Raw genomic sequence first — 144,179 nt, forward strand, 5'->3', positions numbered from 1 at the left:
TCAAAGGTAGGCTTAAAAACACCTTTTTCTTGTGTTTATTTTCTTGTCTTTTGTGAGTGCTCCCATATAAGCTATTTTAATAAAATTAAAATATATTTACTTGTGTCCTTTTTTTCTCACTCAACCCTTTAGCGTGATCACCTCCCTATGTTGTTGAACTTTCTGAAAATACTTATTTTAATGGCTGCATAATATTCCATTGCTGAGCAGACTGACCCTGTCTTTACTGTTCAGTACCCAGGCTACTTCCTGTGTCTCATTCTCATAAGTCTATGATAAGCACTCTTGTACTAAAATCTGTGATCACATCTCTATTCTCTTAAGATTCTGTGCTAAAAGTGGGACTGCCAGGTCATGTAAGAAAGCGCTTCTTTAAGGCTCCTGATGCGTGTTGCCAAATTGCTTCCCCAGAAAGGTTGTGCCAGTTCCTATTCCCAAAGAGATAAACACTCAGCTTGGAAAGCGAGGGGAGTTTAAAAGTGTGAGATAAGCTGACCTCTTGTTTAAAGAAACAGCTCCTCGAGTTCCCCCAAAAGGGCCATCTGAGGCGCCCTGCGACCCCTGCCTGAGGAAGACTTGTTCAGCTTCCCTGACTGGCTTCTGCAATTCCCAGTGTCCCCGATGTCATTTTATCATGATTGTAGGAGGGGATTGGCTGAAGTAAGAGGAGAAATGGAAACATTTGCATGAAAATAAGCTCGAAAGTTAATAACCATGCTCTCACAAAGTCTGGATATGCTGCTTTCTAGCCAGCTTCTCCAGAACCGGAAAGCCTTCTCCAAGGGGCTGGGGTGCTCTCACTGCTCAGTCGGGGTGCCGGTTAGAGCTCTGAAATTATTTTCTAAACACATACACAAAGCACAAAGAGAAAGAGTGAGCCAGGTCCAAGTACTGTCACAGGAAAGAGAAAAGACACTTGTGTGGCAGGGATCCTCCCGGTGGCAGCAGAGCTGTGGGGGACACAGAACCACCCTTACTAATTGTGAGAGGCCACCCCATTGTGTTACATGTTGACACGACCTATGCCCGTTTTAACTTTTAAATGACACCATTTTGCTTTTATAAACTAAAGATAAAATATTCTGTTAAAATGAGTATTCAAAGCGGCAATAGAGGAACAGTTACGAGAGAGTGAGGGCACAGGGAAGGGGAAAGGGCTACCCCATCCTCCGAGGTGACTTACATCTTCACGAAAGAAATCAGAGTGCCCTTCACACACAACCTCCATTGAAACAGCACCTTCCCGCACGCAGGGCTTAGACAGGCCAAAGGTTCTAGGTTCTGCCGATATTTGGGGCGTTCTCCCTCAGCCAGCATCAGCAGCTTTAACACTAAATGGTTCTAATTCTGGTTATGCGGGCCCCATGCAGGTGAAGGAGTTCAAAGGAAGTCTACTCCACACAGCTACTCAGGGCTGCAGGGAGATGGACAGCAAACCAGGAGCCACACTCACGGATTAGATGAACAAAAAGGTAAATGATACAATAAAAGTACACATGTGTATAATTGTATGGTTTGCATAGATTTTAGGAATTATGAAGTGACCCATCGGAATCCTGTGGGATTTGGGGGTAACTCGTTTTGTTGACATTTATTTAGTGTGTGCGTCTGTGTGCGTTGCACACACATGTCGCAGACATAGGCCAGCTTGAGGGAGTCTGTTTGCTCCTTCCACTATGTGGTTCCCAGAGTTGAAACTCAGATTGTCAGGCTTGGCAGCAAACTCCTTGACCCACTGAGCCATCTCACCAGCCCTTCTCTGTGTTCCTAGCTCAGAGAATATAGGAATGCCCCCACCAGCAGGACTAAGGATGAAAGACTCAGACACGGGGGGGGGGGGGGGGGGCTTGAAGCACCATTTGTACAGCCCACAAACTCAGAGGAGGCTTAGCAGAAAGGGTAGGGAATCCAAATCACAGTAAGAATCAGCAAATGCATTTCCCTGTCAAGCAGCATTGGCAATGGCCTTTCCCAGACATTACAGCCACCCCAGAACCTTCTAGATAGGTCATTTAAACCAGGGTGTCTTAGAATCCCAGGCTCAAAACTGCCTTGCTCTCTCCTGATGCCTCTACCCTACTGTCATCTAGGAATCCAGTCAGAGCAGAGGCTTGGGAAAGGTTCCTGGTTCTAGCTAGAGGGGTGTTGGGAGGGACCACGAGCCCTGGCAAAGCCTGCCTGCCTGACTCCATCTGCAGCACTTAGGGAGGGAGAATGATGGAGCAGCAGGCCTGGGAAGATGGTGGTTTCAGCCATGTAGTGTGGAGCTAGACCAGCTTCCCACCAGCCTCTGGGACAGGAAGTATCTTAGTCACACAAGTCCAGAGCCGAGGTAAGAAAAGCATTTCACCATTCAGACTTCAATAATTCACCAACAGAGTTCTCAACAGACTTCTAGGGAAACAGGATAATTGCAAAAGAAATCGGAACTTCCTGGCTGTTTTCACCTCCATTTGTTCTGGCTGAGCAGCAACTTACCATTATCTCATGGCACGTCATCCTTAGGGTGCCCAGCACACCCCACTCTGCCCAGGAACCCCCTCCATCTGAGGCAGACTAGCTGAGCCAGTTGCAAGAGGCTGGCAGTGCAGTCTCACAGACAGAAGTAAACTGTGATTATTTTATACGAAACAACAGGAATCTGGTCATCCGGACAGGGGAATCATAGAAATCCTCACAGAGGATTAAGCTGAGGAAAGGTTAGACCAGTTGTCCAAGTCTGTGGAATACAGCACCTCCCCTTCCCCATGAGGACAGAATTTATAGTTTTGGCTTCTGGTCACCCGAGTGGAAAGAGCTGGGAGATCATCTAGTGCAATGGACTATACAGTAAATAAAGAAGAAGAGATGAAGAAGCCTAAAGAAATGCTGAGCTACACAGCATCCATCAGGCCTGGTTCTCCTTCCTCTGCTAGAGCTCATCCCGCCACACGTGTAAATTGGTCACTGGAGTCCCAAAAAAACAAATTAATAGGCCCCAAGAGATCAGCCTGGACATTCATGCAGGTCTCTGGAGGAGTATCCCCAGCAGTCACCACTGGTGACAAGACCGGGTGGTGGTGGCAGAGTCCTCCTAGGGAGCTCGGGGGTGATGCCTGTGAGGCCAGGATGTGACCCACTGCCATGAGCTACTGTGCTCTTCTAGGTCATCACAGCTGCAGGAGAGTGGAGGCATTCACTGGTGATCCAATCCTGACCAACATCAGAGCCCCAGTCACCCCACAAGCCCTACCTCCCCCCCACACACACACATGTGCACACACACACACATACACACACACACACACACACACAAACAAAGACCAGAGCAGACTGAAGAAGGGGTATTGATACCAGCCTCCTCAGAGACTGTCTTCAAGCTCATTTTAACTTTCCAGAAGCCGAGGTAAATATCTGTTCACATGTACTTACAGAGACAAGAGCTTCAAGCAAAGACCTGTTTACCAGTGTGTTATATTTTTAAGGGACAAAAAAGCGTTGGTTCCCAGAAAGGAGTCCTTTAAGCTAGTGACAGCCTTGGGGAATACTGGGCTGGATGGAAGTGTGGGAAGGTCAATTTGGTCACATTGCTTTGGGAAACATCTGCACATCAGCAGCAGTGAATGTCTCCATTCTCCTTCTGGACTCAGAGGTGGCCACTGGTAAGGCGCAAAACAAAGGAGATAGACCACTAATGTCACTCCACCCTGACCAATCTTTGTGAGTAGAAAGGAAGTTCAGCCCTAACGCATGTGGCTTTGCAAAGCTGTAGTCTGCCACCTCTCCCTGTCTCCACTCATGTGGACTTGCTGTGCTCTGAAACCAGCTAGAAAAAAAAAAAAAAAACTTCCTAAACATCATACCACATCGTCCGAGCTAGCTTACACAGCTCTTCTTCATCTAATTCATTTCTCTCTTAAAGTAAATTCTCATTAAAAATAATCTTATACTTTTTGCTCTTTAGTGTCTGGGTGATTTAGCACACACAGTATCCCAGCCTGGAGGCAGCAGCCTCAGTGCACAGTGTTCAGCTTATGTGAGGAATGGATGAAGGAGTGAATGGATGGAAACATGTAAAGACATGGCTTCACTTTATAGAATAGATGACCTGCATCACACGCCTTAACTAGTATGAGCCTCAATGTCTTTATCTAAAGAAATGACAGTGATGCCACATGGCATAGAGGAACAAATGAAACATACATGTCAAATACTTCCAAACCAAGTGTGTTCGTCACCTTTGCCAAGTGTCCCGTAAGCTGGCATGTCTTTCTCTTCTTTGTTTTGAATTGCTGGAAAATTTTTGAAGTGTGTGTATTTGATCCTGTCCACCATTCCCTATTTCGCTCTCCAATTCTTCCTTGATTTCCCCACATATCCACCTCCCAACATCATCTTTCCTCCGCACTCCTTCTTCTCAGCCTCCTCTTCTTTTTCTTCTAATAATTCACTAAGTCCATTTAATACTTCCTGTAGTGCATGGGTGTGGAGCCATCCATTGGGGACTTGGCAACATACCATTGGCCAATCCCCCCAAAAAGAATGATTCTCCCTCCCCAAGCAGCTGTAGGCCTAGCAATAGCTCTTCAGTTGATAGGATCTAGATCAACAGTTCTCATCCATTCTAAGGCTGCAACCTTTAATACATTTCCTCGTGTTACAGTGACCCCCAACCATAATATTTTTTGTTGCAACTTCATAACTGCAATTTCGTGACTGTTATGAATTGTAATGTAAATAGTTTTGGAGATAGAGGTTTGCCACAAGGATCGAAACCCACAGATTGAGAAGAGTTCCTTTCTCCTGTATGCTGAAGTTTTGATCTTATGAGAGTCTTACACAGGTAACCACAGGTGGTGTGAGCTCATGCGTGCAGCAGCCACGCCATGTCTAGAAGACAGCATTTTATAGCTCTCCTTCCTATCCTCCGGCTCTTACTTTCTTCCTGCCTTCTCTTCTGAAATGTTCTCTAAGCTTTGGCAGGGGCTGAGCACTGGGTCGGTGAGCACTCTAATCCATTATGAGTCTTTGGACTGACTGTAGCTTTATGGGCTGTCTGGCCCATGGGTTTTTGTTTTTTTTTGTTTTTTTTTTTTTGGTTTTTTGGTTTTTTTTTAAACTTTTAGTTCTTGGACATGGATAAAGTTGGACTTACTGACTATGAAGAAGTTCAAATAAAGGCGAAATACCCCAAAATAAAGACACCTGGAGCCCCAGATGCAAATGTGTGTTTCTGTGCCTTTCCATCTCTTGTCACATTTCAGCAATGTTGTCTGAGTTGCCTGGACCCCAGCGTCCTTCATTATTGCTTAGCTCATCGAAGCTGAGTCTTGTAGATCCCTGGATACAGTAGGCACTCCATGTATCTGTGTAAACTCACTTATGCCATGATCCCCAAGTGTTGGAAATTTCACAGGCTAAAGAGGGAGGGATATGCTTTCAGGAGCACTTAGCTTTTTGTGTTCTAACCCATATTTCAACAAATGAAACTCCAAAGCTCCCGAGGCCCACCCGAAGCTGCAGCCAGAACAGCCCTGGGCCAGCAGTGCTGAATGGTGTCCTTTAAACCTTCCATCATAAATACTCTCAGCCTAATGAACCCATGCCCCCAAACAGCCCCTGGACTGCTCTGCTAACCCCAATACATGTTAAATTTATGATTTCTAAACAAGATGAAAGACCCGGTTGGATTTATTTCCCTTAAAAAAAAGGAGCCATTCCAGTCCTGGCTGTACAGAGATCTCGCTTACAGTCTGCTTTCGGGTCCTTGGACAAATCCTCTATGTGAATTCCCCGGTGCTTTTAGCAGTCACCTTTCTTTCCCGACCTGCCTAGACCTATCTCTCTCACCACATATTATACATGCCCAGTGACTCCACATTGATTCACTGTCTCCTCCTATGGCTACGTCTGGTGTCTTCCTGCCTGTCTGTTATAGAGCAATGGTCTCCAAATTGCTCTTTCTGGGTTTATCCTTCCATGGAAAAGCATAGAGAGTCTTAGCCAGAAACAAACTTGCAATTCCTCTTCTCAACTTACAGTTAAGAAAACTGAGGCCCAGAGAAGATAAAGAATTCAAAAAGCTAAGACCAGAACCCAGGTATCTCTGTTCAGAAGCTGGACTACTCAGCTGGCCTCACCAGCTCCTCAGCTGGCATGATACACAGTGCTATTGGTCACTTGTGATGTCCAGAAGCCTGCCTCCCAGCTTCTAGCTTGGCCTTTGATAACTAGCTTGGGATGGTCACTTGGCTACCATATCCACCAACCCCAGCTCTCACAGCTCTAGTGAGACAGACAAACTGAGCCATCCAAGGCAAGGAGACCTAAAGACAGTTTCCAGACAATCTGAGGATAGTAAACCAAGAGTCTTCTAAGGCTTTGACTCTGTCATCCCAACCAGAAAAGTAATTAGGGGTGGGGCATTTGAAGGTGGAAATTTTATTATTTTATTATTTTATTATTTTATTAGGAGCTGGCCTCGGAAGGGTAGAGTATGGATCTGGCCAGGCTAGGATATGGCCAGAGGAGGCCTTTAGATTCATCTTCTTTTACATCTGAACAGAAGTTCTGTGAACTCGACCCTCTCTTTCAGAAAAGGCTGTCCTCGGTTCCTCTTCCTAGGACAGGTTGGGCCAGATCTGGATTGAGCACATTAGACTTTTCCAGAGCTGGCTCCACCCCACACTTATCCCAAAACACCCAGCAATGCTCCATCCAGCACCTAGCATGGGGCCAACCCCAAGGGCAGGCATGCTAGAAACTACCAGGGGTCTTTGCAGCCTGTCACAGAACCTGGGACATTGTTGCTGGCTGCTCTACTCAGTTCTGTGGCCGGTGACAAACCATCAGACTGACTCATCTGAAAGGATAGCACACTGGCAATAGCTCGAAGACATGGCGACAAAATGAGAAAATAAAGTCTCCATAAGGTTCAAAGCCTTTTGCAAAACTATGAGCATTCTCCTCCCAGGCGTTTCTCAGACCTTCCAGAGAGCACTCCAGATTAACTAAATAGCTTTGAAGAGTTAGCCCCTCCTCCCACTTAACTCCCCCATCCCACCCCCCAACCCCCAACCCCATCTCAACTCCACCAACTGAAGGGTTTTCAAGATTACTAAGGAAGAACTTGTCCAGTTCATTTCTCAGGAACCAGAAAACAAAGTAATTTGGTGAAAAACAAATCCTAATCACCTGCCTGGTCCATGAGCAGATCGTGCTTAATTTTGCCTGGGTACACCTGACTGTGCTGAGGCCGTGTCTCCGTCGTTCTGGCCCCACTATGCAATCTGGAGCATCTAATGTCTCTCAGCTTTGGGAGGTAGGTCTTGGCTCTGACATGGTCTAGACAGCTATCCCTGCTATTCCCCTGCCTTACACTCCAGCCCCTGTCTAAATCTTTGACCTTCAGGACTGAACAGATGTGCAGGTGAGGACCACAGCTGCACTGCCTTCACCTTTAAGCTCCAGGAAGAGAGAATGGCCCCCCACCTGGCATGCAAACAGGGCAGACATGGGAATTATGAAACTCAGAGGAAGATAGGAATAATTTTCCCCCTGCTTGGGTATTCCCATAACACTGAGGAGCCCATCTCTTATACTTTGAAAGAGCTTAGAAATTATTCAGAAGCAAGAATGTAATCAGATGGAACCTTCCCCCAACCTCCTCTTCCACTAAAGCATACGGCTCTGAGGGCACAGTTCACTGGGAAAGCACTCATATCAAACCCAGGCCTTAACGTGGACATAAATATCAGGTCAGTTTCATAGTTGTTTATCCCACTCTGGGGATAACACACATAAATAAACTGGAAATGGATACTCTCCTGCCCCAGGGATATGATCCTGCCCCAGACTCCAGGTCAGATGCCATGTAGCAAAAGCAGCAGGCCCTTTTCTGCCTGGTTGGGGTAGTGACAGAGGGACAGACCCAAGGGCCAGACTCTATACTTTCTGTACACTCTCACAGCCACCAGCTACCTTCTCTTCTCCCTTCTCTTAGTTGCTGCCCCGTCCCTTCCGCGTTGTCCATCCTTCACCTTGGGTCTTCCCGTGTCTGCCTCCAGTCTTTCTGCTGTGATGTTGACACTTTTTTTTCTGTTGTTTCCTAGTTGGGTCTGTTGGCTTGCCATTTAAACAGTTTTTTAATCACAGTAAAACATGAATGTAATAATATTTGTTATTTCAACCCTTCCCAGACTGTTTCTATTGTCCCCATGTAAATTCTATACCCATTAAATGACAACCTTTCCCCCTGCCCTGCTAGCTACTGCCAAGCTCTATTCTAGGCCTGTGAATTTTCCAAGATTGAGAATCAGATATCGTTTGGTTCTGCCTGAGAGTCTATCTCCAGCTTATTTCACTCAGCATGATGTTCTCAGGGTCTAACTTCGTTGTAGCGTATGTCAACATTTCCTTTCTTTCAATGGCTGAGTAACATCATCCCATGGTGCATATGGTCCCAAGGTTTGTTTAGCCTGCATCTGTTGGTGAACACTTGTGGCTTTTACTTTTTCCAGTTATGAGCGGCACTTCTGTGAGCATGGTGCTGCAGACATCTGGCCTGGCCTGTGTTTTCAGTTTTTTGGGGTACATGCCCAGGGGTGACGGTTCTGAGTCACAAGGTGTGTTCTATGTTTATCATCACATTCCCATCAGCAACATGTGAGGATTCAGCTCCCACAGGTCTTCACCAACTTATGTTCCTCTCTGTCTTTATGCAATTGTTTGGTTCGGTATTTGTGTTTAATAGCCATCTTAGTCAGTATGATGACTAATTGCATTTTGGTGGGAAGTTGGGAATAAGGCAGAATTTCTTCTGAACTAGAATCAACCCAAGATGAAGAAAGCCCCAGCGGCCACAGGCCAGCCCTGAGGAAGAGATGCTGGCAAGGGCAACCTCGGAGACAATGCTCAGAAAAAGCAAGGCTGGACTCCTCGAAGAAGAGCAGTGGCCTACAGACCTCACTCTATGCTTTCATGCCACACTGAAACATCTGCCTTGGAGTCTGACTTGACCTCCAGCCAGTTGTAACCTCAGGAGAGCCACCAAACCACCTCAGGTCTCAGTTTCCCAGTCAGTGAGCCAGGGGCAGAACAGCTGTCTCACTTCTGGTTGCTTCCTCGATGCTATGATGAACACCCAAGGAGAGAACGGAGAGAATGCTTCACAGGCTGGAGTTGCACATGTGAAGAAACTTAGAGCAAGACCTGAAAGACAATTGTAGCCCTCCGTGATCTTGCTCACTCGTCCTCCAAAACGGCTTCAGCCGCAGTGGAGGACTGCTGCTTGGGAGTCTCACAAAAGTGGTGTCATAAACTGACCCATATTGTTTCTTTTGAGTCTCACACAGCAGAGTCAAGGCCAAATAGAGCAAATAGAGGTACCAGAGGCTCTCCATTCCCCAGAAAGCATCTGGGGAGATGACTTCTCCAAGGTCAAAAGGGAACATGAAGTCAGTCCCAATCTGAACTATGGGAAAAACACATTTGAATATACACAGTGAAAAGCATCAATTAGCAATTCTACACCACCCATCCTCAGGCCTCTGTCCATCTGTGAACATTTAGATCAATCTGAAGGGGTAATGTGAACCTTAAGAGCCTCAAGAAAAAAAAAATGTCCACTCTGCTCTTTTTAACTGGAAGGAGTGGGAAGGAGTAAGTTACTCCAGAGTCCTGGATACATGTGGTTGTTCCGGTGTACACAGGAGTAAAATTCATCCTGAAGAGGGAACTATCTATCCCTTGGGACGTCGTCTCAGTCCTTGAAATGGCTGCTTCCACCTGGGCGGCAAGATAGAGCTGACTCATCACTCAAGATTTCTGTTCAGGGGATTGGGCTCCCTGAAGGAAAAATCACAAGAGTGTGGGGCTGGGCCAGGTAGAGAAGATTTGTCAGTATAAACCTGGAATTTCTGAAGCAGGAGAAGGCTCATCCTGTGTAGGTGGTTACCGGCCCCAGACAGTGCAAAGTTGAGGGGCCTCCTCCACAGCCATGACTGATGCTAAACTATAGAGTTGGATTCTTCCTCTTCTCGAGCCAGCTTCAAGTAAACTGGGCTTCACTTAAAGCCAGTCTTCAAAGTCTGCAGACTTCATGTCCTGCATCCAACCCTCTCAGCCACTCCCCTGTGTGTTTCCTACCTCAGATGGAGGATGTTTATGCAGCACACCCACAAAACCCAGATCAGGGCCTTGCCTTTGCAGTCCTTGAGATAGGATTGATTGGCGGGTTACCCTTTAACACATTCACACCTGAGAGTTACCACACTAGATCTGCCCTTTGTTGTATATATAAGCACTTTCTCTCCCAATCAATGGAACTCATCTTTCTTTCTTTCTTTCTTTTTTTAAAATTTACTTTACAGTGAATTAAATCCACTCACTGCCTCTCCTCCCTGTCACCAGGGGGACTCTCATCTTATTAGAGGACTTTCAGGTGGCAGCAGGCTAGGGGAGGCCGAGATAGTCCAAGTTAACATGAAACCCTTGCAAGCTTAGCCTGCCAGAGGGCAGCTATCCTTCACTCTCTAACGAGGCCTGGGGAGCCCTGTCCTGCTCCTCTCCCTTCTCTCACACCCGTTCTCAAGGATGTGGTTGGTCTGTTTCTGGAATGAGTTAGAAGGGGACACACCCATACTTTCTTCTACTAAGCCAACATCACTGTCAAAACAAATGACAGCCTTCAGTGGACCTTTGAGATCCTAGGCTACCCATACTTCAAACTTTCAGGAGTTTCATCAAAACTCAGTGGCCTGGAAGAGAGGCTACTGCCACACACTTCTAGTGGCTTTCAAGGGATGTTCAGTGGCTGTGGAGCTATGGTCACCCTTGGGCTCTCGGGCAGCACACGCTCCCAGCTGAGGAAGGCTTCTGAGAGAGCATGAGAACTGAGGACGTTTCTTGTTGAGCATCACAGGGTCAACCACCTGGAGAAACATGGGGTGTAGCCACTTGGTGTTGACCTAGGAGGAAAGCATAACTCACCTGCTAGGGTGGACAGTAGCAGGAAGTCCAAGTGCCCCCACAGGCTGTTTGTGCCACTCGGGAAAGAGGAACTGACCTTTTTCTCATGGGGAAGTGCATCTTCTCCTCTAGAAACCACAGGCCCACCAGCAAGGGAGCTGGAGTGAAGTTCCTGTGATTGGCCACTGGGTGTGGGCCTACCACTTGCAGCCCCACCCAGAGGGGCTTCCTCCCTGAGAACCAGCCAGACCCCTGCTCTCCCTCAGGAAACCAGGCTCTCTAGAGCAGAGCTTAGCCTTGCTTGCCTCCCCTTACCAACACTTCGCCTCTAAGCCCAAGCCAGGAAAGCAAGCTGTGTACACTGACACTTAAATTAGATCCTTGCAATTATCTCTCAATCCCGACTTGCCCCATGCTTCTTTGTCACTTCTTTTTATAGCTAAAGTTGCTCGCCCTCGTTTTAAGTACATTGTGCATAAGGCATAGGCCAAGTTCTGATATATTCCCACAAGCAAAATTAAATACCAGTAACATGTGTTTTAGTGAATTGGGTCCCTCAATTTGCATCTTATAATAAGAATGTTATCATACTGGTTTATGGCTCAGCTCTTTAGTTTTATCTCTCAGGGGCTAGATTCCCCCTCATGAGTTCAATATAAGTCTATGAACTAATGCAATTCCTACAACACTTTTCTTCTGTGTTCCCATTAACACTTTTGTGAGTAAGAGGATTTTATCCTGAAGTGCACACAGAACGATTGCCTCTACTGAGAGTATGGCGAGCCTCTGAGTCCCCCATGCTCCACTGTGAGGGAAAGGAGTAGAGGAGTAATCTGGGCTGCCACGCAGCACAGCCTCTTCCACCTCTTCACACTAAGACATAATCTCTAGTGTGTTCATTCCCTTACATTTAGATTAATTATAAAACATTGTCACCAGAATATTAAAGTAATGTTTAATACACAGAAGGGAATAAGGTATTCTGGAAAATGCATAATTTGCCTAGGATGATTTTGCCAGTTGAATGCAATATGATCTTTTGATTGCCAGCTATAGAAATATTGTGACTTAGCTTTCACTAGCTTTTTATTTTTGCAACCACCCTGTCATAGCGCTTTGAAAACTGTAAGCTTGGCCCACAGGAGGAAAAAAACGGTGCCCATGCTAGAGTTCCCTTCGCTTGGCTCCAAATGAGGGTGACAGAAAGAGCATTTTGAGAGGTGTGCCCTGCACATGGCCAGACCCATGTAACTGTGTAGTAGTAGAAGGACAGGCCTGATGCATACATGTACACACATGCACACTGTGTCCTTTGAACAGGAGGAGGTGTCTATGCCTCCTAAAAGGAAATCTTGAGTCAGCTCCCTTGCTTCAGATGTTCCAAGCTCTACAACAGCCGTGTGCCCAAGAGAGACAGAAGTCAACACAGTGCTGCCAGAGGAGGGTTCCAGCAAGTAGTGACAGAAATGGGACTGCTGTTCCCTGGGAACAACAGCTCCTGGGGATCGGTTTCCTCGGCCACCTTCCTCTAGGTACTGGGTGCTGCCCTTGGCTGTGTTAGTTAACAACCAAGTGTCATCATCCGCAGAGGGCTCCCGCCCTTGTGTCTCACTGCAGGCCTCTTCAGATGAGACTCCCACACCAGCAATGACTTTACAAGTAGTAAGAACTGCAGAAGAAGGGGCCCCTGTCCCTTCCCACCGGCACTCACCAAGCACGGCTGGTGACCTTGTTCTGTCACAATACCAAGAATGGTAGTAGGACTCTGAGCTTTTTAAGTCTCGTGTTATTTTGAAATGTTTTCTGTTACTCCATAACGCCTAGTGGCAGTACAGCCAACACCTACCTGTCATCTTGTTTCCATTTTCTTCAAGGCTTCTACTGCCTCTTCGACCTCTATCCTCTGCTCTTTAAAACATACACTGGATATGAAAAACTAAGCCCTCTTCCCTCCCAGAGCTTAGTCTGGTGACTTAATTGCCCCTCCATTTGCAGCCAGGAGGCCCTTTGGGTCAGACTTTAGTGTGGTTTTCAGGAGGAGATGGGATAGGTTTACTCTGCTTGCATCCAGCTCACAGATGGTCTACAGACACACAAGTTCCTCTAGCTCAAAAAGAGTGAGCTGACCTTCAGCCTGGCTTGCTTGTGGCAGCTTAGAGAGGAAGGGTGGGAACCTAGGAGTTTGCTTTCTGCGAGGAATACTTTAGAAACAAGAGGGTAAGGATGAACAAAGACCAAGGCCCCAAGTGTTACTGAGGTCATCTCAGCCACTGTAGGTGAGGTGTGTTCTTCTGTTCTGAAGTGTGACACACAGCATGAATATGCATGTGTGGTAAATAAGACACCCATAGGAATGTTTTTGTGTGACTATGGATATATACATGTTCTCTATTCATAAACCATCACTCTCACTCAGTTGGAAAAGGGGAAAGTCAACTATATGCAAACATGCCCCTGATATCCACACATGTGCTTGCTAACTCAAGTTCATATGTCTTTGAGTAACTATAATGTTGCCAGGATGTGGGTTAAAACCTGCACTAACCTAGAAGAGGAGAGTTTTAAAGAAGAGGGCTTTATTTTCTCACAAGCTTTCATCTCCAAGGCCCACTGCTCCAGTTCTCTATTACCTATCAAGGTCCTCCGGGAGACTAACCGTCTCAGCTGATCTTTACTGTACTTCAGTGAAAGGGGACACTCGGACCATCTTTGTAATTTTGACATGTATTTGGATCTCTGAGGATATTTCCACTTTTCTTACTGACCACCAGTGCATACTTACATCCTTGCTTGCAAGCCACCATCTGAAGGATGAAGTCACCATTGAGCCACAGGAGAAACCAGTCTTGTACTCTGGGAGAAAAATCTAGGGTGGAAGAGAGAGTTTGGCACCCCAGTGCCAAAAGCAAATTCTTTGTGTGCCTTAAATGTCCTGACTTACGACACTGGACAGTTGCAGGTTAGGCCTATGCCTAAGACAGACAGTAGTGGGGGGGGGGGGGGAAGGGAGGTATGGAAGGACACCAGATGATACAACTCACAACCAAGACTTAAAAATATGAAGTCACCAATTTTGAAATATTGCCTCTCAGAGAGAAAAGCCCTGACCTGTTCTGGCTTTAAGCAGAGAATACTTCTCTGATGGGCTGTAAGTTTGTTTACTCGCAATCCTTGTGAAACTCATTTAATGGCACATCAAATGGTAATAAGATACTATCATGGAACACGGCTTGTATAGACAAGTAAGGTCAAGAAGCAATGGAATGAGCTTTCCCTGGATGGAGAATTCGTGAATTAAATTCTTGACTCATTTTTACATCTTCCCCTTCACAATTCTTGGCATTTGATGACCTACAAAAATCTTTTGGCGTTTGTTCTTTTTCTGGTTGGGTTTGTCATTCTCCTTTCAGTTGTGATGCTAAAGGGTTATTTGCTTGATAAGAAATGATGCCTTTTGTATGTAAAAGCAATCCCTCTAGGAACTGACTGTCCTGTCTGGGCTCTAGCTGCTGTGTCTTTAAGCTCTTCTTTATACAGGCCGATGGTCAATCAGTAAGGTTGAGGGTTTTTGTTTTGTTTTGTTTTGTTTTTGTTTAAGATTTATTTATTTCATGTATATGGGTACATTGTAGCTGTACAGATAGTTGTGAGCCTTCATATGATTGTTGGGAATTGAATTTTAGGACCTCTGCTCGCTCCAGTCGGCCCCACTTGCTCCGCTCCGGTCAACCCCACTCTGACCCAAAGATTTATTTATTATTATAAATAAGTACACTGTAGCTGTCTTCAGAAGATGGCATCAGATCTCATTATGGATGGTTGTGAGCCACCATGTGTTTGCTGAGATTTGAACTCAGGACCTTTGGAAAAACAGTATGTGCTCTTACCCACTGAGCCATCTCGCCAGCCCCAAGGTAGAGATTTGAATGGTTTTAAAAGACAGTGTGGGATGGATCTAACAAGATCAGATAGGAAATTTACTTGGACCATAGAAGGTGCTCTCTGCCAAAGATAACTAAATAATTTGATCCAAGTGCTGTAGTCAGAGCAACTGGCTAATGTCTTCAAGATCTGGTCTCCTGTTGGTCACTTTCCTTCCTCTCAGTCCCCTTCAGGCCACTTGACATCTTGCTATCCAATGCCTTAAACTTGCCCAGGGACAAGGTTCTGAAAATCCTCTACTGACCATATTGTTTTAGTGTATTGACTGTCAGATAAAAATACAAGCCGCTCAGCCCACTATTAAAAGGCCTCTAGAATAAGCTTCCTAGTTGGTTTTCAACATGTTCTATGTTTATTGGAATGTTCTAGCACTTTTGCAGATAAGCCTCTACCAGCCCCACTGGAAAAGTTATCACCACCAAAGCGCCACAGTGTTTCCTCAAAGTGGATTATGCTGGTCATTTCTACATATCACAAAAACCCTAGACTATTTTCAAAGACCACTAAAACTTACCATCTTACCAGGAAATGACTCCTGCATCCCTCCAGTTTTCATGTCTTGTTTATGAATTAATAATACAGACCCCTCTCCATCATCATGTGTTTTTATTCTTACAATCTTTTACTCTTACAATCACCAATAGGACAGACCCCATCTCTGAAAAGGGACATTGGTCTTGTACTTCCTGATTGTTCTTTTAGTGACTGGGACACCACCTGGCACACTGCAGAGTGTTGAAGAAGCTTTATGTATGTGGGTATTCTGAGAGACATTTTAATACTGACCATGGGAGAAATACAGACTTCTTTGTTGAGTTCCATTAGAATGAATTAGCAGCAGGTAATCGGTTACAGTTCAACCTTGGGGTTTAAAATACCTGGACTCCATCCCTGTATAGGTCACTTATCTCTGATTGCAGGACAAAGGCTATGTCTCCATTACTACTTTCTTTCTAAATCCTGTGGTGCTGGTATTTATAAACAAGACTGGGCCAGCTCCACGAGGAGACACCAAGATACACCCATTTCTGCCCTTTGAAAAGCGGTTTGTAAGTATGCATGCCAATGATGCTACATAAAGAATAGCATTCTCGTTCATCCCACAGAGCTACCCGCCCCCCGAACTGCTGTCTACATTGGCAAAGTGAATTATATATTAGCATTTTAAAAGGCCCACTGTTCTCACCACATCAGCTTAACTGAGACCAGTTATTTAGTGGGCTTCTAATTAATTTAATTCTCCACTGGTGGCGATTTCTGATGGGCAGTGACTGTGCCTTTTGCCTCTTTGTGTCCCATTACTCAGTCAGCTGCCTATAGCAGGGACGCAATAAATATTTGTTGATTGAACAAGTGAATGAGCCTTGCTGCAGATGGAGAAAGTTCTGAGTAAATTCTTAGAAAAGCCACACAAAACCAAAGTGGTCCTTCCTCTCAGTGAGAATGTGAAGAGATGCACAGGAAGTAAACAGAGAGGCCTTGCTCAAGATTCAGCAGAACTGAACCTTCACAGCAAAGCCATTTTAATTCTGATTAGCACTGTTGTTGACTTTCTTGTTTGTTTGTTTGTTTGTTTGTTTGAGACAGGGTTTCTCTGTGTAGCCCCGGCTATCCTGGAACTGACTTTATATTATAGGCCAGGCTGGCCTCAAACTCAGAAATCTGCCTGCCTCTGCCTCCCAAGTGCTGGGATTAAAGGCATGCGCCACCACACTCGGCTCTGTTGTTGACTTTTTAAATATGATTCAGAAGTCTACAAATATGGACAAAACTCTTGGATGAGATCAATACTGGGAGCTAGCATGCAGAGGGAAATAAGAAGTTTAAGGGTTGGGGTTCTTGGGGCGCCCACATAAAGGAGTGTACATGAGCACGGGTTTACAATCCCAGCATCAGGAAACTTGAGCAAGGAAGAGTCCTGGGCTCACTGGTCAGTCAGCCCAGTCAGAGTCATCAAGCTCTAGCATCGATGGGAGAGTCTGTCTCAGAACAATAGGCACGGGATGTCAACTTCTGGCCTCCACGTGCCTTTGCACACACGTCCATGCACACCCACACATGTGAACACACCAGAGAGAAAAAGGTAGGGTTTTGTGGTCATACTGTGGAAGCAGCGTAGATTGTCTGGTCTCGCTCAGCTTCCTTCCATAGAATGGGAGAATAGTACCCAGCCCATAAGAAAGTGATGAAGAAGTCATAAGAATGAAACTGAAACACCAGCCAGTCTTTCCTTGATGCTAGGGTGTAGGAAACCCTCAATAAATGCTGGCTAGCATTATTTGCATTTTAACACATATTGCCCTCTAATCTGCACTCCAGGCAGGCAGCTTGCCAGCTCAAGGAGGAGAAGGGTTATATTTTTAGTCAGAGATGGCCTGTGAGACATGTCAATCTCTCTGTCTAACAGGCATCAGAAGCATTGAGATTCACCTTCTCTATTCTTGCAGAGCATAGGCCAGAGAGAGTCCTCTACCTTCAGGGCACAGATAAAATGACCCAATGAACTAGCCTCACAATAGCATCTTAAGTTTCCAAGCCAAAATCACTATTGCTTTCTTCCCTGAAACATAAACTTATAAAGAATATGTGCCAGGTCAAAAGCAAAGCATATATCCCTAGGACAGCCATGAATACTGAATTCTGGTACTCTAAATCCATCACAGAATCAAAGAACATGGAATATTCTCTACTGTTGTGACTGTCACATGCTGCTGAAGAGCAAGAGCTAAGAGGGTGTGCAGGCTCTGATTGGCATTAAGGAGGAGGGACAGCACCCTGATCTGCAGGCTCACAGACCAAAGAAACTCAACAGTCTGGGTAGAAAAGTGCAAGAGGCCATCCTGGCACATCAACTTCTGTCAGAGGTGGGAAAACACTCTTGGAGAAGCAGAAAGGCAAGAAGAGGCGGAGTGACTACAGACACGTCTACACAGTGGGACAGCTGAAAGGGGACAGCATCTCAGTCCCTGAGTTGTGGGCTTTGGGTGGGTTTCTGATGAGGAGTATTTGCATTGTATGGTGAGGGAATTCAAGGGCAGAACTAGTCTCTCTGAAACAGAGACATAGCTTCTGCTACTCCTAGAGAGCAAAGGAAGGCCAGTGATCTCCACACACCTATCGGCTGGTTCTCTGAGGAGAGGAGACAGGAGGCCAGACAGGGCAGTGGGAGCTGTCTGCTTGCATTACAAGGGAAATTCATGAATCCCCCTACCTCAAGGTGGGACAGAGGCAAATAAACCTTTCTCCTCAACAGAGATAATGCACTTGCTGCTGTCCAGGGATCCTACCTTCCAACCCCTGTCCCTTTCTGTTTCAGAGTGAGCTTTGCTCTTGCAAATGCTGAAGACAATTGCAGCCCTAAGGCATTCAGAGTCAACCCTTGTCCTCATCAAGGCAAGAAGAGAGATGACAGAGGAGTGGAACACCAGGTTGAAGTAAGGGCGAGGCTGACCATGTACATCTTCAGGGCGATCCAGGGGCCTGATACAAAGAGAAGATGAAGGCTTTGTCCTGAAGAGGGAAAGAACAGACAGCACAAATAGAGAGGCAAGAGGAAGACGCCTCACCACGCAGTGCTGTGGGCCATCACGTCAGCCCACCTGCCAGTCGTCCCACTTCTCCACCTCGACATCCAAACTCAATATCCTCCAGTAACAAGATTCAAGGCATACTATTAGCTCTCTGGATTCCTAGCATGATGTGATGCAGCCTTGAAATTCAAATCAAGTGGGTGTTTCTCTTAAATCCTGTCTAGAGAATGGAACAGATTGTGAAATCTATTTAAGTAATTTGTGATGAGTTTGGTTTGATGAGTGGCTCCTTTTTATGCCCTTTTAACTTTCAAAGACATCACTCAGCAATTCTTGGTCTATACATTTATTTCTACCTTTGGAGGTGTAGATTCAAGAACCCTTCCCGGAAGTAGCCTGATCATTCTATCCAATTACAGACACTACTTCGTGAGCCTGAAGCATAGGGCGGATATGCATGCCCCTTGCTAGGGCTGGCACCACCAAACAAGCCTTTGCTTGTTTGTCTTTTTCTTTTCTTCTGAGGTGCACTTTTTTTTTCTGCCACCCAGGTTTCTGTTTTTAGCAGGTCAAAGGACAGGCTCTGTCATTTTAATCCTTTTGCATGCGAGCTGGAATACTTGAATTCCAGTTCCAGTCCAGCTGCTGAGGCTCTGTGCTTTCCTGTTTGGCAATTACTGTCCTGTTCACCATGTGATCACAGATTCTTCTCCATCTTCAGGTCACTTGTCCAGTTTGTAACATGAATAATTGCTATGGTTTCTTTCAGCTTTTTGTTTCTTCTTTTTATACAGAATTTATATAGCCAGGAGGAAAATTGATTGTCAAGTACATGAAAGTGTTTTATAGAACGGGCAAACACGTAACAAGGGAAAAGGCTATGTGGTTAAAAGTAAGAAGTTTTAATTTGTGCTTAGGCTATAGGGATATAATCTCTGCTTCTGGACCTTACTGGAAATGAGTTCTCTGGTTTGATGTAAAACTTGAAGAGGGCAAGCTGAGTAGTGGTGTCACCACTGCAGACTCAGAGGGGAGAAGTGTTGTACTGTTTCTCTGAAACAAGATGGATTATTGAAAGAGGGCAGATTCATTTTGCAGCATGTGTTGATCTGAGTTTGCACTAAGCAAAGACTCCCTCAACTCTGTTGCCCTCACTCCAGACTCAAGAAAGAGCCAACCCCACGCCCATGCCAGGTACTGAAAGAAAAACAACGATAGCCAGTACAGCCCTTGAAATCTAATCGGAACCCTGTCACTACAGTTGGGACAGAGATTTGGTAGGGAAAAATTGTTATAGTGATGAATATTAATACTGAGGCTTAAAATCCATAGTAATATTAAGTCAGCTTCTTCAGATCAATGCTATTCTAACTATAAACAAACAAACAAACAAATAAAACAAACCTTAAAGGTATCCTAACCATTGGAAGGATCTGACTGTAGTCCAGAGGCTCTCAAAAATGCCAAGGATAAGTAAGCAGATTTTGATCTGCCAAGGTTTGGGCACTCGGTGTGGTCTCAGTAGAACCCAAATTTGTAGTCCTCCATCAAGATCTCTATCAAACCATCACAGGGGCATAATTTCTCTGGCATTTCTAATATTTAACGGGCTGTTACTGAAAGCACTTTAAGTGGCTCCCTGACATCACAGATTCCAAAGTCTTACTGACTTTGTATGTGTGACAGTTGGACAGTTGACAAAACTAATGTGTGTAATCCAGGTCCAAGAAGACGTTAAGGGTGGTAACTGTTGTTGGTCCCCACCACACCAATAGTCAACACTGTGTCTCTAATGTATGAGAAGTGCATTCTGGGCAGGCAATTAAGCTCTCTGCAATTTGAAGTTCCTCTCTTCAGAGAAGCCCTGGTCAGGTTTGTCAGTCTTTTTCCTGGCTTCCACAGTCTTCAAATAACCCTGACCTTGACACAGCAAGATGATTTCCCAACCCATCAACCCCATATGAGGCTTCAAAACTTCTACCCAAACCATAACACCCTTTTGCAATGAGCCCCACATGTAAATTTTCATTTTCTTGCAATGAAAGATGTGAATGGGGAAATGGAAATTTTTGTTTACTTTTAGTGAAGGGTTTTTCTTCTTCAAAGAGGAAGGAGAAAAAGATATCTTTACCCACTTTGGTGCACTACCTTCCAACAAGTCTTAGAAGGAATAAGAGGAGTGGGCACAGAAACAAAGCAGACCTGAAACTGTGGAAACATCAGCACAGTGTTCTCAAGGCTGCAGATGTCTCTCTCAGATCTCCCGGTGGAAGAGGAACCACTCTTTCCAGGCATCAGCAAAGAGCTAGCACATCTAGGAGATGCTGCCACTGAATCCCTTGTGGGCTCAGAGTTAATAAGTCAGAAAGAGCGTGTGGCACAGGATGACAGTTTCTCTTGAAAATGACTTGTCTGGCAGTTCTATTCTGACCTAGGAAGATTCAAAAAAAAAAAACTCATCAAGGAAATGTGTGCGATCAGGGTTATTTGTCTTGAAGAATCACAGAGGGGATGAGGAAGAGGAAGAGTCACAGAGAGGGAATAAGGGAGAGGAAGAGGAGGAGTCACAGAGGGGATGAGGAAGAGGAAGAGTCACAGAGAGGGAATAAGGGAGAGGAAGAGGAAGAGTCACAGAGGGGATGAGGAGAGGAAGAGTCACAGAGGGGATGAGGAAGAGAAAGAGTCACAGAGAGGATGAGGAAGAGGAAGAGTCACAGAGAGGATGAGGAAGAGGAAGAATCACAGAGGGGATGAGAGGAAGAGTCACAGAGAGGATGAGGAAGAGGAAGAGTCACAGAGGGGATGAGGAAGAGGAAGAGTCACAGAGAGGGAATAAGGGAGAGGAAGAGGAAGAGTCACAGAGGGGATGAGGAAGAGGAAGAGTCACAGAGAGGGAATAAGGGAGAGGAAGAGGAAGAGTCACAGAGGGGATGAGGAGAGGAAGAGTCACAGAGGGGATGAGGAAGAGTCACAAAGGGAATGAGGAAGAGGAAGAGTCACAGAGAGGATGAGGAAGAAGAAGAGTCACAGAGAAGATGAGGAAGAGGAAGAGTCACAGAGAGGATGAGGAAGAGGAAGAGTCACAGAGAGGGGATAAGGGAGAGGAAGAGGAAGAGTCACAGAAGGGATAAGGAGAGGAAGAATCACAGAGAGGATAAGGAAGAGTCACAAAGGGGATGAGGAAGAGGCAGAGGAAATGAGGAGAGGAACCCTTTGATCCATCAATAGCCATCCCATTTTCTGTGTATGGACATACATGTGTGTGAGTAGCCTGTGTACTAACAGAAGTGCTTCGGGAGAGGCTGGCCTTTGGTTATAACTGAACAGCAGAGTTGTATCTTTAGCTCTGGGTTAGAAGCCTCTTACCAACACAGGCTTAGCAAGCTTTAGCTGGCTGAGCCCTGGTCTCCTCGGTGGAAGCTGCGGGATCTATCCCATCGACGAGCAGATAAAACAATGCACATGAAAGTACCGCCCAGAGTATAAACTAGAGCACTATTATTTATGATGAATAAGCAGGAAGGAATCCAGCTGCCAATTATTTTGCTATCTTTTTTACTAGGTTAGGTAATCTAGCCAGAGGGTGAATGGGTAAGATTTTCCTCACTTAGGTTCACAGACAATATGTAAATCTGCAATGCACAGGTGTCTGAAATCTATTATTTATGAGCTTATTTTAATATGCCATATTGTTTTTAATTCTCTTCTGGATCTGTAGACAGTGGAAAATACCAAACTGAGAAAAGTTCTTGCTGAATTTCGCACCTATCTTTAGAGTGACTACAGTTACTGATCTCTGACATATGAGGCACCCGTCCGTGTTGGCAATGAATTGTCCTGGTGGGCACCTCTTCCCTCCAGCAATGATCTCCTTTGTTAAGGTCTTCCTCATATTTTCTGATGTATTAGAGTTTCATGTTTGTCTGTATTAAGACTTTTTTTGCTAGAAATTTGGAATCCTACCTAACGTCAGAATATTTCATAAGCAACACCTAACATTTACCATTTATCCAGCAGTGTTATCTTTCTTGAACTATATTATAGACAACTTCAGACCCTACATGGTAGTCACCAAAAGCGTGTATTTGAAAAAGGATTCAGTGTGCCATATTTATGCATTATTTAATGGTATGCAAATTATAAGTCAGAGAGGAAAACACACGTCAGCATTAATAAACGGCAATGCTACTACATTAATTATGATATTACTATGATTTATTCCCTAGCTTTGCATTTTGATTTTCTTTGAAAATGTATGCCATCTGAAAAGCCTACTTCCTTTCCTAGGTCTCCTGCCTGGCACTTGAGTCTGGTCCTTCTGCCCACCCTATGAGCTTCTGAAGGAAAAAAGTACACAGACATAGAGCCTGAAGCAGCCACATTGTCTTACAAGCATTAAAAATTAAAAAACAAGCACACACCGCCTAAAGCTCCGACATTTATTATGTCAATGTTAAGCACACTTTTTAAAAGACAACATAGAATGTATAGAAACAAGGGGTCAGGGGTCATGCTCATTTCCACAGTACGGGTAATTAGGTTGGCTGGTTTCAAAAGGGTTGGACGTCGCTCCAACTGCGGCAGTCCTAGGGCCCTCTGGATGGGACGGATTCACTGTTCCAATGTGGGTCTGGTTTTTTTTGTTTTTACGTTTTATTAAAAAATATAAATAAAATGGCACTGCAGGCCCAGGCTGGGAGGACTCGGCAGGACTCTTGTCTTCTTGGAGGCTACTGTCAGAAAACATCACAATCTAGCAGGATAACGGAGCACGTTGACGTCGGCTGGGCGGCGCATGTCCGCCCCGCCCTTGGGGGCTTCAAAGTTTCTCAGAACTTAAGGGTTCTTGAGCTTCCATCCGAAAACTGCCACACATCTTGAGCTCGCGGGGTACTACGCCGAACGGGGGTGTGTGAAGGACCTGGAAAGAGGTTGGAGACAGAGGAAGGAAAAGGTACAGTGTGACTTGGCCTGGTGACTTTCTGGTCTCGTGCTAGCTTTTTAACATTATGACTTAAATCAACCACAGGTTGAGCCACTGCCGTGACCTCAAATGTACTCTCCCCTCCCTGGATAGTCCCACCGCCAAGGTGCTTTCCCACACCTCCCGCCTTGTTACCCCGAGGACCCAGACTCCCTATCCCAAGACGTGGAAGTCCTACCAAACTTAAGACACACCTGAAAGGAAACTCTCTTCCTTACAACTGAGAAAACGTAGTAGCAAAACAGTCCTTTGGTCAAGGATAGTGGGAGAGGGAGGAGGGGAGGGAGACATTTTCTTAAAATGATAATAAAATTATAAAGAAACAAAAATCAAAATTGATGTAAAAGCAGCTCAACAAAAACATGAAATGTCACCAACGTCAAGGCAGCCAACGATTTACAAGAAAGAGGTGAACAGTCTCTCAAGAGGAAACCAGAACCCAAGAGTTGCCCTCAAATTGCACCCAAACTGCCTGTAGTTTCTTTCAAACATGCAGGGATTTTATTTGTCTTTTTTGTGTCATGGGGAACCATAATGGTGAAGGGACAGGAGTGGCAACGTTCCTCCGGGATCCCCCTTTGCTGTGGACATTGACTTGACGCAGTGACCTCAGAGTACAGATGTGCTGGGGAGGGCAGCTACTACTGTGCCATTACAGGACTCGTTGCCATGGTAACCTGAAATTTCAGGGACCTGGGGCCTCTTCTCCCCTGACCTCACGATGCAGGAGGCCTGGGGTCTGGAGCTCAGCTGTCTTCCCATATAGCGCCCCCTGAGCAGTGGAGACCTGGACTGAGGGGCCTGCTGTGACCAGGTGGATTCTGGGGAACCCACTTGCCCCTGAGGCCTTTTAGATGCCCCTCCAAACCCCTTTGTCTGACCCACTATTTATACTTAAGGACCTAATAGGCCAAGTACAGCATAAGTGTGCACCATATTCCTTGTTATTCAAAACCACACCCAGCCCTCTAGGTATCCAGGGGCTTCTGCATTAGAAGAAATGTTGGGGATGGTGTTTAACTTGCTCTTCTTTATTGTTTCTGTGAACAATGCGGTAGATTCATGTGCCCTCCTTACATAGATTTTTGCCATGTGACAGAAAGGAAAAACAGTATTTGGATCAATCATAGAGTTGTGTTCAGTCAAGTCTGGTTACTTAAGTACAATGACCCTTGTGAACTGCATTGGCTCCTTTTCCCATTTGGGAGGGAGGTGGGGGAGGGAGGGAGGGAGGGAGGGAGGGAGGGAGGGAGGGAGGGAGGGAGGGAGGGAGGGAGGGAGGGGTCTGCTGCTCCCACGACACAGAGAATTAGAACTCCTTCCCCAAAGGCGGATTCCCTGTGCTATAACATAGTGGGCTAACAGGATAGTGAGTTGCAGGAGAGCAAATGTGACTGGCGAAGGACCATGTCTACAGTGTGCTGGGGCAACAGCCCTGGGATACAGCCTATGCATTCTAGTGTCTGTTTCTTAAAAACAAAACAAAACAACAACAACAAAAAGTTCTGGGCAAGCCTTGGGAGATGCTCAGGAAGACACTGAATAGAGATCATGGCTTTCAATGGTAGCATTCTCTCAAAATAATCATTCCCCAAGTAGGTTGAAAGAACACTGCCAATTGCAGCAAAAATCCTCACAACTTAAAAAAAAAAAAAACAACTCCGGAACCTGCTAGGGAGTAGCCATTCCATAGTGACGGCCACAGGGATCAGCAGTCATGCTTGTGTCGGGGAGAGGGTATATAACTAGCTCTCGGGGCGACGTGCTCAGGAGTTCCTCAGTTTCTTTTGAGGACACTCCCAAATAATCCTGGTACCTTTCAGCCCCGCCCCCAATGTCTGTGGATAAGCAGCTTTGTCTCCTTACGTTTGCAGATGAAATGGTATCTAGTCCGCCCTTCCTGCCACCACTTCTTTCTGATTTCTCACTTCAACCATTATGAATATATACAATGTGGACTTATTGCATATACAAAATGGTATTTAAATAAACAGTTTTATCCACAGAACACCCCAGGGGAAAGAAATCAACTACTTCACACTTCCTGCTCCAGCTGGTACACTAGAAGTCTCATGTTCACCCCATGTCTTAGCAACCTTTAAAACGTGTTGGATTCAGACTTCCTGAAGAGCCTACCAGGAGGGGAGAACATGGTTTCAGGAAGGGCCCCCTTACACTGGAGCATTTAGGGTTAAAATGTGCAATAATATCATTTGCAGTATTCCCGCTTATTAAGTTTTTTCTCAAATACAGGGCTTTAAAAAAAATCCTTAGCATACTAGGTGCCAGGGGTTCACATACATTCTACTGGTATGCCAAGATTTACAGAAACTTAACTGAGAATTCTCAGTGACAGGAATGCATGCCACAGTGGGAAACTTGTGTTTTTAGATTCCTTCCTAGTACAAGTGAAAGGGTTTGGGTTCAGGCTAGGAAATGTCACGTGGAAGTCTTAGTCTTGGGGTCTAAAGTTCCATGCCCCCATTGCTTGCTGAGCTTCAGAAATTATATTTTATCAGAAGGTTGCAAGAAGTCGGAAGACGATGGAGCCTGAAGAAGCTGTCTCTCAACAAATTTATTTAACTTTGGGACCATGTAAATCAAACATAATCTGTGATTTATCACCAGATATTTGTGCCCCTCTCCATTCCCAATTTGATTTAAGATATCTCAACTTATAAGGATATCGTATCCACCATTAATTCTGCCTGTCAGGATGCAAAATCTAATTACACTAAGAGCATCGTATACCGAGGAATTAAAATAAGTACTGTGTATAAAATCTGCACAGCTGCACTCTGAGCTGCCGCGAAAGCACGATGGGGACACGCAGAAGCTGAGTGGATATTTAATCTGGTGAGGCATCCATGGTCACCTACAGATGACAAGGCACAGGGAAATATTCCTATTTGTTTTGGAATTAGTTTGGTACTCAACTGAAAACACAGGTATCTTTCCTCAGTTCACTGACAAATACCAACCTCTCAAAGGTGCCTGATTCTCATCCCATCCCATCTCACCACCTGTACAGTAAGTCTTCCCAACTCCCATCAGCGAGGCCCCCTTTCTCACTAAAAATGACTTAAAAAATAAAAGTAAGAGCCAAACACCTTACTTTGCTGATGCTTAAAAAGATAAAAGTCTCCTGGCTTTGGATCAAAGGCATTACACGGAGAGGCCACTTCACAGTCACCATTGGGAAAGAACCACGCAACGAAAAACGCTACCACGGGAGGACAACAGAACAGCTTTTGTTCAGGGTTTTACCAAAAAAAAAAAAAAATGCTGTTGGATGCATTCACCTATGCTGGAAACAGGGAGCCAGCACCACAGAGGCGCAGGCTGTGTAATAAAGCAAACTGAAGCTGCAACACGCAGTAGTTGGAAAACCAACAACATGGATTTCTAAGGAGTGAACGTTTAAAACAGACCTAACCTGCCTTTCAAGCCATTGCAAAACATGAAAAGATAATTAATTGAAGGTTATCTATCTACCCTCATCTGCCACCAGCATGATACAAGGTGCTCAGTAGTGGCCTCCTAAGACCTAGCTCATCCTTGGCTGCTGGTTTTTGTTTTGTTCTTCCTATAATTTTCCTCTCCCCTTTTTTTTCATTATTATTATTTAACAGATTTAGTATATTTGCTACCTTTGTTTCTGGATGTTTAGGGTTGAGGGGGGGAAGGTCATTTTATGAGGAAAGGTCATTATGGAGAATAGGGAGCTATTTGTTTAAGGATCCCCTTTTTTGACATCACACTCTAAAATAGGGAAATAATGGAAGAACAGAAAGGACTTTTAGACACAACAGGCACAGCAGAAAATCCAAAGGAGACAACTGAGGGGCGGCTCCTAGGCTCACAGGTACCTAGTGGATCCCACTAAGGACAGAGCAGAAGTTTTGAACAGTGAACAAGAATTACCTTCCAACTGATCTAAACCTGTACTTCCATGGCTTGAGGTAAGTCTATTTTAATAACAGTAAGTATATTATGCTCCTTGAGGGTATAATACACACATCAAAATGCCCATAGAAATGACCCTGAAAAAGACTAACTGGCCTTCTCTCAAAACCTGTTATTTTGTTGAAAGTAATTTACAGAGTGTGTCAAATGAGGACACAAGAAGCTGACATAGTACTTTAATTTTTTTATTTTTTTTTTCAATAAAGGGACAAAATGGGTGTATGAACAGGTTAATGCAGACAACTGCCAAAAAAACACAGACAGTGGTTTTTCCAATAGAACTTAACAAAGACCAGAAACAAATACAGTAAAAAGCCAGGTTGCAATGACCTTTGGTCATCCAAATAAAAAAAAATAATAATAAAAACAGAGAAAAATAAAAGATCAAATTAAGTGCCTCTGTTCTGAACAGGGCATATAAGCAATAATAAATAGTGACTCCCATAGTAAAAGATAAAATTTCAAGTTACGACAAACAGCTTTCATTACAGGAATAGAAAAGGCCAATAACAAAATATTCTGCATTGCCATTTACAAAAAAGTATTGACTAAAGCGGGCTTTCTCTTTAATATGCTTTGCATAAGAAATTCTTTCCAATCTAAATATAAAGCACCATTTAGTTTTTGGCAATGAAAAAAACTGCAAAACATTGTTGTTGTTTTTTTTTTTCCTTTTTTTTCTTTCTTTTACTGCATATGAAGGTAAGATGCTGGAATGTCGGGGTGAGCGGGGAGGAGGGGCCAAAGCACACTACATAACAAACCAACGCTATTAGCTTGCAGTGCTGCGTACAGCATGGCAGCAGGAAAGGGGGAAAAGGATATGTACAACCCCTATGACAGCCATCCATGTGACATTCTAGCAGGCTCCCCAAACCGCCATTATATGGCTTCTCTGTACAATGTCACACCTCTCTCTCTCTCTCTCTCTCTCTCTCTCTCTCTCTCTCTCTCTCTCTCAGCATACAAATAATTTGCACTATATTATCCTGCCAAATTAAAAAAATATACTGTGGCAGCCTGTCTTTTTTTTTCTACTAACAAAAAGGTACATTGATACCTTTTGAGTGAACAAGCAACAGTTAAAAATACAAGCTTCAATATAAATACTATAGTGCCTAACACTAGATGAACATTTAATTCAAATACCATTCTAGAAATACAGAAAGAAGACCATAACTGTGTTTTAGCATAGGAATCAACATGAGTGTGCGTTTTCCTATTTTTAAGTACTATATAATCTTAAACCTTTCCCCATGTATGCTTTTTTTGTTTTGTTTTGTTTTCATTTTTTTTTACAACCTGAAGAGCGGTGTGTGATCCAAGGCATAGAATTTCCACTACCATTTTTAAATGGATAACAGGTCTTGTAACACCACCAAGACAATGGAACCCTAAAATGCTGTTCCCCCCTAAACATAATGAAGTGTCTTTTTAAAAATTCTTTTCTTAACATTTATACTTAAAAAAGTTTTGTACAAAAATCCTTGCACTGTAGAAGCAAAGGAGTCATTCGTTTCTATGTTAAGTATGTTGTTTCCATCCACAGCGCTTGCAGTGTTGCATCCAAGTGAGGAAGCTCAATAGTCAAGTAAATGGCTGGCAACGTCTGTCTTAGTTTTTTTAGGTTTGTTTGTTTTTTATTATTTTTTAATGCTCATCATTGAGATTGTGTTCAATTGTTTTCAGCATTCTTGCAACGTTTCCCTTAATAAAGACCTGTAAACTGGGAAAACTGTACAGTGCACTTAATTGTCCTATCTGAGCAGGTTTATTTTATACTCAACCTCTGTATCTCTGATTAGAGAAAAGATACAGGTATCATAGGCAGAGTCAAGTGCTATTTGAACACCAACTGGGGCAGATGCTAGCTTAAAACAAAGAAGGAAGAAAAAAGAAAGAAAGAAAGAAAGAAAGAAAGAATAAAACAAAATAAAAACGAATCCTCTTCCATGTTAAACACAAATAGCACACAGTGTATGGAAAAGAAATGAAGTACAACTTCCAGGGAGCACAGACATAGATACTGCTGCTCTTAGAGGTCTTCCTCTTCTTTTTGAAGACTGTCACATTAAATGTAAGTCTTAGAGATTCATAGTTAATCATCATTGTATCGCTGGTCGCTTATACACCTGTTCTAGTTTCAAATGGCAAACAGTACTACATTGTGCTAACCAATCACTACTGTTTTCTGTTTCTCTCTCTCTCTCATCATATCAGCCTGTTCTTTCAAATGTCCTCTAAAGGGCTTTATCATTTTATTGTCCACTCGACAACCAACTAGAGCTGGATCTACTTCTTTTGGCGCCAGAATTTCATTAAATATATCATTTTAAACAAGTATTGTCATAAGATGAACTTCTTGCTAATGTATTTCATCACATTCCAGGGCCTTTGCACATTTCACATTCAATTTGATAACCATTTAAAAATAAAATAAAACTTTAGGCAAAACAGCCCATTTCTTTTATGCTCTCACAAGGAGCAAAGTAGCTTTTATACTGGTATAATCAGTCTTGTTCACAAAGTTAAAGGCAAAAATCAATGATTAGCTAGGACATAATGGGTCATATTTTTAGGTAGCCATTGTTGTGAGAAATACAACACAGAATTACATGCTAGATCCTAAAGTTTATTACCTCACCCAATGCTAGATTAAGCTACAAGTTTATAACAAGCAGAAAAAAACCATCAACATGGTTTGAATAGATCCAAGGCACTCATTTTAAAAGCCAAATGATAGAATAAACTTGTTCTTCTGTTAATTTGTCAATTCAAGGCCTTTTTTCCCTCTCCAATTAATACATGTAACCCTTTAGAGACAGACATTTAGCACATTTTTTTCAGTGCTATCTGTTCTGTCTGTAGAGGGTTAGTTAAACCAAACACTGTTTCCCTCCTCATGTTATAAAATAAAGCCGCACATGATCTGTATTACAGAATTATGTATGCAGCATGCGTTGTTTTCTACCCTCCCTCCCTCACACTCTCAGAATGGAACTGGAAACAGCAACAACATGTTTGCTCATAATGAATTAGGGACAATTTAAAATAGCCATAACATACCATACATGCTGTCTAAGTTAAGGGGGGGAAAACATACACAACATGTAAATTATTGCACAAGAGAAAGGCTCAAAGTTTGCGTAAAATGCAATAGTATTGCCCCAAACATGCATTCAAACGGTGAGAACATAAAGGATTTAAAATTTAAAAAAAGAAGAAGAAAAAGGAAAAAAAAAAGGAAAAACAAAACAAAAAACCAGGTGTGCTGGTGACAAGCACTCATTCATATTCTTAGCTTCCATTACTTCTGTTGTTTGTTTGTTTGTTTGATCACATGGGACTAGAAAAATCCTACAGGGAGTAGGGCTGGAAGGACAATGGGGAAGGGGTGAAAGGGGGGCATCAAGTGGGAGTGAGGGAGGGGTATTAATATACCTCTATTCAGTTTTTATATCATTATTCAACACTCGATCACTGTGCCATTTTTTCATGTGTTTCTCCAGGGTACTGTACACGCTAAAAGGCATCTTACAAATTTCACATTTGTAAACGTCCTTCCCCACCTGGCCATGCGTTTTCATGTGCCTGGTGAGCTTGCTACTCTGGGCACAGGCATAGTTGCACAGCTCGCATTTATAAGGCCTTTCGCCCGTGTGGCTTCTCCTGTGGACAGTGAGATTGCTACAGTTCTTGAAGACTTTCCCACAGTACTCACAAGTGTCGCTGCGTCTGCCCTCTTTTGAGCTGGGCCTGCCCGGGCCCGGACCACTAATATGGGGCGTGCTCCCTCCACTTCCTGTGCCGCTGCGCCCTGAGATCCCTCCGTCCAGCTCCCCGGGCGGTGTGGAGAAGCGCAAGCTCCCGTTCTCCGAGGAGTGCTCTGACGAGGAGGCAAAAGGCGATTGTCTGGAGTCTCCGAAAGTAAGGAAGGGATCTTTGAGCTGCCTGGAGGCCGCATAGCCAGCGAGCCACTGCGAATACACGTTCTCCGTGTTAGGCATCGCGGCCGGGGGCAGGTCAAACTCCTTCTCCAGCTTGATGCGCTTGGAGAAGGGGCTCAGCGAGCTGGGGCTACCCAGCAGCAGCTTTTTGGACAGACCCCCCGAAGCCGATTCGCCGGGGGAGCAGCCACGACCATTAACAGTGCCATCGTCTATGCGGTCTGACTCACCGGCCACCGAGTCTTCATCACAAGTGTCCCTATGGCCCTCGGCCTCGGCCAGGTGGCTGCGCTTATGCTTTTCGCCCAGGACCTGGTGGAAGGCCTCGCTGAAGTGCTGCATGGAGCTGAGCACCATGCCCTGCATGACATCGGGCAGGGCGCGGCCCTCGTCGCCCACGCCCACCACTGCGCCCCGAGAGCTGTTCTCATGGTGGCGTGCAGCCTCCAGGCTCAGCCCGAAGCCGTAGTCCACCCTCTCGCTCTCCGTCAGCTCCTCCTCCTCCTCTTCCTCCTCTTCTTCTTCTTCCTCCTCGTCGTCCTCTTCCTCCTCATCCCCGTTCTCTGGGATCAAGTTGGGGTCGTTCTCACTCTTGAACTTGGCCACCACTGACTTGAGCGCACTGCTGGCGCTGCCCACCAGGTCGCTGGTGCCAGGTTCCGGGGAGCTGGCTGTGGAGAGGCCATCGTCGGACTTGACTGTCATGGGGGATGATTTGTGCATGTGTGTCTTCATGTGGCGCTTCAGCTTGCTGGCCTGTGTGCACGCGTGGTCGCACAGGTTGCACTTATAGGGCTTCTCACCAGTATGGCTGCGCCGGTGCACCACCAAGTTGCTCTGAAATTTGAACGTCTTGCCGCAGAACTCGCATGACTTGGACTTGACCGGGGGTTGGGAGGGAGGAGGGGCGGATTGCAGAGGAGGGAGGGGGGGCGTCGCCAGGAAGGGTGGCTTGCTACCTGGCTGGAATGGTTGCAGTAACCTTTGCATAGGGCTGGGCCGGCCTGGGGACAGCGGTGGACTAGACGTGTTCCCTGCCAGCTCTCTAAGTCTCCTAGAGAAATCCATGGCGGGAGGCTCCATAGCCATTGGATTCAACCGCAGCACCCTGTCAAAGGCACTCGGGTGATGGGTGGCCAGGGCCATCTCTTCCGCCCCCAGGCGCTCTATGCGGTGGGGGTCCAAGTGATGTCTCGGTGGTGGACTAAACAGGGGGGGAGTGGGTGGAAAGCGCCCTTCTGCCAGGCCGGAAGCCTCTCTCGATACTGATCCTGGTATTCTTAGCAGGTTAAAGGGGTTATTGTCTGCAATATGAATCCCATGGAGAGGTGGCTGGGAAGGACATTCTGCACCTAGTCCTGAAGGGATACCAACCCGCGGGGTCAGGGGACTTCCGTGTTCACTTTCTAAGTAGATTCTTAATCCATGAGTGTTCTGTGCGTGTTGCAAGAGAAACCATGCACTGGTGAATGGCTGTTTGCAAGTTGTACATGTGTAGCTGCTGGGCTCATCTTTACCTGCAAAACAATACAACACCAACATCAATGCTTAATCGCTGAGGCAGGCATCAGCAATTGCTTATTCATGTTCCAACAACCAGCCTCTCCTGGCCCCATCTCGTAAGCCTCAGCCTTCACCCACCTACCCTGCTGCCGACGTGTTGTTTTCCATGTCTGGAGCCCAACAAATATTTGTCAAATTAGTCTTCGTGACATTTTACTCAGTTCCAAGAGTTCCATATTCAAGCCCCATAGCACAAAGTCCTAACTGGTCCAGGCTATGTTAAAAGGAACACTCCATTCCAGGGGTCTCAGCAAATGTCTTCCATTTGCTGTGCTGTGGGCAAGTCATTTCAGCTCTGTGCCACTGTCTCATTGGTTAAATGGGGTACCGAGACAAGACAAGGCCAAAGCCAGAGTCAGTTTGATGTCTCGAAGGAAAACGTCTGCACCCTGACTCCTCTGGTCCTAGTCCACTTTCCCGTGGGTCGTAGGAGAGCTTAACTTTCTAACAAGGCAATATTACTACATAGAGATATCAAAAAGAGAAGGTCAAAAATCAATATAATTCTCTGACCCTACATGGTTCAACTGGAAACACACTAATTGTTGGCCTGTCTTGGGTTCCTTAACATCCTATAATCCCATGTTTAATCTCAAGGGGGGTGTTGTGATTAAAATCTCAAAAGAAAAATGTAATTCTGATTTAACTGAAAAGCTGTATTGAATCCTTAGGCATTCTCCCCAGTTCAACAAAAGAGAGAGTAGAGAAGTTAGGAGTGGCTGGTGCCAACTTCAGCAGACCCAGCATGCTGGTTGTAGGAGCAGTGGCGGCAGCCAGCACCATGACAGGCGGCAGGCTGAGCAATGCTACCCTAGCCGCAGCCTCATTATTTTGAGAGGCTAACAACGTGAACCAAATTATACAACATCCTGCGCCCTCGGCTGAGACTAGGCTCCAGTTGAGAAAGAAACAGAAAGATACAGTTCAGCTAGTCAACTCTTTGGCCAGTGGCCAAGCTGTCTGGAGAGGGGCCCTGCTCAAGTCACATTGTTTCTCTCTTACTGAAAAGAACCCAAGAGTGGTAAATGCCACTTTGGCAAAGAGGTGACAGGCTTGACTTCACAAAATTCATTCATTTTTTTCCTGATAGCTAAATTTAAATATATATTCCCATATATGTATGTGTATATATATATGTATGTTAAGGAACCCAACACACACATATATGGGGTTTATGGAGTAACCAACAGTTTACCAGCCAACTGCAACATTTAAGGATGTGGAAGAGACAGTGGCCTAGGCACAAGGATGAGTCTAGCTAATGGCCCAGACACTTAAAAAAAATGCCAGGGCTTAAAGTATAACTGAGAAATACACTTTCTCCCTATGTGAGGCTAGAACAGTCCCTTAACCCATGGCTAGCATTCCTAAGTAACTTTTTCAATGGAACAAAATTCACCAGGGAGCTAAGGAGTGGGCACAAGGAATTCATCAATTATATGATTCCTCCATTTAGCAAGTCAGAAAGAAAAGCTGCCAAGGTCTTCTCAGGAGCCCCAAACATTCATATTCCAAAGCAAGCCAGCCTCGCTCAAGCGCTTGTCTAAATAATGGACTCCTGCCCTGACCTTGTAATTTACTTTACAATGCATTTATAATCTCACTCAATATAGCCCACTCCTGGGGAAATCTCCTTAACAAGATTAGATGGTAAGATACCAAAATTAGGTTTCAAACATTTGTCTAATGTGGAGGGAGGAAGAAAGGCAGAGATTTTGAAAGAAAATGCTGACATTAGAATCACATTATCTGCCTCTTTTCTTCAAAGAGAAATAAAAAGCTTCAATGAGAGTATTTTCATATTTTGTTGTTGTTGTTGAACAATGACTTGGGCTCTAAATGGTCAGGAAAAAAAATCTGGTTCCAACGACTGTGATCGTCCATAGCGTTCCTCTATGCCTCCCTAGGACTCTGGATCCTGCTCGTGTATTTAGCCTAATAATCAGAGGGCTGTAACGAAGGAGCTTCACTCAGCTGAAGCAAACCCTTAATACTTTCATCACTCCAAATGCCTTAAAATCATTTTTGACCCTTATACTCTCTTAAAGCCTGGGAATGGGGCTGTAATTAGCAATGACGGTCTCAAATGTGCCAAGATGGAGCCCCTGATACGAGCCAAATTCTGGGCACTCTAAGCACATGGAGAGTCTCATCTGTTAGCTTCCCATGAGGCTTAACGAAGTGCCATTTTATTTTGCTTTCTAAAAATTTCTTTTCCAGAGCCAGTTGTGTGGTTGTGCTACAGAAGGTTAACAACACTACGACGCTGTCGTTCCCCTCACACGCGGGGCCAGAGGAAACAGCTTTTGAACTTATAATGAGCACACACACACAGCCTTCACTATCGCCTTCCCATGTTCCCATCAACTAGATATTCTAGATCACAAGGGCACCTACTGTAATCACGATGTCAATGACTGAAGATTACACGGAAAGAGCCGCTCAGAAGCTGGTAATTATTACCAGTCCACTAATAGCAAGCGATGCATTGCCATTTCACCACGGAATCTGCATTTCTCTCGGCTCATGCTGGCGCACCGCATTGTATTACAGTGCTCACGGATTCTAAATTCCTAAACTGCAGTCATCAATAAATGTGTTACTCGCTGCAATTTGTGAAATTACTTTGTTCATAACATCTTTGATGGTTTAGAAAGACCAGAATTGATTTCCTGCATGGCAAAATTAGGGCTACATTGATTTATTGATGTGTAAAATATAATAATATTCTTCATTTACTCTGATGAAAATCAACTTCTCACTTTGAGAGCTTCATTGGGCATTTACCAGGATTGTTTTGATTTAAAGCAATAAACTGAGCCCTGCCCCTCCCCAGTACAAGAACTCAAGGCACTCAAAGGGTTAAACCCAGCTGTTAGCCAACCTACTTACTGTCTTGTATTTTATTTCATTTTATGAGAAGAAATGCCCTCCATTTCTAAATGTGTCATCAATATGAGAAAGTCATGTGGCTGAGGCCTCGCAATTTGAAAGAACAAAAGAGGTCTATGATAAGGCCCCTTAATGTCATTTCCTAGCTTGTGACTCGGTGCCCAACTGAAATGTCCCTGGGCCTTGGGATTCCTACATGTGAAACAACATTAAAAACAGGACCTTTAAAGAAGTGTATGGGTGCATGCAGGGTGTGTGTGTGTGTGTGTGTGTATGTGTACCTAACCAGATTATACTCCCAGCACGGTTTGGAAAGGAACGTCCATGGCAGCCTAAATGCAGGCTTTGGCAACAGAGGCAAGTGGGGGGATTATGTCAGTTACACTTTCATGGCCAAGAAGGCCACAACGTCAAGGGCCCTGAATGCCAAGGATGACTGGTCCATGTAGCTAATGAGGATGGGCACTAGCTTTGTTGTAGGGCTGTGTGGAGCCCACAGCCCAATGCCACATGCCTTCTTCTGATTACTCCTGTACTGGTCAGTATGCACTATTCAAGTATCGTGGAGGAAGTAGGACCTCCATCCACATCAGGTCTTTCTAACCATCATCCAGAGCTCCCAGGTCTCAGAGCACTAAGCTGTCCTTGGCTTCTCAACTCTGCCCTCCACTGACCCCCTCAATCTCCTCAGTCAAGTGCAGACCCTAGACACCCCTAGCAAAGGAAAACTGCTCCCCACCTAGCTACCATGCAGGGACTCAAAGCCAACACCTAAACTTTCTGTGTTCTGTGACCTAAGCCAGGCTCAGGTCCAGCTGGGAATGGGGGAGAAGATGAGGCACCCACATGCCTACCCTAAGCCCTGGGGACCCAGAAGCTTGTGAAATCCTATAAAATGTCTCTGTTACCTGGGATTACCCAGGAGGCTTTGAATCTGCTTTCAAGGGGCATGACCTCCCTTGCAGACACCATTCACAAGATGGCTGAGGGTAGTGACCAGCCCTTGAGAGGAAGCATTCATAGTTTCAGCATTTGTGCTCCACACCTTGCTCTGCTCTTTTCTGTTTTCTTGAAAATAAACATTAGCTGCCATATTAATGCATCCCTTTTCTCCTGAGCCTCTGTGTGTGTGTGATATGTGTGTGTGTGGTGTGTGGTGTGTGGTGTGTGGTGTGTGTGTGTGTGTGTGTGTGTGTGTGTATGTGTGTGTGTGTGGTGTGTGTGTGTGTGTCTGTGTGTGGTGTATGTGTGTGTGTGGGGTGGGGATGAACTCCTCCTTCAAATACTTTGGCCATGTGTGACTCATACCACACACTTTTACACAGAGAAGAAAGCCAACTTGGTTTCTAAGACATCTTTCAGAAAACATGTTTATAAATAAATAAATCTGAATTTCATAAAGAGATCCCTGCTATAAAAGTTAGAGGCATGTGTGTGAGAAGGCGACAGTGGGCTCTTCACATTTTACCTACATCTCTGCATATCTCCCTCTAAAATAAGGAGAAAAAGAAATTCTATGTGCTGTGCATCTGTATGTATGTATATATGTACACATAATATACCATGTGAATCTGTAAATATACTATGTTCAGATACACATGTGAATGCATAAGTAACATGCATTATAATACCCCCGGACTAACTGTAAATTGCCTGTGATTCTGGCTTCTCTGAAGGATGCATGCCAAAAAATCAAGTCAAAGCATCTACAAAGCAGTAGGAGTGAGTGTCCAGCAGTAAGATTGGCTGTGAACACAAAGATAGTCTAGCCACCAGCCATGGTGCCAGGTAAGGGGAGGGAAAGTCTCTCTCTCTCTCTCTCTCTCTCTCTCTCTCTCTCTCTCTCTCTCTCAACTACAGGTAGGGGGAGGGCTGGTGCCAAGTGATTAATGAAGTAATACATAGCAGGTGCCAGTCTGTATTAGAAGAAACTCCCTTCAGTGCTTAAACAGTAAGGCTAATTTCTAGAAACCCTCATCTCTATACACATGGACATTTGTAGAAGAGATAATGTTCAACTTACAAATACCCTGCGGGGCATATTCTGCACTCATCCCGGGCGTGGGGATTAGAGCTCCGTGTGCAGACCGAGGAGAGGACAGGCCCCTCCAGTGCAGAAGTTTATCTGTGAAAGAAACCCAGAGTCAAGCACCACCGCCATAAACAATGAGCATCGTAAACCACAGGATATCACATTTCCCTTCCATTAAAATAGATTAACATCATTACAGCAGCCTTGCAGATAGTACCAGGCCCAGGGCCCCAAACAAACCTCAGTGGAGAGCTGTTTCCCACCAGTTTCATTTTGTCTTTAATTTTGGTCTTTTTGGACAACAAGGAAGGGGTTGGTTTGAAGTATGAGGCAGGGGTTGTTTCTCGGGTCCCTTTGCTTATTTGTTGTTAGTTGATTGTTACAAGATCTATATAAGCAGCAAGGAGAAGATTGGTAATAACATGGATAGACCAGGGGAAAAGAGAATTTATCTGCAAGGCTGGCTTACATGCATCCACCAACTTTAGACAAACCCCATGCAAACAATCGGCTAATAGGAAATAAGGCTTGCGACCCACCCTCTCTTTCAGGGAATAGCACTCTTTAGCTTCCTCAGACTGCAGGTATCTAGGACTCAGGACTGCACTCTAGAGTCCTGTCAGTGCCTACCCCATGGAGGTAGGCCTCTCCACAATACAAAGCAATGAGCATGAAGGTTAGTCTTTTAATATTTAAATGACTTTGGACAAGACCCTTACATCCCTTCAGATGAAGGATAATGTGACAAAGTGACAAGGCAAAAAACAAACAAACAAACAAACAAAACAAACAAACAAAACAAAAAACCAGTATCCAGCAGCAGCATCAAACCTAAGGCCTATGCTCTGCATCCCACTGCGTGCCCTGAGGCAAGGCGAGTTCTCACCGAGTACGCATCACAGAGCCAGGTAAGCACCTTTAGCCCTGGGAATCCTGTGCTCCGTATTCATGTCCCCCAATACACCCCAGCTAACTGCCCCTGGAGAGGATGACCTTGTGGTGGAGGTCAGAGAAGCTGAGTTTGATGGTGAATGAGTAGGGCAAATAATAGTAACAGTACTGGGAAGCGTTGCCAGTGAGCAGGTGTAGGAGAGTTTCCTCCACTGTGGGTCACAGCCCTACATGGGCTCAAATAACTAACACTGAGAACTCACTTCTCATAAATGCTTAGTTCAGAGTGGCAGAAGAATGTCGAAGGTTGTTGTCTCAGAAGTAGTTGGAAGTTGCCCAGTGTTTCGTGTTGCTGCAGTCTTGGTTCCAAAACACAGCATGTGCATGTCACACTGTGCATGGCCATTCAGGCCTCGAAGCACCAGGAGCACTGCCTTGCTGACCCAGGCTCCACAGTGTTGTATGCTCTTAGCTGCAGAATTTTTGCTGCACACAGAGTCGTCTCCTCTTATGGAAATGGAATGGCTTAGTCACAGAAAACAAAGACCCCACACTTTCCCACTGCCATTCTTCAGTATGGCAAATTAGTTTGTCTTTGGATTATATGGCGATACATAGAATATTTTATTTTAAAACATTACTTGAATCACTAACTTTTGAGTTTCAGAAGAAAAAACAAACGACTTAGAATTAGTCTTTAAATTAGTTCAGAATCCCCAGCGTCTTGTGAAACAGTCATAAACACACTTCTGCCACTTTGAACTACATATTTATAAGAAGTTGGTTCTCAATATTAGTGATTATAAAATCAAAATATCAATGAACTCTGAAAAACTCTGAGATGCTCTCCATCCTGTAGTACCAAATACTAAGCCAAGAGTTCATTATTTATGTAAAAATAAACACACCCATCCATCTTATTAGTATGCAAATTTGCATTAGCCGTTAGTAAATGTTAAGATTATATACATAACAAATAATTGCGTAAAAATAATTTCTTTGTAATGTATCTTAAGTAAATTTGATTTGTACATTTGTTTTATGCAAGTGCATACTGAGTCGTTTGAAAACTTAGGTGAAAAGCAGTCACAAGTGGAAAAGTTTAAGAAATGCATTGTGATCTCATTATACACATGTTACCAAGTGAGAGGCAGGACTGCAGGACCAGACTCCCTTTTATGAGGAACCTGACGGATAACAACAGCCTGAAGAAGAAACCTGCTATTGCTGTGCTGAAATGGAGACGTACCAAGCCTAGGACCAAGTGGTTCTCAACCTGTAGGCCGAGACCCCTGGGGTAGGAAGTTGAGTTACCCTTTCATAGGTCACATATCAGATATCCTTCATTATCAGATACTTACACTGCAATTCATATTAGTAGCAAAATTACAGTTATGATGTAACGATGAAAATAATTTATGGTTCGGGTCACCACAACGTGAGGAACTGTAATAAATAAAGAGTCACAGCATTCGGAAGGTTGGAAACCTCTGCCTTAGACCATCTATGAAGACACTGTCTCCTCTCAGACCAAAGCCCAAATAAAACCACAAAAAGGAACCTGTAACTGTGGGAGACTTGGTTCAAGAAACAAATATGTGTCCCTTTTGTTGTTTGTGCTAAATTGGGAGTGAGGTTTAAAAGAAAATCAGCTGCCAGCTAAGTTCTTGAAGCTCTCAGGAGAAACCTGAGAATCCACTCTTGCACCTGTTCTTGTCTCAGCCAGCTTCTCTGTGGCAGAGCATGAAATTCTTTTCTCAGAAAACCACACACCTGAGGTATTTCCGTGACCCCAGCACAAAAGCAACAAGGTCCTTGAACCCCTGCATGGGGAGAGTCCAAATTCAAACTCCCTGCCACGTTGGGGAGAGACCTTAACTCCAGTACCTCCAACAAGAAAGGCGAGAGCTGTTAGACAAATTCCAGCTTGATGGTGCACATGCGCTGCTAGATGCCTGCTAACCTGTTAGCAAGAAACAAGGTAATTTCAGAGCAGCAAGGACCAGTGAGGTCTCAGTGACCAAAGCATGCGAGTATCCACATTGAGTTTCTTTGGAGTTTTGTTCTTGGCGTTGTATGAAACCTCAGTGTTCACACCCATCTGTGTCTTTATTTTACAGATAGGAGACTAGGGGCTTGACAGTACAGGTCTTGCCCGTGGTCCTGTGCATAGTCATAACACAGTTAAGACCTGATTTAGTTCCCAGATTTCAATGTGTGTTCCCCCTTCTCTGTTCCCTCTGCTGTGGTCTTCACTTGCTGGGAAGTGCCCATAAAGAAGGTTCTCTTGGGCCAGAGAGATAGCCCAGTGAGTATAAATGTGCTTGTTGCCAAGCCTGAGAACCTGAATTCAGTCTCAGAACTGACTCCCACAAGTTGTTCTCAGATCTCCATATGTCATGACACATGTGCAGCCCTCCCCACCCCCAACCCGTACCAAAATTACAAAATACTAATTTTCCAAAAGAAAAGCAAGTCCTCGTTCTTCTAACTCACTGGGCAGAATTACCAACCTCTACTGGTACGGGTCAGCCTAGCTTTGTGGCAAGGCGTTCGGAAGGCCTAAGGACACTGACCCCCAGTGTTCTGAACCGGAACACAGTACCTGCTCTGCAGCAAGAGCCTGTGACCAACCACCCTGCTATCACATCCTCTACCTCTTCTTCCTTGGCAGACAAACCAGTTCAGGGGAAACAAAGTAGTGCCCCTAGTCAGTAATTGTTTTTAGAAAACAGCACAGGGTCACGGTCATCATGACAGAGACAAGGGGCTGGGGACAGCCTGAATGTCCTCTCCAGGAAGAGAGTCAAGTGGCTCTGCTGCTTCTTACACTAAAACCACCCTTTAATGTTCTCCCTAGCAAGGATAATCGACATCCCACACGAACTGGAAATGCTAAATTGTTAATAGCCTCCCTAGGGTTTAACTTCTTGCTATGATGCCTTGAGTTGTTTCATCACAGCTTAGGCAAAGTAAAGTGTCACAATTAATGCTTCTGAACATCAACTCAAGAGCCGTTCTGCCTTCCCTGGAAGAGCAGGAGCACTGAGCTGGCTGAGGACTCCTCCTTTCCAGCCTCCTCTCCCCAGGGAGGAGTGGGCTCCTTAGCTGTCTGGGAAATGATGATGTATTAAGTCTTGCTTTGTTTCTTTGTAGGTGCTCTTAGTGAATGGTTCCTAAGTGCAGACCCAGACCCAGTACCAGCTTCATCGTGGAGCTTGTTGGAAATGTAGATTCTTTGGACTGACCTCAAAGTCATCAGATCAGAAGCTGCACAGGGTGGAGGAATGTCTACCTTAAGCAGCCATCAGTCTAATGCAACTTAACACAAAATACAGAGTAGGTAGGAAACCAAAAGCTTTGACAGTCATAAGCAGAGAGACCCACGGACCATGAGATTGTCCCTTCCATGACCCTACTCTTTTAGGATTAAGAGACAAACTCAGGGGAATTCCTAAAGGTCCTTCCGTGGAGTTCAAAGTTCTAGTCTATCCTGTGTCCATCCATCACTCATCTAATTGGTCCAAGTTCCTTACCAAGTAAGAAGCCTGCATGAGACAACATTCCAGTTATCATCCGTCAGGCAGACAGGAGTTTTCAAGTGCTTCCTACAGCAGCGGTGGTGACCTGCCACGCAGACACAGGTAAGACTGGACTTGCCTTCCTCTTTCCAGACTCTCTTGTGTGGTGTATCAACTTTTTCTGAAAGTTCCTAAATGCTTCCTGCTCCTTGAGTAGAAGGCTTTTCAAACTGTCTCTTCAAAAAGTTCCCTTTAAGGCCCTTGTGGAGTCTTACAGATGGCTTACATATTGTTAGGTTGTAAAGTTTTCTTATGACTGAATAAAAAATAATGATTTATTTTCCAGATCCCAAAGCAACAATTGGAAGTGATTCTGACTGAATGTTATATATTGGTCACTTTGCATTTCTATAGTCATTGGATATTAACTTTTCACAAGGTTATCCTCAGCGAAATCCTCTCAAATTGAAAATTATTAAATTAAGAACATCTCAAAGATTTCTTGACTGCTACCATGCTGCTTGCTTCTGCAGCTAAGCAGTGGGCATGTAATACAGCCAGCCACATGGCTGTCTGCTCCTCACCGAGCAACAGCACGTGGGAACAGCTAAGTCCAGCCACATGGCTGTCTGCTCATCAATCACCGAGCAACAGCACGTGGGAACAGCTAAGCCTGAGCATCATTTCCAACACACTTCATCAGTGCTTCAGGATCAGAGCATCGGCCTGAGGATGTGACTCAGTGCTGGAGCACTTGGCTAGTCTGGATGTATAAGACCCTGGGTTTGACCCCCTGCCCAGCAAGCCCCCCTCAAGTAATATTATAATAAAAATCCCAGTCCTCTTTCCAGAATACATGAAGTCTGCTGTTCTCTAAAATGTGTGTGGGTATCTTCCTCTTAACTGTACACATGTAGCTGACTGTGCCTCCAAGTGAGAAGCCTGGAGAGCTATGCTCTCTCTTCTTACATCCTCCATAAGAGAGTGCATGACAAACCACTGTGAGAGGTAATGGCCAGAACACAGAACAGTCCTTTCAGCTCCACAATCCTCCAGTCTTCCCTTCTCCTAGAAAGTAGTCTAAGTCTAGAACCTTCTTTATCTAACTGAAAATCAAACCCAGCCCTTAAATATGCTTCGTGGTCAGCTACTTCTAGCTCCTGACCTGCATTTTACACTGGCTACCATTTCCTTCTAAAGCCTCTGATTTACCAGTGCATTCTAGAACAGATCAGGCCACGTCCTGAGCTGTGTTCACTTGGATTGAACACATGGCAGCTATGTCACTGCATGAAGAACTCCTAATTATCATTCTGAGATTGCCAAGGTCTGCTGCTTTTGGCTCTGGAATGGGTGTTTTACCCTTTGTTTCTTTTTCCCCACTGGCTGAGGTCTTACTAAGTCAAAGTGATCTTTGTTTTGTTCATTCTTATTTTTGTTTTTGAGGCAGAGTCTCACTATGTAGCCCTAGCTGTCCTGGAACTTGCGACGTAGACCAGACTGCCCTCTGCCTCATAGAAACTGGCCTGCCTCTGCATCCTAAATGCTAGGATTGAATTATTGCACCACCACATCCGGTGAGTCTCTTAAAAGCCATCCTGCAAATGCAGAAGCGAGAACACATCCTGCATGCTACCTTCTGGGATGTCCCTCTTTGAAGCTTGGTGGTCCTTACAGTATTTGATGCTACACAGCGGCTTGATTGCACCACTCCGTTAAGTCTCTACTTTTTATTTCTATGCCCAATTCTCCTCTTTCAGACCTGTGATTATCCAAACAGGCTGCTAATGTCTCCTTTTCAGAGGTCTTGTGCTAGGCCTCCTCTCAACAAGGAAGAAGGACAAGATGCCATCTTCCATGCCCCCTTATCTATAAAAATGCAAGCTACCAATCTGTCAGGCCTAAACAAAATTTTTTGCAATCTGTGTCTTTAACATAAGCAAAGCATATAATTCAAAAAAAAAAAAAAGGAAGAACTTGCTTTTCTGAAGAATAACTAACCAGAGAAACATTGTGTTCCATCTCTGTGTTGAAATGCAGATTTCCCACTAAAAGGCAAATCTTTCATTTCAAAAGGTTGAATAGGATGGTTCTTAAAAAAAGAATTCCAGCTGGTTAAATTTAGGGTGTTGAAAAAAGTTCACTCCAATAATATTCTTTGGCTCTGGGCCCGAAGTATTTTCACTTGATCGTGAATTAGATAAATTTTATTACACTTTATGCTTTTGCCTTAGAATAGTGGGGCTTTTTGAGGAGACTGTAAGGGCAGTTGAATAAAGAGACAAATTGTCTTACAATGATGTTTTTTTGATTGTTTAACCATGTATCTCCCTATGCAGAAATGTGTGTTTCAGGATATGTTCCCTTCGTTCATTCTTACATATTTACCAAATGCCCACAATGCCCAAAGCTATGGTCTGGCTTCTGTGGGCATACAAAGAAAACTCAGTGTGTCCTGCAGAGCCTGCATACAGCACAGAAGATAAAGCCTGAGCAGAAGCTGCCCCACTCTCAGCACAGAAACCATGTCCTAAGAAAGGCACAGACTGTGAAACCCAAAGGGAGAAAAGTTCTTGTGGCATATCAGCATCCACAGGCGTCAGGGTCCCAAATTTGCAGCTGCTCAAATCCTTCCTATACAGTAGCATAATATTTGCACATAGTATGGACATTCTTCCATATTCTTAAATCATCTCTTAAAATGTTGCCAATGATTAAGAAAAGAGCTGTACTGCTTGGGGAATAATGGCAAGAAAAATCAGTACATGTTCAGGATAGATGCAGTTTTTAAGAGCACTTTTAATCTGACATTGGAAGAATCTTTGGATACAGAAGCCACTGGACTGAGATTCCTGGGTGTCTTTCACTTTGGAAGAAAGAAGGGGGGCCTTGGGCAAGAGGTTGACTTATAAGATAGACTTGTAAAGTCCAGAGAAAAGCAAGAATAAGATGGTGGGGCTCTGCAGAAGGCAGCTTCATGGCACCTAGAGCAAAGGACTCACTAGACAGCTGCACTCAAGCTAAAATACTGCACAGCCGTTCATCCGGGCGACAGCAGTGGGTTTGGTCATCCAAATGTGACATCTTTAGCTCCATCCTTTGAAATACCACGTTTTCTTAAAATAAGGGACAGGCCCATGTGGAGTGCTTTCAAACTCCCAGAAAGCTCACCTGTCCTGTTTGCCTCACTCCCACCCCAACCTGAAGTTCTCTTCTAACAGCAGTGGGTGGTCTGCTAAAGTGACTGCTTTATTCCCGAGGCAGACAAGCCAAGTGCTGACAGCCATGTTCTTCTCTGAAGCCATTGCCTCCCCAGCTTAAGTAATCTATTTCAGATGTCTCGGTGCCAGTTTAAGATGGCCTTGTACTTGTTGAACCATTTTTAACAAACAACCGTGGAGAAATGATGAGATTTCCCTACACTTCCTTGTGTCTTCCATCATCAACATGGTCTCCCTCCAAACTTACCCTTTCTTCTCTTGGAACCCATGGGGAGGGGAGCCAAAGCAGGGGTCTTTGATGACCACTGGAGGACTTTATTTGAGGATTGTAGATGTGTGACTCTATTGAATGCATTTCCCAGGTTGCTTGTTTCTGTAAATGGAGATGACTTTAAACGTCGTTTGGGAACGACGTTTAAAGATGCTAACAATGACACTGCAAGGTTTGTGAAGACTGTGACTCCTGTAATCCTAGCCCTCCGAAAGCTGATGTAGGAGGATGGGGAATTTGAAGCTAGCCTAGGCTACATAATGAGTTCTAGGCCAGTCTGAGCTTATAAGATTTAGGCTTTAGAAAAAAAAAAAGATTCCTTTAGTCAATGCACCGAGTCTTACCACAGCCTGTCCGTGGATTCTTCTCTTGCTGGAACAAAGCCAGGAACCTTAGTGCTTCAGTCCTAGCTCTGCAACTCCCCAGCTATTTCTCACTTTGAATAAATCCCATCCATTTCTCACTTTGAATAAATCCCATCCTCTTTCTGGCACTAAGTCTTCTCAACTTTAAAAAGAAGACTGGATCAACTGAGTGACTGCTCTCTGCTTCCCACGCCTGTCCAAGACTCCTTGCAGCCATGGTAGCAGCTGGCTGCTGGGTCCTACGGGACACTGTGGGCTTCATGACCAAGCTAATTTGCAGAGAAAGTGACCCTGGTTTTCAGCCTCTGTGGGCACAGATTTGCAAAGTTCACCCTCTGCAGGACAAAGAGGGAAGCCAGAGAAGTGAGTCCTGAGCCAATGAGAGGTGAGGTCAGAAAACCAGGAAGAAACTTCTCACATACCCAGGCGAAATGTCAAGGGAAAAGGTCCCTGTGGCTCATGCCAGGACAGTGGCCGAGCAAGGGCTACAGGCAGAGCCTGCACCATTGCTCAGTGAAGCGTGCACTGTCTCTCCCCAGCCACCTTCAACAGGGTGGCAAGGCCCAGGTGCCCTGTAGTTCCTGCCCTCAATCAGCATGGAAAACCAGAATGGAAAACCAATTTGTATAAACTGAATCACATCAGCGAACAGATACAACTTCAGAAGTTTCCCCACTCTACTGGGATCACCAAAACTTGACAGGGCTTCTAACATTCTACCTTTTACATGTGCACCTCCCCCCTGCAAACATCCCCTCTGTCAAGGAGCTAATGATCTATAAACAAACACTTTAAATTCAGTGGGGAGCACACTAGTGAAGAAACCCTGCTGAGAAACCTTTGGAAAAGTTAACAATCTTTACTTAATGAGAAAAATTACCCTTTATCAGTTAAAAGTGATGGAATCTTGGTTGTGTGTTGGACCTTCTGGAAGTTGGGCAAAATTGCTGTCAGTGCCCATGGGAGCAGACCTAAAAGCAGCCCCGAGCATGGTTCTTGTTGTAGTCAGTTGGTCTAGCCTCACAGAAATACGCTCATAAATATCCTACCCCCAAAACATGAATAGGAGGGTAGGAAACTGTTGTCTTGGTCACCTGGAAGCCTTTAGAGCCACACCCCCAGTGAAGTATTAAATGCTAGAGCGGTGGATAGCCATTTCCAGCTGAGCTGAGGAGAAAGTATCTGGGCTGTGAGATCCAGGAAAATAGTCATTTGTTTAGAAACCATTTAGTTCTGATAATACCTGCCAAGGCAGAGGAGGGTTCGTCCATCAAAGCCAGCAAACCACACAACTTCCCAACTCCTCTGAAGAGACCCACCCTAGCCTCTTTATCTGTGTCAACTCAAACAAATGTTTGTATACCTCTGTGTCCCCATTTAATGAGCCTTGTGAAAATGCAGAATAAGCTAAAAGAACAAACTTGCTTTTTCAAGGGTGACAAGGGAGAGACCATGGACCATACATGTTAAGGGCCCAGTCAACACAACCCAGCTGGCTGGGGAAATTTCTAGGCTACACTCCAGGACTGAGCTGAACAACTCTTTAAAGGAGGTGGGGTTCAAAGAATGGAAGACCCCCAAGAAGAATCAGGCAGGCATCCTGCACAGGGTCAGAATACCAGTCTTCAAAGCTGGTCCCTTTCAGGAAAGTGTGTGTCCTGGCCCCTGTATGCTGTTTGAGTACTGCGGTCAAGGCTGGACCTCAGACCCCTGTTCACCTTCTGAGCACATGACTCCTCACCATTTACCTCAAGACCTCAAGATGGACCACAGCAAACTGCACGACCCTGTCAGACACTGAAGTTGCTTGGCTTGCACTTCAGGAGAAATGGGAAAAGGCCAGCACTGAATTGAATATTCTGTGATATTCTTGTCAAGAGGTTCCAAGAACCAGATCTGGCCATTCTCTAGAATTAAAATCTCTTATGCCCCATGGTTAACAGAGAGCCACTCAGAAATTACCACAGCTAATTTAAGGAGTCAAAGCTCCAAAGGCAAGGAAAATGGTCTAGCAGGTCAGGTTCTGACATTTCCTTGGGATCAGAACTAGGCCGCCCTTTCGCCTGAGGCAAGGCTCAATCTAGGAGGTTCTACTGTGAGGCGGGGCCTTCTCCAGTGACAGCTCGTCCTTTGAGATCAGGCCTCTGCTCTGGACAGGCAGCAGCCACTGTGCTGCCTCAATCCCTCAGCACTTTGGCACAGCCAAGGCACAGGGGCAGCCCTAACCTCTCTCATAGAACAATAGGCCTGTTTTCTTAGCTTCTTGGTTATTTTCCTCACTTTTTATCCAACTTCAAATCCTTCTCTTCTACAACTGACCAATCCAAAAAGCAGTCCCTGGGCAAAAGGGAGAATTGGACCGGTACAGGTCAGTCACCTCAGAGGTGGGGTTCTGTTGGCTCTTCTGAGGCTTACTGATTCTGCTGATGCAGAGGGAGGGGTACCTACAATACCCAATACCTGCAAAGCCCTCACACTAAGACTAGACATGCATCTACTCCATTTCCACGCCCTAGAAACATCCACATGGGAACTGGAGTGTGGAATAGAGAATCTGTTGGCCATAGCACTAAGGTGAGCTTGTGGGATCGCACAGGCCAATATTTAAAACTCTGCAACTGCTTGGGGAGAGGTTCTCCAGAAATGCTCTGGTTCCATGCCATCCCAACCTCGAGGCCCCAGTGTCAAGACCCCTCAACTCTGCTCTGCATGTCAAACACTGCACTCTCCCTTAACAAGCCCCTCAGGCTGAAATCCCTTTTCTTCCGTTCCTCAACCTTCAACTGCCAAGTAGAAAGCCCCCTGTCACAGAGCCACAGATCTCTGCCGCCATGGCACTCAAACCTTGTCAGGTGATACATCGGGTGGACAGCAGGCTGACACTGTTTCAAAGAGGCCGACAGGGCAAGAAGCGTCCTGTGCTCCTGCCCCAGCTCTAACGCAATCAAATGTCTTTTATCAATATAATTCAAGCCAAAGAGTCAAGGGTCTGTCACCATTTTAAAAAGGCTTATTACATGGCCACAAAAATTTGCCTCAGGCTGAAACCTGGCATGCAAGGTACCAGCGTGGGACAGGCTCTTTTGATTTGATTTTATTTTCTTACAAAATCCGAAAATGAAACGCTTCTACCCCTTCCTTCCACCAACCGTTTTTTGATTTATGAGAGGAGGAAAGAACTCTGAAGTTGACAGGTTGGGACAACTGCACTCAGCTTTTCCCACTCAAAAGCTGCTTTTGTTAAATCACATCTTGCATTTATGGCCTGCGGCTCTTGGCTGACTTTAATGGTTCTTCCAGTGTGGAGCAAGCTGCGGACTTCCCCAGGAAGAGGCCCCACTGAGGTGATGGCCCTCTCTGTACCAAGAGGAGTGTCACAAAGTCCAGAGGGCTGAAGGTATGAGGACCACAGGTTAGACAATGCAGGGGTCACAGAGTATTGGCCTGTCCTCTATAGCACTTAGGTCCTTGTCATCAGCATGTGCCTTCCATTGGTTCACCAACTGATGGTCCATCCTTGTAAGAACCAAAACTATGTTGTCCAGTTCCGAAGGCCAGATACCAGGTTGCCCAGGCCAAGGAGAGTGCTTAAGTTCTCAGGAGTCTGGCACAGGGAGAATGTGTCTCCCTATTGGAGAACTACTGTCACTGAGTTGCTGGAGGAATCCATCCGAGAGCTGACAGTGACCAGGGAGGGAGCCTTCCCTTCCCCAAGGCACCCACATATCCCAAGTAAATTATTCACTAGCCAAGGAGCCTGAGTCAGCCTTGAACCAGAAGGTGACTATAGCCCCTCGAAAGTGCCTACCAGCCCATCGGTTCACTGTGCTATTTTGGTGATCTGTAATTGTAGCTTTACTCAATGATTGTTATGGACAATCAGGTTGATAACTCACTTTGTAAATGCTGTGTAGTTACACAGTAAGAAGAGCTGCAATGATTGTCGAATTTCCTCAATCTTTGATAAGTTCGCCCCAATTACTAACCTGGGATGCTTTTCTCTCCCCCTTTCAAATTTTAAAGGCAATCTTCTAACTTGCCTCTCTATTCTCACCTTCACCTGAACCCCAATCTTCCTGTCCCCCTCAAAGGTAGAACCATGATAAATACTACTACTGGGAACACAGTGTTTTTTCTCCACAAAAAGGGCTTGAAATCATCCTAGCAAACTGGCTGTGGAAGGCACACTCAGCTAGCTGTGGCCCTAGGGCAGAGATGCAACACCTGCAACAGCCCACATCTGTTACCCAGATTCCCCAGATCACAGTCCGCAGAAGAGAGCAAGAGAGGCCCCAGGATGGTCAGGACTTCCCAGTCAAATGACTGTCAAGGACCACAAAATGGGATGCTGAGTCTGTAGAGCAGGCTAAGGGAGAGCCTCCCCGCAGGGAGGGCAGCTTCTCACCGTGTTGTGTCCAGCAATTACACCTCTGCTTCGGGGAGGCTGGAAAATGTGAATAAAGCAGCATGTTTCAGAAAATTAAAAATAGGTGTAGGTCCCCAAGAAAAATGAAAACCTTCACAGGCCGTGACTTGTATCTCCTGGGAGCTAACAGGGCCCCCCACTGGAGCTCCAGAGCAGCCTCCACACAACACAACACAACAAACCCAGCTGAAGCATGAGAACATGTGTGGGTTTTTTTGTTTGTTTGTTTTGTTGTTGTTGTTGTTGTTGTTGTTTTGAGACAGGGTTTCTCTGTGTAGACTCTGGCTGTCCTCGAACTCAGGAATCTACCTGCCTCTGCCTCCCAAGAACATGCTTTTAAGGCCAAAGAAATGTCTGCACTAGGAAGGCTGAAATAGCAGGACCTTGGTCACCCTGAGCTACACCTGAGGCCATGCAGGCCATAAGCTGATTCAGGAGATGCTTTGAGCATAGCTGGTAACAGAGGAGAGAGGTTAAGGGGCAGTGAACCAGCTCTACAGCCAGCCTCTACTGCAAGGAAAGAGGAGGAGAGGGGCTCTTTGCACTCTGATGCCTTGGGACTTTTTGAGTGTCTCTGGTGTTCCACCCAACCACGAATTTTCTTACCCATACTCTCCAGAACATATAACCCATTGGTTCAAGTGTTTCCAAAGGCATCTTTCTGTCCCCAAATGAATCTTCTAAAAGACATTTCTTCATGTGGCAAGGGGACTGACAGACCAACATAGTGTCTTAGAATGAGCAGAGCGCCATCTGCCATTTGGAAAGTGAGCTATGGAAAGCCTCAAGGGTCAGAGTGCTTGTCCAACCGCCAACCACTGACATTCAGGCACTGTGCCTGCTACCCGTGGTGAGTCCTAACCTCAGTGCCTAAGGACGAGGGTAGGCTGCGGATCTGAAACACGGCCCTCACCTTCGGATTTGACATGCGGGTGTGGGGCGCTTGGCATGCTCTAGGAGGGACGAGCCAGCAGAAATGGATGTCTGTGCGCACAGTACGGCGGTTTTAAGGCCACTCTTTCTGGGGGAGTTCGGTTGGAGTTTGCTTGGTTGTTTGTTCAGATTGTGGTTTCTCTTCCTCCATTATAAAAATTGGATCTGTTTTTCAGTTTCCTGTTCATGGAGCGGACAGAAGGAGGGTGCACAGTGAGTGGAGGAGGTGTGTGGGGAGGAGGCTGAGGAGCAGTGGGAGGAGGTGTGGGGAGGAGGCTGAGCGGTGGAGCAGGGCCGAGAATATCCGGAACTGGAGAAAAGTGAGAAACAGAGCTTTTTCTTGGCTTCCACACAGTTGTAATTTCCACACCACTGCTTAGTGCCTGGGCACCAGGCACAGAGAGTGGGGAAGGGGCATGTGACAAGTTTGCCACAAATCAGGATTTGGCATTTAAATCCACAGGAAGCAGGAAGAATAGAGGGACTGCTTATTTATAGATTTGCAGATGAATTGAACAAGATAACCAAACCGTACTTCTCGTGTCTCTGAAGGAGCAATTCCATTTTGGGATCTGGAAAATTCCCCATAATTGAATATCGCCCGACCCCAGCATGCTGCACCGAACTCCAGCTCAGGTTCCCGAGCAGGGCGGAAGGCGGCTACTACTGTGGTAGCTCAGAAATTCTGCTTTGAAGGACAGGTTGGTCCCACACTACATTTAACTGGAATCAGTTCATCTGATTATACAGTGCCTTGTTTTCTGGAATATGTAATCATCTCTTTCTGATGACATTTTAAATATCCAACTAGACAAATAATTTCAGCATTAATTGATGGCAGAGTCAAGCTGGAGGCTAGCTGATTGGCAGACTCCCCCCCCCACACACACACACACACCACCACCACCACCACCACCACCACCACCACCACCAAACAAATCTTCCTTCAAACCTTGCAGGAACGATGCTGAAATCTAATTTTTGCTGATAAATGCTGAAAGTCTGATTTACTGATAAACAAACTGCAAGAAAACCTGCACGTCTGTTCTGTGAGATGTTTGAGAAGAATCGAGCAGCATGATTTGGGCTATTTCCCATGAATCATTGCGTGAGTAGAGTGGAAGAGTGAGGCAAAGTGATGTGAGCAGAAGGACCCCTGCTCCTCAAGCCTGCTCTTCCTCAGCTCCACCAGTGGCGCTCGAGCCATCCCTTGGCCCTCTATTATCTATCACAGGGTGGAAAAATGGTCTCCACAGGAGAAAAACCAGATAAAGATACCCAAATAATCATGCAGGCCTTTGAAAAGTATAGAAATCAATGACTTAGACCAAAACTCAAATTCTCTTTCTCTGAAGAGAAAGCTGAACAGAAAGCCCAGCCAAGGCCTGAAGCTCTCTGTCTGAGGTCCAGCAAGATTCCACTAATCTCAGGCAAACTCCCACTGCAGCAACAGGGTTCCCTCAGCTTCAATCCATTTCTCCATCTAAGGCAGAACCCAATCTAATCGTTGTCTCCATCAGTCATTATGATTGCAGTACTCAAGAAGACACACTGAGTTTGACAGCTTAGACCCCATTGAATACTGCTATGGTCAGAAATAACTCAAAGGATACTCATCTCCAGGAAACATCAAAATGAATGAGCTGGTGTGTTAGCAGATTATAGATTACAGTATCTGAATGAAGGATAGGGTTAGCGTGTGTGTGTGCGTGCGTGTGTGTGTGTGTGTGTGTGTGTGTGTGTGTGTGCACGCGCACTTGGGCACAGCATTCACCCCAAGTGCGTAGTACAGATTTTTGCTCATCCCTTTTGCCTCTGCCTGCTTTCTTTGTTTCGTATTCTTTCTTTCCTTTCTTCTCTCCCTTGATTCTTGATTGCTTTCCCCTCTTGTAACAGCCTCATGGTAGGCCAAGTAAGTGGGTCCCATCACTTCTGCTGAAACCAGACACTTGTTAGATGTAATGATTATCTGCACCGTGACACTTACCGAGTGTGAGGGGGTTTGTGGAGCGCGTTACTCTCATTTAGAGCTCCTCTGTTAATTAGGAAGCCCTCAGATTTCCTTGACTGCAGGTCACTATCGACAGCTCATGCTTCTGATGCTTTGCCTGTGACAGTTGTTGGGCTGCCCTTCCAGGAGCTGGCAGGGTTGTCCAGACTCTGACAGTGTCAGAGAATTCGGTCACCACAGCTGATTCACAGGAAGTTACAGGAAGGTCGCACAGTCTGTTTCCCCATAGCCGTGAAGCCTCAAGGAATCTACATTCATGTTCAGCTGAAAATAGCTCCAGTTTCAAATCTCTCTGCTTCTCTTTGCCCAATTCCTTGAACTCCCCTTTCCCGTCCTCCTTTCCTATCCCACCTATGCCCCTTCCCCTATTGTGAACTTCAACTATGGGAAATGGACACACTTTTGAGAAAGGGAACTCAGACTTAGAGACAGCCCATCTGCTTTTCATTTAAACAGTAGTGATTGTGGAACAGAAACTGACCCCCCCCAGCTCCCCTCCCCCCCTCTCTCACACACACAGTGGTCAGCAGGGGCACCTGGTGAGGTTGAAGTCAAGTCTATACTTCTAGCGTGCCTCACGTGGTTTTCCCTTAAGGGGAGGGGGACTTTGGAGGGGTAGAGAATAGGGAAAGGAAGGAAAGAAAGCTCAACAGTTCAAACAACACTGCATATGGGGCTGAGATTAGAGGACCCCTCCCCTTGAGGAGATCGGGGTAGGATGCAGATGTGCAGGGAGATGGAGTACTGCCTATGGCTAATGTGTATGTGGATTTGTATACTCTAAATTTAATTGAGGTCTTTATGTCTCCTGCTTAGGACATGGTCACAGTGACTGGGTGTTTCGGCCTGGAGAGGTAAGACTGCTTGCATACACTTGTCCCCAACAACAAGGTAGGCGCTGTGGGAGGGACAAGCAAGGCAGGAACCATAGTTGCCAGTGCTCTCAGTTCCCTAAACAGCCTCCTTCTCCCTTGAGGTTGCTACACATGGACAGACTTCAGCCTTGCAGCAGCTATCTTAGGACATTCAATGGCTTGGGATGTGGCAGGGTGCTGCAGGCATCATACAAACTGGATTTGCATGACTCAGAATCTATCCTTAGTGTAGCAAGGCATCCATGGTAGGGACAATCTGGACACCCCCCGGCTGCAGTCTAGAGCCTCGGTGGCCTCAGTAGCCTTCCTGCTAATGGCTCACCCAGCCATCCTCGTGTCGATTCTAGTCCCAGGAAAACCCCCTGTGCTTCTAAGCTCTATGTGAGCCAGAGCAGACCTCTCGTCTTTTAGATCCTGCCTATGAGAGAAAAGCAAACCTAGACTCCGAAAATAATATGCAAATAGCAAAACTTGATCAATTCCTTTAATGAAAAACCTCACTTTAATGTCATCAAGCTGCCAGGTATTAGGTTCTTAGGAAGCTGTCCCAGCAGTCCAGATATGAGAAAGGGCACTTGCTATTCTAGAGTGAAAAATGACAAGTTTCCTTTCTTTGGGGACTGTCCCAGAGTGTCTATAAATAGTAGCAATGCCCTTTTTTGGACAATAAGATGAACTCAACCCAGAGAATGTTAGCATTTGCCTAAGGCCACACAGCAATTATAGGTCCTCCACACATGCCCCTTCACCGAAAGGATGGCTTTTCCTTCTCACAGAAACATACAGGACCACATGCGGCTCCCATTTTTAGCATGTATAGGAGGAATGAGATTTTCTGCTTTACTCTCTCCTCCATTAGAAGGAAAAAAGCAACTGATGGGAGAGATATTTAGTATATCCAGAGACACACTTCAACTTGTACCCAAAGACTCCTAGGAAACTTCTAGCAGCAGAGTGGGAGATATGCCAGGGCCTCAGCCCTGTAAGATAGATTTGGCCGAATGGCTGCTGGGCCAAGGTGATCTGTGGGGACTGCTACAGGATGTCTCAGGATCCTTCCTTGTTCTGCAGGTGGAGCAAGGCTCCCTTCCAGAGGGTGACTGGGTGATTTGTTCTCTCCCCCATACATCAGATCCCAATACCAATCAGAGCTCTACTGGTCCACTTTTCCTGGCCTCCAACCAACAAGTGTTGAGCTGGCTTCTTATACATAGAGGGAGAACAGTGGCTCAAATCTGGAATCCAGTTCATACACATATGTACATTTAAGGACTAATGTGAGAAGCTCAAAAAGCTGGATTTGGTGAGCATGGACACAAGCAGGAGACGATTTATAAAGACTTACCAGTCCAAGATATTAAAAGAAAATTGGTGTGCCTGACCCAGAAGAGCCTTCACCTTTCTTTCCCCCTTTTCCAAGCACCATGTGCCCAGTGATGGACACAAGTGGGGTCCTCGGGATTTAAAACTCAGCACTGAGCACATGGAAATGCCAGATCAAAAACAGGATTGGTCCAGGAGCTGCTTTCACGAAGGCTCTGATAACAACTGACAACTGGCTCAGGGACAAAAGATGGTGGCAGAGAACCAGACCACAGACTTAGGAGGACAGTGTTACAGTTTGTGTATGAAAGTTCCCCACAGGCTCCGATGTTTTAACAATAATCCCCAGCAGGTGGCACTGTTTTGGAAGATTGTAAGGACTTAGGGCAGCAGTTCTCAACCAATCGATCATGACTCTTCTCAGGGGACTAATGACCCATTCACTGGGTTTGCCTAAGACCATCAGAGAACACATATTCACATTATGATTCAAAACTACCAGCATTGCAGTTATGAAGTAGCAACCAAAAATGGTTGGGGTAGATCACCACAACAGAAGCTGTACTGACACAGCAGCAGGGAGGTTGAAAAGTCACCGACTTAGGGTCTATGATAAGACATAGGCTTCTAGGAAGAAACCCTGAGCCTGGCCTTCCTCGGGTACTCTGGATTTGTGTTTACAAAAGGAGTCAGCCAAGCCCCAATGTCTTCTGAACTGTGATGGATTGTATTCTCTGGAGCCGTGGGCCAAAATAACCTTCCTTCACTTAACTTGCTTCTGTCAGGAGCAGCGACCACCAGGAAGGGGAACTAACACCAACTACATCCTTTCCTTGAGTGACATTGTGAATGCTATCACAGGCAACCAGAAACGCTTACTGTAAACCTCAAACCTGGCCACTGCTTCACCTTTCTTTGCTAACAGAAATGGATTCAGAGCAAATTAATACATAATTTTAAAATAACCTGTCTGAATGAAAAAAAAAAAGACCTGGGAAATGCAAAGTTTAAGCAAACAACTTTCCCTTAAAACTTGGCTGCTGAGCCATGCAGAGCTCTGTGAATGGTGAATCTGCCTGCCTTCCGTCTGCCACCTGCTGTAGGCAGGAGGGCAAGCCCCTCAGCGCACACAATTTCAACCTTTTAGCCATGTAATGATCTACTTAATATAATATTGTGTCTTTAATCAGGAAAGTGTAAGATGATTTGATATTCTGTAAAACTCCCTAACCTATATTTTGCAAGTCAATTAGTCAAGTTCCTCTTACTAATGTCAGCACGGCCACAACGCACCTCCAGTCAGGCTTTCAGGTGTCTGTACCTCATGCCATTACACACAGATGGGACAGTACGTCGGGCAGGTACTTGAATCTCAAATGGAGACAATCTCCCTTCAGGATCTTGGGGAAGGCTATAAACAATAGAAATACTAATCAATAGTAAGTATATATTTAAAAGTTAATACAGAATTGGGTAAAGGGAAAATTGAACAGGGTTCTTAGGAATTCCAAGTTAAAGTTCCCAGACCCATGAAAAGCAAGCCTCAACTGGTGCCCTTAAACTGGCCTCACTCTCTAAGACCCGAACCAGCCTTTAACAAGGGTATCCACGCTCACTTCAAACTCCCTTCTTGTGGGCAGTGGAATACAAGAAGTACGAGACTGATTTTAACCAGTGATGTCATCAGCCAGTCGAACTAAGGAAGCACAGAAGGTTAAGACTTGATGGAAGAGAGGAGCAGGAAGTTGGTTGACATATGTGTAGACCAACGTGGTCAAGTGACACCAACAAAAACAAAGCTACTCTCAAATTGCTGCCTCTGAAGGTCTTCTGACTCAGTTTCCCAATCTCCAGAATGCGGTCTCCCTAAGTAAGCCTGGAGTATCACTAGGTAGACCTGACTAACTACGTAACGAGGTACGCATAGATCAAAACAGAAATACCTAGCATTCATTCCATTATGAAGATGCACTAAACTATTCTAAAATAATTTACCCATTGCTGTTTCTCTTTTTTTTTTCCTTAAGAAGGAGTGAATCTGACTAATTGATCATAACCTGTGAAAGATGGGATTTCTGATTTTAACTCAATTTCTCCAAGAATTCGGCCTATCAGAGGGGAGGCATACTCTCTTAATCTCTGTTGAGCATTGGGAAACACCACTTCGTTCTCCCTAAATCCTCTCCTCTGTCCTTGGCAATCAGTTATAATATGACAGCATTTAAAGTTGACAGTACTTGAGGTAAGAGGACAATGCCATAACAGGATTACAGCAAATGTGAAAGAGAGGACACACATTGCTACTGTCATTTAGATAATGTCATCTATGATCAGTTTGTGGTTCACTTTTTGCTGACACAGGAGTCAGTATCATTTATATGATTCACTGTAAAGCCTGTTGTGGCTGTAACAGTTGCCTTTTGGATGCACAACACTGCAGAGGGGTTTGGTACAACTTTGTAGCTTTGGATGATGTAAAAATAGTAACAATGAAATCTTGTGTTAAAAGCCTAAGATTACAAACTAGCCCAAAGTCACCCATCTCAAACGAAATTGTCTTCAGACAAAGGAGACACTGGTGTGGGCCACACAGGGTAGGAGGCTCAAACTCCAGATACCCAGCTAGACTCACACTGAGGGCGCTGGCCCACACAAGCCCCACGGCCTGCTCCTTGATGCTGCAGCACTCCAATATCTGTGGAGCAGCAGCCTTGGAATGTGGTACCACCCGCTTTCTTCCATACTTCTGCCTCTGGAGGCTTTCCCTGTTACCTTCTAGAAGCCGTTGTTTCCTGGCCATAAGTACATGGTGGCCCTGCCTGATAAGGAAAAAACTTCCTTATTGTCCAGGACAGTCCAGCTGGCCAAGTCACCATCCATAAACAAAATCTCATTTGACCAACACCTGTTTGAACCTAACCAGAAGGGGAAGTAACATGAAAGAGGCTGAAAGAAGTTCTGACATTTTAAATCCAAAAGGCACTTAAGCCTTCTCTAGACTATTCTAGGCCACTAGGCTCTCTGCTTTCTTTGTTTGCTAGCTAATCTCTAGAGATTCCAGGCCCCTTTCCTTTTCAATTACTTATCTATTATCTTCTTTATTAGCCCCTCTTTTATTCCATTCCAACAATTCATTCACACTGAGGCTAACCTGTTCACCCCCAAATAGGAGGGTTCTATTAAAGAGGGCACATGATGATATGGATGTTTGGTACCTGCCTTGCTTCATCCACACCACCTGAAAGATAAATCCCATCGTGACGCACTGGAGGACAGGGATGAGCCCGACAAGGAGCTGCTGGCCCCTTATTACACATACACAGCCTCAGAGCTGGCCCTCTGCATCCACAAGAGTGACACACACATTCGCACACCCACTGAAACATCTACATTAGTAATAGTCAGTTCTTGGTCTCCCACAGCACTTAGCTCCCACTTCACTTAAGAAAGGAAACCCAGCTAACCTCGTCTTCCAGAATGGACAAGTCTGCCGAAGAGAACCCACTCCATGCCCTACAGCACCTTCCGGAATGCAACCTTTGACCCCTGCTCAGAGCATCTTAACAGCATGCCATGGTCTGCAGAATGTAAACCGACTCCTGCAGTGCCTGAGTTCCATAATTCATGTCCAAACTGCTATTCTGGTCTTGGCTCCCTCTATCCACCAATGGAAATAGTCTGTTCGAGTGAACACCCTCTTCTAGCCTCATTTACTATCTGCCTTTCTTCTTCCTCTCCAAATTTCTAGAATGTTGTGCACGCTTCAAATTTACACTGAAGGTCAGTCTAGCCACTTGAGCAAGAAGATGGTCCCCATCCAGCCTTGCAATCAGGGACCACTCCTTCCTTACAGCTCCTTTGAGGTAGCCTCTAAGGACATGTCTTCTCAGCCTGTTCCCTAAGTGCAAGGGCTCTGTCTTCTACTTGATTTTGCTTCATTTCACAGTAAAAGCATCTGATACGTGACACTCAAGGAATGCAAGTAAATACAGCGAAAGACTGCTTTACGTTAGTAAAGGGAAGTCACTCTTCCAAATATCATTTCTGCTCAGAGTCGTAATTCTAACCTTCCTAGTTACCACAAACAGTCCCAGTCCGATATCTGTTTGAACTCCCAGATAAAAAGCGGCGAGTGGCAGTTACATGTTATGCTACACAGAGATTAGCATTAATACCCACCCTCTTTCAACAGCCACTCCATCCACACCCAGGGAAGAGCCAGTGTGAACTTTATAGGCCACCTAGACCACATTTGAGTGATGAAGTCTGACTTGTAGGAGTTAGCCACCCTTCCACCCCACTCCACCCCCATACTACCATCTTCTTTATGTGAAGCCCAACTTCATTCAAGGTGGTACATCTCTGCAGCTGTGATTCAACCATGCACATCTGCATCAACAAAGAATTCAGCTTCTACATGAGCATGTCCTGGGTACAACACCAGAAAGAATGGTTTTCTTTTGTTTGTTTTATAGAGACAGGGTCTTGCTGTGTAGCCCTAGCTAGTCTGGAATCACTATGTATATCAGCTTGCCCTTGAATTCAAGGCAATCTCTCTGCCTTAGTTGTTGGGGTTATAAGGCGACAACCAAGCATAGCCCTAAAAAATGCATTTTTAATATTCTTTTGAATCCAAACACACACAGAGATTCAACTTTGAAGCCAGTATGCAGCAAACACACTCTTGTGTCCAGTGACTACAGGGACTGGTTAGAGGAACTCCTAGCAGAACTGAAGGCAGCGAATAATCTAACTGTTACTGAAAGTGTTATGTAACATTCTCAGGCAAGTGTCCATGGCAAAGCATCCTGGATGTCCTTACCCAGCCTTGAAAGCCAAGACCTGAAGTTGGGAAAGCCACCAAGTAGCACTTGACCACACAGGCTTTTGCACAATAAAGACCCAAATCTACAGAACCTTTAACACCCAGCCAGGTGTTAAGAAAAGGCATCCCTTTTATTGAATAAGTGGACGAAGTTCAGATGCCACATGCTTGCCATTGCATCGGAAACTATGACATGCAGTTTGGAGAAGGTGAGAAAAAAAACCCTCCCACTTTCAGGAAAACAGGGAGTTACATGGCTAGTGCTTCCTCCCATGGAAAGGGGGCATCAGCCGATGAATATGAATGAATCTGATTCTCGTTTTTGTAACACCCACTGGGATCCTAAGGAAAAAAAATCCCTTTCTATCTTCTCCTTTGCTTTTTTGTTTTTTGGGGTTTTTTGTTTTTTGGTTTTTGGTTTTTTGGTTTTTTGGTTTTTGGGTGTGTTTGTTTGTTTGTTTGTTTGTTTGTTTGTTTGTTTGTTTTTTGGTTTTTTGAGACAGGGTTTCTCTGTGTAGCCCTGGCTGTTCTGGAACCCACTTTGTAGACCAGGCTGGCCTCGAACTCAGAAATACGCCTGCCTCTGCCTCCCGAGTCTCCTTTGCTTTCACACTCTGAGAGTGCACACACATCTCTTAGGAGTGCACACACTGTTCAGGGTAGCTAGCCCAGCCCAGCTCTCTCACAGTGACCAGTGGTGCCTCCTCAGAGCCCAGACTGCATGGTCATGTTTTGGATCCCTTCAGAGCTGGTATGTTGTCTTCAGAAAACCCAAATGGTTGATGGACAGACACGCAGCCTTCCGCCCTGCTCTGGCTCAAGTAGCCAGCTTGACAGAGCATAATTTATATACAAGTCACTTGCTTTCGTGTACAGTTTGATGCATTTGTCTATATAGTCTTGTAACCACGACCAAAATCTAGAAAGAAAATTTCCATTGCTCTGAAAAGCTTCCTTGTGACATTTTGCTGTGGATCACCCACAAGCCCGATCTCTTTGTAATTAGTGATCTGTTTCCTATGAATATAGTTTTGACTCTTCTAGAACTTCATATAAATGAAATTGCATAGTACCTCTCATATGTAACTTCATTTTCATGGAGCAAGATAATTTTAAGACTCATCATGCTGTTAAATGTATTACTATTTCATTCTTTTACTGTTAGGGAACAGTTATCATGCAGCTGCTCACCTCCTGATTGACAGCTGAGTTAACACTTTGGACTGTAATGATCATGCTACAATAAACATTTTGCCTAAGTATTAAATTTACAAGTATGTATATCTTGGTTCCCCTTAAGTAAATACACCTAAGGCACTTCGAGTACGCAGAGAAGGTGCTGGGCTTGAGAGTCCAGGGAGCCCCAGTGTGTCATCATCCTCTGTCTGCTCCACTTCCACCCCATTCCCTGAGGAGTGCAACCCCTAGGTCTGTGCTCCAGCCATCTGTTAATCTCCACAACCAAATGTCATCTTCCATCAAGCAGAAACCTCCCAATACACTGAGGAGACGATGGGTACAGAGCCCAAAGCATCCACACGGTAGACATCCTTTAGGCCACATGCAACCACATAAAAATGAGGCCCTCAGAGCCCCTGTCAGGTCAAAGCATAGGTGGTTGGGCTTCTCCCATTAGCAGGAAAATTGAACTAAAGATCCTGGGGCTGGGGGTTGGGGGGGCTGTTCATCAATCCTTCCAGCAACACCCAAGGGAGCAGCTACTGCCCAAAGCAATGAACTGGTAAAGAACCACTACAGGAGCCTAAGATACTCTGCTTCCCTTCCCTCATCAGCCACTCTGGGCAGAGCCCTGGGAGAGCTGGGGCCTCAGGACTGCAGCTGCAGTGACCCCGTTGCAGTGGCAGAAATAGACCAAGGGATAATATGGAGAACAGATGGGGTGTGGACATTAGGGGGGCACCTGAAACAGAAAGAGCTCAAGTGGAAGCAGAATCAGATAGGAAACTGCTATGGGACATAAACAGAGAAAGTTGGTGAGGGAGGGAGTCACATCCCAGGAATGAGGTAGACCTGTAGTAACTATAACCTTGCAGCAGGAACTAGACCTGTATTTGCCTGTACACTGGCCAATGATCAAGACCACATCTCTTTACACTACTAGATTCCCAAGCACCCACCATAAACAAGCAAGTTGGAATAAACTGTGTCTAATAACCCTGATGGCTTATAAGTCATGTGCCATTTGCAGAGACGAAAGAATAGGGAGAGAAGAGTTAGAGTGGTCCAGACCTAGCCAAGATGAGACATGGCCAGCAAGATAATGAGAAGCGTCCGTTCCACCTGCCTACTCTTCAGTTGGCATAGCCAAACTGAGCAACACAGCCCGGTTCTGTTATGACAAATAACTCAGGGATCGCTCCTGAGGATTCACATAAACTTGGTTCTTTAATGAGAACTTTAAAAAAAAAAAGGCTCATCTGTAGAAATGAAATAATGACAGGAACAGCTTCATAGGGCTATCAGGAAAACAAAACAAAACCAAGAGCACATTTATAATATACAGCAGAGTAAGAAAGCTCTGAACTTGTGAGATAAAATTCGAAGTTCCTGCTATATTATTACTTACACCTCTGTAGAGATGAGGTGAGCAGCCCTTTTCCCAACCAATAGCAAATTTGGGTCTATAGAAAAGGGAGAGAAAAAGAGCAATATTGAAGGCTATGGTGAGAAGGTCAGAACTGACAGACGGACATGCAAAAGCTGGATGGGCATTAATAAGGTGTAGGGGTACAGACAACAGATCTTTCCCCTTCCTTACAGTTTGGGGAAGGATGATCTACTCAACCAATAGGGCATATAATTCATTTTATTCTGCTTGAGAAATAAAATCCAGTTCTCCACTGGCAAGAGCCTTCAGAAAGAAGGCAGTTGAGCAATCAGCCATAGACCCAGATACCCAACCATTAGTCTTCCATCCTAAACAAGGAGGGGCGTTGCAGGGGGAGGGGGGCACAGGGAGGGGTGGCAAACCCTTCTTTGGAGCTTGTGATAAAGCAACTGTTGTCAGGCAGTGATGGTGCATGCCTTTAAACCCAGTACTTGGGAGGCAGAAGCAGGCCGATCTCTGAGAGTTTTTGAGACCAGCCTGGACAGCGAGGGTTCCACAGAAAAAACCATCTCGACAAAAGAAAAGCAACTGTCAGCCTATAGTAGGCCAGCAGTAGGTAGGTTTCTTCAAGCCTGTTGCACTGTGTCAACAAGAGCACTGCTCTCTGCCTCCCTAGCCAAGGCTACTTCATACCTGAGAGGATTTTGAATCAGCAGCGAGCTCTTATACACATCTGGGGCAGAGGTCGACCCAATACCTCTCTTCAGCCATATCACTACACAATTGCCAAATTCTGCCATAGCATGCGGGCTCCATTACTACCTCAGAACCCAACACCTTTGAAGCAAGCTCAGGTTCAGCTCAGCCAGTGGGCACTGTCAGGCTGCTTTCTGAGTGGGGTGTAGACACCCTGTGTATGTTGTGGTCCCTGTGGTTTGAGTTTGGGGTTTCCCCTGGAGGGTAACTGTTTGAAAAGGACCCAAATTTGCATGCATAGATATAAGGTGCCAGGCAAATTCCCTCCTGCTCAAAGGAAGGTAACTCAACACCCCTTCTCAACACAGAGCCCTTGCCACAGGCACACGGCTGAGAGCAAAGATAAGGCTTCCGACACATGGCTGTTTCTATCATTTTAGAATATTTTTTTAAAAAGTCACCTACGAAACATACTGTAGATCTGGAAGCATTGCAGCCAAGGAGGGAATCCGGCCAAGGCCAGAGGTCAGAGGTCACCCCCAGTGAGAATGCTGAACTCAGGCTTCAGGGAGAGCAAGCAGGCACAAGGCTGGAAGCCATAAACTGAAGGTTCCATGAAGGGATTACATGAAGGCAACTGGGACTTGTCTGTGGGATCCCAGAACTCCAGGACTGAGAGGTTCCAAGGGCTGCAAAGAGGCAGGAACTTGGCAGTGGGGGTCTAACAAGCATTTATAGACTGCCTGGCTAGTGGGGCTGTGCATAGCACCACAGACAAGGGGGCAGGGGAAGCCCTGGCTATACAAAGGGGCCGGCAAAGTGGTTAGTCCTGTGAAGCAAGCATATAGAACAGAGGCAGAGTGATAGGCTGCTAAGCGTCTCATGGTGTCTGCCAATGCCCTCTGGTTCGCTCTGGACACAAGGAAAACAGTTCCATAAAAGCTGCCTTCAGTAAAGTGGGAGAGAACACCGACCTGCCCTCAGACCGGAACTGAGCCGGCCGCCTTCTGAAGGAGGGCCAGTCAGTAGCCGTTCACTTCCTGGATGTCAACATGAGCTCTCTCTAAGCTTCCAAGAGGAATCTGAGGTTAGCTCCTCCTCAGATCACCTTCCCTGTCTGAAATGTCGATTTCTGTAGAACAGGACACACTACAGACAACCACAAGACTTGAGTGAATAGTGCTGACCACTCAATGCCTGTCTCCAGGATTACTGTAGAATCAGAAGGCCCATGGTCTCTCTTCCTCCCTCCAGCACAGAGCACAACAGAGTACTGGCACCTGTGGGCCAGTCGATCCAAACCCTGTTTGAGCAGCATCCTCTAAGAAAGCAGAAATGAGAGACATTTTCCTCTCAACCTTCTCTTTCTCTGCCAACATCCTTTTGTAGGGTAGTTACTGAGCTAGAGAAACAGTCCATGAAAAGGTATACCACTATGGGGGGAGAGGGGGACGGAGTGCAGAAAATTTTAGAAAATGAAATCAGTTAAATGTTCTGCTTTATAAATTTAGATTTGTTTTAGACTATAAATATCTAAGAAGTGTTTTGAGTAAATCCTAAAGCTTGCTTCTGGCTTAGCAGGCCAGGGATGCATCAGAAAACTTCACCATGAGGTTTCAGACACCAGCCCTGAAATTAAATCACAATGTCACAGGCAGACAGAGTTGCAGTTATAAGCGTCAAGAATGGGCTGAAAACTTGATCGGCGTTCACCAGCTCAGCAGTCACCGCCTCCCCCACTGCCACATCCTATAATGGTAATGATAATGACCACGATGATGATGATCACAATAATAACAATAGCTTCCACTGGATGGCACTTTGCAGCTTGTGGAGCAATTTAACAGCCTTTATTTGCCTTGAAACCCACCCTTCCAGTCCAATCTACTTTTCCCTTTCTCTGAGTGACCACCTCAATACCAACATGCATTTCCTCCCTAAGGATCCTCATGTGACAGAGACTGCTCTACGTGGAACTGGGGAACACCATAAAGATAAGGAACTGGGGGAGCCACAAGGCAACCCCTGAAGAGTTGGCTCTTGTCCTTTGGGAGACCAAAGGAGGCCAAGCAAGTCGGGTGCACACCCAAAGTCCTAGTAGGTGGGCAGGGGGAACAGGGTTGGACTCTGAGAAAGATGGGCCTCTGGGGAGATGGGTGTGAAGCTCCCTGAGGGAACACCACAGCCCTGGGCAGAGAGGTGGTAGGTGTAGATAATGCCCACAGCGATAACCAGAGGACCCTGGAAGAAGAGGCCCTGGACATTACAGGCTGGTACAAGGACAGCTCACAGGAGGATCAGTGTGCTCCAAAGCCACCTCCCTAGCCTCGACCCCTATCAGTACCAAACAAGGCTATAAGACACACACCCAGACTGGGTTGGACAAGAGAGGTCCCCATAAGGTTGAGGGGTGTGCCCTGAGAAGGTAGTGAGACCCCAATCTCCAAGTATTGCATCACCCTCATACCAGGAAGGGGTTAGGCTGCCTCATCTCTACCTCCTTTCCTAGAAGTGGCCTGGCACACTCACACCCTGGTCACCTCTGGCACCTGGTTATCTCCGATTTCAGCAGCAAATAGGTTAGGGACACTGGGCCTAGCCAAGCAGAGAGGAGCTGTTCTCCCCACTACTCATCAAAGAATAAGCAGGGAGTGGCTGAAGAAAGGGAGCGGGAAGAGGCAGTGAGGCCATCTTACAAGTCTGAGTGTTTGGCCTCACCCCATTGCTGGCCAAGAACAGCTATCACCTCAGAAGCCTGGAGACTGTGCCTGAGAGTGCATGCCCTAGTACTGATGAGTCTCAAGCAGGCGTTTGAACTGCAGGCCTGGCCAGTTCACCCGCCAAGTACATCTCCCTCCTAGAGCAGGAAGCCGGTGTGTGGGGAGCAAGATGGGCCATGTCTCTTCCAATTTCCCATCCTCTGACTCTGTCCAGTCCACACACATGGACACAAAGGAAAGAATGTTCCAGCCCCAGCTCCCCTGCTTTCCTTGGAGTGGTTCTCCAGCATGTCCCCTGGTACTCAGGTTGATGGCTTCTACTATCTTTTCCATCTTTGGGGTCCAATCTAATACACTGGGGAACAGTGTCTGACCAGGCAGAGCCCAGGTCAGCCAAGTGCATATTAAGAAGTTAGGCCTCTTTAGTGGGCTGCCAGAGCACAGGCATATTTGTATATTTGCTCTAACTTCTGTCCTATGTCAAAGACTGAAGTTCAAAAGAAAAAAAAAAAAAAAAAAGCCAGGTGTGGTGGTGCATGCCTTTAATCCCAGCACTCGGGAGGCAGAGGCAGGTGGATTTCTGAGTTCGAGGCCAGCCTGGTCTACAAAAAAAGTGAGTTCCAGGACAGCCAGGGCTATACAGAGAAACCCTGTCTCAAAAAAAAACACACACACACACACACCTTGCTGGGGAGGCTCCATGATCTACACTACCTCAGTGGGCAGGCCTGGGCATACATTGTTCCTACAAGTAAGATGGGATGCTAGCTCTGTTTTATGTATAGGAGCCCAAGCCCCTGAAAAAAATCACACACACACACCATTTTGGAGCCCAAGCCCCTTAGAGTTCCATGCCTTTCCCCCTCTTGGGGCCCTGGCTCAGCAGTGAGTCTTGCCTTAAGATGGCAATTAAGAAAGTACTGCAATTCTTCACCAGCCCCAGGAACAAGCCTCACATACTGAGGGGCCACAAAGGGGCCACAGGGTATGGGAGATATTTTCTGAATTTCTGAGCACTCTGCCATCTCAGCTTGCTCGCTCTCTCTCCCCCTCCTTCCCTCTCTCACTCTCTCCCTCACCCTCTCTCTCTCTCTCTCTCTTTCTCTCTCTCCCTCTCCCTCTCCCTCTCCCTCTCCCTCTCCCTTCTCTCCCTCTCTCTCCCCCTCCCTCCCTCTCTCCCTCCCCTTCCCCTCTTTCTCTCCCTCCCCCTCCCCCTCCTTCCCTCTCTCCCTCCCTTCTCCCTCCCTCTCCCCATCAGCCTCAGGTGCAGCTCCTGCAGCTGACAGGTGTCAAACAGGACTAAGAAGGGTAGAGAGCTGGCGCCAATCTGCCTGTTCCCAGGGCAGGCCAGCCTGGGCGAGCCCCTTCAGCCAGGGCACCCACCCCATTGCAGGCTGTTTACTGCAGCTGGCTTTTGTCTCTGGTCCGCCAGACTGCCTTCCCTCCTCTCTTGCTTTCTGTCCTCTGCCCAGGCTTGCCTGAGGCTCCTGGCCAGTGTGGTTACATTTCAGGGCCATGCCCCAGGCACTGAGGGCTACAACTCCCAGTGTCCTGCTACCCAGGATGCCTGCTATGGTCTGAGGGTAGAGCAGGGCTGTTGGTTGAAAACTTGTCACAGGGGTAAAAATCCCAAGACCAGCCTGGGTGAAGAGAGGACATGGGGTAGGTAAGGATCTCTCTCTGAGACCAGATTCTAAGGCCTCTGACTCCTCCACCTCAGGAACCACACCTCTGTGGACTGACAGACATGCCTTCCCAGCAAGGCAGGGAGTGGCTGGGGGCCTGGCCAGCAGTCACTCAACCAGTGTGGGCATCAGAGCAGGAATCCTAAGCCAAAGCAGGGGAAGAGTGGGGCCCTGGGAAATGGGGAAGGAGGCAACAGGGGCACTTCCTAGTCCCTCTGAATTAGACATCCATCTAGGGCAATCTGATGACTGCTACCTGCAGGCAGTCCCTTTGAGGTACTGAGCTGATGGCCCTGAAAGGCAGAGTAGTAGTACCAGCCCACTCTATTCCAAGTCCTGGCCCTGCAGTGGAGTGAACACTCCCAAAGCTGGTCAGCGCGCAGGAATCCTGTTACAGTGCTTCCTGGCTGTGGACTCCAGACAGCTCTTTGATCTCTCCAAGCCTCAGTTTCTTCATCAATAAAATGTGTGACTTGGCATTATTCCAAACCACCTGGGGTTCTTAGGAACTGTCTACAAAGCCAAGACCAGAGCAAGAACCCCCTAGTCCCCCAAACTCAGGACCAAAGATAGGTGGGGTGCAAGCCCTTCTGAGTCCCTTACACTCATCCACAGTAGGGGGAAATCTGAATTGCTTGGCCCATCCTGCAGTTAACTAATTCAAAACTGGAGGCGTTCACCTGCTTCAGGAATTCCTCCCAAATGAGATGCCTCTGCAGCATCATCCCATACCAGACCTGCTTCTAAAGAGTTGTCAGTGAAAACTGTTCTGTGCTTTTTTTTCCCAACTATTCATTAGGAAATGCTATCTTTATCTTGCTTGTACTCAATGGCAGCCAATTCTGTACATGTGAATTAGGGGTCCCAGGGAGTCTGGGATGTTTGGGAAATGAAAGAGACTTCTGTCATATGATTAATGACAAATTAATTTCCAATGTTTGTCCTGTCTTGTGTGTTCTCCTCAGGTGCTGCCTTGAGTGGCAAGAAGCACAGGCCTTTCCTGAGCACCGCCATGCCTCCTCACAGCCCAGCCAGCACACTCTTCACAAAGCTCTGGGGAGAAGAGCAGGAAGACATACTCAGAAAAGTTATGCTTGCCTCTGTCTTGCAGTTAACTTATTAGTGAAGGATGGAAGTGGTAAGTATCGTGTCTACTTCTTGTGTTATTCTGGGTGAAATCTCACATTAATGGAGCTCCAGGGAAGAAAGAGCAGAGTTGGCTCCACAAAGAGGCTGGGCACCAGAGGTGCTGGAAATCTGGCAGCTCTGCTTGTCCTAACGACACAACTCAGCCCCATCAGAATCGTAAATACTTGTGCAGACACTCGTCCAAGCATCAAGCAGAAGATGATTCCCCTCACATGGCTTATGGGCTTACGCTTTATAGTCCTCATTTTTTTTCACAGTAACCAGAAAGATGCACAGCAGATGTGTTGCTCTCCAAAGCCAGAACTCACAGTAGGCCAGTTCTGCCTCAATAGGCTGACCAAAGCTCACAGTAGGCCAGCCCTGACTGGATAGGCTGAGAATGAATAGAGAGATAAATCCTTGGGAAGGAAAAGCCTCGGATGATAAGAATGCAGAGTAACTCCTGTGGAACCCTGCAGCATCACAGAGAGCTGTGCCAGCAAGCCTGGCCACAATGCTCCCTACAGAGCATCTGAACTTTCCCTCATGAGACAAAATGTATCCATCACACCGAACTGTGTTCATGTTCTGAGATAGGAGTTAAATAGACATTCAAAAGTTTTCTAGCCATTCATCAAGTAACACACACCTATAATGTGAGTACCAGGGAAGCAGAGACAGGAGGAGTCCAAGTTCAAAACTTCTTAGTAAGATCTTGTCTCAGAAAAGTCTTCAGTGTGTGACAAAGGAATTCTTGACACATTATTAAAACTGTTTTTAAATTGTCACCACCAGAGGGGAAAAACCCCACAAAATTAGCTAACATGGTAACCCAAAGGGCAGGACACACCTATCAGGTAATAGTGGAACAGAAATTCTAATTCTGTCACTAAGGAGCTCCATGGCCAGGGGTTTGAGTTTCATGAGGATAAAATGAGACATGGAGACACACCACCACCAACAACAACAACAAAAACAAACTTCCCAACACCTACCTCTGACCTGTCTTCCAGGACCCGGGTCTATGTAGAATGGATAGCTCCTGACTTGGGACAAAACTATGGTGTGTCATCTTAATATACGGTATGTGGTTTGTTCTTTTTTTTTAAGGCCAGTAATGAAGGTGTCTATGTAGAAAGGGCAGCTCAGGACCCACTCCCTCCCAACCTGAATGCTCCTACTCCTTGGAGGACACTTCACAGATTGTGCCAACCCCATCCTGCAGCTCAGCAGTACCTCTAAACAGCTGGGAGACGCACTCACTCCAACGGGAGGGGACCAGGACAGCCTGAGTGCTGAAGGGCAGCTGCAAAGATTACCCAGGGAATATGAAGTAATACTTCAGATACTCCCTCCCCGAATCCACCCCCATCACAGACTACCACCACTGCAGCCCAGACAGGCACTACAAGAAGCAAGCTACTGCCCAGGGACAGCTGGCTCTTACGTCTTGAGAACTAACAGTTCCCTTATACTGCCGCCTCCACTCCCAGGATGGGCACCCACTCCCACCCACAGGTTTGCCTGCCTATGCATTGCCCTAGTCTGGCACAAGCAGCCACAGAGCTTGGGTTTAGACCCAAGTGTTAACCACGCTCCTGATGCTACTGGTGTTCCCAAGTTTACAAAGCCTTAGTGAATTCTACACTTCAAAGCTGCTAGCCCAAGACTAAGAAATCTGGACCAAACACCCAGATGACCCTTGTCCAAGGAAACCTGCTTCATGAGGACTAACTGAACCTTCACAGAGGGTCTGAAGGGCAACAGGCAAACTTAGCATCGGTTGATAGAATATTCTGAATCTTTTGTCAGAGTATAATTTTTTTTTGTATTTTTTCCAATTAGACAGTAATTCATCTAAGCCTCCTGAGGTTTATGATAATAATTTATTGATTCTAGAAGGGAAAAAGAAGGAGAAGGAAGAGGAGAGGGACAGTAAAACATCAAGCACTAATACCCAGCTGAACCCCCATTTCCCAGTACCTGCTGATAGTCTAAGAATGTGAAAAGTATCATGTAGATTAGACTGCTCTTGTGCCTAGAGACCCTGGTCTCCTTGTTGCTTCATAATTGCCTGGCAGGCAGGACTCCCCACAGGAAGCAGAGGTACTTAGCAGAGAACAAAAAAAGGACCCTGAGCTTACCCACACAGCAACAAACCCTGCACCCCACCCCACCCCCCTCAACTGCTGGCCGAGCTGTGAGGAGAGCAATCAAGACACAGTCTTCCAGACCTAACTGTATCTACCTTCCTCTAAGTCACTCTGTGGCCTCTCCCAGCCCAACCACCCACCGTAAAGGCCAAGGAAGCCACCCAAGTCTGAAAGCCAAAAATCTTACGCACACTTGAACCTGCCAACCAGCTCCCCAAAAGAGGAAGCTATAATAAAAGAAATGTCATCTTCAGTCTATCTGTGTTTCTAGACTTAAACTACACACTCCTTGAAACAGGGTCTCAGCCTGGAAGCCAGACAGGTCAAGTTCACAGCAAAAGAAAAGGGAAGAACAAGTCTGCTCAAACAACCAGTGTCATGTCTGCCTCCTTGAAGCCAGCCCATTCATGGCTTTCCCTCAGTGTTTCAACAAGAAATGGTGAAGCCACAAAGCAGATGGTGGGACACTCACTGTGCTTCTCCAAGTTTGCTGTGGCTTTGAAGCAGTTGTGATAAGAAATTCTGATGTTATAATGTCCCCTCAAACCCTGAAAGAGCCAATGGGCAGTGAGCACTTTCTATCACCTTCACTTCTCCAAACCTTTAAAATATATCACTCACCAAAACCCAGCTTTCGGCTGAAAACCCCAATCTGCGGCTCTAAGAAAGCTGACATGCCACTGGCCATCTTTGGATTAAGATGCCTCCTTCTCCTGCTTCCACACAAGGTAGCACATGAGACGAAGGGACCAGTAAAAAAACACACCCTCGCCCTTCTCCATTATTAACAGCATGGTGGTTGTTAAGTGGGATGGAGCAGGCTTTTCATAAACCAAAACTATTAGATTTGAAGCAGTCACAGAAAAACCTCTTCAAGGTTGTCCTTTAAGAGTTCCATTCTGGCAGATTTTTCCAAATGGCCTGCTGCAGTAATAACAGCCCCAAAGGAACACTGTCCTTTGTCAGGACTTGTAGGTGAGATGTGTTGGAGCAGCTGTCAGCTTGGGGAAAAATCACTCATCAGGTAGTCAGAGAGCGGGGCTGCCATCAGCTGGACAAACACAACTGCACTGTGGGCACCAGGGCCAGCAGCTTCCTTGACTTGCCTCAGACTCCAGACCAACCCTCCTTCTCTTTACCGTACACATGCCTCCTACCCCATCTTGAGTTTCCTAAGCTCTATGGAGGGCAGAGTACCCTCTCAGTCACTAAGGCAGGAAGGTTGTAAAATAATGTCCCCTCCCATCTCCCAAGAACAGGAGTCAAGATGGACACCCCATGACGAGAATGGGAAAGTAACACACACACACACACACACACACACGCATGCACACATGCACAAGCACACACACAAGCACACACACGCATGAACATACAGCATGCACATCTGTAATTTTAGATTAAGCTTTTCATGGTTAGCCCTTGCATAGGAAAGACTAATTCCACCTTAGTAAAGGGAACAAGCACCCTCAAACAATGAACAGAACAATGTGCCGCCAGCACCCACCCGGAATCAACAGCAGCCACACCTAATTTCTCTGCCAGACGCTGTGGGGGTGGAGCGGTGGCATTTGGCAAATAACCCAAGTAGGTTTTTTGCTGGATATGGGACACTGCACTAGACTCCAAAGTGCAAGTGACACCAGATGGTTCAAGAAGACGATGAATTACTCATAGTCAACCGATCGTTGTTAGCACACTTAAAGATCCTGCTTCTTCAGCCACCATTTGACACCCACCAGACTCAATCGCAGAGGGAAGAAAGAACACATAGATCCAAAATAACTTGCAGGACTCTAAACATTAGCTCTCTTCCCTGCCAGAGGGCCCTGGGGTCCGTGATGACCAGTAGCTGAGACTCTGGCCTCTGGGGAGCATCTTCCTTCTAAAGGGAAAGTCTCTTTGAGACAGTTGCAGTCTTATTTATCTGACTTACCACAGGGCTCTGCTAGAGGCTCCTGGACTGGCCTGTAACGTCTTCTGAATTGTGAGTCAGCTTGCAGGCCTCCCTGGGCAGTGTCTTATGTTTTCAATCTCAGCTGGTCCTCTGCGCCCCAGGAAACACAGAAACACAGCACCCAAAGTGCCACTCTGTACAACCTCTCCTAGGACTAATGACAGAGGCAGTTCACTCAGCCATGGCCGTGCCCAGCACCCTCCTACATTGTGAAGGAAGCATTTGCCCCAATGAGCCCCCTCGTGTTTTCTCCTTGATGCCTGATGTACATCCATTTTTTCTGTCAGTGACCTCAAATAATGTCTATAATGCTGAGATTTACACATGTGTACTTATAAATGTTATTTCATTATAGCCTCCACAAAAACTACTTTTCTGCCTAAACATTCAATTAATGTAATTAAATTGCTACCTGATGGCATTATCTAATTTAACTTGGGATTCAAACTATTGAATAGCATGCATTTTTTAACACCCTGACTGGGAATGCACATGATGGGCAGAGCTGTAAACATGTTGCCGTAACTGAGCTGTTTAAAAATAAATTAGCAAACTATAAAAATAAACAGTAGCATACATATGTACTCAATTATGAACTAACTCTAATTTTTATGCTGAAATACTGTCTTTGACCTTGGTCATAAACAAGCACTATGAAAAAAAAAAACATAATATCCCCACAGACTGGGAGGCCATCTATTAAATGGTCTTCCAGCTCAAGAGAATGTAAAACCAAGATGCCAAAAGGAAGACAGCGAGAAAGCAAGGAGGAAATCAAAGAAAAGAAAGTATGACTTTCTCAAAAAGAGGGGCAGTGTATGCAACACTCCTCAGCTGCTGGCACTGGCTGGCATCAAGCTGCTTGCTGCCCAAGCCAGCAGTTAAAAGCATGGCTGAGTACTTTGCATTTCCAAATGTTTTGCAATCTCGCAAGAAAAAGAGAGGAAGAACTGCTTCCAAATGCAGCTGTTGCAGAAGCTCCCAGTCTGCACCCTGCACTAGGTCATGCTTGGTGTCCTCCACACCTGAGGGAGCTCACCATCCTAACTCTTGGGCTGCCTCTGACATATGGCAGAAAGATGCACACCATTATCTGAACAGCACCAGACAGAAAATGGGGAGGGGGCAAAAATCAAGCTATTGAAGCTGCATCCCAGACATGTTTCCATGCTAATCCAATGCTCTCTTAACAAAGGATAGTAGAGCAGAGGATGCTGCACTATGGGCTAGCATTGAAATTGCTAAAGCAAACAGAAGAAAGCACAGGCACTGCTTTCTAAAGCTTCAGAAACCATTCTGTCTTCAGGGTTGGCTGTACCTTCTACAGAATCATGATAACGCTGCAGTTCACTCCTGTTGCGGCGCTCATTGTCCATGATTTCACAAACACAAGCAGTTGAGCAACCGCTACTAAGTTTCTCATCTCAAAGAACCAGCCTGAAACGCTGATCACCTAGGGTTTGTCTGCTTGCCCTCCAACAAGAACAAAGTATACAGATGAAGAAAAGAGGACACTCAGACCCTTGTACATTTGGTTCCAAATGCAGAAGCCTGTGGGAAAGAAGCTCTGGGAAAGGATTTCTGAGAGCACATGCATTCCCCCACCCCCACCCCACCAGGATGGGGCCAGGATACATTCAGGAGCAAGAGCAGGCCCAAAAGTCCAACCAGGATGGGACATCCCACAGACATGGAGGCAGCCAGCTGCTGCTCTGGGACAGGCATCCTCAACAGACACTGTAAGGCTTGGGAATGGCACTCTGAGGCACTTGGGCTGGGTTTTTATTTCTCTGCACAGCACTTCACTTTCCTCCGGCAGGCAGAGCAGGTGGCTGCTGAACAACTTCACCCTCAGCCACCCCAGAAAACTGGTCTCAGAGCACAGTTACAGGGACAAACATAGCAGGAAGCCATGTCAGCATGCACCCAAAGACTTAAGACACTAGCCTTAGTAGGACCCTGGGGACAGCTGAGGCCCTTAGATCTCCCTGCCTAGACCCTGCCAACAAGGCTGGACCTGTGATCGCTTCAGTGGGCTCTCCTCTGGGTCACCTCTGATTCACTTTGCTCTATGGTTGACAACGTAGCACCATGGCCAGGACAAACTGGAGACCAAAGCAGAAATGGAGGCTGACGCTGCACTGCTGTCCTGCGGGTCTTTTTCAGACAGAGAAGGAAAGTACTGCCCTGGAAGGCACTTGTGGGTGCTTTACCTACCTGTCAGCCTTCAAACATGAAGACCTCCTCAAGAGGAAGGTGGCCTGGACAGAAACTAGGGCTCCTCCATTTCTCACTGAGTTTGCCAGTTCATGGTTGTCTACTCTGGAGAGCTGAGCAGAGGTCAGAACAAAGGAGCGATTTGTTTGACTCTGGTCCTCGCAAATTAACCCCACATAAATTTCCTTGATCTCAGCTTTGGCTGGCTTGGGTGTTGTGAGGATTCCAAGAATTATTTGACTTTTCCATGAGAGGGTTCCCATGCTCCTGCAAGGGAAATTGGTCCACTTGCCAGCTCTGTCTTTTTAGGAATCGAGAAGGAAATAGGGTCTGTGGGAAGGAGTCAGGCGGATGCCTCAGGAAATTTCAGCCCCACTCTGACCATCAGACCTGAGCACAATGCAGAGATACCACCAGGAAGACTCCGGAGGTGCAAGGCGCAGGGGTAACTAACTGCCTCTTCCAAAGAAGTCCAGTGTGAGTCTGAGCTGTGTTGGTAAGTGAGGTCTCCTAGCAGCTCTATCTGAAGGTGGCTTGTTTTCTCCCATAGGCCTCTGCGAGAAGAGGCTGAGTAGTCCAGCACTGAGAGAGGTGGGTAGAAGCACCCATGCACCCTCGGGCCTCCTATGCTCTTCCGTGCCCACCCCCAACCCCCAGGTCTAACTCAACCCCGCCCCAATCCCCAAGCCAGACATCTCCACTCAATTTTGTTCTTCCTCTCATGCCCTTTACCCGACCTGTTAACAAAGTCTGTCAGTTTTATCCTGAGTCTGTGGAGACTCCGATTCCTCTCACATCCTCATTCTGTTGGCTCCAGCAACCATCGCCTTGCCTGGGTCATGCTTGTCTGCTTCTAGGTGGCCTTCTAGACTCCCAAGTCATATGATGTCACTTCTCCCACCAGTGATTTCCACCTCCCTTCAACCAAAGCCAAAGTCGCAGGACAGCCCGCAAGGAACTGCTCCCACATCCCTGGCCTCAGTTTCCACTCACCTCTGATTCCCCCTCAACCTTCTCCAGAGAACCAGGCAACCAGGTTGACTCTGCACGGAGAGCTTGTCCTCCACTGCTCTGTCTGGAAGCTTGTTTCTCAGACCCACACAGCTGGTTTCCTCACATGGGCCCTCCTTCACCATCCTGCCAGCAATGTGACCACCAATATATTTCTCTTGCTCTTCCTGACCTTATTATTCTCCAACGCGCTGACATAGCAAACAACACACATGTTGATTTACACAGTGTGTCTTCTCAGCTAGAATAAGAGCACGCCCCTATAGAGGAAGAAATTTTCAGGCTTTGACCACCGCTGTATGCCTAACTCCAAGAATAGTTCCCTCTGTGTGGCAGGTGTTCAAAATATTTGTTGAAAAATGACTGGGGGAACCTTCCCCATCCCAAACTGCCAGGGGGCTGTGCTCAGCCTGCATCTATAAAACTGCCAGGCAGCCCAACCTGGGCACTTGGATTTAAAGTTTGGTTTAAAGCCAAATTCCATTTTCCCCACAGGCCCTGAGGCCTAGAGGGAAGAGCATTTTGCATTATAATATAAATGAAGGGGTTCATCTGGTTTGAGGAAAGAAAAAAATGTGAGGTGGGGGTGGCAAAAAGATCAGATGAGGATCTGTTTCCTAAGCTTTGTGAGGAGCCGTTGGAGGGAGAAAGTTGTTTAGAAACTTAGGAAAGGTTGATTTCAACACACTGACTGCTTGGTGGACATCCTGTGTCCCATGGCCCCTTGCACAGAGAGCCCATAATCACACCAAGTCACCAGCCAGGACGAACCCCTGAGATGTCAGATGCCACTGGTGCCTTCAGATTCTCCAGGAAAGGGACTGAAGGAGAGAGGAACAGAGCCCCTACCCAGGGCCCAGAATGCAGCCAGGACTGCAGTGCCCTCACCACCTTGGCATACACTGTGACGCATACATAAATGTTCCTTGGTAGACAATAACATGAAGAAACTGAATTGAAAGAACTTGCCAGTTTGGAAGAGAATACCATGTGATGATACTCGACTCTGTTTCCTTACCAGTGGATGTACAGTACTAATGGTCACTTGTTAACATGCTTCATGCTGCTAAGACATCCCTCTGATTTCTGACACCCTGCCCCACCTCTCCCCCACCACACACGAGATGCTTTAGGTTAACAAATCTGATCAAAGTCAGAGACTTAAGAGAACACAACTGTGTCAGTAACCATCATGTTTCTCCTGTTGCAGTTTCATGAAAACAAGCACCATCGCGTCAACGTAAGTTCCCTAAGTCATGGAGAAGCTGTGTGTGCTACGTCTAAAATACAGCAGGTAAGGCTAGGGATGGAAAGTGGGAGGAGGGGGCCATTCCCCTTCTCCAGCCTCTGCCTTCTTCTATGGCAGCAAGAGTGAATGGCAAAGCAGGGGAAGAACACGATCTCTCACCCACAATGAACAGATCAATGACATCGTGAGGTAGGTGAGGTGCATGCTACGCTGAGGTCAAATATGTGGGCACAGTCACCAAGTGGCCCCGGTAACCAAGCGGCTCCAACACCTGGGATGGGGACTCTTCAAAGGGAAAGCAAATGGAACCTCTCAGACTGGCTGGACTGAGCACGTGGCAGCTCTTCCCAATGTCATAGGAACTCCAAAATGGGTATGGATGTAGCCACTCCATGCCACCAGTTCAGAGTGTGGCAGGACACCAAAGCTGAAGGTTCAGAGCCAGGGAGGAACCACTGTGCTCACCACCCTAGGCGGCAGTCGAAAGCGCAAGCTTAGTAGGTTGCTTAATTCTGAAGGGACAGCTCGGGATCATTCATACCTCCACCTATAACTCTGGAACTTGCTGAGAGTGACAACCTGAGGCCCTAGGGAAAGCATGGCCTGGAGACTTGGTGTGCTTGAATTTGTAGCTGAGTTCTGCAAAGTAACTAGGTGGCCAGAACAAGCCATCTGGCTCCCCTAAGGCCTGTGCGCGTTAACCTTTCTGGCTCCAAGTCTTGGTCTCAGGCAGAAAAGATTTGTCCTCTTCACTCAAACGCTGCCTCCCGCACGCATCCAGTCCTCAAATGAGAACACTGGCATCAATAAAGGGAGGAGGCCTTGGCCCCTTCACCTCTCTTCGGGCACCAACCATCACACTTGGCACACAGTAAGTGCTCAACAAACAAATGTTAGAGAGCTCACTGACAAGACTGCATGAGGTGGTATCACCCCTGACTCTGCACTAGATCTAAAGAGAATTTGATCCCCAGTAACTACGTGTTGCTTGTCAAATTTAAGTTGGCTTCAATGACATAATTGTTTACTTGAAGTCGGTTCAAAGTCTGGTGGTATTCACAGCCCTGCACAGGTGCCTTACTCTCTCCTGGCTTCTCATCTCTGAGTCACCTTTGACAGAGGCAGGAGAACAAGCAGGTTTCATTACAATACGCACCTAAAGTGAGTTAACTGACTCAACCATATGGCCCACCTACACGACATCCTCCTGGATAACACACAGAGAAAGGAGCTTTAGCTCATAGATGTGGCAGACTGAGCTCACTCAAAACTAAAGCCCAGAGCAACTGCCAACACACCTCACTGGCTCATACCTCTTTGCCCAGGTCGTTAGTGTCCCCAGAAGAGTGCAGTGGCTTCCTGGGCTCAAGTGAGGCATGCAGGAGGCTCCAGGCCATACAGACCACTTCTCCCAACTGATTACCTCAGGCAGAAGGTAGTAGCCACCTGCCATGCCTCTAGAAGAGGAAGCTTTCATGCTGGGCTGCCTCTAGTATGCAGGTAAAGTCAGACAGGCAGGCCAGTTGCACCCTCAGAGTGTGGGCCACCTGTCCTGGGCTCCTAAGTTCGAAACCACTGTCCCACATGGTCAACACATTACTCTTGTTGACATTACTGTTGTTGTTGCTGCTGTTTATTATTATTATTATTATTATTATTATTATTATTATTATTTGGACAGTACTAAGTCTTGGAGAACAAGCTGTCTAATACTGGAGCTAAATTTAATTTGGTTTGGTTTTTGGCTTTTGTTTTACTTTGTTTTGCTTTGTTTTCATTAAGAAAGTTATCAGACATATCAAATAAATCTATTTGGTCTGGCTGACTCTATACAATATGACATAGAGAATAAGTGAATCCCATTTACCCTACTTAAACACAAAAAGCATCGAGAGAAAGAGGAGAGAGAGACAGAGACAGAGGGACAGAGAGAGAAACAGAGAGAACGTTTTGAAACAGCTACCAGAACAGCCAGAGATACCCTGGGGAGGCCACATTCTGTCCCTTGGGAGTCCAGGCCATTCGCCCTCCCATTAGAGGCAGCTTCAGGACTGTGGACAGGTGAGCTCCAGTTCCCTCACACCTTCCAGCTTCCACCGAGGTCCTTCCTCTGCTCCCTGGAGAAGCCCTGCCCTAGACTCAAGGTGACTTAGAGGCAGAGGGTGCAAGCTCCTTAGCCATGGAGTGCAGCCTCCAAGATACCATCCCCACTCCCAGTCCCTCCATCTGAGGAGACATGGCATAAGACAAAGATGATTGCCCCAGTCTTGTGGCTTGCAGTAGCAGGGAGTCAGGATATTCACATCAAAGCTCAGCCTCTATTCCATCCACCTGAGCAAATTACAAGCTGAACACCAAATAGGAACCAGAATTATGTGGGGAAAATACAAAAAGAGTAACAACAATACAAGTAAAAACAAGATCTGCCCTCCACAAAGGGTGTATGCATAATCTAGAAGATGGTATTGGCACTGAGGGGCTGTGGGGACAGCACTGGCCACCTCTTACTAATCCCTCTTCAAAGGAGAAGTGTGTGTTAAGAGTCAAGCCTTGGCCAAACCCCAGCCCCAAGACTCTTATTACCTAAATGGCCTGGAAAATACAGCAGCACTGAAGTTGAACCCATGGGACCCGGCCATCGCTCGGGCTAGGGAGAGGCTATCTGCACAGAAAGGCAGATGTAAGACTCAGGGCTTCTTGGTAATTCCTGATTACCCCACATCTCTGCTCCCAGACTTGATACTTGAGGAAGAAGTTCCCAAGTCATCGAACCCTCTGTGAGGTCATCCTGTGGGGATCAGAGTCTTCACTGGACTGGACAAGGTGGGAAGTACGGAAATCAACCTGACAAGGATCCCATGAGGAACTGCTCTCCACTCCACCAGGACAGAGAAGCCCTGGGGTCCTTGAAGTCAGAGGGCAGGTGGCCCTGCTCACCACTTCAGCTAATCTGTCTTCACTGAACTGAGTGCCAACAAGGGAGGTGGGAACTGAAAAGTCAGCCTCGTGGCTATAAGCCTGTGATTACTCACACCACGTCTGTGTACTCTGAAATGCTTTCCCATGTCTGTAATGTTTTTCCTATCGTCCTACGCGCTCACCGTCACCTCTCCTCACCCCAACACACAGAAAAGATGTACTTATCCCATGCATTTGGGCTTTGTTGTACCATTAAACACAATGACCGACTCCTGTTGTTTTAACAAGGGTTTTGTTGGAAGTGAAAAGACTTGGCCTTGCTGGCTCCTGGAATCTGGGCTCTGCCTCTCCAAAACCTTTGTTCTCCACATGTCGGCAGAAAGTTATGAACAAGTCTACCAGAGCTGAGTTACAGCAGACAAGAAAGGTCACTCTTATTTCTCCATCCCCGTGAAGTTGTCACCAGCGGAGTAGCTGAGGAAGAGGCACTTTGGGGACAGGATCATAATTCTGCACCACCCTGAGAAGCTTCAATAGATAGGACAGGGAAAACAAGTTCATATGGACAAGGCCCCAGAGAAGCTACCCAAAGGGAGAGACGCCTGCCCAGCGAGGAATGGCCAATGAAGAACCAGGATTCCTGTGGTCATCGAGCTGAGCGAAGGTCCCCAGTGAACACTGGGGTGTCAAGAGATAAGTGGGAAGTAAGAGCAAGAGTCAGGGGCATGGGAAGCTCTTGGGTGGCCCATCACTGCAGTCTACAATCCTCTGACTAGTGTGTGAGGAAGAGCTTTGAGGAAACAGCAGGTTCTACAGAGGGAGAAGAGAAAAAAAAAAAACAAGAACAAATCTAGGTGTTGAGATCAGGGAAGAAAGATTATTCAAAAAGATAACAGTGGCAGAGAACAGAGCGAAGAACTCTGAAATACGAGGGGGTCTTAGCCCCGTGCTGATGAATAGATAGTCTGTCTTCTCTGGAATACAGAGGAAATGGGTCTACACTGAAGCATAAGAGATTGAAGGTAGACAAAAGGAAGGATTTCCTGCTATTGAGAGGCAGCTTTAAAAATAGAACTGTATGCTTAGGAAGAGGTCAAGACAGCTGAGTCTAAGACTTGTCTGCTTCAGAGAAGGTCACTGACCTAACTCCATCTTTCCCAGATGCCCAACAGTCTGAATAAGAGAGACAACCTGTCCAGGAGATACGTTGCACAAACACCAGAACTGCCAACACCCGGAATATCCAAAAGTATCAGGTGGGAAGCTGACTGAACCAGGATAGAGCACACAGGGAGAAGACGGGACCGAGGGAGGATTACCCAGACAAACTGTGTCTTTCTGAGTTAGGCATGAATGCTCCAAACTACACCGGTGAGCAAAGCTCAGGGTCAGGAAAGGGCTCCATCCATCACACACCGAAGCTACACAAGGCAAAGCAGCATTCCTGGCTCCTGCTGGATACAAGGGTAAAGAGCTAGTACAGCCAGACTGCAGTCAAAGTGTGGAGATCCAGCTCAGGGCTCTGGCTGCCTAGCAAGCAACCTCGCTGCCCACCACTCCCTCCAAGTGTCCTCGGTTTCTTAGATCAAAGTAAATGTGTGTGTGCGCGTCTGTGTGTCTATGTGTGTGTGTGTGTATATGCCTCTGTGTGTGTGTCTATATGTGTATGTCCATGTGTCTGTACATCATCTCTGTGTGTGTCTATGTGTGTGTATGGTTATGTGTGTGTATGCACCTGTGTGTGTATCTGTCTATATATGTGTGTGTCTATGTGTCTGTACATTGTGTGTGTGTGTGTGTGTGTGTGTGTCTACAACTGGAACCCAGGGCTTCCCATAAGGTAGGCAAAGCACTCTATCAGTGAGTTATACTTTGGCCCTAATGTTCAACAAAATTTTTCTTCTATGATGGAAAATGCCTGTTCTCAAATATCTATTCTTTCTTCTATGATCCCCCCAGATGCTCCTGTCAACTACAGGAACAAAAGAGCCTTGCCCTAAAAGTCAATTTCTTAGAAGATGGAACTTTTAACAACAGTTTAAAATAATTACTGAGGTTTAGCCATCTTAATCTAGGAATGAGACCCAGGTTTTCTCTCTCCAGATCCAACCAACAAGCCCGGGCTGGAGCTCATCTCATCTTGTCCCACTCCTGACGTCTGGGCTCCCACTCTGCATAAAGATCACAGGTAAAGAAAGCATCAACTCAGACTACAGTCCCACATAGCTTATCTGAGACAGACCCTGGGAACTTTAAAAGTGCTTTGCAAAGATCTGTATGCAGAACAGATTTAAGATTATGCCTGTGAAATGGCTGCAACTGACCTGGACCACAGTGGTCAAGTGGAGGGAAGGAGTCAGCAGTGGGGACCCAGTGTAAACTGAGTGGGAGAGTCCCATCCACAAGGATGCCAGGTCCGTGCACAACACGGGGACAAGGCAAATCTAAATCACTAGACCTCGTCACACACCAGAGTGGGTGCAGGTGACACACTAGCCTTCCAAAGGACGGTGAAGGCAGTTAGAGTTCTGGCTGTTTGCTCTTCACGATGGAATCCCCCCTAAAAGGTCATTCAGAGGCAAATGCCAAAAATTCCAGCCAGTACTCCAGACCTGAGGCAGGAGGATTTCCACAAATCTCAAGCCAGCTGGAGCTACAAAAGACACTGTCTCAAAAGCCAAAACAAACCAACAAACCTTTTTTATTATTATTACTGTTATTATTTAGACAGGCTGTCATTATGTAACTTTGGCTGGACTGGAACTCAATATCTAGAACAGGCTGACCTCAGGAGCAAAGTGATCTGCCTGCCTCTGCCTCCTATGTAAAATAAATAAATAAATAAATCCATCCGGATTTAAAATATGAGACAGGGTGCCACAAGGCATGCTGGGAGGGGCATTTCCAGGACCCAGCAGTTACGTTTCAAGATGATCTGGAAAGACTCCGTGAAATGTTCCTGCTCAGAGTATAATGGTTATGACGCCATCAGTCAGATTGAGATCTGACACCAGTGTCAGCCATGCTTGGGAAGTAAGATTTTCACCCAACTCTTGAAGAGTGCAGGGAGTCTCTCATAGGTGGCATCAAGGCAGAAAGCTCCTTTTTAGCCAAAGGCACCAAAGAGCACATTTAAACCCAAATGCTGAGGGGAGCTTGGTGGTGGGGAGCAGAGCAGGGGGTGTGCAGCCTGAGGACTGTGTGCTCCTGGCTCCACCTACACCCATTAACATCTTTAAGGCATCTCATGGCTTTCTTTTATTTCTTTAACCTCTATATGGAAAAACATAAAACACAGACCATTACACCTGTCAGGTGCAGGGCCCTGAACTATCTCTAGGCAGGTAGATGAAAGTCGGAGCATCAGACTTTTAACAACGTGCAAGTTAAAGATTAAAAACATGTTGGAACGCTTACTCCGTGCAATGCCAAAAATGTGTCTATAACATGTAAGGAGAGATGAGTTTCGGGCATAACAGGAGACAGACAACGTGTTTGTGCTGAAGGGGAAACTAAGGCCCTTACTGGCTTTCTTCCTCTTTCGTCCTTGTGAGAGAAATTGCTCCTGAAATCTGACATGCTTTGCAATAGCAAATTAATCACTCACCATAGTGAGGTTGGAACCGCTGTAATTCTGTGCAGACGCCCAGGCCCGTGTGTTCTGACACATGGGGTTGGGACGAGCTGCCTCGACCACTTACTTCCCCAGCATGGGGACACACCTATTCTGAGGCAGGCTCTTAGTGCATTTCTACTCACAGCTCTAGGAACTGTAAAATCCCACAGAAAGCAAGAACATTTTTGCTTGGCAATGCCACTTGCCAAGCCATGACTTAGGCATTAATGACTATGCTTGGCTAACACTCTCTTGGCATCTATTTATTCTCCCCTCTTTTAAACAAGACATGTCAGTGAAGCATAATTGTACTTAATAATTCTCCTTGAGATTCGCATGCATAGCTATAGCAATGTGTGCATAAGTGTGTATATGTGATATACTGTTAGGGCATCTTCTTTCAAACTTGAACAATTCAAAAGCCAGTAATAGTGTAATATACTCTACATGGTACTTCCTATGAGCAGGGGCCCCAAAACTTTCAAAGCTATTTATACAAGACTATTAAAGTTTCCCTCAAAAGTTCCCAGGCAAATGGGCACGTGTTTCATTTTCACCCTTACAATAAACTCTCCTGCAGGTTTTGTTTATTTTGAGGAAACATTTCACTTTTTTTTTCAAGACATGAGGTGTGAATGATGCAAAACAGTATTTGGATATGGAAGCTGAGTGATTTGCATAATGCATTGCTAATCGGTGAGTATAAATTCTGGAATCGGATGAACTGAAATCAAGTGCCACAGATTTCTTAAAAATCTAGATCATGAAAATAAAGACCCCTGCCCTTTGATGGAGTAATGCACACATTTGCATTCTGTGTCTAAGAAGGAAAAACTATCCCCACAGAGTTTTGTGAAGAATTTTGAATAAGCGGCTTTGATGTACACCGCTATACTCCAACCCAACATTCTGACGCATAAAGGTCCCAAATTCTCAGGCAGTTACAGAACACCAAGGAGAGCAAAAATATTTACATCACAAGAAAGCAGATGCTCTCTTCCCTCCCACCCCCCATACTGGCCTTCCTGCCACCCCAAGGACTCTACACACTCTACCTTGCTGCTCCTCTCAAGCCAGGAACCATCGGTTCCCAGTGGCATTAGCATGAGAAAACAAAAAAACATGAGAATAGTGTGAAGCGGCGAAAACAAAAAGAATCACTCCAGCTTCGTATTCCCTGTCCATCAAGCATGATAATGAAACTGAGTTTGAGAAATGATGTGTCTGAACCTTTGGGGGAGGAATGGAACAGGACTGGAGGAAAAGTGGGGGTAGTCTAGCGATCAGCGCCATCCCTATTACCCTTAGCAGTGTGTGTGATAGGGAGACCAGTGATGCAAAAGGTTTATCTGTTCCCTAATCTCCCGAGAGTCACTTACATGCTCAAAACTCCCAGACGGACAGAGAGCATAGACTGGAAACACACATGTACTCCCACGCGTGAGTGCACACACGTATGCACAAACACACACACACACACACACACACACACACACACACACACACACACACACACACACTGGTCCTTGAGGGTGCCATGTTACATTTCCTCAGAAGCCAGTAAGGCCAAGCCAGCCTAAAATTTAATTGCAGTAAGCCCAAGTGTCAGGCACTTAGATGGCAGCTAAAAGCGCCACTCGCAGATAACTGAATGACACTTGCTAATAATAGCCTCTGCATGAAGCAAGCAAGAGCAGACATTTTGTGAAGCTGCAGGCCTGCGAAGGACCTGGAAAACTTGGCCTCAGCTTCCATGAAGCAGATGCTGGTAAGGCTGGGTCCACCTCAGCTCTTGTGGGCAAAGCCTGTCCCCATCACTGACCCTGTTTTGAAGTCACACAGTGAGTCCTGGCTTTTACTACCCAGGGAATGCCTATTCAAGCTCTGCCTGTTCCCCACACCTTCTTGGGGCTGTACCCCAATCCCACCTTCCACTAGGTGCTCCAGAGCTCTTGACTGGGTTCTCTCATCCTCCCTCCATGGAGTATCTTTATCATAGTGCCACAGCTCCAAAGTCTTGTTTGTCTTCATCAGTATGGCCAGCTCTGCTTCCTAGGACTCTAAGGAAAGAGGCATAGCCTGACACAGTCCCACCCTAGCCCAGCTCTTCCACAGAAACACCACAGATGGCAAGCACTCTCCTTTCTTCTGGAAAAATGGAGTGCCATGATAGCAAAGACCCCAGAAGCTATCTTGTTCCATCCTTTCCCCTTAACAGTGGCCTTTCTGGATACTGAACTGAGCTCACAGGTCTTGCTTCCATACAGGATCCCTTGTCTTCCTGACCCGGAGTCCTGTAAGCCCAAAGCAGGTTAGGTCTTAGTAGTCATGTTTGCAAGGAAACCTCAAATATATACAAATAGAGAGCATAGCATAGGTCGGGGCCATGCACCCATCATCTACTCCACCTGTGCAGTCTTATCTACAACCCCATCGCTCTGCTGCCTGGTGGATTATTTAAGTTGGTCCCTTACATCAGATCTTTTCATCAGTAAATACTTCAATATGTATTTTTTTAGATAAGGGCTCTTTATTTTCCTTTTAAGCACAACCACAAAACCATGACTACACCTAGAAATAATACTAAAGTGACAGTAATTCTTACCCAATAAGGCAGAACAACTCTAAACTCAAAACCACCTTTTCCCATCTGAGTATACACTGGAGGACCCCATCCACCTACACTGGAGACAGAAGCTTCCAAGGAAAGCATTCAGAGAATCCATGTTTGGAAGCATGAGTGACTGTTCAAAGCCACCTTACACACCAGCCCCCACTCTGGCCACTTCAAGAGGAATGCACTCTCCCAGGCACTCACTTCCTTAACTCCCAACCCTGCCCTAGGAAGGCATCAGACAAGCAGGCACACTCCCAGTGTTCAGAACTGGAATTTATTTTTCTTCCAAGACCATGTTCTCTTGGACAGATCTGCACAGAATTCATTCATAGAGCTCGTCTAAGATCTACAGCTGACTAGATATGTCAGTTATGTTCCAAATGGGTTTTCACAGGTCAAGGTTCTGCAGGCAAGAGCAAATACTATTTTTAGACAGGATAAGGTCACAATGCTTTTAGAGACAGTGAGGTCTACAATAAAACCTATTGATCAGCCTTTGGAGCTAGTGCTCCAGAGAGACACCAACAGAAACAAAAATTACCTCGCCGTTTTCTCTGTAGACACAGTAGGTAAAATCACACTGGACTTGATATCTTTCCGATACACAGTGAGTAAGAAGTAACTGTACAGATTACTGACATCCATTTAACCAAATGCAGATGCAGGTCACAGAGAGACTGCCCAGAAACTTAGTGGGTCAGGCAGACTTCTGCCTGCAGCTGTATATTTACACTTATCTCAGGGGCTCTGAGCTGGGCCACGAGAATAGCAGGCAATCAGACAAAATGCTGGCCTGAGCTGGGGTTGGGGAAAGTGGTGTCTCCATGGCTAACATTCTAAAAAACTTCAATACTGACTTAACAGATCATGACAAATTCTAAAGCCCTTCCTACACAGCTGACAGATGGATAACAACATACTATGGCCATACCACCATGAGCCCATCCAATCTCACCTGACAGACAGATGTTCACGTGCACATGTGCATGTGCGAGTGTGTGTACAGATCTTGTAATGGTACTTGATCTGTTTGAGGATTTTTCTTTCTAGAACACAGTTAGTCTTACATAGGTGTGCCATACTGATTCCAATAAGAAAAACATCATTCATTGCCAGGTGAAACTTAGAGTTAAATTTAGAAATACACTGACAAGAGCCCAAGAAAATGAATCATAACACACTCACTCACACACACGCTCGCGCACTTGGGCACAAGCACACACACAGAGAGAGAGAGAGAGAGAGAGAGAGAGAGAGAGAGAGAGAGAGAGAGAGAGAGAGAGAGAGAGAGAACACCACAGAGAGAGACGACAGAGACAGAGAGTCTTTCAACCAAACCCAGAAGTTCATGAGTTTACCGAGGTTTAAACAACAACCCTAAATGATTTACTTAAGACAAATAGAAGCCGTAAGCAAAACTACTGTTTTAATGGACTATTGTAGCTCAGACTTCCAGGTCAATCGGCGCCCTCATCATTACTCTGTTTCCAAAAGGGCTTTATTATTTTGGAAACTCAGGACCACAGGAACTAGTGTGAAAACTGAAGGTCTCCTCATTTATCTTTTGCTCCCATCTCACAGCCCAGCTCAAAAACAAAATATGCCATGGTAAACATAATCCATTTATCACATTGTGACCGAGCCAACCGCATCCATGAGCTGGGCCTGCCCTAGCAATTGCTTCCCACCTACGTGAAGAACACTTGGCTGAGACATCTGTGCGATATGGGCGGGAAGAAGAAAGGGCTCTGGGCTTTCCTAAGCTTCCTGTATGGTCGCTGTCTTTTCCCCATGAGGCTACCATACATGTATCTGGCCTGTTACTTTCCTTTCTGGATTTGTTTTCTTCTTCATTCAGAGGGCTTTCATTTTAATTTTTATAATTGTCAGAGGTAGAAGAACATTTAAAAGTCTCAAACAACTTATCATCAGTTCCCTTTCAGAGCACATCTAGGGAAAAAAATATCCCAAAACATTATAAATTAGAAAGGCAGTAATTGAAATAAATTACTTTTTATTTAAGTTATAGATCTCAAGTGTGTCTCATCCTACAAGGAACACACATTTCACAATGGGCTCATTCCCCCTTATTCTGAGCACAGAGGATCATAAGAGAAAGTTTTAGACAATTATTACCCAAAAGATAATTGCAAATGTTTCTTTTTGGCACACTTCGGAAAGTATTGTCTTACATCTGACTTAATGACATATAAATGGCACTTTCTGGACTAGAGAGAAGGTAGATTCGTCCATGCTGAAAGTCGGTTGTAAACACAGTATTTAGAAAGATAGCCTGCAAAGATCACATGTCCTAGAACAGGCCATATGCTTTTACCTACATGATGAATTAAAAAAAGAACAGTTCCCCTCAACTTATGCTGTCTTCCAACAATAACAGAGGGAGAGCTGTGCTAAACTTGCTGCATCGGATGCCTTTAACAAGCAAGAATGTGAAACTCCAAGAACTCAGCATATGCAGGCTGTGTCCATAACAGAGAAGCCAGCTTTTAGGAGAAGGAAGGAGCAAAATATCACTGAATTCAGCCAGTTAATTGAATTTAAAATACCTGCTTGTTTGAATGCAAGTGACTTTTTTTAAAGTGTATTTCTATATTGATACAGTTAGAGTTGCCAAGGGAAAAAAAGCAGGATTGGAGAAAATACACATTATATTCCTTGGAGTTTATCAAAAACAGCTTGCAACAATTAAAAGATAGAGCTGCGTAAGGTGGAAAGTTCTGTAGCTTGTCACCATTCCATTATTCTGTGTTTCGGTTTTCCTTTCAGTAATTTGAAAGATACCAGTAAGCATCAAGCATCCTACTACCCGCTAGAGCTCCCACCTTTGAGGCAAGTCAAGACATGTTCAGCCCTCTTTGTAGGTGAGACACACTCAGCATGTAAATTCCAGAAAGAGAAGGGAGGAAATTGGTGGGCTGCTTGTCCTGATGGGGCATAAGGAGCCACCCAGTTCCAAACACCCCATCCACACATGAGAAAGAGCAGGATGCCAAGATGTGACAGAGGGGCGAGAAAGATGGTGCAGTAGCTGAGAGCTCCTCTCCCTGCACCATGGGCACCTCACAGCAGCCTTAACTCCAGCTCCAGGGAAATGGGAAACCTCTGACATCAGAGGGCGCCCTCAGTCACATGCACACATGCACCTACAGTTGCAGACACATCATTTTTTTAAAAATGGAGGCATCTTTAATCTTTTAGGAAAATGGGTGTCATGAGAGCTCAGGACTCCTGGAGGAGTCAGAGATCAGATACCATGGCTATCAGCCCAGTGGCTTTTTTGTCTTAATTTTTTATTTAGATTTAACATGTATGACTGATTTGCCTGCATGCATGTACATGCACCGTGTGCATGCTTGTTGGATCCCCAGGAACTAGTGTTACGAATGGTTGTGAATATGAGTGCTGGGAATTGAAACTGGGCCCTCTGAAAGAACACAAGCTCTCCTAACCACTGAGCTATCTCTCCAACCCTGAGTGTCATTTTAATATTGGAGGTTAATACTTCTTATCAAGAAAAACCTACAATGCCCAAGAGATCTCAGATCTTTATGACCTTTTAGCAAGTCTTGATAATTTTGCCATTATTTTTATGGGCAAGTAAATATTGATCTGTAAAACCTTTGCTGGCTTTGTATGGTTATCACCTACTTTATTTTTTGTTGATCACAGTTTATCGAAACTGCTATCTCTTCACATAGTGGGCAGATTTACTTTCTAACACAAGGGTCACAGCAGAAAGAGGGTATATGGCTTGCCACTCCACGAATTGCCTTTCTTTCTATAATAATGATTTCATATCCTAGGCAGAGCATAGGCATGGTGGCACTTACTATCGACTTCTGCAAACGCTAGATAGGATCAAATTCCAAAGTGGGGTGATTGGATCAAATGCAGAATTACATATTTGTAAGTGAAGTGTTCCAGCAGACAGCTACTGGTTAACGGTATTTTGCTCCCTCTTCCTTAAAATATTTTTAAAGTGTCCACTTTTTAAAAAGGTTTTTAACCTTCTTTCATCCCCATGCCAAATCCTCTGTACATCTAATCAAAGAAGTAATCAGACAACATCTCTTATGTTTACTCTTTACCATCCGGGACATGTACATTAATTACCATAAATTTGTCTCCTATACCTTCCCCACCCTCCTTCCACCCAAGACAGCATCCTCAAAAGCATCTGCAAAACAAAAATGTATGGGGTAATTAAATGGATATTTGTAATTAGAACTTAATAATTTGCATCGGGGACAAATGAGTTCTGAGTTTAATCTGCAGCACATCCCAACTAGCCCAAAGATAGTGTGTAATGTGGTGGTTTATAGGTCTCCTCTCAGATTAGGAAACAATGCCAAGCCTTCGGTCTGTGTCTGTGTCTGTGTCAGGAGTGTGTTAAGGAAACGACACAATGAAAATGTTTGACAACGTGAAAGCAGCCATAAATTACATGACAACTGTGTAAAAGTCATGATGAGACAGATAAAGGACTGACCCATAATGTGCCTGGCTCGTCCTGACACACAGGACTCCCTGCACTAATGTCTGCACAGCCAACGAGTTCTTAAGCTGGGAATTACTTAGCGCCAGAAACATTGTAAATTATCAGTAGTCAACAGCATTGATTTTTAGTCGACATTTCAATCCGGTTGAAGTAGAAATACTGCCCAGTTCATCTAGCAGCCTCCTAGCCCGTCCTGGCCCCACTGAGGTCTCCTCTGTCATGCTTTGTTAAATTTCTATTGTGCTCACCATTCAATATTTATTGTAGTTTTGCCACATCTAGGCACTTGGCTTGAAGGGTCACTAGCCTGCCTCTTGGGACATTAAATTCATGCTTACTTTTAAGGAAGGCAGAACGAAGAAGAAGAGGAGGAAGAAGAGGAGGAGGAAGAAGAAGGAGAAGAGGAAGAGGAGGAAGAAGAAGAGGAGAAGAAGAAGAAGAAGAAGAAGAAGAAGAAGAAGAAGAAGAAGAAGAAGAAGAAGAAGAAGAAGAAGAAGAAGGAGAGAGAGAGAAAGAGAGAAAGAAAGAAAGAAAGAAAGAAAGAAAGAAAGAAAGAAAGAAAGAAAGAAAGAAAGAAAGAAAGAAAGAAAGAAAGAAAAAGGGAGAGGAAAGGAAAGGAAAAAGAAAAGGAAAGGAAAAGGAAAGGAAAAGGAAAGGAAAAAGAAAAGAAAAAAAGGAAGAAAAAGGAAAAAAAGACAAAAGGCCACCATCAGCAATCTGGCCTGATTCTTAAAGGAATAAACAGAGAGACAGCAGGGAACAGGAATATTTTAAAGGAACCAGATTCTTCATATCATTTCCAGTCTACAAGTCCTAACTAATAAAACTAAAGGCTTCCCTTCTGGGGCAATCCTGCAGTCTCGCTGAGCTCCTGACCTAGGATAGACAGGTACAGATATCAGCAATACAAGGTAGCGAAAGTGAAGAGAATGGAAGGTAGGGCCTAGAACAGAAGCCACTGGAGATGCACATGCTGTCAGCCAACAGAACGGAAGCCAACACGTGGCGAGCTCTTTGCCTGCCAGTGTTCTCAACAGCCACTGCCATTCCCACCACTAACCCTGGGAACCCCTGGGAACAAGCCAAAGACAACATTTTGGTGGTAGATCTGAACAGCCTCCTTGGGGAGGAGCAGAGCTTTCCAAAGTGTACCCTCCTCTGCCAGCCTTCCCCTCCCTGGGGCGCCTCTACACATAGTAGGTCCTTCTAAACAGGTGCAGTTGTGTGAATGAATGGGGACTGGAAAGAAAGCACCATTTGGTTCTGGGATACATTAAATAATCCCTTTACAGGAAGTCTCAGGTCTTGTTTCTGAAAATGTTCATAGTGTGAACGTGTGGAACACTGGGAGAGAGCCCGGTGGAGCTAAAAATTTGCCTCAGGTAAAGCCAGAGGAGATCGAATGGACTTGTTGACTCTTAATTTCCAGTCAAAACTTCCCTCAAATCTTGCCTGCCTTCCCGACTTGCCCAACCAACAGGTCTTCAGCCAGATCGAAAACCTCCTTGAAGCAGGTCATGCCTCCAACTCCCAGTCACCCCAGTAACCACCCCAATACACACACACACACACACAAATGCACACACATAAACACATACTCACGTACTCACACACACTATAACCCTCACTCTACACACCAGGTAGAGGCGGAGACAAGGAAACAATCGCCAGTCTTCACAGCCCTCAAAAGCCCATTTGGTTTCTTGGTCTAGCCCACTACCACACCCTAACCAAGTCACACAACACCAGGGAATAAATTCTCCTCCTACTGCACAAGACTGTCACCTAATGTCTGGCTTCTTCTGGATAGATGTGACGTAGGGACTTAAAAGCAGTGTTCCCACACCCTAGACAGTCCTCCAGTATGCTCATGACACCCTGCCAGAGAGTAGACAGGAAAAACCTTCCCCTTTCCTGAAAACTGGAAGAAAAACACAACCTGACCGCAGGAGCTATAGAAAAACCAGCTGCCCAGCAGCAGGGCTCCCTGCCCAGTAGATATCAGCCCCACTGCAGAAGGCTGCAGTGCTAGAAAGACAGCTCAGGCAACACAGCAGGACTTCATCAAAATACTGTATCTTAGGTAGCTATGGACCATCAAGGAAGCTGCCCAACCCTTGATGGAGCGGTCTGTTTTCGCCCAGAACGAATAGCACCAACAGGAACACTTCTTTTAGGGGCTGCAGATTCGGAGGGACACAGCAACTCTCATGTGTGTGCTGGAGAAGGCACACTTCCATGTCTGTAGCATGGGATTTGCTTCAACTCTCTCTTACCTGTTCGATGGACCCTAGAAGATAGCAAGTTTGGGTTGCCTTCTTTTCACACAGAGGTTAAATGGCTTGCCAAATTTCCCCAGCCAGTTGGTGGTGAGGCAGAAGTGTGAACTGAACATAACTCCCTCCATCCAGTACACACACACAGCAGCCTACTCCTCATAAAGCAACAAGTGTTTGTGCAAAAGGAGCAAATGCCCATGCTCTGTGAGGTCACTGTCTCATCAGATCCAAAATGGCTACTGACCTGTCCCTACCTGGAGCCCCCTCTCCACAGGCTCACATAAGAAGGAATATCCACCCCCACCCAGCTGCTCCCCATCTCATCCTCTGCCTCCTTATCTCACACCTACAGCACTATACTAAGGCCCAGTTCTAACCCTGAGTTATGGTTATAACGGTAACTGGCCTTTATCAAGTGTCCTGCTCTAAGCCCAAGGACTCCATTCATCCGACTCAATCCATCCTCACTGGGATGCTAGCATCACCAGGAGGCAGGTGCTACAGTTTCCCTCAGTTTACAGTTGGGGAAACTGAGGCCTGAGAGACAAAACCTGCTCAAGGTCACATCACTAGAACTGACAGTGTCTCTCTACCCTCCGTCTACTGTGTTTCATGTGCTCAGATGCTGGGGAAGAAAGGAGAGAAGATGAAACACATTTTTAAGAGCCATTTTCCCCTTTTGGTCCTGCTTCTCTTTCTTACCAATTCGGTTACAAAGACATCCTGGTGGAAGAGGATCAGACCACATCTGAGACGGAATTTTGTAGGTGGCTATTGGATGAACCCACGGGCCCCCAAATTTTCCCAATTTCTATTTGCTACTAAATAAGGAGATTTCTTTTTAATCCACCTTCCTATGAAGCTGGGGATAGAAATGTAGATTCATCTCATTTTATACAGATATTTGAAATGATGTCTTTGCAAGGATAGGATGAGAACATTTTTTAAAAAAAAGTGTGAACAGCCTTTCAGACAGGTCCCTGAACCACTTGGAAGCCCTAGTATTTTCTAGCTTGTAGGATTCCTACAAGCCCAGCTTCAGCCCAGCCTGAGCCCCAACTGCACCTCTGGTGGGAACTGGAACATGCCTCCTGCCAGCACATAACAGGGAAATTCAATTACCTCCCTGACTGGTGGCAGGGGGGCCAAGATGGCACATTAAAAGAGCTAAAAATGTCAGGAAGTTATTGGGCTGACGGGTCATGCTTGCCAACACTCATATGTGGAATGCATAATATCACAATAAGCTCAAAACACAGAAACAGACTGAAAAAGATAAGATAGAACAAACTCAGCCCCAACACATAGGTTTGCCATCAGCCTTGTGTGGGGAATGCTGGGCTGCCAGCGAGGGCACTTTCCCCACCCCCAGACTCTCTGGGCCTTTCTTTCAGATTATCTTTCTCAGCCACCAAGAGATTAATTCACAAGTGCTTTCCAACAAGTTCAACTTCAGCCATTAAAAAAAAATGTTTCCATCAATTTCCTACTTGCGTATGCAGGCCCACTAGGCACGCCCTAGCCAGCAGCACCCAGGAGCTTACACACACTGGCCTCCCCAGCACACATAGCCCTTTGCATCCCAGGCCCTCTGGGTGCTGGCATCATCGCCAGTCTTTATCCCCGCCAGTGGCAAGCCAGGAAAGATGATAGAACCTGTGTATGTAGCCAAAAGACTAGCCTCAACTGGTTCAGAGTGGGGGATAATTAAACTGTGTGTATACTATCTCTCTCTCTCTCTCTCTCTCTCTCTCTCTCTCTCTCTCTCTCTCTCTCTCTCTCTCTGTGTGTGTGTGTGTGTGTGTGTGTGTGTGTGTGTGTGTGTGTGTGTGTTTATCTTTTGCCTTTGGCCAAAAGACCTAAGAGCATTTGATGTACAGTCAGCAGGTATTTAAAAAAAAAAAAAAGCAAGCAAGCAAACGGGGGGGGGGGGGGGGAGGAAAACACTGAAAAGGCTTGACTGTGCTGGGGCCCTGACACGCTCTCATCTAACGCCTGGCCCACGGCCAAGTTCATCTGTTAATGGACAGCCACAATCCAGTCTTGCCCCTCCCCCCACCTTCCCTGCCCCTCCCCAAAGTCTTCTCTGTTCTCCTACCTCTTTGGAGCTCCTAAAAACTAGACATCGATTATGTCTGCGCTTTCCCCTTTCTATTCAAGATAAACAAAGTGCTTCAAGTTCAAGGCGCACCCTGGGACCCTTGACAAAACAATCTATCATTCTGTCTGCTAAACCAGTCTGGCTACACCATGGCCAGGGAAGCAAGGCTCCCGACATACAATTTCTCTTTGTGCTCCCTCCTTCTTGCCACTAACCTTTTCTTTACCATGTTCTCCAGAGCAGATGGACCTGACCACTGTTGCTTAAGTCCCTCCTGGCAACCCCAGAAGCTGAAGAGAAGAAAGAAGCTCCTGCCTGGGTGCCCCTCCTCCTCTACCATCCTACACGCACCCCATCTTCTTAGACCCACACACCCTCCACTGTCACCCGTATAATAAATGAAATGCAGAGACTGCCCCTTCCTTCATTCCCTGCAAGAATATTTTAAGTGAGTTTTGTTTTAAATCATATCCATTAATTTACCCTGACTTGCAATTAAATGCAAGCACACTTTTTACAACCAGTACGGAATGTATTAATTATAACTACAAATGGTCAAATGAGAGCACAGTCCCTCCTAAAAATATTAATAAAATGCATAATAAATAATATTAATGAAACAAAAATAGATTCATAAGCCTTGGCCCGCACTTTTATTATTTCACGAAAGGGGAAGTGCAGCCAACGAAACTCGCTCCACACACTTTGGCAGAACTCTGACGAACCACCACCATTAAACTCTAAAGAGTATGTTTTGGCTACACTCTGAATCCGGGGGCAGGGAGGGATGCAAAGGCCACCATGAGAAGCTGGTGGCCCTTATAGCCAAGACAGGGTTGGAAGCACATTACCCACATGGTCAAGAAAAGCAAGCCACCTTCCGAAGCCAGGTCCAGCTAACTGCTCAGGCCACTGCCCTCTACCCTGCTCCCCAAAATGAACAAATGAAAGCTCAGGCCACAGTAAAACTCTCAGCTAACTTAAGAGTCTCAGGATTGAGCATCAGCATCAGGCTCAAGGCACCATACCCTGTGCCAGTGCTGGAAGCCACTTTTGTCCCTGCCACTGGCCAGAGAAACCAGCCTCCGCATCACCAGCCTCACCACCAGCCTCCGTCCAGCACGCCCTGCCTTGCCCCTCCCCCCAAATCCAAATCCAACACTCCCACGGAACAATTGAATCTAATTAAGATGAGGAGGAAATTTGCATTTTTCCTTTCACTGTACCCCTAGTAATCACACAAGTTCTTCAAATTTTGAGAATTTTGTTCCTCTGCTAATTATTTCCACCGTCTTGCATTCCAAGGCACAGAGACAGTCTAGCTCACTGGTGGTCTATTAATAGACGTTTTGCACTCAGAAGGTAGGAGCAACCCCCACCTTTGAAATTATTCTGTCATTTCCAGTTTTGTAAAAAGAGTGGTTTGGGGAGGTTAATTATGAGTTTTGCTTTGGGTTCATTTGCTTCTGATTGTTTTGGGGTTTGGGTTTTTGTTTTGTTTTTGTTTTGTTTTGTTTTTAATTCTACCTTTTTTGTGACATTGGTATTAATATTTCCTCAAACAGCAGCTTCTGCATTGTTCTGCATATTAGAATTTAATCTTACAGTAGTTACTGTCTGCCTAGCTTATTGATTTATATAACCCTGGTATGTAATAAAAGAAAGGAAAAGGGAAAGAGAGAAAGAGAGAAAGAGAGAGAGAGAGAGAGAGAGAGAGAGAAGACAGACAATTCCTTGGCTCAAGTGTGTATCTGCTGATCAAATTTCAGATCATGTGTTGTTCATTATGACTTGACTTGAAATCAGTTTGCCACAGGGAGATGGACACACTTCCTGTGCCTTCCCCTCTACTACTCCCTTTAAGGACTTTGGGAACCAGCAGTGTTTCTGAGGTACATTTAAAGCATGAGCTGGCTTGGGTTAAAATAATGTTTCAGCATCTGCAAATTCTCTCATAACCTGCTTCGGAGCAGCTAACGCAAAGCCACGCGTGATCTTTAAGGAGTGAATGAGATTGTCCTACCAACAAATTTTAATGGTGATTTAAGAAATCCTAATACTTTTTCACTTACTTCCTACAGAATCAGTTGTGCACTTGACATTTATGCCATTTCGCCATTACATAACAATCTACCCTGGGTGCACTAGATCATGCCAATCTATTAGAAGGAAATTTGTACTCCCTATAAGCAGACGTTTCCAGTAGGTTTTGACTTACCATTATGTCTCAACGTAAAGTGTTATTATAGTTGGGTGAAAAACACGACTACTCCATGCTCACGTCTTTAACTCTAATACTATTTATTATCTTTCTTCCTGCTTCTAGGGTTGTGTCAGCATTTACATTCCTGGAAGTTAAATAAGCCGACATGGCAGAACTCCTGGATAGACTGAGTAATAAGGCGTGTGGTGACTAACCTGTTTACCTTCTGCCTCCTTAGGATCCCATTCTTTTAAAGTTTGGGGGAGAAGCAGAGAGAAGGAAGGTCAAAGGGGGTTGGAGAGAGAGAAGGGGGGGGAGAGACAGAGGGAGAGAGATTTACACACTGGCTTCCATATGTCACAAAGACCTTGCTATCTATCCACAGCCAACGATACTCAAGCAGTGTCTAAGTTAGTCTTCCCCATCTTGTGCTTCCTCCAGTACCAGGTCACCTGAACACCCCCTTCTCCAGCCTCCTGTCACCCCGACATAAAAATAGGAAGGTTTTTTTTCTTTTGCCCATTTTCAAATAGCAAATTCTCCATTAGATTTCATCATATCTTAGTAAAGCAATTACATCAAGAAAATGATAGTGCGTGTGGAATCAATTATGCATGCAGTTGGCCGGAGACCAAAGGCTGTGAAGTCGGAGAGGGCAGAATCGTTCGACACACACAAATAAAAAGCCCCTGCATCTCACAGATGGACCCCATCAGTTCATCTTACTGCCTAAAAAGTTCATGCACTTAATAATTTATTTGTGTTCTGGATACTGTTTCCCAGCTGAATATTAATAACTTTGAACTGAAGCATGCTTTTAGCATGGTATGGATGGAAGTCACAGTAGGGCAAGGCTGGAGCCCTCAGAGGTTAAAATTATAGTTGTGTTTCTCACACTCTCTTCATTTTCCATCACAATTTATCTTCTTTCATTAAACATTCCTTTTAATCAGAATATCTGCCTCAGTGTTCTGATTCTGCTTGTTAACCAGTGGTAAACTCGTAAACCAAAGACGAGCATCAATAATACAGCAGAGACTACTCCACGGCAAAAGCAACATCAAATTCCCAGGCTCTCAAAAATCGGAAACCGTTAGTTAACACCTTGTTTTCACAAGCAAGGCCCTCTTACACCTGGAGGGAGGCACAAGGGCGTCTGTGGCCCCGTTTACGTTGGCAACCAGGAGAAATCACAATAGAGCCCAGAGCAGCAGACTCACTGGACCTGCAAGATGAAAGAGTCATCCTAGCCCAGTTTCCAGGCACAGCTGAGTTGTAGTCATTTATTTAAAAGCAACCAAAGCACCTTCCAAAGGTTTGTCCCTTCTCCCTTCTGAAAGGGGAGCCTGATGTCACAGTGCTGAAACACCAGGCCTCCCTGCCACCAAACGACTAACAATGAAAGCTGCCCAGCAGCGCCTGGGAAGAAGAGACAGTCAACCCATTTTTCTGAGTGTCTCTGGACAGGTCTCAATCACACACTTAAATTTTACAGTCTCTTCCCCCAAATGAGAACAATTTCCAGCCAACACGTCCACAAACTGTACTTAACGTTAAAAGAAAACGGATAAAACAGATGTAATTACTCAAGGTTAGACTTCTAATTCCTCAATTCACTAAAGGAAACTTGGCGAGAAGAAGCATCATTTTGCTCCTTTCTACTGGGGCATCTGAGGAGGAGAGCCACTGAGGCAGCTAATACACAAAACATGATCAAAAGTGATTAACAACAGCTTCATATGCAAATTGCATTAATGAAGGAGTGCAAAGTCATCATGTAAATTAAATATGTCAAATCTCTTGGTGAACTTTCAATCTTGAGAAGAAAAAACTCTGCTTTAATTTTTTTACATCATCAATTTTGCAAGATTGAAAATCTAAGAATCTTGGTGTTATAAACAATTTTCACCTTTTTTTTCTCCTTCAGCAGGCTGACAGGCCAGCCTGATGTGCACCGAATGTACATGTTAATAGGCCAATCAAAAATGCAAAACAATTCGCAATTACTGGAAGGACCTAATGGTCATTAGAATTTACAACTAGGTAATGAACTGAAGTCTGCCCACACCATGCATATTCATAAAGCAATTTAGCCTTTGAAGATTAAAGAAGTGCTTAAAATTCAAATGAGCTTTAGCAAATTATCAGTAAGATTCATCCAAAAAGCAAAGGGTTTTTCTTCCTATGATTTCCTCATTTTTTTAATGCAAAATTGTTCTATCTTCCAGGCTGAGCTTAAACTAAACACAGAGCCTCTAGTCAAGCCAAAGGGGCTAAGAGACAGACAGAGGCTGCAAACATCGTTACCGACTTTGTTCATAAAACTAAGCCCTTAAGAGCCAAACCTATCTCTAAACATGGTAATTTATCAAAAACAGCCCAGAGTTGCTCATAGGCAACACTAGGCATCCTCCAACAGCACAGATTACCACGCGTTCCCCGCCCTCCCAGAAAGCCTTCCCCCCTCAAGTTGCCTCTCCTGTGTAAACATCCACTGTGGTAGAAAAACAGCTTTTTCATCAGCTTGGAGTGGCGTGCCTTTTAGAAATTTCTGCTTCCAAGGGGAAGAGAGCAAGAAGGGACAGAAATGGAGTACGAAGCAGAGTACGCTGTCTGGTTTACTTCTGGGAACAAGCACGCTGTCCTTTGGTATTTGTCGCCCTGACTGCACTGGTGGCACTTAATTCAAGAGGAAGGGGTCATGCGGACATCAACTGGCATTCAGCAAGCACAGCCCATCCCAGTCAGTGGGAAGCATCACAGGAATTTGGGTTTTCATGCTTCCCAGTCCAGTCTGGAGAAGCCTCTCCCTGCATGCTGACATCTCACTAACCTTGCAGCATTTAAAAAATAAAAATGCCTAGTGGCAGAATTCCCAATGTATCTCTCTCCCTGCACCCACAAATGTCATCCCCAGGTGTGTGTTCAAGTCATACCCCAGCTGGTGGACAAGCCACACGGCCAATAGCTTTCCATGGCTATGCTGGGTGTTCAAGTCATACCCCAACTGATGGACAAGCCACCCAGCATAGCTTTCCATGGCTATGCTGAGTGCTCCACTGCTAGACCCAAATGGCTCTGTGCTGCAGGGATTTGTTTGAACTTCTCTGCTACTCTTGCCTCCCCTACCCTCCCTCATCACTATCTCAGATTTTTAAAATAGCTAATCTTACCAAAACTTGTGGGTACGTAATAAAGGAAAAAGGGGAGGAAACCTCAGGTTAGAGTCCTGGCTCCTTGACTCATATTAGCTGACCCAGTTTTAATGTTTATCAGAAATAATAGGACACAGAGCTGGGCGGAACCTTCATTCACAACCATTTGTATGAACCACAGGTCCACAGTCCTGAACAACTGTTTGACACTAATGTTACTCTACATGAGTAGAGTGCAGTGAGGGCTGAGATGGGAACTGACAGGGTAAATCAGAATTAGATTAAAAACAAAAGTTTAGAGGCTGATACTACACTACAGAGCAAATGGAACTTGAAAGCCAAATTTTCCCTAACTGCCCGAGTCATTCTCCCTATTAGAGCCATTGCCTGCCATCCCCCTGCTGGCCACAGTCACACAGGAGAGTGAGAGGCATGCAGGACTTGGGATAGCCCTCTTTAAATACAATACCTATATACTTAATATATAGCAATTAACTTGTGGTCAGGAGTCTGCAGGCAGCAGGCTGCCCCAAGCAGATCGCAGGGGAGGAGGACCCAGAGCTGGGACAAGCACAGAAGACAGGTCCAGCGACAATGCCTGCTGTCAGCAGCGGAATTATTTTTATACAGGAATTTTTATCTCTATTGTACAAACAAGTACGTGTCTGTGCTGACTTGTTAAGCAATCCACTTGTATGTAGAATAAGGGTTTTTTTTTTCCTGCTTGCTACCAGTCACACAGCTCTAAGATCAGAAGAGATACATAGTCTTTGAAGCTGCTCAAATGTTTTAGTTAAAAGGACAGCAGTTGTTTTCAAAGATCCAAGAGTATCTTTATCAGAATTAAATTTTTCCTTATTGATTTTCCCCCTTAACATAACAAAAACATAACATGAGAAGGTTACAATTTATTATTTTAAAAAATTTCAGCCTTGAAATGATTTTTTTTTCAGTAGTCAGTGCTCACTTTTAAATGTAAAAGATTAATCTTTTTTAATCTTAAGGTGGGATGGAGTAGGTGAAGCTCCGGAGACTTTCATTTTAACATTGGTTATTACATTGTTTTAAATGTAAACTCAAAGGATTTTTGGCTGGGGCAGGGGTTAAAATGGTACCTTGTGGCCAGCCCCTAAAATGTATGCATGCCATGAAATCATGACATACGTGAAGTTGGCATAGGGAAGGCTCTATCTTTTGTCCAATGAGATGCTCTGTCTTTGAAACATAAAAGACTAGATTCAGCAAGTCAAGCATTGTGTCCAACGAGGTAAGAATCGTCCCTAAAAATCAACAGATGTGATCACTCTCTTTAACGGTCATGACTGCATCATTACCTAGCAAGAAAACAAGCAACTAAAGAATATAAACGTGGTGGCCTGTGCTTAGTAGGAAACGTGGTGGCCCGTGCTTAGTAGGAGGCTTCCCTGAGTGTTTTAGAAATTTCGAAAACGAAAATGAAGGAAGGGTTGGAGAGTTGCAGCAACACCTGTGTTTGTTTTCAAAGCACCTCTTCGGGTTCCACAGATAGTCCGTTATTGATTTTAGAGGGAGTTTTTAATAGGTGAATTTGCGTCTATCTAAAGGCCAGATCAAATTGTAGGTGTAATTGTTCTTCACCAATGTTAACGACAGTGAGGGTATAAACAAAAACTCATTGTGAGTGGCCAAAGGCCTCCAGGTATTCTCTTCGTCAACAGACCTGCTCCAGGGCCCCAGTGGGAATCGCCTGGTGGAGATTTGGTTCTGAACAACATGCTGCAAGCCTGTCTGTAGAAGGCACATGCAAGGCGCCTTTCTCGCCGCTTACATTAGTCTCTACCTGAACATCTCCTGTCTAGGTGAGTGTAATTTGTGTTTAGCACCCTTAAGACCTTAGTATTTACCTAGGTAGATCAAAAGGAGGGAAAGGAAGGCGGGAGCTAGAGGAACTGTGGAAGGCCCAGCCCCTCTGGTGAGCAGGTTAGCTGTACCCAGAACACTGTCTTAGTGGAGCACCCTGCCCAAGTTAACCTTCCAGCGTTGCATCACCCCTGCTCAGTCCCCTGGGGCAAGCCCGAGAGGAGACACCTCAGTTCCCTGGTCACAGACTTCTAATTCCCCGGTTCTGGCAGCTTATTTTTTCCAAGTGTTTTGTTTCAGGAAAACCTGTGTCTTTTTCTTTGTATGTTGTGTGGATTTAGCACAACTGGTTCTGACAGCTGTTGATTCTGTTAAATGAACACATGATAAAAATTCTCTATAAAACCTCAAGCAACAACAGACTCAAAAATATAATGGAAAAGTATTTTAATGGAGCTCCAACTGAGAGTAGGTTTTTAAAAAGAAGAATAAATAAAGGTATAGGAGTCCTTAAGTCATCAGTGTGGACGTGTGCGTGTGTATTTAATGGGAGAAGAAGGGTGTTGCAAATCACCACAAATATTTACACTGTAATCCCTTTGTTCAAATCACATACTTTTTAACAAAAAAAGCTGGAACCATGGCTATTTTAAATTTTAAATATTCAAGTGCCTGTAATTAACCATATGAAACAAATTATGTTGAGTTTCTCCATACCAGCACAGAGAGAGAGAGAGAGAGAGAGAGAGAGAGAGAGAGAGAGAGAGAGAGAGAGAGAGAGAGAGAGAGAGGAGGAGGAGGAGAAAAAGGAAAAGGAAAAGGAAAAGGAAAAGGAAAAGGAAAAGGAAAAGGAAAAGGAAAAGGAAAGAAAATCCTAACTGGAGGTGGACTGGGAGGCGGCAGAGTTGGGGAGACAGCTCTGCGAGGAGGAATAGATGATGTTTTCATTTTGCTATAGATCAAAGCAGAACAAGCTGGGAACTGTAGCATACCGCGCATTCTTCCATCGCTGTCTCTTACACTGGGCTATCTAAGTTTATACAATTCCCTAGCCTAGCTGCATATTAAGCTCGCTGTGTACAGCTTTATTATGGTGCAGCGGTGGAGGAAGCATTAATATTCCAACGCCACATCTGACAGGGCATTTACATGCGCCCATCTGAGCGGCACCTGAGAGCCCCTCCAAGGTGCAGTAACTGTGCGCCTATTGTAAAGGCAAATGAAGCTCACCTATTCCCTGCTGGGATCAGAAGTGACCTCGCCACCCCCCTTCCCCCCATGCCTCAAATCCTTCCCTTGCCAACCTAACTCAATGCCATCTCAGAATGACGAATGAGCTCAGAAATAGACCCCAAGTTACTAACCCTGCTAAGAACAGCAAAATCCTTTGCTGAAATGTTTTAAAAATGCAGAGGGGAGTGCAGCTGGCCAGTAAAATGCAGAGACAGAATCCAGCAAACTCAATATGGAATATGTTACATTCGAAAACTGATTAGAAATACAGTTTGATGTTTACTAGCTTCAAATTGAGTTTGGCATCAAGCATATTGCCTTTAATAATGCTGGCATTTTAGTAGTAGTATTATTATTATTTTAAATTTGCCTTTGGTCTCAGAGAACACATGTGGAGAGCTAAAGAATTCTTATTCGTCAGGTTGCATTTCCTGGAAATTAAGTTTGTGACAGAAAATGAGTCCAGTAGCAATAATATGGTTCGTGCTCAAATTAATTAGGTCATTGTTGCAAAAACTACATGGCAAATTACAAAGGTAAATTTACAGATATTGGCCGGGACTGCAGACTTGGCAACGAAAGGGAAAAGCAGCTTAAGGGCACTGATTTACCTGGGCCACTCACTCCAGGGACAGAGAGGAGGGCACAGTGGTCAGTTCTCTATTTGTATTACAAATAAAAAATACCAGCCATTCACCATTAAATTATATAGTCTGCACATATTTTATGAACTTTATTAACATCCTCCAAATTAACACATAAAATAAAAACCTGTTTGAAATATTAAAAATTGGCCCTACACTAAAAAATGTATTTTTTTTCTTTGAAATAGAAACAGTGCTGACATAGTCATGACCCAAATGAAATCTGAACTAGCAGAAAGGTACCAAAGATCCTTGGTGATTAAATCTCACGATAAATTGTGGCAATGTGCCAAACTCAGTCCAGTTTGATGCTAAGTGCTTTTTACTGAAAGAGGCTAGTACTACTGTGTATAAGATGGACTGGGTCTTGAAGTGAATTTTGTCAAATAATTTCCTTGTGTCATAAAGGATGCAACCAAGATAGATCAGATAAGTGCCCAGTGACATCTTCCATGGGCTCTCCTCCCTTCAATCTTACATCTTCCCCCACAGGAAAACCAAACTTTCTTATTCAGTGGCAGCTATGAAAAGCCATTTGCCCCACGTCCTTTATTCAGCACCACCAGGAAGACAGCATGAAAATCTAAAATCTGCCTTCCATATTTGTTATGTGCCACAATTTAGCTCCCCCATGTTGGCCAAAGACAGAAGCTACAGTGTAAAACTAATGATTTTCCAGGACTCTAAAATGTGCCATTAATGTGCCCAATTCGACTCTCTCTCTGAACTGAAGGTGCCTGTCCTGGCCCAGCCTAGCAGTTCTACATCCAGCTGTTTTTTCTAGCCCCTGGACAGCCCCACAGTTAAATGCCACACTCCCTGGGAGAAAGGTGTGCAAAGCATACTTCAGCTCCTTGAAAAAAGAAAGTGCACAACCTGCCCACAACAAGGATGGCTTGATTTGAGAAATTACAGCACTTGCGGTTTTTGTTTGTTTGTTTTAGTTTTCACACAATAAACAGAGAACGGGGAGGGACACTTTGTCCCCCTCTGCTCCTATTCTTGAAGTGAATACATATTTGTGTTTCCAATAAAAGGCCATTTTTACATTAACTGTCTGTAACAGCAGGAGACAGAAGAATGCGCACAGTCTCACCATCACACACAGAATGCTCTCCATATCACGTGGACCTATTCTCAAAACTATTATTTCTGAAAGGTGCCCAGGAAGATGTGCAACGCATCTTTTCTGTGCCACCAAGAGGGTGACATCTGAGGGACTTTGAGATCCTTGGGATCTTCTCCTATATGTTAGGTTTTGTTTTTCTTTTTTGTCTTTCCAAAGTAAATTTAGCAGCCATGCGAGCCACTGTGTTTAATTAAGCTTTCAAAAGTCCTCTAACAATGCCAACAATTGTAGGACACTTCTGCAGCTCAACCATGCAGTCACTGTGACAGTTCTATTTACAATGTGTCTTAGAGTTTCTCTGACATTGTACTTTGACAAAACATCCAAGCTGCCCATCCACAACCTTTCTCTGTCTTATTTACAAATACAGCTTGTGTGCAGGACTCACAGTTCCACAAACATCAATCTGTGGGTAGTGGCCTCACAAGCACAGCCTAGCTATGAAAATGCTAAGTATTTGTTACAAAACAACATTCTCTGCTCTATGGGCTCTGGAGATAAATAATCAGTTGCCAGTATTTCACTTTGCTTTTCTGAATGGCGGTGTTTTCTGGAGTTCGCTGCCACACTGAAAATTGACTTCGTAGATCAGTATTTCTTTTTATTCAGAATCATACAGATAAAGAGAAATGAAAAATAAGTAACCATAATAAGACACTGCCATTTATAGTCTCATTTACAATTAATATACAAACGCATCCTTCCGTTTCATCTGGGTAGCAGTGGGTACAGAGAAGGAAAGGGAAGTTGGCTCTGTAGACTGAAAAGTGTGGTGCTTGCTTCACCTGTAGGTAACATGCTAATATCGTTCCTAAGGATTCCCTCTCCGTAGAGACCCTGTCTTACATATCCAGATATCAGCTGCTCTGTGTAGGCAGGTGATCTCAAACACCCCCAATGGAAATGCCTGTATTCTGGATGTTAGTGGGGGGAAAACCAATGTTCCATCAGTAGCAGCAGGCTTCCCTGCACTTCAGCAGACTTGTGTTTTCCCATTCTGTTTAAAAGCTAACTTTATGATAGGCTAATCCTAATTTAAAGATCCCCGTGTGCAATGAGCCAAGACTGCAAGACTGACACTGTGAGACGGTCTGGGGTCTTTTCTGTGAAAGAAAACAGTTGTATGCCCAGTCATCTTCAATGGGTATCTCACTAATCACAAAATAAAAGACTCAAAAAAAATATAGAAAGCTCCGTCGGTCAAAGGCTGCTTCTATCTGATTTGGGGTATTTGACCTGCATATTGATGACTGGACCACATGATATAAGCTGTTAACAGCCATTTAAATTAATACTGTTAGAATGGTCTCTGTGTCTCATAAGAGTATGTGTGTGTGTGTGTGTTGCTCTGAATATCTAAACAAAATGGAGAAGCCAGCTTTATTCAATGCTTCTGGATATAGGTAGCACACATGTGCATAGCATATGAAAACACACACATCTATCTAGTTATCAGGGAAAAAGCATCCTATCAAAAAAGAAAAAAAAAAAACGGTCAGCTTTGGGAGGCCTGAGCACAGCCAACATGCATGCTACTTTACTGCAGCTCTTAAGGACACTGTCTTACCCTCCTGCTTCAAAGTCCCCAAATTCTAGGCTTTCCTTGGGAAGATTTCATTCCTGCTTCCTGCCTGTAAAATGGCACAGAGCACACAGTGAACTCAAATCTAACTTCTATCATTTCATAAACCTTGCCTACTCAGCATGCTTAAGTGATTGTCTTTTGTGGAGTTGCCAAGCACATTCTTATAGTCATCCATCAATATATTTCTTCCCCAATATAGACCACTGCTTCTCTCCTTAGGACACACAGTTCAAATGTCTACTGCATGGTTACTGTTGGGAATCGTGGGAGCCCCAGCCCAGAGAAACCAGCTGAGAGTACACAGTCATCTTTCCGGATCTTTGCTTCAGGGGCAGCTGAGGTCCAGAGCATCATAATTTATGTGCAATAGTAGAATGTTAATTTCACTATACGAATGCCTTAATTCATTACTGTGAATTACGAGAAGTCATGATTCTAGTCATGATCTATCTCACTTTGAGATGTGACTATGATGTTTATGTTCAGCCAATACTGGGGTAAGAGCAGGTGATTAAACAGCATGAAGGAGCAGAGGTGTTGCAATGACTTGTGCATAAAAGGTTTACCTCTCCTGGATTGCATGTGTGAACTTTGAGTATGTGAGACACCTCTGGATTGCATGTGTGCACTATGAGTATGTGAGACACCTCTGGATCGAATGTGTGGCCTGTGAGTATGTGAGACACCTTAGGTGGCTTTCCATTTCAGGGAAACAATGCGCCATTAGCCCTGCAAAACAGATTTCAAATGTGCACCCTCTCTCTTTTCTCTCTAGATTCTGCAACCATACCATAATAGTTTTGAAATACCATGGAATCATTATGACAACCAGTTAAGGGCTATTTCCTTCCCTGCACATCCATGGAGAGTCCCAACTACACAAGTAAAAAGCCCTAACTATTTATCTGAAGGCTTCCCTCAGTCTTCAGATTCCTCTTCTAAATACAGAGGCCCTGATTTTCAAACTGGCTAACCTGAAACTGAAAAGCTATTTAGGCCTTCCGGAGTAAGTGTGGTTTTAATTCTTGCCTGACAGACACTGTGTTTTGTCTTTTAAACGAGCAGCTCGATATGTAAATATGATGTTACATCACACAAGCCTTACTCCATATTTGGTGATTTAGCAAGGCTTTGGATCTCCAAAGATGACAAATCCCCTTCCGCCTGCTCTTGCCTGCTCTTGCTTCATTAATCATGCCTTACACTTCTGTTCCTTCTCCTTCCAGTCACAAGGCAGCACATGGAAATGGTCATTGCCATATCCTACAGGGAGGTGGGGGAGATCAAAATCTTAACCTCCATGTCTCAGAAGCTAAATGTGGTGGCTTCTAGAAAAATACTCAACACATGCAGTGTTCCTGGCAAGCAGATTCCTCACTTCACGAAAGGAAAATAGTTGAGTATTGTTGCAGAAAGCATAAAAGAAAAAAAGAAGATAGGAAATGCCACACTTGATCCTAACGATCAAATTCCAGATTTGGGGGAGGAGCAATGTGACATTTAATCCCCCCTTCCCTGCCACCCCCTCACCCCCGGTTCAACTCCATGGTCCACCTGTATCAGAGACAAGTTCCAGTAAGTCTTGTGACTGACTACCTGCTTTTGGAGGGTGGGGCAATGCAGAGAAGGAGCTGTCTCCCAGATGTGGGAGTCCTGTCACCACAGAAGCTGCTTTTGCTCTGACTACTGCTAAAGCAAACAGTGTTTTAAGAACCACTACCTAGTGTTGCTGTTTATCACTAAGGCAGGGAATTAAATTCCCTCTGTTAGCTTCTAATTCCTTTTCCCTGGAGCTGCTGAGAAACCCACACACCTAGCTACCTCCTTGGTAAAATTAACCGAGAGAGAAAGCTGTTAAATATGTGCATGCATTTTTTTTTCTCCAAGAAAATTTTTACATTAGACTAGGGAAGAAACTGTGGAGACTGGACTGGACATTTGTAAGGGTGACATGTGGCTGTGTAAACCACAAACAAAATCAAGATACATCTGTCAAAACCACATCAGAAACAAGAGAGAGCGCAGGGGAGCATTTATCACTGAGCTGAGGAGGCAGGCTGCAGGGAGCAGCCGTTCCTGTCAAACCAACCTTTTGAAATTTCCAACATGCCCTTAAACTTTTCGAGTAAGCATGTCTGTGCGCTTCAGCAACTGCCCTCTCTACTCTGGCCTGGCCAGTCGAAAATGGCATCTTAAAGTCAAGGTCACTGTGTCATCCCACCACGGGGCTGTGTTTAATTACAGCCCCATACAGGCTGACAGCCAATATGGATCCAAGGCTAGCCCTGGAGCTCAGTTAACTCTTTCTAGCCCTTCAGGCTAGTTATTGGCTCAACTACAGATGCCTGTGTGGTTACTTTGCCTCTGATATATCCCCAAGGCCATAAGTGGACACTGGAAACTGAGTTAGGTTTGGTGTGGTAAGGTTGAACACTTTAAAATAGGAGGCAAGCAAGGGGAAGAGTGTTGGTATGGTCAGAGCCAGGCGAGGATGTCAAGGGTGTGTGCACCTTTCCCACCTGCATCTGACTCAGTAAAGTAGGAAACAATTTATTTTCAGAGTTCTGGACGGAAGCAAGGTGAATGATTATTTAACATTATAAGGCTGCCATAGACAGTCACAGGGAAAAATACAGACAGACTTCACCTCCTTCCTGCTTGACTACATGCCCCTGCAAACAAACAGAAAACATGCAAACAGTTTCTCTCCTTCGCTTCTCATTTACCTGCTATGTGTTCCTGTTTGGGGCAAATTCCTCTAGATGACGTTGATAAACAATCGTCATCCTCTGGCGTGACCTGGATGCCAACCTCCACAGGATTGGATGCCTTTTTCATCTCGATGGGAGAAGGGGAAGGCGGCTTATCCACACCTTTTTCTAAGCAGAGGCCGCCATTGCATTGTTTCCGTTTGTGCTCGATAAAAATAAGAATGTCCCCCAGTGGGAAATTCATCTGGCACTGCCCACAGGTGAGAAGGTCGTGGTCCCCTTCTGGAGCTCCCAACGGGCCATGGTCTGGTTCATCATCTGTAAGAATGGCTTCAAGAGGTTCGGCTGTGGTTGAAGAAACAAAAGCACAATTATTAGGGAACCAGTGGGGAGAGAAAAGGGGAGCAGACATTCTCAATCTCACCCCTGCCTTACCAGACTAGAACAAGTATTTGGAGCAGTCTCTACATAATACCCAGAAAATGTGGACACAGGCAACAAATGCTCTGGAGGGTATCGATAATTAAATCTATCAGTGAGGTTGGCCATCATGTACTAAAGGAAATCCCTCCGACTTGGATAACTCCAGAGAACACACACACACTATAAATTCTTTCTTTAGAAAGAATGTGATTTAACAGTTAACATACACAAAAAATATATACATAAAGGCTGCTTAAATAATAACTACGGGAAAAACATGAACTGAAACCAATTTTGCTCCCCTCCCCCCAACCCCATACAGTAGGTTGTCTATTGTGCCCAAGATTAGAGAAAAAGGCGAATGAGCACAGGCAGCCTTTGTGTGTGAATCTCTGTACTGTACACACATGGCTTCCACACAGAAGGCTGCTGCAGCCACACAGGACTGCCACATTTGCACCGCAGTCTACCCATCACAACGAGGTGAGCGTCACAGTGCTAACATCTCCCTGCCCTCCTCAGCTACGAAATTCAAGGAACATCACATTCACTGGCAGGTCTTCCCAAACATGTTCCCTAAATGGGATACTCCTGAGTACTTAAGAAAATAAGCCAATTAGTCATGTTTTCTTTTTTCATCCTGAAGAAAAGAATGTTTAAAATAGTCTAAATGTGTTTGTGCTTGGTGGCATCCATGACATTAAAAATCAGAGTGGACACCCATGCTCCATACTTCAGAAGACCGAACACCTTTTTTTTCTTCGGAGTTGAGAGGCTTTACCTAATGTAGTCAAAGTTGACTAATTTCCTGAATGAGCTCCAGAGTGCTTCATTATGGGACTCTTGCTGCACACATCATCACAGCAAACGTTATAACAAGGTACACATGCCTTTCTTCCCTGTTTGCATGTTTGTTTGTTTGTTTTTTTAACTTTGCACCCTGGCATCTATTTGAGTAGCTTTTATCATTTTTTTTAACCTTGAAAGTGGAGAAAGAAGAGCTGGAAAATCTTGTTCACAGTATCTTTAAAAAAGAAAAGAAAAACTAAAACTAAAAAAAAAAGAAAAAAATCACAAAATACAAAACATGTCCAGGATGCTGCCAGTTAATGAATGTGAAGCAGAAAATGTACAAGGCTTAAACAGTTAATCAGTCTGACCTTCTTTAGCAAGCTGCCAATTTCACATTTAATGAACTTAAAGCCACAGAGAATCAAAAAATAGATTTTAATTTGAGTGTAGAATATTGGAACAGATTTTGATAAAGTGCAAAAATCCAGTGAACTCAGGTTAAATTTATTTCAACCCTACCCAGGCTGGATATTGAGGGGGAAGATCTGGAGTAACTCCCAGATGTGTTGGGTGAAATAATATTGAAAGAGTCCTGCCTAAGCTGCACCTGGGCTCAAGTAGGACATGTCATAATTTCTAGCCTTTGGTACGCCTCCTAATTTAACATAGGTCACTGTAGGAATATGAAGGTTAGGTTATCTCCCTACTAACGGAGGCAACAAAGTAAGCACTTATGTCCCTTTGCCCAACATCCTGATCAAAAGGCACATACGGAATGCACAAGCATGCTTTTCAGATAAAGGAGGCGAATGGAGGGACTTGCTTCTGCTTTGTGTCTCTATGTCATTTTTCTCTGCATTTGCTTTCATTTTGAGCAAGTGAGGAGTGGGAAGTCTTGATCCATGATATCTGCTATTTGAACTACGGATTTTAAGTGAACATTGGCAAATGTGGCCTTTTCTGCTGCTGCTGCTGCTGCTGCTATTTAGCTACAAGTTCTGAGGTTGAGAGACTGAAAGGCTCAGGGGGGGTAAGAAAAAAATTCTTCTAGGAAAGGTAAAACATTTTTGCAAATCCTCTCATGAGGATTCATGCTGGGTGTTGTTGTTGTGGTTGTTGTTGTTCCCAGGGCCTGCTTGATTTCAGAATGTAGAAACAGTATTTAGAAGCAAAAAGGATACTCTCTTAGATATCAAATAGTTAAAGGTAATTCGGTACAAAACAGACTTGGTTAAGTCTTCTGAACTGAGTTACAATCAAGACTAGGAAATGAAGTGGTAATTCACTGGTTGCCGGTTACACCTCCACATTTCACCTAATTAATTTTATAGGAGGCAAAGTTCTTGAAAATAACAAGATGATCAAATGTACAGATATAAAACCTGTAACCTCAACATTTTCTATGCTCTTAACGTAAATTATTGCTAATTACCAAGAATTCTATCCTAATGTATGAAATGCATTTAACATCCATCTCCCTGAAAAACATTTGCCTAGTAATGTGCAGAGAAATATCAAACCGTGTTTTTATTGTTGCTGCTGCATTATTTAAAAAAAAAACCAAATGGGGCACAAAGAAAATATGAAAATACAATTCTCTTACAGCAAGCAGCCCAGTGATTTGCATTGACATCTCTCAGTGGTGATCAGCATTTCCTTTCTGGCCATCAGATAATTTCTCTGTATTTTAATGCAAATTCCCCATCCCCTAAAAACATTCCTAACCTCAGCCATTTTTACCCCCTCCCTTCAATTCAACTCCATCCTAATTCTCCCCTACAATACCATCCTTTCTAAGCTTGGGCCTAACTCGGTACAAAGCGGGGAGTCATCGATTGAAGTGGAAGGGAGTGGACAAATCATCACAATGATTAGCCGCGAATTCTCTACAAGGAGAGGAAGACAAAATAAAATGCTTCTGTTTTCAACAAGAGAGACTGGACGGCCTCAATTGTCCCAGCGACAGCAGACCAATATATTTATATATTCATGTTTATTTCTCTCTCTTCTCCCACTCCACACCCCCCCTCACAGCCCCCGCCGTCCTCCCCCTTCCTCGTTACAAACATAAAAAGAGGAGGCAAAATCCTTATAAGAAATGTTGAGAAGAGGCAGGGAAACAAGGGCTGCTGGGGGAGGGGGAGGAGAGAAGGGAGCCGTGTCTCTCCCAAGTTTGTTTTCCAAGTGGATTTTTCTTCACGCGTTAAACGTTAAAGCAAAAGGAGACTGAAAATCGGAGAGGCAAAGCAAAGAAACAAAAGCAAAGCCAAGGGCTGCAGGCCCGGGGCCGGGGCCCTGCGGGAGTAGGCCGCGCAAAAAGTGAAGTTGGGAGCCGGGGCTCCGAGGCACAAAGCAAGCAGCCACCTTCCAGGCTGCAGGCTCTGACCGCGCGCGCTGCGAACACGTGCAGCAGCGGCCTCCCGGTCCACAGTCCCAGCTTGGAGGCGGCCGGTGGCCCGGGGACTGGGCTGCTGCCTCCACGCCCCTGCAGCCGGGCAGCTGCCGAGCGCAGGATCCCTGAACTGGCCGGTTGTTGGGAAAAGGAAGTAAGGTTTAGAAAACTGAGCTGGATAACCTGATCAAGTCTTGGCTTCCTCGCACACACCCTGAGCGCGGGTCCTGAAATTCATTCTGTGTACACAGGCTAACACTTTTACTTTGGAAGATCTGTGCAAATGTGTTTCGCCCGCAATTCCGGGCACCGTGTGCGCGCCAGGCGGCGACCGCGGTTATTCATTATTAATGACGCTGCTAGCCCGCATCATTATGATGATAACTATTACTATTGTTGTGATTTCGGGCTTCCAGGCGAGAGCTGCAGGAGGCGGGGAGGGGGAGCGTTGGGTTGCCAAGCCGTCCAGTATGCCTGCGGTGGCCGCAGAGACTTGCGCTCTGCACGGGGAAGGGGGTGGAAAAAGTGAACCTAGAAGCCAAGGGCAAACTTGCAACATCCCTGTGTTCGGCCATGCCCCTAAGCTCGAGAGAGCACTCTCCATCCCTCGCCACCAAAAATGCCTTCCTTGAAAGGACCCTAGAGTGCACCCCGCTCCCGGCCGGGAGCTCCAGAGTCCTCACGCACGTGGGGGTGTCGGCTGCGCGCCCCAGCGCTTCTCCACGGCCCTAGCCAAAGCCTTTTTTTTTTTAAGTCAAAATGAAGAACAAAGACCTAAGGGGTAATGGGGGGTGGAGAAAGGGAATTCAGACTAACCGTTCGTTGCCCCCCACCCCCACTCTCCCAACGCTCGTCCCTCCCCCGCCGAGAAACGCCGGGCAGGGGGTGGGGGAGGCTCTGGTACAGGTTCAAGTTCGTGGAGCTTTTCTTGATCTTGTTCTGCCTCCTAGCGACCAAATGGCTCATTCAGTCCACGTAGCTGAGGACAGGGCTGGGGGGGGGAGGGAATGTGGGGGCGCCCTATGGACTGGCAGGCTCCTGCCCTCTAAGCACCCAAGAAAATGAAAGTGATCCCTGCACATACCCTCCACCTAGTCTCCTAGTCCAGTGTCCTCCCCGGGACAGCAGCGAGACTAACCCTCCCAGCCTGGAGAGTCCCAGAAGAGACCCAAGTGGAAGGAGAGTACAGAGCAGCTCCGACTGCGCCTCCCAGACTGTCCCTCGCGCCCCCCATTGCATCCTTCCTTAAGTCCCAGTGTCCCGGCTTTCCCGAGTCCTGCGAACACTGCCCTTCCTTCCCGCCGGTACCTGGCCGGGCTGTAACTTCACACCGTCGCGCGCCGCGTCTGCTCTGTATCCGGCGCGGCCGGTGGGAGTGGGGGCGGGGGAGAGCGGCGAGGGAGAGATGCGCGGGGGTGGGGAGAGGGAGGGCCCCGCAACGTGCCAGGGCGGGGGAGCTCCCGAAGTGTGTGACAAGTTCCAGGGCCCAGAGGGGGAAAAAATTCAATTCCCAATGAGCACCCCTCCCTCGACAAATGCAGAAAAGACATAGGGGGTCCTTCCAGCTTTCATCGAAAATTAAGAGTCATGAGTGAGAAAGGACTTGAAGGGGGACTGGGAGGGGGAAATCTCCATGCCTTTCCTTACTGGACTCAAACTTGTAAGTGCCCACCACCCGCCTCTCCCAGCACACCTCAGGTGGAGATAATGGTCACAGCCACTAACACTTTACATAAACTCACAGAAACCCCTGACCAAGACAGGCCCAGGGTAGAGGACAAGAACCCAAAGGTGGGGGTCTCCGAATCCGGGAACCCTGCACCCCAAAAATGCATACTCAACACACTTCTCCTGCCCCGCCCCTCCTCAACCTAGCCAAGAAACTGCTTTGGTCCAAGAGGCTACTGGCCAGATAGGGGGGTGGGGGGGAAGCACGTGGTAATCTCTCAGTAGCCTAGAGTTAAGGACAAGAGGAGTCTAAAAGAGTACCCCTGTGTAGTGGAGGGGACAAGCAGAACTCGCCTTTACAGCTGCTTTACAAAATAAAAACGTTTTGCAAAACCGAGTTTGATCCAGCAGCTTTCGCTGTCTGAGACCTCGAAGGGAGGTTTCGGTATTGTGCTAGGGGCGGACCAGAGCGCAGGCCCGGCTGGCGGAGTCGCAGCGTGGCCTGCTGCTGTGCCTGGCGGGTGGGCGGCGAGCGCTGGGTGGGCGATCCCGACTCCAGACTGGGACACGGCGAGGTCGGGCGAGGCCCAGCCGCTGCGGCCGCCTGCTCCGGGGCTGCCTCGGCGCGCTCCGTCCTCTGTCTGTTTGTTGGCAGGAGGCTCCCGCACACGCGGTGCTTGTAAACATTCAGACACGAGATTTTTCCCAATCAAAATCCACTTCCACTTTTTTTGAAAATCTTCCAAAAAATAGTAAGAGGAGGGAGTTCCTCGCTCCCTCTCCATGCCGCCGGCGCTCTAAGTTTGCAACTTGGTGGGGTTTGGGGGAAGGGGTGTCAGGGATTTTTTTTTCTTTTCTTTTCTTTTCTTTTTTCCTCTCTTTTCTCTATTAAAGACTCTGGAATTTCTGCAGGGGTGAGGGTGCGAACTAATCTGAGGAAAGAGGTGGAAAATACGGCTGGCAGAATGTTTGGCTTCTATGGGGGAGCAAGAAATTGTACATTCTCTTGCGTTACTTTAATTTTTTTATTATTATTATTTATTTTACGCATCTTCTCCTGACTCACCCAGGAGGGGCGGGCAGCAGCAACCCGCAGGCGGAGACTCCTGCGCCCTCCCTCCCTCTACCGCGTGCCCCTGGCCGCCTCCTCTCTCGGCCCTTGCTCTTGCCCTTCGGCAGCGGTGGCGGCGCAGGAGGGCAAGCGCGAGGAGCCCGCACAAAAGGCGGCGGGACAAACACCCACCTCCGGCCGGAACAAAAGACGGCAGCGCCGGGCGCGACTCCGATCCTTCCCGGTCACCCGGCCTTCCCAGCCGCTGCAGCCCCTCTCCCGACTCAGCTGACTGGGAAGCGCCGGGGGCCCTCTTCTACAGTCCCACTTTCGTACTATTGTGGGGGTGACTACTTTCCTCCCACTGCACACTTGACCGTGCACACGTTGGCGTCCTGAGGCCGGTCTCACCTCTTTTCTCCCCAGGAATTGTTTTTTAGACTTGACTCCCTCCCTCCCCTCCCTCCATTTTCCTATAGTGAAGTGGAAACAGCCCCCTTTCCTTCAAGCTCCCACCCCCAGGTTTTCATGTGAGTGTCCGCATCCTTGGCATTGTTCATTATTTTTGCAAAAGTAGGGTAGAAATCATTGCATTCCTTTTTGAAAGAAGAAATAAAGCGGCGGAAAGAAGGAAAGAGGAGGAGTCGATATTTTATAAAAATTAAAAGGTGCGTGCCGTCTCAAAAGTGCACACGGTTCATGTTTGAGAGGGGATGGGGGGCTTTTTCCCTTTTTAATCTCTTTTTACTTCGACTACCGAAGGTTTTTCACCTGAAAAATTTTTAATGCATGCACACACCCCTCTCTTAACCTCACTCTTGCTTAGCGTCCCGCGCGCCCTCGTGATTATTAATAATTATTATTACTATTATTGGGTTACTTACGCGAGAATTCCCGTTTGCTTAAGTGCTGGGGTTTGCCTTGCTTGCGGCGAGACATGGTGGGCTGCGGGGCGGGCGGCGGCGGCGGCGGCGGCGGCGTGCGGACGACGGCTCGGTTCACATCGGGAGAGCCGGGTTAGAAAGAAGGAGACTCCAGAGAAAATATCTTCATCAGTGCCTTTTGACATCCAAAATAAATTAGAAATAATACAAAGATGGCGCAGGGAAGATGAATTGTGGGAGAGCCGTCATGGCTTTTTTTTTTTTTTTAAGGAAAAAAAAGAGAGAGAGGAAGAGAGAAGAGGGATAGAGGGAGAGAGAGAGATGAAAAAAATGGCAAAAGCCCCCCTGAGCTGCAAGTTCAAGTGCGGACGTGACGTCCCTGCGAACTTGAACGTCAGGAGTCTGGATGGACAGAGACACACAAAACATGGGCAGGGCGAGCAGGAGAGAAGGGGAGGAGGGAAGGGGAAGCTCACACCAATGGACACACATCAGGGGCTGGACATGAAAAAGAGACCAGGACAAGCCAATGGCCAGTGCGGGGCGGGGGAGGTGCGGGGCGGGGGGCTCCGCAGGCGCCAGACGCGGCCCCTGGGGGGAGGGGCGGGCAGAGGGGAGGGGGCTCTGGGGCGGCTAGCTCACCAGTGGCCGCAGCGAGCGCCGCGGCTGTGGCGTGGCCCGGAGAGAAGAAAGGGGCGGCGGGGTGGGAGGGAGGAGGGAGGGGAGCAAGACTTGCGCCCCGCTCCACTCCCCCCCCCCGACACACACACACACTCACCGACCCTAAAATGAAAAATTATTGAAGTGGGGGGGGGTGGGGGCAGAGTGCTCCCGGACGCTTCAGCCCAGTCAAGAGAGGCGCGGGCGGAGGAAAACCAGGTAGAGTAGGTCCCGGACACCCTCCTCTGTGCGCACACCCACTTCCCCTCCCCGCCAGGGGACGCCGAGGGCCGGAGTGCTAGCCCGGAGCTCGTGGCAGCGCTCGGGAAACTTTGCCCAGTGAAAGCTAGGAAAGAAAAAAAAAAATCACCCGAAGTTGAGAGCTGAGCCTCCAAGTTGAGAGCTCTGCAGCGGGCTAGGGGAGGCGTGCGGGAGCGCGCTGGCGAGAGAAATCCAGCCCAAGTTTGGAGGGTCGCGTGTCCGGAAGGCTAGTGTCAGGGCCGGGGGAAACCGACGCCGCCTGGAGAGAGGCGGTTGGGGCGAGGCTGACGGCGCAGGCCTGGGCTCCAGGGCCGGGAGCGCGCCCCCAAGGCCAAGTCAGAGACCCGGGATCTGAGCGACCCTACAAACAGTCGGGAGCTGAATGCCACAGAAGCCCTGAATCCCCAGCTCCCGAGGCTGGCAGAAACAGAAAGATTGGAATACATAGACCGAGAAGCCAGATTCCGGGTGTGTTTCAGTCCCCAGAGGGGAGCACTCGGGGCCGGGGCTTGAGGCGCCCAAGCGTCCACCTCTGAGCAGTCAGCGGCCCGAGGACAAAGCACGGGTAGCCCCAAGAGCCCGGGTCTCTGGGAACCTGCTTGCCGCGCTGCGGGAGGTCCTGGAGCCTGATTCCGGGGAGGGACACACCCCCTCCCACTCCCGGGCAACTGCGAAAGCACTGGGAGAAGGAAAGAAAAATGTTTCTTAGGGACAGAACACAATTGTTCTAAGCTGTTACTCGGGGAAAGAGAAAATGGGGAAAGGAAAGAAAACTGGCTAGCAGGAGCTACGGTGAGACCACGATGGTAAGGCCCTCGGGTCACCGCAGCGCTGCCCAGGCGACAGCAGCCACCGCACACACCCGAGACCCCGGAGCCCCTGGGTCCACTCTGCAGACCTTCCCTGGAAATTAGGGGAAAGACCTGTTGGAAATAAACCCCTGTCTCTTTAATGCACACGCGCGCGCGCGCGCTGCCGCTGTCAAAAAGCGGGCTTCGCTCTGGCGTGGGATACTTTCAGTTTTACGTAAAATATACAGCAACAGCACCCCCTGCGATTGGAAAGTTTATTCAGAAACGTGCTGCAAAGTCCCCCAGCGTCTCCCGCCTCCCAGCCTCCCAGCCAGCCTGCACCACCCTGCAGCCGCCGCCGCCGCCGCCGCAGCAGCAGCAGCAGTAGCAGCAGGAGCAGCAGCAGCAGCCAGGGAGACAGCGCTATGGGTCCAAATCTCTAGCAGCGCCCAGCGGGGGCGGGGGATGGACAGAGTCCCTGGGAGGCGCCGAGGGCTCTGGGTGGAGACCCGAGCTGCAGGTGGACGTCTGTGAGTCTCTGCAGAGCCAGGAGCCTTTCTCCCCTCCCCTCTAGAGCCTGCACCCAACGTCCCTGCACCCCTCCTCTGAGAGGTGTCGCTTCCGTAAATTCACCCACTCGCCGGGGGATTGTATTGTTTTAAGGCAGGGCCCCGGGCTTACACACGCTCGCCCACCTCCCAGCCTCACAGGCTTGTGGCTGTTTATTCCTGTGTCTTAGGAAAGTTTCAAACCTTTAAGAAAATGGCTTGCCTGACTCGGCGAAGCTTCGGGCCCCTCTGAGGAAGAAACACAGATTTTGATGCCCAACGTTAGGAGAGCTGTGGGCTAAACTGTTTTGGGGGATGCTGTTTCCCTCTAGCTGGTTTTCCTGGGGTGTGTGTGTGTGGGGGGGGTGTCTTGAATTCGGTTTGAGGAGCAGGAAGACTATTGCAGTAACTGCACGACTCCGTTTCCCCCTTTTCACTGAGTTCTTCAGAGCAGGTCAGCATCTCTTCCTCTGTTTTTTTTTTTTTTTTTTTTTTTTTTTTTTTTTTTCCTTGTTAAATCAGCCTTAGAATCACCAAATGAATGTCGCCACGGGAGGTGGGAGGGGAGGGGCCACAGGGTGGACCTCTGCAGGGTGAGAGGAGAGTAGAAGAAAGTACAACCCAGAGGCCTCCGGAAAATAAATAAATAAATAAATGCCTCTTCAGGTAACAATAGTGAGCCAGACTTCTTCAAGACGAAGGTGGGCAGATTTGAATCTTGCTCTCATCCATAAAAGTCTGTACAGAAAGGAGACAGATACATGGACAAATTATGCTGTAGAAATACATACTGTATATGTGTGATTTATATATAATGGTATGTATAAAGCTTTTCAGGGTTGGCTGTAGTGTAAAAAGTAATGACTTTATTACCTCTGAAAGGTTCTGCGGTTCACATTTAAGAGTCTTCTGAATTACAATTCATTACACAATCGCGTGCTCTCTGAAACCGGCACCCTATCAGGGCCGCTATCTGTGGTTATTTCCAATAAATAACTTGCAGCATTTTATTGATTTTCTTTTTTTAAAAAAAAAATCATAGGAAATTAAGCACTTAGTAACAAGTAGGTCCGCCGTGTTACTGCACTTGTTTCAGATTCCAGGGAGTTCCTTTGAAAGCCACATCTTAAAACATACATTAAAAAAAAAAAAAAACAGTTACAGCTGCTTGCCCTGGGAGCCAGTGCAAAGGTAAGCGGCACCGTTTCCATGATTAACATTAGTTAATTTCTCCATCATGAAATGCTCAGGGTGAAATGGGACCTGCCCTCTGCACCTGCCCCTCCCCCAACCAGATTTCACCCAGCCCAGAAAAATAGGGCTGTGCGTCGGCATTTGGTCTGTTTTTGCCCGCCCCCCTCCGGGTTCCTAGTGCTCCTGGGTACCGGAGACGCCCCTCCCTTCTCACTGATGGATATTCACCCGAGCGCCTGAGGGTGGGGGAGGGGAGGAAGTTTATATGAGTGTTTAAAGAAGTAAAAGCGTGGTGTTCTAAGAGATTTGAAAAATATTGCATAAGTATTGATTAATGATGTAGGTGGTATTGTGGAGCGGGGTGAAAGGTCAGTTTTAACGTACACACTTGGGCACGCAATAAGTATATTTATTTACCTCTCCAGAAATGGCTTTTAAAAAGTAGTAAATTATGACAACGTTAGAATTATTTTCTAGCCGTTCAGTTAACTTCGTTTGAGGTTGTAATACCCTTGCTTGCTTTCATTGAGAGAGCTCGGTGGGCTCTTTCCCAAACCTTTAGTGACGACAGTGTGTAAACCCCAGACCAGCAGACTACCCCTCCCCTTCCCTCCTCCCCGCTTTTATCTTGCCGGCGGAGGAGACTCCCCATACTTCCTGCAGTATATATTCTGCCTCTGATCTCCGTACTTAATAGCCAAGTCCTGGTTTATGCTTTATAATGTGTTGACAAGTTTTCTAACAGACTTTCTGAAATAATGCACATATATTCACGTCGTTTAGAAACCCACCGTATTTTTAGAGTCTAGTAGATCTATACCCTAATGCAGAGAGAGGGTGTAAATCATAGAGGGTTTCATAGTCCTTTCAGTAGTTTTCGGTATGAAGTATGAGCCGCGTGGCCTCCAGACGTAACCTTTTAGAAAAAAAGACAGGGCTTTTATTTTATGGTGTAAAGTGCTTTTAGCTTCGGGGTTCTGAACGTGAATGTGGTCAACAAACAGCTCCAAGAGGGAGGCTTAATACAGCCCCAGCCGCAGTGTGAGCACCCCGTACACCGGGGACTCTCTATGAGCTGGAGAGTGAGGGGTTAAAAGGTCTGTCTCGGTGGAAACTACAAAATTAAAATAAAATATTCACTGTTTGTCTTTAGAGTGAAACGCTTTCATAGATAAAAAATAAATGAATGAATGATTAAAAGTGCAATCAGTCCCATCTCGCTTTTTACTTCGTTCTCCTTCTTTCTTTTTATCATTTTCTGGTCCCTAATTGGCAGACCAGAAAATAGAGAATGGGCAATCATCTTTAGGTTTGGACCCTATACTCAGCACAGAATTCACATTTGACGCTATTGAGGGCGTGCTGCTAGCTGGAATGCTGTTAGACAATGCATTTGAAAGGGCAGAGACTGTTTGAGAAGAGAAGTGAGTTTCTGTGCCCCCTGCTGCCTATGTGACCATGAAGCCCTAGACCTAAGGAGGCCCAGAGTAGACAGTATCTACCCCTTTGTCAGAGGCTCAACTCTTCCCTGGGGGCTGGGGGTAGAAGCCACAAGTTTCCCCCATTCTGAGAGAGCCATCCGTCTGGTCTTTCTCCAGAGGCTGCCTGGGTTTCTGGGGTCTGGTAGGTTGTTTCATATACCTGGACACACCTAAAAGAAAAGCAAGGGCAGGGTCTGCCCCTAGACAAGGCTGCTGTGTGTTAAGTCAATCATGCTTGAATCATGGGAGCAACAATCTCAGTTAAAGTGTTCTTCTCAAGAGACAAGAAGTCCGGTTAGAACATTGCTAAATGAAACTGTTAATTTAACATACTAATGTTTACATAAAAGACACACAGGTACACCTCTGACTGTCCAATGGAGGTAGTGTACTAGTGATTGCTGGTACACACAGTAAATGCTCAATAAACAGTCTTTGAGTGGATGAGCTAGGGCTAATACTCTTACCACACCCATGGAACCAATTCATAACCATCCAAACTGTGTTAATTTACCTCATAATTTTACCTTGTAGAAACCAACAAGGCTTTGGTGAGGTAGCCCTATGGTGAGAGTCAATTTAAGCCTTAAAGTGATTCCTACCAAGGACAGCTCAAAGGAACATCATCTCAAATACCTCACAGCTTAATCAGTTAACTATAGAAGGAAATATGTGTACACCCACCTCCAGCAACCTACACTGTAACAATCTTCCAAACTGGCCAGAATCAAGAACCCAGAATTGAATATACATTTCCCCTTTAACATTGCTTTTTAGATAGGTACCAATCTATTTTATGAAAAAAAAAATACAATCAAAAGTATTTTGTACTTTATCCCCTATTCTCTACCCTAGCCACATAAATCTTGTACTGATACAAGAAAACTATTTTTTTCAATATGTGGTTTTCACACCCAAACTTTAAAACTACTTTTGACTATGTATTTCCTTTTTTCTTCTGCTTTTTCTTTTTTCTTTTTGTAAACAAAAGGAAAAGCAACACGTGAGTATATGGACACACACGTGCATGCATACACACACACACACACACACACATCTGGCCTGACATTTTGTACAGCAAGTTTCAGCCCAGTGTGATTTAAAACAATGTGAGTTAAAAACCTCTTAAAATTTGGGTTTATAATGGAAACGCTGACAGACTCTTAATTATAGCAGCCTCGCCAGACACTGCTCTAATGAAATAGTTGTGCTTTCATTACTACGAGGCACTATAGTTAAGGGTCTGTCAGTGTTTCTATTATAAACCCCAAGTTTAAGAGGTTTATAACTTGGGTTGTTTAAATGGCACTGGGTGGAATTCAAGTTATCAGTCCAGATGTGAAGTTGTTTTATAAAAGGCAAAATAACTCAGCTGTGGAAGATTTTCTCTCTTCTCTCTCTCTCTCTCTCTCTCTCTCTCTCTCTCTCTCTCTCTCTCTCTCTCTCTCTCTCTCTCTCTTTTGCAAAATTGATTTTTAGTAGTTTCAGATGGTTTTACTGCCAACTTCTAGCTATGACTTCACTGTCTGAAAGGGAATTTTATAGACAATCCTGTATTTGGAAATGAACTCTTTGCTATTCTTATAAGTTTTTATTATTTTATTGTCTTAGAGAATGTATATATGTATGTATATATGTATGTGTGTGTATGTATGTATGTATATATGTGTGTATGTGTGTATGTATGTATGTATGTATGTAAGTATGTATGTATGTATGTATGTATGTATGTATGTATGTATGTGGTTTGTGTGCCTCTGTCTCTATATATGTGCTTATCTATCCACACACAGAAAAAAAAATCAAGACTATATGTCAGGTATGGTGCCGTATATGGACACACAGAGGGATTGTGTTACAACTTTCAGAAAAAAATTGCATTTACCAAATGCAGGAAATAAAGCACCTCATGGGCTCACCTATCAACTGCACAGTAAAAATTAAAGTGTTGGTATTTCAAAATATACTTTTATGTTTAATTGCCACATAATAATTGCACATGTTTATGGGATGCAATGTGGTGTCTCAATACATGTATACCGTGTATTAGGGTATTCGACATTATCTATAACGTGACATGTTGTTTTGTGTGGGGAGAACTCAAAATTCTCTCTTCAATGAATTACTGCCAACCATTTTTACCCACTGCAGTTGTAACGTTAGAAGTGATCCCTCCTATCCAGCTGCACCCTTATCTGTTAACTCTTCTCTGCACCCTCTTCCTCACATGCCCTGCGGACCACTAGTCTAGTCTCTACCCTTGCCAACATCTTTGTTTCCACATGTAAGTGAGCCCGTGCAGCATTCCTATGTCTGGCTTATTTTGCTTAACAAAATGTCCCCTAGTTCTATGTTGCACAAATGACAGCATTTTATTCTTTTATGGCTAAATTATATTTTACTGTATCTGTGCATCACACAATTTACATTAAACATACAAGTGCAAATGTAAAGAAGTATTATTATATTTATTTCAGAGACATTGGGGACTTCGTGGTATCAATTGATCTGTTCAGAAAGCAATAGCCAGAGGCAGACATAGTGGCATATGCCTATAATCCCAGTTAGACTAAAGCAGGAAGACCATAAAATAGGTGCCAACTTAGCAATTTAGCAAGACTCTGTCTCAAAATAGAATTTTTAAATGGCTGGGAATATACCTCAGTGGTAGACTTGCTTGCTGTGTGTGAGGCTTAATCTTTAATACCACTGGAAAGAGGAGGAACGCCATTGTGTGCAATCAACGAAGAATTCTGTGCTTGGTTTTGTCAATAAATTCATGAAGGATTTACCTTGGATTAACTCATGGGCCAGGATGAAGTATGTGTTATTAACCCGATATATCACCACTATAATATGTAACTGATATTTACTAATGATGCTGCGCCTAATGACAATCCTGTTCAAGAAAACAATAAAGATGATGGTGGTCATGATACCAATGATGGCAATGATAGTGTTGGTGGCAGAGATGGAGATGATGGTTATGAAGACGGTGGTGGTGGTGATGAGAAGGGTAATGCTGGAGATGGTAGTGGAATTGATGGTGGTGATAGTAGTGGAGAGACTGGTGATGGTGGTGGTGATGATGGTGAGGTGATAATGGTGGTGATGATAGAGATGGTAATGTGTTAGAAATAGTAATAGTGGTAGCAAGGATGGTAGTGGTGGAGATGGTGGTAGGTAAAGATGGTGATGGAGATGGTGGTGGGGATGCTGGTAGTGGCAGAGATGGTGGTGATGTAGGGATGGTCGTGGTAGTGGTGATAGAGATGCTGATGGTACTGGTGGGAAGTGGTAATTATGGTGTTTCTATGCTTAATATAGCTATCAGAGGATGAGAATGGGATGAAAGCAGGAGTCAAAAGTTCAATTTACATTTCCAACTTCGGTTGCTTGAGCCAAGCCATTCTATAAAAGGCAGGCTGAAGATCAATTTAAGGTAAATGTTGAGATGCATGGGGTTCAGAGCCAACTCTCAGAGGCAGTCCTGGCTGGCTGGCTGGCTGTCAATCCCTTATATCACTCACTGACTTCTCGCAGCAATCACACCTGCTTGTAGAGAGAAGCCTCTCACCTCCTGAAGAGCAGTTCCTTTTCTCTACTTTATCTACAGTCTGCAAACAGACTGCAAATCAGGCCAGCAAGGGCCATGAGGTGAGGCTTCATCCCTTTCACTTCACAAAGGCTTTAGTTGGTCTCCTCCTCAGGAGTTAGCTGGGTGACAAAAGAGATGCTGTGATCCAAGCATATCACCAGTCCTAAGTTCCTTCTTTGCCAGGTTCTGTTTGTTTGTTTGTTTGTTTGTTTTTGTTTTTGTTTTTAAGACAGGATCTCACTATTTGCTTTAGCTGTCCTGGAATTCACTCTGTAGACCATGCTGGCCTTGAAATCACAGAGATCTGCCTGACTCTGCCTTCTGAGTTCTGGGATTAAAGATGTATACCACCACATCCAGCCTCTGATGGTCCATAGCCATGACAGACACATGACAGTCACTCCCACGGGCCACCCATAGCCATGACAGATACAAGACAGTCACTCTCACGGGCTAGGGCATCCCCTCCCCTTCCCTCTCCTCTCCACAAGTCATCAGCATTTTTTTTTCTATTTTCCTGCTAAATTCAGCAAAGGGAATTTTTCTGGTAGAAAATGTCTATCTCTTCTTGCTGTTCTGTGACAGCTTGGTAAAGAATAAACAAAACCCCCTGTTCTCCCATTCCTGGTTGTATAACAACCTGCCTGCCTTCTTTCCCTCTTACAAAGTCTCTGCAGAAGGTCAGTTATCTAAACCCCTAGTTTTCCATAAAATTAAGAACCTGCTCCTAAGAATTGTGCTGGGTTTTTTTTAAGCTGGAGGATTGCACAGGAGACCTGGACTCTATCTAGGGTGGCTTTTATTTTAAAATACTAAAACATACAAACATGCCATGTAAGAAAGGTTCACTGTCACACATGCCAAAGCTGTGCAAAGGAACACTGTCAGCATTACTTTGGTGGCCAGAGCTTCATGCCACATATTTAAACAGTTCTAAACCGCTATCAGGAACCTATGTGCAGCAAGACAGCTCTGGCCACTTGTAATAACAGATGTTTTCTTTCTGTAGAGACAGTTTTTTGTTTGTTTGTTTGTTTGTTTATGATTTATTTATTTTATGTATGTAAGTACACTATTGCTGTCTTCAGACAAACAGAAGAGGAAATCAGATCCTATTACAGGTGGTCTTGAGCCACCATGTGGTTGCTGGGAATTGAACTCAGGACCTCTGGAAGAGCAGTCGGTGCTCTTAACCCCTGAGCCATCTCTCCAGCCCCTGACAGCTCAGTTTTTTAGAAATGAGAGTATAATGTGGATATTGGCCTTCGGGCTCAAAGAGCTATGGTAATCTACTGTTTCCACAGTTTGTATGGTGTCAACAAACACCTAGTCAATTTCGGGGGTTGCTTGGTTGGTTTTCTTTTTGAGACAGGGTCTCCTTGGTCCAGGCCAGCTTGAAACTTGCTGAGGATAGCCTTGATCCTTCTGCCTTCACCTCTCAAATGATAAGTGTATAGGCATATGCCACTGCCCAGTCAGCTGCTCTTGAGAAATAAGCTTTCTATACTCTGGCTTGTATTAAAGACAGTGTTGCAGACTGTCCCTGGCACACTTTCCTGAAGATATCATTGTTAAGATACAGTATTTCCATCCCTTCATGTGGAATGAGCATTCAGTACATTTTGAAACAAGGAATGGAGTCTGGAAGTGGATCGCTGGTTGCTGCTGTGAGCAAGAAGAATCAAACAGAGGACAGAAGGTAGTTTGGAAGCACGGGCCTTTGGGTGGCCTTCCAGATCACATGCCACAGCCATGTGGGCATCTGTACCTACTGGAAACAGCCACTTGTCTCTGCAGATCCCAAGACCTGCTTCTGTTATAACAGACACTGAATTACCCAAGTTCTGGGTTGTCCATACTGATGAAAGCCTATGCCATTTCTGCCCCTTACCGATCCCGGTGCAGAGTAGGACATGAGGAAAATGTCTGCCATATAAACAAACCCTACAACATTGTTTACTTAGGTTCCCAGAAAATTTAAAACACCCTACCACGGATAAAATATCCTTTTCATTGTTCTCTAGTCTTGGATTTTGAAATTAAATAAGCAGTTAGAGAGGCCTAATGCTGAGGAAGACTCAGTCTGCAGCCCTTTGCTCTAGGAATACCTTCTCTGATGTATGAAGGCCTGGTTACCTGGTTCTCAGCCAAGGACTGCACTGGGTCCCTGTGGTTTATTCCACCCATCCCAAAACGGGTTGGGGGTGTTAGGGAGTAGGACTGGCTTAAAGAGCAAGGAAAATATCAGTATGTGTTATTCAAAAGTGATTAATAAATAATCGTACTCCTCTAAAAATCTTGTCTTGAACCCACGGCTTGATTATAATTGGGATAAAGCACAGCATAGCAGACTTTCAGAATTAAGCCAAGTTCTGATTGCAATGTATTAGAGGGCATGCATGTATATTGATTAGTTCAATAGTAAATGTATAAAGGAGTTTTGCTCAAGATATAGATCTTTCACATGTATATTGATTTAGGGATTCTAAAAAAATTTAAGGATACTCATTTAAAAACATGTATTTTATAAGTCAACGCTCCCGAAGCAAAAATACATCAAGCTAAGAAGCAACTTGTAATACATACACACACACACACACACACACACACACACACACACACATATATATATATATATAGTAGCTTTGGCTTCATCACTATCTTCAGGATACCTGGATGTCTGTTCTTATGGCCACTAACCTGCACACACACTCGTTTCAATCTCTTCATCAATGGGACAAGAGAGATTTTAGTGCTCAGTCCAGACCCGTGTGTTCAGCTAGTTATCCTTAGCAGGACTAACATGATATCTAGTTTGTAGAAACAATCCAAAACTAATACATTCATGAAAATGCTTTAAAAGGTGTGATTCACTAATTCCGATTTTAAATATCCTGGAAGGGATACTGCTCACTAGGAGAACTGAAAGGAGCAAAGGACCGCAACTTCACTTAATACCCTCTTTAAATGTGTTTAAGGATGACAGACTGACAAAACTAAAAACTGCATATCAATTCCATTTTTTTTCAGAGTGATATCAAAGAGTTGAACACGTAGGGAAAGTTGCATTGTAAGCATAAGATGATGGCAGTGGTTGTTTTAATGACAATTTCCCAGCCAGAGTAACAGACATATACATCAGCTAGTGTTACATTGAAAGGCAGTATCAAGCATGCAGGCTAGGGTGACTAATGTGTGGTGAGAAGATCCTTCTGCTGGTGGTCCAGGCATTTATGTCACTACGTATTATTGATAGCACATATTATTTTTATTACATGGTATCTTTATTACATAAACTCTAATTGCAGGGAAAATCTTCTTGCCCTCTTGATTTTGATAGGCATTTCCACAGAAAGGATGAGAGACAGAGCAAGCTTTGGATTATGGGACGACATCAGAGAATGCTTGCTGATGGTGCTGGACCTAGGAGCCATAGTCTCAGCCCTTAAAGAAGGAAGGAAATTAAGCACAGTAGGCTTGAAATAAAGTGAGGATGAAATTTTGGTGAAGATTCAAACAAGCAAGTTACCTCTGAATTAAGGCTTCAACCCCATTCTCCCAGAATATCATGCACTTAGTCAAGTATTACCCACTAAAAACCATAGGAACTAAAATCCTAGATGAAACAGCATGTTGCCTGATGCCTGCTCCTGAGTTGGAGAAAAAAATAGGTTTTTCTGAGTGTGATTTTAGTTATAAGGCCACTTTGCTGGGATGCCCCTCAAGACAGCAAACAGAACAACAGACACCTGGAATTCAGAACTCTAACAGATCTGAGAGTCCAGAACACGATGCACAGTTTCCACAAAGAAGGTCAGAAGGGCCAGAAGCAAAGGGGTATCAAAGGTGTCCTTGGCGCTTGGAGCCAATAAAAACGAAACTATTCTCTTCTGAGACCTAATTAACTTTTATATCCAAAGGTACACTGCACATTTAGTCCTTATGAGGAGGACTAAAGAATACATGTGCCGTGGCTTTTAAATAAATGCTCTATTGAGTGGCTTTTCCCTCCTAAAAATTCTTCTGTTCTTTAGAGGCATTCAATGCATAAGACTACACTAATTTTTTTCTGAAACTTTAGGTATTTTCTTATGTACATTTTCAGGGAATCAGAGGCTGGTCTCTATAACTTCCATAAAATTCCCTTTAAAATCCTAAAACAAAACCAAACAAAAATGTTCAGGGAACAATTTTTCGCCGTAGGCTTTGTAAGGATTAGTCTCCTATTAGAATCACTGTTCCTATATGATCCTTTTTCTTGTTTTAAAGGGGGATATATATTTTTCTGTTACCTTTTCTGACTGTAAAGCAATCACAGGGGCCTGCAGGAGGCATCATAAATATGCAAATTTCTACAAGATGACTGTTTCCAGGAGCTGTGCTTCCACGTAGTGAAGGAAGCAGAGAGCAGAGATGCCTGTGTCCAAGTAATTCGCATGTTGGTAGTGCCCCCTGCTGCAATCGCAGGTTGTCCAAGACAGGGAAAATAAAATTCTGAAGCATTTAGATCTGGTTAAGATGTGAAATAAAGGCCCACTGCCCCTGCTCCAGGCGCAGCCATGCCCAAGTCTGGAGCCTCCCCTGCTGGTCGCAATCCCAGCCATTTTGCCGATCTAAATTTGGAAATCTCATTTTTTAATCTCAAAATCTTTTAATGTACAGGTTACACCGAGATAGATTTTCTCAAAAGAAAAAAAAAAGTCAAGATCCAATACAGCATTTTCAAACAATGAAATGTATTAAGGATTCTCTCCCAGTTTCCCAGTTACCAAATGATAATAAATTGTGAATTAGAAGAAGAGCCTGGGATCGACTAGGACATTAGGGCAGAAAGGGAAAAGTTAGTGTTAATACCATGGAAAGCCATTACACAGTTTCAAATGGTTTTATTTATTAAGGGAAAATTTTGTGGGCCATTAGCTCAGAGTGGACATTTTAAGATTCAAAATAAAATGAAATAAATACAGGAAACAACCAAGTTATCAGCACAGGAAACCAGTGACTCTGTAGTCACTCTTTACAGACTCTCATATTAAGATGGGGAGACCAACGGAGCAGAATAACATGGTACAATTCAGACCTGTGACGGTCTATTGAATACATAATATGCATTTTTAAATTGCCTGAATATATATTCACATGACAGAATCTAATGGGTTTAGGAGGAGTCCTTGCTCTTGATCAAATCATAAAAACTGTTATAAACTTGTCTATCATATTAAATCACATACATTTCTATCAAAATTGTTTTTTGTCTTCCTGTTTAAATACTAGAGTTGGAACAGATAAAAGGCAATTAAACCTGCACACGCACCCACACACCCACACACACAAAATCACAATTTAGTATGCATTAGGGCTTGTAGATTACAGCTATCAAAGCAAGCCTTGATGTCAGACATCTAACTTTTTCTGGTGGACTCTCCTCAGCCTGCCTTCCGCCAGAGTCCCAACCCTCCCAACTTGATTATTTTTGACTATCTGTTTTAGAACCATAAACATTCTCCCGGCGTAAACACTTAGAGGTGGTGTGCAGGAGTTTGAATTCCAGCTTCACTCTGCATCTCGTTTCCATACTCAGATCTTAACAGTCAGAGCAAGGCAGAGAACTGAGGAAATTACCCCATCATTTCAGCAATGAGCCTGCTTTTATCACCCAGGAATTTTGTAGCCTGTCTTCTGAGCTCTGGACCTCAGAGCCATGGAGAAAGAAAAAGAAAGAAATTGCTGGCCACTCACTAGTAGGCAGCTAATTACAAATAGATCTTGGTATTAAAAGATCTCATCAATTCCCTACACAAAATATAACAAGCATCCATGACTATACGTGGTGGAAGGCCTTGCAACCTGTCCATTCTGGGCCTTACTACTATAAAGGTGAATTGTTAGGCAGGCAGTGTACAGAGCTCAGTTGGAATGGAGGAGCCCCTCTTACAGAGCCCCAACAATATGTCTGCCATGCACCTTCTAGGCCCTCACTACAACCATCCAATCTATTGAATCAAGAGACTGATCTTATCTGTATTTGTGAGATGACTGTCAACCTGTTTGGGCTGCATATTAAATCACCTGTAGTAGCTGTATCAAGCTGAGATGATCTATTAATTCTAAATTTATTAACCCTTAGAGTGCAGTCATCATGTTTAATCTAGTGTAGCCCACATTTATTTTACAACACTAAATCCTTCTTTAAGGAATGGTGGTGCTGTAGGTTTAAAAACAGCTACTGTGGGTTTCATTATGATAATTGGAGGAGGGAGAATGTCTGAAAATGCCAGTGTGGCAGCTGGAACAGGTTGGTCCCAGTCTCTTTCCTAGAATGAGATTTGTCTGTCAGAGAAAATGTCTCTTCAGAAACAGTTTTGTCTCTAAAAAAAAAAAAAAAAAGCATGTAAGAGGAAAGAGAGGTCAGGGAGGAGGAAAGCTCCTGACAGAGATGGCCAGGGGTCCAAAGCCAGGGAAACAAAAGGCTTCGTGCCATGGTGAGGTCACCTACAACCTGATGGATTCACACTAAATCTCCAATACACTCCTGGCCAAGACTACTGACAAAATTCCTGGCAGGAGTCAGACTTGAAGCTCAGTAAGGGAGACCTATTCTGGAATAAAAGATTTTTTTCCCCTTTCCCCCAGGAATTCTGAGCAATTCAAACTACAAGCAGCTCTGCAAAAGGAAAAAATGTTCATTTAATATGTTAATCTGGTGTTCAGGGATATATATATATATATATATATATATATATATATAATCTTCAACCTGCCCATTACCGATGTTATCAGCATATGCATAGCTTTTCTTTTAGACACAAACCGCTAGGCATGCTCTCTTTTTTGGTAACCACGTGCCTGATATCTCTCTAATGTAGCCTAATAACAATTTTAGCATTCAGATGAAGCGATTTCATTCTGTGACTGCCTTTTCTATTAGATTTGATTTTGAGAAGCCCCAGTGGGTGCCTTCGAGGCAGAGATCTATCTGTGAGGCTGCTACCGACTCAATAGCAGCCTGGGCTAACCTTGACCTTTCCGGAGACCCTGCTCCATCTGGTGCCAGCCTGCTTTCCACCACCTCCCCTCCCTTTCTTGCTTCATAGTCAACATTGATCAAGGCAGAACTGAGAGCTTAGTCTTCTGGAAGGGCTGGGCAGACTCGGGAGGACAGTGCGTTTCAGTATATGGAAATGATCAGCCTCTTATGTAATCATAAATCTACATAGGAGTCTTGTGATTTGATATTTCATTCACCTCCAAAGATTTTTTTTTCTCCCTCCCAACAGGGATTTATAAGCTCAGTGAGAGCTCCCGGACAACGGCTTTCCCCAACACCTGGAAATTATCAAGCTTGCTGCTTGCTGAACGATGCTAACAGCTCCAACGCTGCAAATTCATTTTTAACAACTCACTGGCTTTTATCTAGGATTTGTGTGTCTCTGCATATGTGTGTGTGTATATATGTGTGTATGCACACACACACACACACACACACACACACACGCCTTTCTTTAAGAAGCTACCAAAGCAATGGATAATATCAAAGACACCAAAATCAAATCTGACTTAAATATCTTCACCTCCATCCCCATTTTGTGTTTGGAGATAGATCAGGTTTTCTGTGTGCATTCTGTCCCCATTCTAAATCATTAAGAAGGGAAAGATAAAGAAGTTAAGAGGAACGTCGTCAGGGAGAAGAGGAAAAAGGGGGAGAGAGAGGAGAGAAAAGGGGGGGAGAGAGAGAGAGAGAATGAATGAATGTTAACCTTGGAGTGATGCTTGGATCCCACCTCTCCCTGCATGGGCCACATCCTGACCCCCCCATCCCCTTCCCCACTGACACACACAATGTGTCCTTCTCCATCCACACCGCCCACTAGGGCACACAGCCGCCTCCCGAGCCTCACCGAGGCTGCACTGGGGGCTGGGTGGAAAGAGGCTGACTGAGGGGGAGTCACGTGGGCAGCCCGTGGGCAGCAGCCGCAGCAGCTCCAGAGAAATTGACTGACTGGCCGCTTGGGCGCATTTCAATATATGGAAATGACCAGAGGCTTCTGCGATAAATCAACGCTCAACACTTTGTCATTTGTCTAGTTCTGCTTCATTTTCCTATTTCCCCCTCTCCTCGCAGAGACTTGTTTTCTTGCTTTTTGCCCTGCCGCATTTCTTCCCACCTTCAACCTACACCTTCTCCAAATCTTGCCCATCTTTGCAGCTGCCCCCACCGCGGGCACCCCTTTCTGTTCTCTGTCTCTACTGTAATTGGAAACATCCGGTCGGCGATTTTCCCCCTCTTCCTTTCATTCATATATATATATATATATATATATATATATATATATATATATTCCCCCAACAAAAAAATGGTCGACATTTGCTGTTGTGCCTCAAGATTTTTTTTTTTTTTTTTTTTTTTTTGTCAGAGATGCCCAGGATATCCCTGAGATCTGGACCTCAACCTCTCTTGTAAGAAAGAAAGAAAGAAAGAGAGAGAGAGAGAGAGAGAGAGAGGGAGGGAGGGAGGGAGGGAGGGAGGGAGGGAGGGAGGGAGGAAGGAAGGAAGGAAGGAAGGAAGGAAGGAAGGAAGGAAGGAAGGAAGGAAGGAAGGAAGGAAGGAAGGAAGGAAGGAAGGAAGGAAGGGAAGGAAGGAAACCACTGATCTCATCCTCTTTCTCTACCTCAGTCCCTACTCCCATCTTCTAGGAGTTCCCTCAGCAAACTTAAAAGGCTATCCGCAGCAACTTGTGACATGGAATGCCAAGGATAGCTCTTAGTGGACACCTAGAAAAAATGGGAGAGCGCGGTGGAGGCGCGCGGGGGTGGGGGGGGCAGCAGGTTTGCAGGCTCCTGCTGGGCTCTTGCAGCTCTTCCTGGTGCCCTCTGTCTCACCCCGCCCTGCGCCTCAGGTCTAAAGAAAAACAAAACAAAACAAAACAAAAAACACCTAAAGCTCAATCTGCAATTACTCTCCTGTCTCTCAAGAGCTCGCACAGCCTGGATTCCATGGTGCGTGTTAAAAAGCGAAATTAACAAAAGCCCACCACCGCGCTCTTGCTTTCCTTTGCGGGAGGCGGCTGGTCACTGAGGCTGAGGACTGCTTGTTTTTTAAGTTGTGTTCAGAAGCATACACTAGCTTCCTCCACCCCCTCGAAGCTTCTACTTGGCATTTCTAATCTTTCAACTTTTATCCCTCTCTTGTCTATTGGGCAGCCTCTCCGTCTTTCTTTCTCTTGGATCTAGGAACAATAGGTATGTAAAGGGTCAGTGGGCATCACCCTATAAAGCTCAGAACCTAATTAATTTTATTAAAGGAGGATCTGTTTATGCAATATGACAGCCTGGGGGAATTAACCATTTGAAGACCCAGACGCCGGCTGGTCAGACACCCGAGTCCCAGCTCACAGCAGAGGCTTACACTTCCTGCCCCGCGGGGATCTGGTCTGGGGTCTGTTGGCCCTTCTGGAGAGTTAGTCCTAATCCTGGGTTGAAAACTGGGGACCTTGGAAAATCCATACATTGCCATCCCCACGTGATGGCTGAAGGGCTCTGCAGAGACAATTGCTTGCAGGGACTATTCAAAATGTGCCACTATTGGGAGGGGCTGGATCTTTGGCTCTTCAAGAGGACCTTTGGTGTTCTGTAATACTCTGCTTGGATGGAAATTAAGCTGAGCGAAATCCAATAGGTTTCCTCATGAGCAAAGGAAAATGTAACTGCTTTTAAGTCATTGGTTTTTTTTTTCCTGCCACTCTGGTAATTTGAAATACATTTTTAATAACCTCCTGAAAACAATTTAATAGTTCAGACATATTATTCTTTGATTTAATATCCCTGTGCATTCTTTAATTGCCAAAACAAAGTTTATTTCATTTTCTAAGGCTAACTTTATACCTCCTAGGAATTCTAATGTCATAGTCTTGTGTACCGTGTGTGTGTGTGTGTGTGTGTGTGTGTGTTTATCATCACCTTGGATTTTGTTCAACAGGGATGTAGAAATGTATAGCATATGTATAGAAATAGATATGATAAAATATTCAAGAGCTTTCTGAAGCCTTGAAAATAACCCCGTCTTTTATGGAATTTGTTTTGATTTAGATCTATAGATAGTAGAAAGAATGAAAGAAACTGTGAATTACACCGAATATAAGATGTTTATCACTTTAATATTACACTTCCTAGCTTCCACATTACAGAGCTTTAGAATGCTCCCCAAACTTTCCGGGGGGAAAGCTCTGCCTGGTGCAGTCTGAGGTTTATCTGGAAAGACCTGCCAGCACATGCCAGCTAAAAATGAGTGTCAATTAATAATAATAAAAGTGCTCCCTTATTTCTACCCTTGTGTAATTTAACAGGTTTGGAGAGGAACACGGGAGCACAGCAGTTGTGAGGGCTTTGCAATATATGCGGGTGTAACAGCTTTCCTTCGAAGAAGCCAAGCCTTCTTAAAATAGAATGGCTTAACATTTCTTTTTTATATTAAAAGTCCAATCTACACTTCACATAAAATGTTTTTTACCACAAAAATATTTGTCTCTAACAAAATGCACTTTTTGTTCTACCAAAAAAGCAAACATCTTGAAACAAAGTTCTCCCAGCTTCCAGCAGCTTCCCCATCGCCATTCTCTTCTTAGCTGCCCCTCCCCCACAGGGGTGCTCTGAACACTGGAATAAAAATAATCACTATTGAAAGACTGAATATTCCAGAATACCCTGTTTCCCAATATTGCTAACAAAATTCAATTCTCAAACTGCTCTCTGATGGAACTAGGCAAACTGGGGGACTTACACAGATATTTCTAAGTGCAGTTTGTTGCTTTAAAAACATATTGTACTGATTAATAAAAATGTGAAATAATTTGAGTTACAAATTTTGAACTACAGATCGCCATCTGCTCAAATGGGGGAAAACCAAAAATTACTGAATATATTTTCTCACCTCTCCTTTTTTTCATGATAACATAAACAACATTCCTGAATAATTAAAAAAAGAAACTGACTGCACTGACTGCATTTTTATAGTTCAACAAGTGCTTGGTGAGTCCACCTTCTCCAACGTGCAATTATGCTTTTCTTAATTACTTGCATATGTTCTATCAGAAGAGTGGTGTCCTGGAGGTTTCCTGTGTGTTGTGCAAATCCTGTTAGCTCCTTGGGAAGGGACTGCAGTCTCTGAGTTGAGATGGTAATGCAGACCACCATCAGGCAATCACTCTTCATCCTAGGTGACTCTGTCAGAGCCCTGTGGCAACAATCGATGTCCTGTGGGCTGTGAGAGAAGAAGAGAGTTCACAAAAAAAAAAAAAAAAAAACAAAAAAAAAACCAAAAAACAGGTTTTCAGGAAAAAAAGTCAGCCCACCAGATAGATACATAGTTAAAGAGGTTCAACAAACTAGGAGAGAAGAAAGTAGCTAAGTAAGTTACCACCCATGGCTGCCAACAGCACTTGATGGTCACACATCCAGGACCGGAGTGGAATTCATTACTCCACTAGTAGAACTGGGGAATTATCTAAGATTCACCATGTTGCTGACTTTCAAACAATGAAGATGGCAAGTCAGGAGCTATCAGTGCAAGGCTTCCTAACAGGAGATCCAGGAGACATGTAATGTGCAGCTTCATAAATACTGTCTCAGGCTGTGCATGGCATGAAACAACTGCACCCTGCCGCAAAATGGTGTTGCTGGGGATCAAACTCAGTGTCTAAATGCATGCTAGTCAAGTGCCCTACCACTGAGCAACGTCTCCAACCCCACAAGCAGGTGAACCATAGTCCTAAGAATAAAGGAATCCATTTACATTAAGCAAAGAACAGGATCCTTCCTCTTTGTTTCTTTCTTGCTGACTGGCTGAGCTGGGGGTGGGGCAGGGAAATGCCTTTGTTTGATTGATTGATTGTTAGTTGTAGGGAGACACACACTGGCACTGTGAACCAAAAAACAACACTTGATGGTTGTAGCTACTACTGTGCCCCTGGGAGGAAGAGTGGCCTGAAGTGATGTTGTCATGCCTACCATATTTCATGACCAGCTTCAGTTAAGGTAAAATTTAGGGTGTGAACCCCCAGATCTTTGGAAGAATGCCTACATGGTTCATGTCCACTGTAGATCAGAACCCAATGATGCATGTGGAGGAATGCATGTGTATCTATCTGGCTACAAAATGAGTCAGACTTGGTTTAGAAAACACCCAAATCCAGGGGCACTGTTGGGTAATAATGTGCAGGGTTTGGCTGAATTGGACAATGTGAGACAGGCTCTCAAGGAAGGGAGAGATGCCCCAGAAGTGTGCAGCAGCAGAGATGCATTTAGAAAAGGTGATGGCGCAGCTTTCAGATAGACCCCAGATATCAGCCTTCACTGTCTGGCTGAGCTACAGGCAACAGGAAACACCTCCATGTTTCGGAGAATGGTTGGTAGGTGACGAGTTCTTTAGAAAAATGAAACCTGGGGCATATAAAGTTTGCAAGACCTAGGGGCCTCTCTTCCCAATAGTGGCTGACTAGGCAATCTTCTGAAGTGGGAGTGGGTGGGTAGGGGAGCAGGGTGGGGGGAGGGTATAGTGAACTTTCGGGATAGCATTTGAAATGTAAATAGAGAAAATATCTAATAAAATTAATTTTAAAAAAAGGAAATCTAAAAGGAAAAAAAAAGGGAAAGAAAAATGAAACCTGGAAGCACTGTGGAGAATGGCTCAGGGCAAGTTGCTATCTGCCAGTCAACCTGTTTCTATCAGCCAGTCTTCCAGAAATGGTCCACACACAAATGCAATGCCTTAGACCTGCCCAGGGGAGGGCACTTGGCAGTTCCTTCTTCATTCTGATGCTTCTGGCAGTGGTTTCTGTTTACATGCACAGGATGGCTGATTTTTGGAGTTTTCAGATACAAACTCTATTCTTTAAATGCTTCTACCTGTTTTTGAAATCTTTATGTCTAGGAACCGAATTCACTTTCCCTGAGGTCAGTGCAAAAGATTTTACCAACACTTATGCCTCCTCTTGACTCAATTTGATGAAAGCTGATCTAAATTCACAAAGAAGCCCCTCTCTCACCTCTAAGAATGGGCATTAGAAGGTAGCTAAGCCTCCTAGCCAGACAGCTATGTTTATTCAGCACCCACAGTGTGCACAGTCTTTCTCTGAACTCTTTTAAAAACGAAACCCAAATACAGATATTTAAAACCAGACAACAAAGATGAATAATTTACACAATTGTTCAACTGTGCTTTTTTTTTTTTTTTTTTTTTTTTGAGACAGGGTTTCTCTGTGTAGTCCTAGCTGCCCTAGAACTCACTCTAGTGAGTGCACCACCACACCAGGCCACAATTGTGAATGGTGGTGCACGCCTTTAATCCCAGCACTCGGGAGGCAGAGGCAGGCAGATTTCTGAGTTAGAGGCCAGCCTGGTCTACAAAGTGAGTTCCAGGACAGCCAGGACTATACAGAGAAACCCTGTCTCGAACAAAAAACAAAAACAAAAAAATTCTAAAATTAAATGATGATCGAGAGTGCCCATTCAGAGCTTTTTCTGGAAGACAAAGCTAAGTGTTAGAATGGAAGTTTGTCTTTACAGGGACAAAGAAAACAACTTACAGAGCTTTTTTAAAAGTTTTTTTTTAATGTGTTTGTATGTTTGTCTGAATGTATATCTGTGTTCCATGTGTACACCCAGTGCTGGAGGAGACCAGAAGAGGGTTTGGGATCTCTTAGGACTGAGTTACAGGTGGTTGTGAGCTGCAATGTGGGAGCTGGGAATCCCACCCTGATCCCAGTGCTCTTAACCAATGAGCCATCCCTCCTAGCTCTGCGGAAAGTAACAGTCTCAAATATGGGACAGCATGCTACATTTCAAATAGCCTCTGCTAGTTAGAAAACTGCCCTGTGTCCTGCAAGGGTCATCAGCACTGTTTTAATATGGGTCTGCTAATACTCCATTCCAAAGGCCCTAAGTTAAAAATCTTGTATCTTGGCTGCTAAAACCACTGCAGGCTGAGTCTTGTCAAATAGGACGGGACATTGTTTTCCAGCCCTGGACATGGAGCATAATAGTGTCGTCTAGGGGTGGGAGGGAATGAGACTGACTGGCTGACTGGCTGTGTGCATGCGTTGGAGGTGGGCAGACAAGAAAGCTGAGCTCACACACATCCCTCTGTGTGCACCTTTGCTGTGATCCCAGGCTAGAACCTCGTTCTCCTGAGAGTGAAGATTGCCTTGACATTTTGAGTGAAGAAAGTCTCCAGTCACTCATGAATTTTTCATACAGGATTTAGCAAAAGAAGGTATTTATGTGAGCTTTCTGCAAAATAGTTTCTATTACAATGTTTGCCACTGTTATCTGTTTCTCTGTTAAATTATTTGTTTTGGTTACATAAAATCCCCCTAGGCAGGGTGTGGTGATGACACCTTTAATCTCAGCAGAGGAAAGGCAAAGGCAGAAGGATCTCTGTGAGTTCCAGGCCAGCCTGGACTACATAGCAAGTTTTAGGTCAGCCAGGGCTATATAGTGAGATCATGTCAAAAAAAAAAATCCTCAATTATGTAAACACACACAAGTACGAGTAAATTTTATGAAGTACATATAAATATGCATTATGACTTCACAAAAATATTGTGAAAAATTAAATCAAATGTCTGCTTCTCTCCTTAATTCTCTTGTAATTGGTACTGCTTTTATATGGGTCCCTACTTCAAACATCAGAGAGAAAACATTTAATTCATCTTACATATCATATCTACCACACTATCACAGACGCTATCACAGAGGGTGCAGAAGAACTAGAGAGTGGGAGACTTCCGGTGGTCTGAGCCCTGAGCTACAGAGCACCCTTTATCTGGTTAGAGCACGGTCTTAACCTAGCTGCTGCTCAGAGGTGACACTGTCTGGAGTCCCATTCTCACTGAAGACTTGTCAGGAGAGCCTGCCTAGGTCTTTATTTATTTATTTTTTTCTCTCTCGCTAGCTGTGCTTCCAATGTTTTATCTTGTAGATAAATATGAAAATTATTATGTTAAATATGAAAACTGACTATTCCCTTGGGTTCTTCTTGTTTAAATTACGGACCCATAAGTGTTGCGTTTCATCCTTGGCAAGAATGAAAAAGAATCAACTGAAAACCGTGGAAGCTCTCTATCTAAGAAACAAGTTTAATAGTTTACACCGCGTGCCAATTGAGTGTGATGGCTACTCTGGAGATCTGTGAGCATTCATTAGCTTAGTTTCCTCCAGTTAGCGTGCAATAAAAATAATCATATTTGCCATTTACTAGAGGCTTTGCACCCTCAGAGTGCTTTGCCAGCATTGAGTGGTTTACTTATTAATAATCTATGTTTCTGCTTAATGAAACTGGATTTCTATTTACAACCAAGGGGAAATTAGAAAACATTCCCCGAGAAGGTAAGAGGATCGCTCACAAGTATCGGATTGCTTGGTTACCTTGTCCTGACCATTATTTTTAAATAACTTTGTGATGGCCAATAAACAAAACAAAACAAAACTAAACTAAACTAAACTAAACTAAACTCTCAAGGTCCTGGGCAGTGATGTAGAAGAAGAAGGAAATGAACAATTTTGAATTTTACCCTCCAATTTACTCATGCAAAAAAAACCCTCGGTTTCAGATGCTAAAGATTAGATACCAAAGAGATCTCTTTTCTTTTTTTTTTTTTTTAAGATTTATTTATTTATTTATTTATTTATTTATTTATTTATTTATTATATGTAAGTACACTGTAGCTGTTCTCAGACACTCCAGAAGAGGGAGTCAGATCTTGTTATGGATGGTTGTGAGCCATCATGTGGTTGCTGGGATTTGAACTCCTGACCTTTGGAAGAGCAGTCGGGTGCTCTTACCCACTGAGCCATCTCTCCAGCCCGAGATCTCTTTTCTTGTGTTTATTAATATGCAGCAGCAGCTTCAGGACTTCAGGGGTGGGAGGTGCCGGTGATGGGGGGAGAGGTCTAGAACCCCTTGTCTATCAGGTCAGAGGTCTTGTCTTGTCCCAACTAGCTGCAAGCAGAGAATAGACCCAAGCAAGGCATTTTAGGATGGTTCGTTTTGTTTCTTTGGCTCTGTTTTTAGGATTGCTAGTGGTTATGGCTCTAGCCCTGAGCTTGGAAGGTCACCTCCACAGGTGAAAGAACATTAACTGCAAGTGGGGGTGGGGTGGCACTTAAGCAGCCCCCACAGACCCATAGGTACCCCTAATACATCTCCACCCTGTTTTGCAAACTGATCTGCTCATCTCAAGACAGACTGTTCCCAGAAAACTCATGTTTAATGAGATCTACTTAGGACTCTGCCTGTTTCCTGGAGGGTGTTTGCAGGTATCTGGAAATTTGAGGTAGAACAGAATAAAAGGCATGTAGAAACTAGTTCACACAGAGGTTTGCAATGCTACACTGTCCTGCCACTTGGGAACATTGACACCCAGAGCTCAGCCCTGTAAGAATCAGTGCTAGCCGTGGACACGGACTCTTGTACTAGCAGGGATGTGTTGAGTTTCAGTGTGGCAACACACTGTCTCTTTCTCTTACATCCATGTTTTGATAAAGCACACTTTTCCTCACTTCTACAGTGATTTTTGATTTGTCTGTCTCTTTCACATTTACGATATGATTCTTTAACTGATGACAGTGGGGTTCTGTAAACACACCCCTTTGCTACAATTAAGGGTATTTTTTCAACGGTGTCTTTGCTCATGAAAGTGCATGAAAATTTGGTCATGAAATTTTGTTCAAAACTAACCGAAGGGGCTGATTCTGCAAGTAAATCATTTCACACACACACACCATTCCCTTATATGAGGTCATTTCAAAGCATATGTGAGTGAAGGGCAGACACTCTTAGAAGGCTGTTGTTTGACAACATGACTTGTGCGCCTCCAACCCTGATGAGTAGAAATAACAGATATGTTTAAAAGTTAATCTGGTTGAAAAAAAAAAAAAGGTTAATCTGGGTCTTTCTACTGGCTGGACAAAAGCACTGGAGGCAGAACCTGGTTTTGGATTCACTTTGGTGTAAAGGGCGCCCTCTGGTGTCTTTAGAACCATGTGCTCTGTCTTTTGCATGGTGCACAGCCTTTTCAGTGAGAGAAGATCAGACGTGGTCAGGAGCAAGTCACTGACAAACAGTTTGCAGACTGTGCAGGCAAGTCAGAGTAAGGTGACCACCACCTGACGGATTTTCTGTCCAACACCCGTGATGCCTGTCTCCCATCACCCGTGTGAGCCTTCTCTGGATCTTCCTGGTCGTATGGAAATGGGGGGCCTGGGCACTGAGAGACTCACCTATGCTCTGGAAAAGACTTTTGCTGTCTGAATCCTCATCTGAAAGCAGATAAACAGAGCTGCAGAGTCAACCAGGAGTGGGAACAAAATTGCAATTCAATTGCTTTTTTTTTAAACACATGTTGTGAAATAATGGCAATAAATTAAATAATCAAAATATTTAACTGTATAAACTGGCTTCTGCCACTAGTGCAGTTTGCTTCTTTTCACAAGCAATGGTGCTTTACATACCAATAGGTATTTTTAAAATTATCTCAATGTCTATTTAAACACGCCACACCAGGAAGGTCTTCTAGGGTTTCTTTTTTTTTCAGTTAAAATTAATATTTGCTAATAAAAGAACCATTGAGACTTTGAAGTAAACACTCATTTATGTGCCCAAAAGAGCGGTGCTTCCTGTTTTCTTTGCTTTCGACACCCCCCCCCCCGGCCAAGCTCAGGACATCAAGCTGGACACGATGAAGAGCCTTCTTGGCTCAAGGAGCACAGACTACTCCTCTCACAAGACCATCGGTGTGTGGGCTGCAGTTTTCATTTACTTGTAAAGTTTAAGGTGTCAGCTGTGAGACTGACTGTCAAAGGTGATTGTAGCATAATCCAGGAGAATTGGGGGTCGGGGGACAGTTCCAGAGGAAAAACCCAATCTCACACCTACTAAATTTTCATATCTATTTCAGGCATAAATGGATTCTGTGACTTAAAAAAAAGTCCCATGAACACAGTGGAGAAGGCAGCACTGAGATCCCCGGTGCAGTGATATGG

The 144,179-nt window shown here is 45.2% G+C and overlaps 1 protein-coding gene and 1 long non-coding RNA gene across 12 annotated transcripts; one reads left to right on the top strand and one right to left on the bottom strand.

Moving 5' to 3' along the window:
• Nucleotides 1-22,722: 22,722 nt before the first annotated feature.
• Bcl11a (BCL11 transcription factor A) lies at nt 22,723-118,008 on the bottom strand. 11 transcript variants are annotated; one of them, XM_029483868.2, is made up of 5 exons: nt 117,611-118,008; nt 110,416-110,745; nt 37,795-37,896; nt 30,939-32,833; nt 22,723-23,340 (listed from the first exon to the last, which is right to left on the bottom strand). In XM_029483868.2, the coding sequence occupies exons 1-5, from the start codon at nt 117,663-117,665 to the stop codon at nt 23,239-23,241; spliced, it is 2,484 nt and encodes an 827-aa protein (XP_029339728.1). In that variant the 5' UTR covers nt 117,666-118,008; the 3' UTR covers nt 22,723-23,238. The 11 variants fall into 11 exon arrangements, with proteins under 11 accessions (XP_029339728.1, XP_085685191.1, XP_021031712.1 ...); XM_021176053.3 differs by having other exon boundaries at nt 22,724-23,340; nt 31,091-32,833; nt 117,611-117,680; XM_021176055.2 differs by having other exon boundaries at nt 22,731-23,340; nt 32,691-32,833.
• Nucleotides 23,316-29,068, top strand: LOC110304628 (uncharacterized). Its single transcript, XR_002379092.3, has 3 exons — nt 23,316-23,373; nt 27,175-27,365; nt 28,919-29,068. It is a non-coding gene; the product is annotated as an uncharacterized LOC110304628 (long non-coding RNA).
• Nucleotides 118,009-144,179: the final 26,171 nt, after the last annotated feature.

This window comes from Mus caroli, unplaced genomic scaffold (genome assembly GCF_978045245.1).
Source record: "Mus caroli unplaced genomic scaffold, Mus_caroli_1 scaffold_13, whole genome shotgun sequence".
In the NCBI taxonomy this organism is placed as follows: Eukaryota; Metazoa; Chordata; class Mammalia; order Rodentia; family Muridae; genus Mus; species Mus caroli.

What these genes read in the sequence shown, in the direction of transcription:
- Bcl11a (XM_085829064.1), bottom strand. Translation starts at nt 110,812, where the DNA reads ATGTCTGCTCCCCTTTTCTCTCCCCACTGGTTCCCTAATAATTGTGCT. An exon ending in CAAACAGGAACACATAGCAG is followed by an intron (nt 37,897 to 110,415) that starts GTAAATGAGAAG and finishes TTTCTTTCACAG; the next exon opens with ATAAACTTCTGCACTGGAGG. An exon ending in ATATGCCCCGCAGGGTATTT is followed by an intron (nt 32,834 to 37,794) that starts GTAAGTTGAACA and finishes ATTGTTTTGCAG; the next exon opens with GTAAAGATGAGCCCAGCAGC.